Here is a 136418-nt window from a genome sequence, read left to right as displayed (position 1 = left end):
ATTATTTTCATCTCTAGGATTTCCAGAGTGTCCAAGGATGTAAAGAACAAGCCCAAAACAAGCCTACTGAGCCCAAACTGTACTTTCAAGGCCTGCTGCATGCTGGAGCTGTGATCATTTTAGTCTTGTACAGGTTTTGTACAAGGTGTATTCACCCTCATCAACTGCAAATCCTTTCTGAGATTCCTACCCTGTTTCATCCCAGTCCACATCCAGCTTACTGATGAAAAACCTAATTTCCAAATTAGAACAAGTTCTACCAGTTGGTGACAGCCCCCTTACCTGCATGAACAGTTTTAACAATATTTGTGTGTATTTCTGGCTTAGCTATGCCCCCTCCTGAAACTCCATCTTTGCAAATGAAGGAGTAAAATATTGCTTAACATGCTCTGTGTATCACAGTAAGAAGCACTTTAAGCTTGTTCTTAGATCCTCTCATGAAAGGGAAGTAGGCTCTATAGATCTAAAATTCCTTTTAATGTACATTACCAGCTTGAGGACTTACACAGCCTCAGGCACCAAGAATTTGCTGTCTGCATGATCATAACTTTCAGAACAGTTTCCAATATCACAAGTCCAGCACAAAACCTTTCACAAATTAATGAAAATACAGGATATTTCTGATGGAAGTTAGAGCACCCACTCAGTGAAGTGCATTCTTTAAGATGAAAGATTTTTTTTTTTAATTGAAAGAAGAATATTAATTCAGAGAGTGATAAAGAGATAGATAGATAGATAGATAGATAGATAGATAGATAGATAGATAGATAGATAGATAGATAGATAGATAATACATACACGTTCCAGCACTAAAAAACCCCCCAAAACTATGTGTGCAGGTTGTTTATTTACTCTTGGCTCCACCTCACCGTGTGACGAGCAAGAGTCGCGATTGGGCCTGATGCAGCAGCGCCTCTTAGTGATGGAAGTCAAGTCTGCATTTAGCTACTACGGGAGCAGGAATATTTTTGCTTACCTTTCCGTTTCCTTGATTCCCAAGCCACTGACAGAGCAGACAAACATTTTAGCTTCCAACAACTTATATCTGAGAGGTTTTTTTTTATTATTCAAGCTACAGTTTTTGTCGTGTTTATGGATAGGCATGGATTTGCACTACAGTCTCCCCTACAGGTCATGGGTTGACATTTCTCTTTTTACTTTTTTTTTAGCTTAGCTATACTTTTAAAATCTGAAACAAATATTTAACTGTCACTGAAACAAATTCCCACCTTAAATCTATCAAGGATGCTTTTTTATTACAAGATATTTGATTTGCTAACCAGTAGAATTTCAAAAGAGATTGCAGTCTGAGTTGTTCTTTAGCCAGGAATTTTTTACCAGCTTAGCTGGCTGAAATTCAATGGAAACCTTTATTTATACAGAGGTATTGATACTAAAATACAACTTTTCAAACAACCTTTGCCTCTTGCTCGATTTCAGTCTGATAGCATTCTTTACAAGTGTGGTGGAGAGTAGCTTATTACTGGGAGACTTGATCAACATGAGTTCAAAAACTCATGAAAGTGGGGAAGAAAAAAGTATAAGAAGAGTGGAAAGTATCAAATGAAACTCATTTAATTCAACATGGTTTCTGCAATAAAATCTTATTCTAAGTTCTTGATACAAATTACTCCAGTTAACAGAAAAAAGGCACATTTGTTATTTTTAGAATCACAATTGTAAATCTTTTATAAAATCCAGAATATTTCACTTGGAAAAACTGGTAGCCTGCATATCTTCCTTCGTATGCCCGGAAATACTTAATTTTATGCCAAGTATGTTTTGGAAAAAGTGATTCAGCTGTTCAAATGGGGGACTGTGGCAGTGAAGTAAATGTGTAACACTAACAACACATGTGGCACTAACCCCTGAACATGCCTAAAGCCCTCCGTAGTTCGTGCTGGCCTTCTTGTACGCTTTTTAAACCTTAGCATTAGAAACTTCCTTACGGGTTGGTTTAGTGTTTTTCTCTGGTTCCTTATCATCTTCGTGGGACTCATTTCTATCAGACTTCTTTAGTAGCCCCTCACGTCGGTGCTCCTGTCAGATAAACCGGGTCGGGTCGTTCCGAGCAGCGCCGAGGGAGCCCCGGCTCTGCGGGCACTGCTCGCCCGGGCAGCGCATGGAAGCGCCTCAGCCCTTCTCCCTGCTTTTCCGTCTGTGGGGAGAGGTGCCAGTCCAAGAGCTTTTGAAGCTGCTGGCAAATTGCAGCCACATTTGGCAGAAGGATTGGTGGTGTAAGGTAAATCAGAAAGCAAGGGCATCCTGTCCGGGGTGAGATCTGATTTGCAGCAGCATTTTGGTCTTGCTAAAGCGCTTTTCCCCCAGGTCTCTGAAACCAACGGAGAGAAGCAGTTGCTGTTGGAGGCCTCCAGAGGGAGATCCTGCCCATCTGAACCCGACTGCCTATCTGCTGCCTTAATTCCACACGGAATTCCTGAATGTTTCGTGAAATAAGATGATCAGGGCATGGAGGGGGAAGCTAGAAACACCATGGCTGAAGAACCAGCTGCAGCACGAGTTCATTTTAAATCGAGAGTTCATTTTAAATCGAGAGAGACTCTTACCTGGAAAAAACATCTCAATCCCTCCAGTCACGGGTAAAGCTGTAACCAGATTTCACAGAACTTGTGACCTGTTATCTGGAGAACCCTTCATTGGGTCTGTAATCATTCATCACAACAGAAAGCAACATTGAATTATCAGTCTGGATATGTAGACCATACCAAGTGTTAGCAATTCTTTACATAGCTCAAAAAAGCATAAAGAGACATGGAGGAACAGCTGTGGTCACTAAAAGATGATTCAAACCAGAAGCAAATCCCTGGCAAAGCCAGAAATGGATGTTTTGAGTTCAGGGAGTTAAATTCACTGGTGTGTGGTTATATCTATTTAAATGAAAATATGTTATAACAGTATTTTTGAGATGCCATTCTCCTGGGATGAGCACTGGTAAACAACCACATCTTTTCCAGAATGTTACTTGTACTGAACTGGCCTAGCAAGCGCATAAATTGCAGCAGTTTGAAGATTACAAGTGGGAGGGGATGCCAAGGAGTGTTGGCTGCCCATGGCAGATATGATGAAGCCCCTGGCTGGGCAGAAACACAGTTCTGCCTAACACCTTATCCATGACGGCAGTCAGAAAACATCAGAAATGATGATCCTTATCAAACATCCTCAAGGGTGACAATAAACATGACCAAAACTACTGTTCTACACCAAACAGAAGTACCAGAACCAGAGAGCCTCAGACTCCCTTAGAGATGGGTAAGAGCTGATCAAATCTCACTTAATATTATCTGTAGTAGACAAAGAGTTAATTTAATCTACCTGGTAGTTGTTCACTATTGTGCCACCAGTAGGGTGTCTGTATCACTCCATTTGTCCTTTGGATCTGGAATAACTATTGGTGCTGACCAAGGGTGCCTGTTCCACCCTTGCCACCAGGATCAGCTGATGAGTGAGTGGTGAAAAGCATTGCCTGGATCACCTGCCCTGACTGCAGTGTGGCAGCAGTGCTCACCTGGTGCAGTGTTCATACCAGCTCATTAAAGGTGCACTCATGGAAGTTTATCAGCTAAAAACATTGAAAAAAAATATCATGATGGAGGAAGTGCTAAGCCCTGCTACGTGTGCCCCAAAGGGCTCTGCCCTGATGCTCTGCTCCTGTCCAGGGTGAGGGTGATCTTACCCTGCTGCATTTTTGCTAGAGATTTCTAAAGACTCTTTACTCCTAAGTGAAAATGTCCAGGTCTGTCAGGTTTACATTGCATGGCTCCATACTCTCTGTCCCACTGCCTTGTCCTCTCTCTACTCAGTGTTGGTGAGGCTCCATCTGAAATCCAGCTTTCTGGAGGGTTTTTTGGTCCAGTTAGGATGGATGCAGAGAAAATGGAGGGGAGAATGCCAGGATTGTTAAGGGCCTACACCTACAAGGAAAGGCTAAAGGAGTTGTACTTGTTTCACCTGGTGAGAGGAGGATGAAAGGATAGGATGAGCAGATGATGGAAGGTAAGGATGAGGAGAGTGATGAAAGGGTAAATTCAGTAGGAAAGAGACAATATCATATGAAATCCCAGGCATATCCATAGAGCATAGGCACAAGGCCTCATGGATAACATATTGCTTAGTCATAAGGAACTTGTGACATCATATGGCTACACTGATTGAATTTAAAATATTTTCTAGTTGTCTAGTACAATAACATACAAGGCAGACTATGACACTTCAGAGAGAAAAAAAATTTAAGTTATCAAGTAAAGATAATGTAGAAAGCCTGCTACATTCACAAAAAAAGATAAAGAATGCAAAGTTTGGAAAATAATTCTAAAGATGGGATTGAAAGTAGAAAATTAAAAGTATTGATTAAAAACTTTTAAATGTTTTAAGAAAGTCCTGCTTTGTGAAAATATGTATTTGTCAATAGATTTTACCATGAAAAATATTTTATACTGATAATACCCCACACATCACAGCTATGCTCTTGTGGTAGAAACACCAAACCTCAAAATGAGGCTGGTGAAAGCCAAAGACAGGTTATGTAAACTCCTTAACTAGTCCTCCATCTAACATTCCTTATTATCTCAATTTTTCCTTTTAATTGGCAATCACCATGTTTAGGTCAGCCAGGTGGCAGCTGGGTATTGCCCTGAAGTACCTAAGAATAGTTATGCTGCTTTGGCTTCTCGTTTTGATACTTCTTTTTCCTGAGGATTTGATCCCTTACTTGTGCTGACAGTCAAGGCCGGTTTGAGTCACACTCTTGTGAGAATATTTCTTGAAGATTTGAGTTTTACTACAAGATCTGTCACAGTGTGAAATGTTCCTGTTTAGAAATTACTTCCCTGAAAGCTGTGACCCTGAGCCTGCACACACACACACATACGAGGATGTTGATACTGAAGCAACCCCAAAACCACTGGAAATATCTCAGGCATAAAGCTATCTGTATAAGCATATGTTTGTGAGTTGCTGACTACTGCAGACACAGGTACTAAGATGATTATAATGAAACTGAATACATAATACAATCTGGCTTTGGTTTCATAAGGGGAAAACAAATAGATGAACAAGGTTCTTCTACTCTTGAAATCTGTCCTCAGCATGTTTAAACTAGTTTAGAGCAGAGTACCCGGCCCAAATATTTTATAACTTGGAAAGGAAAATGAATTACAGAAAAACAGGAGTGAAATGCATCAGAGCACTGAAACTGATAGGAACAGAGCACTGAACTGATAGAGGCAATATTTTCCTCCCTTCCACAAATAAGGAAACCATGCCAAACTGAACGAAAAAACACAGATGTTTGTCTCCATCTTAGCCCAGGTTAGGCAATCACAGAATACATGAAATGATCAAGAAAACAGTAATTGGCCTACGAATCCTGCTTTCTTTGTGTTGATAGACAGCTAGATAAATACAATAATAATTATAATTAGTTAAAGATAAAAATTAAATAATGAAACCAATAAACTCCAATAATTTAATAATTATTTGGGCTGTGATTACTAGACCTGTTTATGGACAAATATAGTCAGAGACTACAGCTGACTGGCAAGGACTGTAGTTTGCAATGCCTTGCTTGTGGCAGAGGTTTGTTTTTCTGGATAGTAATGAATCAAGCTGAAGGTTGACTGGTTTGGACAATTCTTCTCCCAGTAGCAAGGGTTATATGTTGAGTGTTTGGGCTTAGTATTTCTAAATAAATCACTGCTTGCTTAAACTTACAGGAACAGTCAAGTGTTACTTACTTTTGAAACTTCAGTAGTCTGATTTCTTTAATTACTGAAAAAATTAAAAATATTAATTCCAATATTACATTTCATTTCCTTAAAATAAATGAATGTAGTTTTCTTTGAAGTGATAAGAAAACAGATCTGAAACCCATTCTGGTTTGTGTCCATGAGCCTTTGTCTCGGTTTGAGACAAATTATGAGGAAATGTCTGAAATGAATGGGTCCTCTAATAGAAGGCGGATCTCAGCAGCCCCTCCCCCACCAGGTTCAGAAAGAAATTCCTTGGAGGAAAGTGAAAAAACCCTGTTTATTTAACAAGCAGTGTGCATAGCTGGCATGAGAGGGAAGAAAAAAAAAAGAATAATGTTAAATAATAAAACCTCTCGCTGTGGAGAAAACCTGGTTAGATTCAGAATCCTTTCTGTAGGTGTGGCTCAGCTCTCTCCGGAGCTGGGGTGCGGCGTGGACCCCTCTGGGCCGTGTGTAGGGCCTCCTAGTGATGTTCTGGTGTTGCTGAACAGTTCTAGAAGAAAAAAGAAGCCACAGTACCGGGAAGACTCCTTGCTTCAGCTAATGAGCAAGAAGGTACCTAAAAAGCAAAAGAATGCACCTCTCTGCCCTGCTGCAGAGCCGAGAGCTGGGGAGCAAGAGAGAGAGTTATCTGTGGTTTTGAACACAGGCCGCTGAAATAATTCTGCCACCTTCCCCCACTCTCCCGGACCTAGCTTTAAAGGCACAGAACTCATATCTGGCATAGGGTAGACGATAGGAGATACAGCATCATAAAGTCACCTCAAGATATTCCACCCCAGCATCTGTAGTCGGGGTGCCAGGAGAGTTGTGCTTCAGTGCCTATTACCTCTGAGGAGGCTTGGACTCCTTCATAGGCAGTCTCCATCAACTGTTTCACCTTCTTCTGACCCAAGTACCATCCCTAAGCTCAGGGCACTTGCCCTCAATTACCTTGTGCTGCACATGTTAGAAGCCAACTATCTCTGTTGAGTGAGCCAGCAAGTGAAGTGAGGGAAGATGAATATGTGCATAAGAAAGTACAATCCTAAGGTTGTAATGGCCTGAAAGCGCAAGTTTCAGTTAGTGGAACCTCAGCCAAGGTCCTGGAGCTCCTCCTGACGGACTTCACACAGGGAAAACATGACTCCTCTGCATCTTAAAGCACTGTTGCACTTGCAGAGTCCTGATGTTTTGCTCGTAAGGAGCACTGCCCTGGGCTTCGGTAAGCAGGGCACCCTGCCAGCACAGACACTGACAGAGCTGAGCTGCACTTCTGCTCCCAGCTCCGTGGCAGCCCCACCTCACAGCTCCGCACGCACTCCCTCGTTGCCGCTGGAGCTCGCTTGGGCCCCCATCAGCGCAGTGCTCCTCAATCTCCTCATTCAGCAGCTTCTCACTGAGGCTGCCCAGGGAGGGATCTGCCATGGGAAGTGAATGAGGAGAAAAACCTGAGTGGCACTCGTGCTGTTGTGCACTTACCCACTCTACCTCTCCCCCACATGAGCACACATCAAGAGCATCTCTCTCTGAAACCCTTTTCCAGGCTGTCAGGCTGTACCTTTATCAGCCCAGAAGTGCTGCTCTGCACTGTTGACCTCTGTCACAGCAACATTATGATGAATATAGCAATTTGTTTTCTTGGCAGAGTTTCTGTGTGATACAGTAGATAAATTACATCAATCAAACAATCCACCCATCCCAAATGGATAATAAAAAACTGTAAGGACTGATGTATTGAACCAGGACAGAGGTCCACCTAGTTCATTAGTCTTTCCCTGAAAGTGGCTGACACAAGGTGCTTGGGAAGCATGGGGTGATTCTTCCCCAGTTCACCACCCATTCCTTAGAGCTCTGCAACTAACTGACTTGCTGAGAGGTGACATCTTTCTTTTCACAGCCCTTGAAGTGTTTTTCTCCCATGAATGTAATTGCTTTATGAACATGCACACAATTTTGAAGTCTATAACACCCTCTGGAAGTGTTCTGAAGCTTTCTGCTTTGGAGGCTTGCCTTATTTCCATTTTTATCTTAACCTTACTAACCTTATTTTATTAAATGAAAGCCTGATGTTTTTATTACTTTCTGACTAGTGAGTTGTGGTGGCTAATTTAAGGAAGGTAAAGAAGGTACTGGGGGTTTTAACAGGCAAATAAGTATTAAAAAAGGTGTAAACACCCTTGATGCACAAAAATCTTGTGTAGTAATAAGAAAAAAAATGAAGAGAAGAAAATGAGGAGAATTCTGTTTAGCTTGTGAAGAAAAATGCTGTCCAACAGTGCAATGTATTCCTATCTGAAATATCTAGTAAGAGATTGGTTGTGTTTAAAACGGGCTGAACCAGAACCCTTAGGAAAGACTGGGTGAGGATACTTCTGCATTGGCATTAAATAGCTACTAGATGCTTTCTCTCTCTGCAGTGAGCTCCTTTATGTTCTTCCATACATGGGAACCAAACTGCACATCTCATGTTTGTGTCCCTGCTCTTTGTGCTTTGGCATCTGATCTAGTTTGGGTTTTGTTCCATCAGTTTCATATTAGGGTTATAAATGGATCACACAATGTTTTTTATCTAATCATCATTATTTATTAGAGGAGGAAATTTTAAATCCATTTATTGTTTGTCCATTTAATTTCCTTTTATCTAATAAAGATACAGCTAGTTTAGGAAATAGTAGCAGAACAATTCTCTGGTCAATACCTGCAGAGCATTAGCTCAATTGGCTCCAGGTGCCTCTCATCACAGTCAGGCAATTGTCCTTCCTTGTGTCCCTGGTCCTTCTAGCAACTGGACACACACATGGCAGTGGTATGGAAGCAATTTTTTCAGGGCTCTCTGTGCTGTAGGATTTTGCATCTCCTCCATGCTGTCTAAGGACACACAAAAAAAATGCAAGAGTAAATAGTCAGGCTTTGCATCTGTGTGGATTTACTGCTTATTAAACACCAGCATTTCTGGACATCAGATGCCCAGACTGGAAACCTAAATAAGTTGGTAAAAATAAACAGGGCAGACAGAACTCAGTGCATTAGGTCTAATCCCAACGATAGCGTGGCGTGGCCTCATTTCACACTGGGAACTGGCAGAGGTAGTAGATAAGGAGACAGTGGTGACAGATGCCAGTTGGCACCAGATGAGGAAGCCTGGGTTTATAGCCCACACTGCAAGTTAATAATGGCCACAAAAGAGGACACACAGACCAAATTGTATGCTCTGGTGAAAAAGCCAGTCCTGACAAATGAAAGCTGGGGTTTTGTGGGCTCCAGTGTAATGATTGTGCTGAACAGAATACATGTGCTGCTGCGGAGGCAATTGCCAAAAAACTGTTTCAAGATTCCTTTAAATTTTCTCTTCCTTAAAAAAATCACATAAAATAGAGCTGAAAAAAAATATTAACTTTCTGACTGACTGTGGCTTATGAGTGCAACTTTTCAGTCCATTATAGCAAAGAATGGTAACTGAACAGAAAACTGTTGGGATTCATCAGCTACAGACTGTCTTTTTAAAATTACTGAACCTCTACTCACATAACATTATACTTGCTTTAAGAAGTGGCGTGCTTACAAATAACTGACTAGGAGAGATTAAATGTCAATATATATCTGGTTTTTTTTTTTTTTCAGAGTAAACAGGGAAATTTTCAAAGTTTTAATTCCTTATCTGAACGAGTGAGGTGCCCTATGGGACAGATTCCTTCACTGCTGCTGCTGTGTGAGGCTGTGTGTCTCAGTCACATCACAATGTAATGTGGGCTGAAGTCTAGTATGGAGTTTACTTGGAAATAAATGCTTGGAAGTGAGATGTGGGACACAGGCTGTGGAACTAACTGTGACAAGCTATTACTAAAAGCAACACAATGGGGATCTTTCATAGATAGAAAAGCATATATCTAAATGATTTGGGGTGAGATGTTGAGCAAATTGTTTCATCTTCTTACGATGGTTCAAAATGAAGATAATTATGCTTACCCTGTTGAATAAACTAATTAGAGACCTAAACACAGAAGCACAGTATATTCCTAATGTGATTATCCTCAGCTCAAGGAAGAAAGCATATCAGAGAGATAACTGGAAAGGGAAACAAAAGGAATGTCAGCCCTCGGTCTGGTGCCAAAGTGGCAGAAATGCCTCTATGGCATTTTGATAAGGACTGGCACAAGGAGTTGGTCAGGCACCTGCACAGCTCTCTTCCTCCTTCATCAGCATTGACTCGTATACCAGTGGTTGTTAAGGTGCCAGTAAACTAAACAGAAATGGCATCCTCTTCATTCAACCACGTGCTAACTCTAGGATCAGTCAAACAACTTCATTGTTTTGTCTTCTGATCTTCAATGGGCAGCACGTGCTCCTGTGAAGACAGTCTGTCACTGACGTCAGACATAAGATGGGAGGGGGATATTCAATATATTTGGTAAGTCCAAGGAGGAGGTGGGAAGAAAGCAGAAGGTGAAGTCAATGGTTTGTTTTTTTAATAGCCTTCAAAATACAATACACTGTTGGTACAGTGAGGAGTCTGTGCTGAGTGAATATGTTGGTACCTAACTATTGTCTACATTTGACACTGATTAGGCATCTGATCCACATCTAACAGGGACAACCAGTGCCCTTCAGGTACTGAAAACTGAACATAGCCCAGGAAGACCTCATAGTAGAGCTCAGATAGAAAAGCAGGGGTCAAAAGAAAGCCAAACCTTTTTGCAACACAATACCCTCCATGTTACTCTTGCTTTCATTGCTCCAGATTGAAAGAGGTTTAAACAAAGCCTTTATTATTTCTCCATATAGAACACAGCATGCTAACCTCAAAAGCCTAGAAAAGGAGAGTAACTCCTAATTTGGCTTTGACTGGCCTAATCTCATTCCTTTTCTGACACATTACATTTAGATATACTGGAAGGTAAAGTTTTGGAAAGCATTACAGTACAGCTGTGCTGGTAGCCCCTGTCAGTAAAATGGTTCTGATAAGTACCTAGATTTTTGTTAGCATGGCAGAATTTCAGCTCTCCTCACTGTTTTAGTGAAATAAATTATTTGGGCATTTCTGTATTATATAACTGGCTCTAGAACCAAGTCTTTAGTCAATAAAAATTCATCTGCTGCAAACCATATTATCAGCTGACAAAGTTCTGACAGCTATACAGGGCTTGGCTCAAGTAAACTGGGCTCTGTCCCACCAACTCTTGGCTGCTAATACTATCTTTGCACTGTCATTTCAGCTGTCTCCAGAAAAGCAGACAAACCTAATAACCAGATTGTCTCAATCTCTGCTCACCCCTCAAAAGAATACCTTGAGGTCAGTTCCTTAATGATTCTTGCTTTTCGTCAGAATACTGGGAAAAGTATCTAAACATTAAACCATTGATTGAATCTTTTCTTTTGGTTCCAGGGTAAAAGTTATCCTGCAATGGGTTATGAGAAATAAATACAGTATTCTGGGCAGATTTTTCTGAGCGGTGATAAATACCCTTAGACTGCTAAATGCAAGACTGGAAAGCAGAAAAGAAAATAGGCCAAAAATTCCATTGGTTTATTTTTTTTTACAACAAGGTAGACAGAAGACTTATTTTCAGAGGTTTCTTGGTAGCTAAAATTCCTTTCTTTTTATTTTATGTTTTATTAAAGTCATGCAATAATTCCTCTACAATGCACTGCCTGTCAGGTTCAATTGCTTAACTAAGGTATTATGGTGAAGTCATTAGAGCTATTACAGTTTATATCAACTATCCATAGCCAGCTCACCATTAGTAATAAAATATTAGTATCTTATTTTGAAGACTGGATGCTAGCTTTCTGCTAGGGGGAAGAAATAATAACCTGAGCATATAATTGAAAATGTTGGCTCCCTTTTACAGCCCAGAGTCAGTCTCATCTCCGTGTCCATGTATGTATTGTCCTTTCTTAACTACAACAGTAAACTGATCAAAAATAAACTAAGAAATAGGAAACTGTTCAGCAGTAAACTTCATAATGTGATGTATAACTGAATGTTGGTGAATTACAAATAGTGCACCCATATGATTGCCAAACTAGGTGTGATTTGAAAGGGATGTAGATATCCACGCAAATCGCAACATTTGGTAAATATTGTCCCAAGCTTGCTAATGGCTATATGGCTTTTTTGCTAGGATTGAAGCTAAGTTTGAAATGAGCAAAGGAAGAATGAAAAAAGTTCACATAAAAATTCTTGGTAGGCACATCATTAGTTAGATATTATAACAGGAATGATGCAGGTCATGTGCTCTTAAGAGCTCAAGGAAAAAGAACCTGAGCATTGAAACTAATAGTTCCATTCACCTGTGGGAGAGGTGTCCAAATCCAGAAAAAACCCCAGGAGTTAATGTCTTCCATAATGGTCACATCTGATTCTCTGCCCACTGCAGTCATAGCACAAGGTATTCTCTCAAGTTGGAGCTGTTGTTTGGTAGCGAGTGGGGCTTTGAGATCAGAAAGAGAATATTCAGCATTTGGGTGGATTTTACATATATTTATGATCCTTATTAAAATTAAAATTAAAATGAATAACAGTCTGTATAAGTAGCCATTGTCAATAATAAATCAGCTCTAACAAATTTGTTAGCTGACATAAAATGTTTCGGACAGCTTTTTGTGTCTCTTGTTTTACTCCAACTTCTTGTGCTTGCTATAAGGACTTTTACTGCTATAGTATTTAGTTGATATAAATTACAGGCTCTTTGAATTAAAAATTCAAATTTATATATATTTATTTGATATTTATATATAAATATAAAATTATACCAAGTATAACAAAATATTTCCTAAGTGTTCTGTGAAAGCATAAACCAGTTGTCCATATTGTGCAATCAGCTGCTGGTTTTGTCTCTGTGCTGGTCTATATTCTACTTCTCTTGCTTCAGTTCATGAGTATAATTATTCAAAGAAAAAACCAAGTTGGTGGAAATGACAAGTCCATGTAGTTTTTCAACCATGAAGTCAGTGTTTTATGCCACAGACCACTTCCAAGTCAAGAGCTGTCCACTCCTGTGGAGCGCTGTAGAAGAAAAGGGGCGCTGAAAATGTCTTTTTAAAAAACTACATTTTTAAAAACTACAAAGAAAAATTACTTGAGGTTTAAGATCCAGACATGATTGCAGAATTGTTTTATAAGGTAGATTACATTCAGCAGATGCTAACTCCATGTGTTTCAGTGGAGCTGCACAAGGGATGACTGACTGGTAGCTTCTAGGCAGGACTGGGTCTGTCTTAATAAATGGCCAGGAGAAATAACCCTTTGCATTACATGCAAATGACACTGGTGCTAGGTACAGTCTCACTGTAAACAAGAAACAGTTGTAACACTGAGACCTTTTTGCAGGTTCCTTGTTCATTTCTGTCAATTTTAACATCAAGACAGCATATTTGTGCTCTAATTTAGACAACAGCTGATGCTGGGCAATCCTGTGGTGCTTTATGCAGGAGGTGATGCTGCAATGACAGCATGACTCCAGCCTTCTTGTGAGCAAAGGCTGTATATATCTATAAACGATGGATTCTGGAGGTGAATAGGAAGAATAGAGCCAGCTCTCCCTACATATTCAGAACTGAGGGAAATGCTTTTTTGTCTTCTCCCTGCAAAATGGAAGCCCAATCTGAAAGATCTTCAGGTTCAACGCATTATAGTCAGGTGCTGTCAATCACTGACCTTATCACTTAATCAATACTCACTCAGGGGAGGTCTAGGCTGGGTATTAGGTAAAGATTCTTCCCCCAATGGGTGGTTGAGCACTAGATCAGGCTTCCCAGGGAAGCAGTCACAGCACCAAGCCTGACAGAGCTCAAGAAGTATTTGGACAATGCTCTCAGGCACATGGTGTGATCTGGGCTTGTCCTGAGCAGGGCCAGGATTTGGACTCGGACTCATAATCCTTGCAAGTCCCTTCCAACTCAGGATATTCTAGTGATTCTATGAACACATTTTTAACAAGGAACATATATTCAATGTTTCTCTTCAAATGCCACTGTAAATCTTCTTCAGGCATAAAATACTGAGTTGGCTGACTTGAATAGAAGAAGGGTAGAGAAAATACCCATCCTTATTACTCAGTTTGATGATTTAACACACTTCAGCATTTAAATTATTTAAGAAACTATACATTAATTTTTTAATCAGTCACCCTGAAGACTGCATAAAATAGTTGCTCTTAAGCATTAGAGAGAAAAGAAAGTTTTTGTCCACATAGTGCAATGAAATTTTGTAAGAAGCTTCTGACTAACTCAGAGAGCAGCATTAACACTCCACTTCTCTATTCAATCTGCTCCTCATCTGTCATTGAACTGGCTGAGAAATGGTTTGAGGTTTGGAGCTGGTAAATGGCTGAAGGGAACTGGTAAAGCCTGAAGACAGCTGGGTCTGTTCAGCAACACAAGCCTGTAGTGAGCTCCTCTTGAGCTGGCTTTAATATCCCTGTGCAGCACAAAGACTGATGGAGTGGAAATTGAGGATGCTGTACTAGTTTGAAAACAAACCAGTGGGAGGCACCAAGTCAGAATAACAATTTAATGGAAATTAAAGAAAAGGAAAAACTAAAAGAAAAACACTGGTTCAAATTGACAGAGTCAAGATACAACCTGACATCCTGTTAGTCAGGGTGGTGGTAGCAGTCTGGTAGAATGCTGGCTGCAGTCCTCTGAAGTGGTGATCCTGTAGAAAAAAAGGGTCTGCTCTTCCTCAGGTCCAGTGGTGGCTGTGTAGCTCCTGTCCTCTGGAAATCCAGTGGAAAGGTTGTCTCTAGTGTTCAGAGTCCCAGATTATATCCACGATGGGATGCTTGGTTCCTCCCTCTGGGTGGAGCATCTCACAATGGGGTAATGAGTCATGAGGCCAAGTGTTGATTAGGCTCATTAACAGAAGATAGTCCGGAGGGAGTTATCTCTGAGTCATGCAGCAGGACAATGATGGGCCATTAACAGAAAGATAGTCTGGGGGGAGGAGGCAAGGAAACACTGCCCCACCTGATTTCAACAGTTCATGAGGATGGTAATAGAATACACTGCAACCCAGGACAGATGCAAACCTAACTTTTATAGGCAGCACTTGCTGAACAGAGTGGAAAGAGGTATTCCACATTTTAATATTGACAAATACAGTCAGAGAATGAAAAGTCATATTTGTACAGAAGGGAACAGCAACTTTGTAAACACTAACCTTGAAAGTGGCTGCAAAGCAGCAGTTAGAGTGAACAGCAATTATAGTGAATAACATCCTCTTCTGTAGAAAGGCTGTGACTCAAAGGATTCAAATACCAAATATATCAATGGTGCATGAACTGGCATTATGATTGCCAGGCCATGACTGGAATAATGGGCTAAATACTTCTTTTCATCACACTCTTAAGTATCTCACATTATGTGTCTAAGAAATGAAAAGCACAGATCTGTTGCACTGCTTGCAAATATTTGTCTGAATTAGCCATGTACCCTAGGTTCTCCATCACTTAAAGACTACTAAATCAGATGTCTATATCAATAATTGCATTCTTTATGTGCTGGACATGAAAGAAATGTGGGAATACAAATGCTGACTATTGGATTTGATAAAGTGTGTTACACTTTCCCCTTCAAATACTCAGTAGATTTCCTCTCTAGTCACTATATTTTATTTTTGTAGTTGAGTTATGTTCACTTTTACAATAATGTTTTATTCTTTAAGTATATTATCCCTGGATGATCTGCAGATTTCTTTGGTAATGACCTCAAACAAGTAAACTAGAATCTGAAATGATAGATACACAGCCATGTTAATTATTTACATGCCATTGTTTTTATTAAGAATAACCAAACTGATTAATACTTGCAGCACATGACAACGAAGTGCTCACAATACACAAAAGGAACCACTATAAAATATTAATTATAGGCTCTCAGTAACAAAAATGCATAAGGAATGCTGATAGAGAATTTCAGGGGTGTGATAGAAAAGGGGAAGTTTACATCATATTAGAAAACCCATCAAAATATTTGTCAGATTTTATCTTGTGGATTGAATTTTTAGGGAGAAAATCAATGGTTCATGGAACATAATTAAATCAATCAGTTAGTACATATTTTAGTTCTCATAATGGATGATGACTCTGCTCATACAACATAAAGTCTGTGTCATGAATGTGAGTTGTCTACACAAGATAGGGATTTGTGCTTGTTACTGCCTTCCAGCCATGGGATTTCACTGCTAAGCCCATTGCCATTACTGGTGCAAGGAGCTGAGACTCACCTGAAATCTGCCTCTTTCTACCAGCCCTCTGCCATGGATCCTTCCCAGGGGAGCATATCCACCTTTCCCTGCCAGCACTGGCTGCCATTCCATGTCAGCAGGTGATGTCTAGCAGCAGATGATGATTGCATTCATTGGACTCTATTTCCAAGCCTCTAACTTCTTTTTCAAATCTCTGGCTGTAGTGGCCTCAAGATGACAGAGTCAAGCAATACTACCCAAAGTTAACTTGAAGGTTACTGTATGGAACCACTAAGAAATGCCCATAGAATTTGAAATATTGATGTGAATTCTGTAAAATGATAAGCAAATAACTTTGTTCTCATGGAATGTGAAAGGAACAAATGGCACCAAAGTACTTATGTAACTTTAAAAACTCATCAGTGTTAGTGGACTTCTCTGTGTCACTGGAAGATAAAGCTAATTTTGACAAATAAATAGCAAAGGTAAACATAAAAGATTGAATTGTCAGTATTAAATAGCATTTACCTTCTGTATCTATTGTTACCTTGCTATCCCCAGGGCATCTGTGATGATTCAAACAGGCAACACCTAAACAAGCAGCTATGTTTTATAATTGTATCAGAAAAAAGAGCTAGTGTTAATATATACTTCTAAAGGGTTTCCACACAACAAGACTTCCTTATTTAGAGAAAGGTAAAAGCTTTATTTATGTACATGAATAGTTGCACTGAATTTGGGAAGATTATTTATCTGCATTTAACTAACCCCTAATCCTCAGTCACATGGTGCTGAGTGTGAATGGAGATCCTGCTGACCAAGGTGCAGCAGAGCCTTGCAGTATTGACAGCCAAGTTACAATATTAATTGCATTTATGTAATATCTCTTGTCTAAGTACCTCCAAGCACTTTACAAATGTTAACTAACAAGAAGCCTGCCCATGCTCTTTTTGAAGTCAGTGGCAGCTTTCCAGTTGTCCTCAAAGGGAGCAGCACAGGCTCTGAGCCTCATAATAACGTTAAAGTAGGTTAAGGATCTCTGTGTTCACTGGAGAAGAGAGGGATAGTGGAGCTGAGGAACAGAACCCAAAGGGCTTTTCTCTAACTGTAAGGCTGCCTTTCTCTGGAAGAAACTGTAAAATAATTTATTGGTGAGACCACAAAATGAACCATAAAGAAGGAGCTACTCATAAAGGCTTACCCTATTGTTGCCTTAGAATGTGACCTTTTTCTTATTCCAATAAGGACAACCGGAGACAAAGCTGGGCTTCCAGGGATATCCCTCTACAATTGCTGCAATGGCCTTGCAAAGAGCTGCTCCTTGGAAAGGCTTTCTTTTTCCTCCCTGAGGCATTCTCTACAGAGGTATACAGCATTTCTAGAAGTCTAGTTGCTTTGCTACATTTTCTGTGCCCATGACTGACCTGTTTGAACACCAATGCTCTTGATTTCTTGAGCCACAGTAATTTTAGAAGGAATGAAGTCAGTAAGTATCTGCACTTGCATTCTTAAGCACTTTCCTGGTAGTTGTCCTAAGCACTGATTCCCATTTCAGCCAAGTGCTCTGGTATCTCATCTTCATTCAGATTCTCACAGGCAGCCAGTGGTGCCTCTTTTGTATCATATGCAAAGGTCCTTATGGAGGCATGAGGGTCATGGCTCTGCCAGAAGCTGCAGGCTTAACCATCCCTTTTGCAAAGATAAATAGCATTTAGTGAAATGGCACCATTTCAGCAGTAACTGGAATACAGTCATAAAGAGGATGGTATCAGAGACAATAAATGAAAGGGGAGGATTTCACAGCCTAATTCAATGCTGTTTCAAAACAAAAAGGCTCCAACAATGGATCCAAATGGAAGGAACCAGAAAATAGCCTGTAGTAATATTCTTCTAGTCTGCCTATATTTTAGAAGATTTAATTTTTTTTTTTTTTTTTTTTTTTTTTTTTTTTTTTTTTTTGGAAACAATGCTGCCAGGGAGCCTACAGCCTATTTCCAGGCAGCTCTCCATCAAACACCCATGTGACATCAAAAATGTATATGAAAGCACTGGAAGTTCCTGTGATGCCATGTGTGTAATGCTGTCCATGTGGCTCAGCAAGGAGAACTGCTGTAGCAGATTCCACCAATATAAATTGGATTATTTGGACCTTGCAGAAGACATCTTCACAGAAATTGTCCCTGCTCATCAGTGTGCAGAGGGAAGAAAGGCTCATAAGTGTTAAGAATCGTGTTATGATTCATCCACACAAGGAGATGTAAATGAGCACTTTTAGTGGGTACAGACAGGACCATCTTCCTGCCTTACCAGTCACATAATTCTTTTTCTTTTAATATATTCTAAATGGCATCAGCTCTAGAGATAAAAGTTACTTATCTCTGCAACATAATCCCCCCTACCCCAATTTCTGGCCAAATTTGCTGCCTGCCTCCCAGTTTGCAGTCTGCTCACTATCCATCTTCATTGACTTTTCCCCCACACCACTGCAAGATTAGAACACCATGGGAAATTAAAGGCAGTGCATATAAATCATGTTTATTGTTGCCTCAGATACAGAAAGATAACAAGAATCAATAAAAAAGGAATGATGACTCACAGTTTTATTAGTATATTCAGTTTTTCATGAGCTGAGTCTTCATAAAGAAAATGGTTTAACTGGGCCACTGAGATCCTGATGAATTAATATATTCCTGGCTATTTATCTTCTGAAACCTCAGTTTCTACTTTTCCATAGCACTTAAAATCATGAGGGAAAGAACTTTACTACTCTCTGAGAACCTGACGAAGTTCTGAAAGATAGAGAGGTTTGTGAAGGAAGAATTCATAGTGGAAAATCTTAAAGCCAATCTGAATTGCATGAGGCATGCATTGGACTTTATGCTTAGGACTCACCTGTCTCATGGGATGGAGCCAGTCACTTGGCTGGTCACAGGTTGTGATTTATGTCAGGTAGCATTAGAAAATAATGGCCTGGTTTTCAATTACATTTTACATCTGATTTTTAGCTGTACTTAGAAAGCAAAATTAGTAAGTTATTCTAAATGCAAAAGCAGCATTTTCTTCTTAAGTGTAGGAGAGCTCAGTAGATTCCTCTGGCTGTCTGACAGTGGTTTGAAAATGACTTAAAGTGGATTGAACAGCTGAAATGTCTCCAAATGTACAGCATTTATTTAATGCCAGCAAAGGAAGCGTACAGCTTTGTTAACTTGATCTCCATTCTTTCTGCTAAGGATCCATGAACATTGCCAATGGAAAAGAAAAAAATCTTGTAATGCCAGGCAGCACAAGTGAACACTGAATTCTGGGCTGTCAATCCAATCCAGCATGCTGAGTGGCTAATTCAGAATAATGCAGAAATGTATGAACGGAATAGTTAAAGAAAACCTTTAAAACACACAGAGCAAAATAATGGCAAATGCACTTCCCTGTAGTTAAATTGTTGTACTTACAGCAAATGACTTGTACTGATTACTTTAGGACTGGCAAGAACTGAAAAAAACAACATACAGATGACTTAAAATACTGGAAACAGCAACAATGCCAGGTGCCCTGTAAGGGTAGTTCCCAGCGCAGGGCTAGCAGTGGGAATGGGACTTTAAAGTAAATTTTGAGTTAAAGAAGCAGATGAAAGGAAGTGTGCTCTTCAAATGAAAGCACACACTAGGTGTCGAGATACCCAAGTTGATTTTTACTGACAGTAGAATAAACTACTGAGTTCCTGAAAAAACTTTCCAATGGGAGTTACAAGGACAAATAATATGACAGAGCTTATAAACTGATTTGCTTAATTTATAGAAGGAAATATATTACGTGGTTGTCAAATAAAGCCAGAGACTGGCTATGCAGAGGTGACACTACTCCGGTGTTACACTTTCTTCTTCAAATTTCCCATCTCAAAGCAGATGTAGTTCTTACATGAAGAGGTGTTGTGCCCAGCCTTCTCAATGACACAGTGTAACTTGTCCCTTTCTGGAATCTGACAACCATAAAAAAGAAATAAAATGAGGAAATAAAAACTTTCTGCCTTGTGTTTACAGTGTCCCACCCTATCAAACCCTTCCTGCCTGTACAGTCCTCACCCCTTGTCCTACACAGCCACTCCCCAGTTCCTTTAACTGGATTTTGGTTACATAGTGAGTCAACAGGCTTAGTAAATCAGCATAAAGCATGACACACTTTTATTACACACATGCATTACCAGCTTTGTTTCATGCTGAGTGCCTAAATTATGCTTACTTACATTATCTTGGCACTATTATTCTAACTCTATCAATACTTGTAAAGGGCTATGGACTTGCTGTATAATAAGAACTGTACACGTACAATTAGTAGTAATTATTACTGTTTATCTTTAAACAAAAATGAGCATTTAAATCTGAATTCCTGAGTAATCTTGTGCTCAATCTAAAGTTCTGCTTCAGAGCACTGGAAAGAAGAGAAAAAAATAATACTAAGGACATTAATTTTATGGTAGTATAAAAAGTTCATAATTAGATCATATGTTAAATTTAAAAATCTCAAGCTTATCATTAGTGGGAAAAAAGGATATAGTCACATAATGAAAACGTGCTGGATGAATCAGGATAATGTGGCTACCTGATTCCCCCCTGCTAGTTGCCCTCTCAGCCATTCCTTGAGAAGGACTCGGACAACTCCACAAACTCAGGAGAGTGCCTGCCTTCCTGGGATGATGCAAGAGCAACAACAGTAAAGAAAGAAACAACAAACAAAGGAACAATAAATATAGAAAATGTGTGTCCAATTTTTTGCTGTGTTTACAATCTTGTTTATGGGCAAAGAAAAGCATTCCTTACGAGGAAAGGCAAGAATTTATTGTTGGTATAATCCGGCCCTTGAGCACACACCAGGAAACGATGCCCAGCTGAGCTGGGTGTGAGTGCCTGCTCACACCCCTGCCCAAAGCACCCGGCAAGCCCCTCCATGCTCCTATATTCGCTCTGTGGCGTAAGGGCAGCCTGACTCGGGGGGCTCAGATTTCACTCCTACAGCTGCTTCAGCTGCTGGCCCCACCTCATCCTGCTCATTTGCACCGTGGCTGCAGCAGAACCATGAGCTGCTGGGAGTTCAGCCAGTACATCCTTCACTCACCATCCCCAAATCTCCTGCTCTTTGGACAAACTTTCCCATTCTGCTGCTTTACTGAGGCAGTGTTGTACAACTCTGTGTTTGACCTACAGCCTCTCGTTACCGGCGGCTGCTCCAGGCTGTCAGCCCGAGTCATGCACGCTCCTGACATGCAGTCATCAGTAGGAAGAGTACAGTCAAATCCTGGTCAGATCCCGGCAGGGACACATGGGCCCCATGACTTCAGCTGATATATTAAGCACATTGCAGCAGTGCCATTTTGAGCGAGGGTGCACATAGCAATTTGAGGGGAGCATCAAACATATGTCTCTAAACTACTGAAAGGCAGTGGATCTGAATTGTGCCCGGACACACCCTGACCTCCAGTCTTTGCTGAGTAGAGCCCAACAAAGTGTTTATATTGTCTTCAGTACTGAACTTTCTGAAATCCTTTTTTTTTCAGGAGTCACTTTTTCAAAAGGACAGAAAAATGAGAGGAGAGTAGAAAGGCATTCCATGAAGTGTTACTACAACACAAACATGGCCATTTATCCTAGCACCTGATCTGGAACAACTTCCTTAACAAACAGTTCCCCCACATGCTGGAAGAATTATTGGGGGACCTGATGCACTGGGAGAAGTCCTTCCATGCTCTGAGTGACATTGTCAAAATATCAAGCACTGTCTTTGCTACTGTTTGAGGAATGTCTCTGTAAACAGGGAGGAGATTTCTGGACAGAGAGTTACAATCTACAGTTAGAAATGGAAGAAACCAAGTAAGAGGTTTATGGCTGCTGCTTGCATGGATGACCGCCAATAGGAGGAGGTTTTATATACATAAACTGAACAATTGTATCATTTTGAATTTGCATAGTGTTGGGTTTTGTAAATTATGTAATAAAGCACATCTCAACAATTGCCACAAAAGGTCAATATATTTTAAAATACGCAATTATGTGTATAAATATTAAAATCACAAGAAGTCTGTTTTTGTCATGGTTGCAGCACCTGCAAACAAGTACAGTCAGGTCACATGGGAACTAGATTTCAGAAGAAGCTGACGGGTTGTGCTGCATTACTTGGTTTGAATGGTGTTTCCAGCCAGGTAAGGGATAGTGATCTACAAAGGAAATAATCTCATCCAATTTTTTCCCCTAAAAGAAATTGCCTTGTATACTTGGCCAATTTCTTCACAGTGAGACACCCTTGATGGACGTGCTGTTTCAAACCCCATGATAATGGCACAGCGCCTTCCCCAACACTGTCTCAGTAGGGGCTGCAGAACTGTTAAGTCAACTGTTTCCTTAAATCTCTTTCTCCAAGGTTAATTTATATGGTGATATCTGTTTTTATAGAGGCTTGTCCCCTAAGTGAAGATGCTTTGTGGTGTGTGGTAAATTCTGCAACCTGTACTTCATTAATAATAATTGTCATCATCATCTGTGTAAGGATAGTGCTTGTGAATTAGTCTAAGGAAAAGTTTTAGCAAACTTAAGTTTTGATTAAGTTTTAAATTGTGAGGCTGCTTTAGTGGGTGACATCTGTTAACATGAAAAGTCACCAGAGGTCTGTTCTGCTGGTCTGTTTTAGGTGGAAGCAGTCCCAGGCAGTGCAGCAGCCAATGCTTTTTGGCAAGGGGTCCTTTGAACAGCCACAGTGGCAGACCTGTATCATGGGAGGTCCTGGTGATAAACGACATACAACTCCCTTCTGCCCCCTCTGCTGCAGCAGATAAGCCATTGTGGGAATGCTGGTTGGCAGATATAATTCAAAAAGCAGTTATTTCAGAGCAGCACTCTTCCAGGTCCATATATAAAGTAATATGACAAATTTAAGGAAAAAGCATTTCAGGCAATGGATTTCGTCAAATAATAGTGCAATTTGTGTTCAAGCTTCTGTAGTTCAGAAAATTTCTCATTTTATTTACATATTATGTGTTCAGAGGGCTGTTCTAAAACTTTGTAGAGCCTGAAGAGAATGTTCAGGCCATGCTGTCCTTCGAGACTCCCTCTCTTCTCCACTCAGGCATTTCTGAGATGTAAATATCACCAGGGGGTTTCCCAAGCTCTAAGAAAGTCAAACAGGCCCAAGGCTAAGCTGCTAGTTATCTGTTTAGGCACATTAATACCAAAAGGCAAGCCACTTCCATAGGAATCTAGGAAGCTTATAAAAGGTGATTTAAACAAAGCAACAAATTACAAAAGCCACTTTCTCACAATATGATCTGTTGTCACTTTGATAAAATTTACCAGAAACCTCGGAGGTCTGCTGAGCTCAAAGGGGAAAAGATACAAAATAAAATTAAATCCTGTAATGTAAAAGTCATTAATTCTCACATTGAAAATACAGGTCTTGACATGTGAAAAAGAATATTGAAGAGACTGGTTTTTCCCACTGCAAATACTGTAAAAACAGAGGAGCATGAGCACATGGTCATGACAGTGTGAGGCCAGGAGAAAATGCACCCCTTACTGACATTAAGAGGCAAAAAATCACAAAAATTATTGCAGGCATAGGGGGATTGGAAACCCTGTCACGGTTCTTGAAAGATAAATCCTTTTGTGGATGGAGACCAGAAACACTTTGAGTATTGGCTCAGTGATGAAGGTCCATAAACACACAGAAACAAGAGCGTGTGCGAGCCCCAGTGCTGGCACTTTTGCCAGGCTCTGAGAAAAAAGGCTCCTACAGACACAGGGACACGTGAACCCCATCTCACAAGCTCCCCTCCAGTTTCAGAGGCAGGCATCCCAAACTCTTATGAAACTTTGGTCTGTTGCTTTTCAGAGAATGAAAAAGGCAAAGATGAGCATTTTATGACATGCTTGTGTGACCTCACATAGTGGCCATAGTCCATGCCAAATAAGGAAATGATCTGTGGGAAAAGAAAACCCTTAAATGCAGAAGAAGTTACAACTCCTGCCCCAGTCCAAGCATTTCACAAGTTGAATTTTGGCTTGTTTGCATACATTACCACAGTTTTAAAGTACATTTACTTTTTCTTAGCAATCTGATGGGACTCCTTAAATATTTTCTCATGCATTTTAGGAATTAATCTGTGACAGAATACCCTGGGCAGAAGAACAGTCACAGACAGTAGAAACTTAAGCAAATATAGACCACACAGCATGGAAGAAATGAGGAGGACGTGTTGCAAGGTATTTTGCAACTTAACACTGTACATGGTTGTAGGCAACTACTTATTAAGATACCTGTAAAGGGCAGGGAATTAAAAAACTTCAGCATTAATTTCACTAGTCCCTCTTGTGTCAACATTGTTTAGGTGACAGTTTTATGACTGTGGAACTCTGTTACCTATGAACAACTAAGATTAAAATATTCTGCACCTCCCATATTGTGTCAGGTTGCTTTCAGGCCACATCAGAAGCTGACAGACTGAGCTCTCCCTAAACTGTGACAGAACCGTACATGCGGCTGTAGGTTTTGGCTGTCTGAGGAGGTGTGGGCTCACTTGTTTCAGAACATGTTGAAGCAGAGGCTTCCAAATGGGTGCTTGTGAATGCTCCCCAACAGTCTCCTAATCCTGCGGGACAGAGGAATACCACTATTTGAGGATAACTTGGCTCTTTCAAATAGTGCAATTAATGGAATATTTGTATCCTATAAATACAACACTCTAAAAACTAAATAATATTTCAGGTGTGTTCCTGATGACATGGCTTAGCATTTGAGTCTAACAGTTTACTTCCAATGTTAGTCCAGGGTAGCCAGTGTCTACCATTTCTTGGCTAAGACACTAGAGATTTCAGGCAGATTTTCCTGCTCTGAAAAGCCTACAAAGTATTCAACATCTGTACTGCTTCCTTCCTTCCTGTTTTATCTCCTCCTCAGTCCTGTAATGCCTCTGTGCACTGTCTGTGTGTTGTCATGAAAACATGACTTGCAGACATAAAGAAGATCCACGCTTTTGTTGCAGGTGGTTTTTTTATTTTTTTATTTTTTTCCAAATTCACATTACTAAGCAGGAAAGTCAGAATCTAGTTCAGTAAAGTGCAGGCTTTGGAGGATTAAAATAGCCTCTAGCTTTGGACTAATAAAAAAGCACAAATCACTTTCCCAAGGGGAGAAGGTTGTTTTATTGGGCCCTGTAGGAAACCAGAAATGCTCCTCCCAGGAAAATACAGACCAAAGTTCCAAGCAGCACAGCATGCACATGGCTATTACAACTTTACAAAAGTTTCTGAAAGCAGATGGGGATAACAAAAAAACCCCACAACCCAGCTTTGGACTTTCCAGTTTGCAGGACAAATCCAAGTATCTACATGAGCAAGGGGGAGAATAATGCAATTAAACAGCGCAGACTTTTCAGTGCCTTCTACACAAGCACATCTGTTAACAGGCTTTTTCATGTCAGTTATAAAACACATACATAGTCTTCTGTAGTGCTCCAAAATTTAAAAACAAAATTCTGGCATTTTTTTAGGATCTATGGTGGAATTGTATACATGAGATATTTACTTCAAATATTGGATTGATTAATATTTTTTATGATACGTGATACATATCTGTGTGAAGCCTCAACAATTATTTTCTTGGCATTTCTCTCCTTCTACTGTAAATTTTTTGAGCAGGAACCACACCTTTTTATTTATTTATGTAGAACCATCATGCTGGAGACCCTGCTACTCTTCCATAACATGGTTTAAAGAAAGAGGCTGACAAGGAAGCAGATGGCTGAGAAATAGATGTCCAGTCTTTGTCTTCTTTCCCAAACACACAAGCAGTAACACTCATCTGTTACTGAAAAACAAGGAGGGAAAGCCTTTGCAGTTGTTCTGGACACACTAACTGCATGTTGGCCAAAAAGAAACTATTGGAACCTATGATGAAAGGAAAGTGAAGTTGTTGAATCTTTGCTGAAGTCCACACAGCTGACAATGTGGATCCAAGAGAAATGTCTCAAGTTTGAAGAATGGCTGTAGAATCTCTTATCCAAGGGAGAACCTGAAGCTTAAGTGTGGTGTGTCTCCAGGTATGTGACATGCCATTCCCCACAAGGAGATGGGTGGTGAAATAAAGAACACAGGAAAAGAAAGAAGGGGAAAAAAAAAAGAAAAAAAGGGGAAAGAACTTAATCCAGAGTAGGTATAACTGCAGCTAAGAATAAACTGCAGGAAAAGGAGTGATTTACCTGAGTGCCATACCTGGCACTATCCAAAACCTGCCACCAGCCGAAACAACTCCAAGATCCAGAAAGTATATGGGATCTACTAAACAAAGATTCAAACAATAAAATGGTGGAAAGAAGCATTTTATGCTGCTTCCCCTTTATTTAGTGACATTGTTGCACATATACATAAAAGCTACAACTTGCAATTTCTTGGAGTTGAAGTTGAATTGAGTCCTTCAAAAACATATTAAAAATAGAAATCTCTGCATGGTTGAATAATAGGGTTTCCCAGCAGGCTTCTTTAATTAAAAGATTTCAACAGACATTGAGAAGGACTTTAAATTACTTTTTCATTCAAAGGTCTCTCTACAATTAAAAATCCCAATCTGCATGGCATCTGTTAGCAAATTAGTACAGAATGTCAAAAGGAACAGTTTAAGTCTGCTCTGCAAGCACTTGTCTGTTTATACATATTGCACTCCTGATGTACACAAATCCTGTATTCTTGAATAGAAACTCCTAGCCAACAATTTATCGAGGCTTTACCTTGCTCCTTATGCTCTTATGCTCCATTTGTAAATGACAGAATTTACCTCAAACCTTTCTGACTAGCCTGATTTGACAGACTCACAGAAGAGCAATAGTTGAATCATAAAGGGACATCGTCAGAATGTTGAGTTCAGGCCCTACCCTGCTCAAAGTTTAGTCAACTACAGCAGATTGTGCAGGACCATATCCAGTTGGACTTCCAAGGCTGACGACTCCACAACTGCTCTGGGATACCTGTTTCAGCATCTGACCACCCTCACCGTAAAGAAGTTATTTCTTATATTTAAGTGGAATTTGCTGTCTTTCAATTTGTGCCTATTGCCAATTGTCCTTTCAGGGCAGCAGTGAAAAGATGCTGGTTCTGTGGTCTTCTGCTACCTTAACCCCTTCTGGTATTTACACACATTGATAAGACCTACTGAGCCTTCTTTCCTCCAGGTTAACAATTCCAGCTCTCTCAGCCTCTCCTTGTATGACACATCCTCCATTCTCCTCATTATCTTTATGACCTTTCACTGAACTTTCTCCACTATGGGCATGTATTTCTCATGCTGGGGATCCCAGAACTGGACACAGGTCTCAAGGTGTGGTCTCACCAGTGCCTCACTAGAGAGAATGACTTCCCTTGACCATACCGGCAATGCCTGGATGTTGTTGGCTGCCTTTTCTGCAACTGCACATTGCTGATTCACAGTCAACATTTTGCCCAGCAGGAGCCCTGGATTCTTTTCTGCAAAGCTGTTTTCCAGGCTCCAATGTGTACTAGTACATAGGGTTAAACCTTACCTGCTAGAGGACTTGGCATTTCCCTTTGATGAATTTTATGAGGTTCAAGAGCAAGAGTTGGCCCATTTCTTGAGCCTGTCAATGTCCCTCTGAATGTCAGCACATGCATCTGGTTTCAACCACTCCTCTCAACCTTGTATTGTGTGGAAACTTGCTGTGGGTTCACTCTGACAGCACCACCCAGTACAGGCCCTGGTATCAATCCCCGTGGTACTTTATTAGTGACTGACCTCCAGCTGGACTTTGTCCCCAGCAGTTCATTCAGTTTTCAGTCCATCTCAGGGTTCACTTATTTAGTCTGCACTTTGTCAGTTTGTCTGTATGGACACAGCATTGAAAACCTTGCTAAAGCCAAGATAAACAACATGCACCACTTTCCTCTCATCCACAAAGCCAGCTCTTCCATCACAAAAGGCCACCAGATTGCTCAGGCAAAGTTTCCTCCATTTATATCCATATTGACAACTCCTAATCATCCTGTCCATGATTTATTTGAAAATAATTTTCTTGAGAATTTGCTGTATTACCCTCTCCCAGGGGTTTAGGTGACGCTGACAGGCTTGTAGTTCCCTGCATTCTCCTTCTTGCCCTTCTGGAATACAGGATGGGTATTTGCCCAGGAACCTCCTCTGATTTCCACAACCTTTCAGATACAATTGAGAGCAGCCCTCCATTAATGGTTGAATCCCACCAAATCCTACTGACTTGTGTACACTCTATTTGTTTAAACATTTCCTAACTCAATCCTCCTCTACTGAGGTTAAGTCTGCAGAGCTCCAGACTTTTCCACTGATCTCCATAGCCTAGGATACCTGAAAGCAAATCTTACCAGTAAAAACCAAGGCAAGTAATTTAGTTCTGTGGTATGAATAATTCAGTTTTATTTAGCTGTAATATTTTTGTATCTGTATTAGAAGTAGCAAAGGAATGCAGGCAATGACTGAGGCATGCCTCTTGAGCATCCTGTACCTGAACAATATCTGTTTAAAACTGCTGTTCTTAGTGGTGAACACGGACCCTGAAAGATGAAAAACTGCTATAAGTAGCTGAGGGCATTTTCCTGCAGAATCATACTGTGATATTGGCAACATAAATCTAGTCTAGGGAAAGAAATAAGAATGATAAATCTCTCGCAATACTGGAACAATATTTTAATTATCATAAAAAAGCCAAATCCCTCCTTGTGAAAAGAATATGAGGAAAGCATTCTTTTTTCAAAATCCATAACTTTTATACCTAAATACTGCAGATAATGCAAGAATAAAAGTAATCATCATCATGCCTTCAAGAACTGAATTTTGAAGTTTCTGATCAAATTCCTGTTATTGTATTGTTAAGGAAGTGGCCTTGTTCACCAAGCTGAAGCAACACTGGAAGAGCTTCCTGTTTAAAGCAGCAGGGGATGCAGCCCTGAGAACATCAATCACACAGTTCATTATATTAACTTGACTGAAGCATTGCAGGAACAGGGCTCCAGTCAGCTTCAAGGGTCCCCTGCAGTGTTATACATGGCAAGATCCTGCAGTTAGCATTTCTTCACTGTGACACAATAACTCTCCAACTGAAATGGGAAGAGATGGAACAACTTTATAGCACTAGGGAATTGATCAGTAGTTTAGCTTTAGCATCCTGTCTCTCCCTAGTATTTTTCAAAAAGGTGCAAAAATTTCAGAAGTCAATTACATAATAACCTACACATAAGTTTCTTCGGCAGAGCAGTAATTGCTTAGCTTAGTAACTAAAAGTCCAAGGCTTAAAGATTTATATCCTTTGTGATTTTAAATTCTCTGTACTGTAGCTCTTATTTTTTAAAATACATTTAAGAAGGCTTTTCTGTTCTGGTAGTGATTTCCAAAGAATAACTGCATACTTTTAAATTTGTTGTCTGTTCTACATTCTTTCACAAAATTTCTAGACAAGGAGATACAGCAGTTCTGTAAAATCTTTAATAGTCAATTCTTTATTAAAAGTAAATGTAATCATAATTGGTCAATAAAAATGCCAAAACTAGGAACAGGATCATCAAAAAAGCTGCGATGTCAGACAGATTTGCTGTCTACAACAAAGATCTGTGGACAAAACATCATGAAATGGACTATTCTGACCTGCACAGCAGTTGATGTTATGAACAGATTTTGTTACATGCAGACAAAAATCCTGATTTTCAGAGAAGTGATGAAGGCGCTACCAACTTGAAGAAAGAGGTGGAATACTGCCTTTTCATTCAGGCCGTTTAATCATTCATGGCCCTAAATACTAACCCCTTGATTAAAGTACAGTTTAGAAACATTAAATTTACTTTCATCATAAACACCTATCTCAAAAACCATGGAGGAGATAATAAGCAAATCCTGCTTTTACACACAATGTAAAGGGTGAAAAGAATGAAGCACAGCAGGATAAATATATCTAATGATTTGATGATGATTTAACTGAATTATCAAGAAAAAAGAAGAGAATTTATATATACCAATGAGTATATTCAATTTAATAAAATGCTTCTTCAGTTTCCTAGATAGGTTTTCTGGAAAATAAATTTATATCCTAAAGTGTTTCAGGTAAACATAGTGCAATTTTAGGAAGAGTGCTCCTTGACTGAATGGTTGAACTCTATGCAAATGGCTTCACTTATGCAAGTAACACCACTTATATAAATGGAACACATATCTGAACTTGTATATGACTTGAAATAACTGTCATAAACCTGAACACTAGTATGTATCTTTGACTACTTGTCTTGGTTTGAAAGACAGGTATCTGCCAAGGAAGGCAGGAGTCTCCCTTGAAATGAAAAAAAATGCAACCCCCTTCCCTCCAAATTATCATAATTTTGAAATTGAGGGGCTTTTAAGCAAAGATATGAGGAATAAGAATAACAGTTCTTTACTGTTATGTATCTATATGTGTATAACCAGTCAAACAAACAGCAATAACTCTGGCAGTAACAGCAAACAATCCCAAACCCAGTCCCAGCCTTCTCGGCTGCCGGGCCCTTTCCCCTCGGGTGCAGTTCCGCTCGCAGCCGGCAGGGGCGCTGGCGGCTCCCGGTGAGCAGGGCAGGTGCGATGGTTCCCCCGCGGCTGCAGGGGGCGCTCCGGAGCGAGCTCGGGGAGCACGCGGCACCGGCGCCCTGGGATCCCGGGAAGGGATGGGACAAAGGCTTCACAAACCCCTGGGCAGCCGATCCCGGTGTCCGGCCAGACCCTCGGGAACAGCAGGCTGGAACGGCAGGGACGAGCACAAATCCTGGATGGCAGAGGAGATGGATCGAACTGCGGAGCTGCAGCGGAACCCCAGAGGTCTGGGCAGGCAGGGTGTGCGGGGCTACAGAAGTAGCGAGGGCTCGAAGCAATGGCGGGGGCAGGGCAAGGCGGGCTTGGGAATCCTGGGGTTTCTCTTGTAGAAGGAAGGCAGCCGAAAAAGCAGAAGCCTGCCATGCTGACGAATTCCTTCCAGCCTCTCTCTCCCTCCAAACGCAGGAGCTAACAGCCCACAAGCCCAGGTGAAAGAGAGTAGTACAGTTGGACCCCTCCCCCGTGGCCAGGTCTTTTGTTTTTCTTAAGCACCCAGTAATTTGTCCCCCTAGCAACGTGTATGGAGAAAATGCTTTAAGAGACAAAGAAAACAGAAGAACTCCTAAAACTCCAATACTACTCTTCCCAGAACTTACTTTACTTACTAAAGTCTTGGGCATGTTGTTCGGAGGACTAAGCTATTTTGACTTACCTCACAAATTTGTATTTGGAGAATGGCTCGTGCTCCATATCCCCTTATGCTTGCAGATGGTCACTCAGCAGACATCAAGCTAAGATACAATGAACAAAATTAAACTTTAGTGGAGTATTTCTATGTTCAGTGGCTGACAGTGTGAGGCTCTTGGTCCACTTCCTCTCAGCTCTGTAGATCTCTGAGCTGACCAGCCTCTCCTGCTGCTCTGAACAGTGAAGGCTCAACCACTAGGACAGACAGCAACAGCTTCTCGCTTGTTGTACAAAGCAAGAGAAAGGCACTGGTGAAGCAGGTGAGTCCCAGAACAATTGCAAAAACATCCAGTGACCCAGTGACGAGTTCAATTGCACTGGGCTGTTTCTGGCTGCAGCAGACAGGTCGAACATCCCAAGTGCCTACTTTCCATTCATCATGCCACTCAACCTGGTTCTGCCACACACCACCAGTTCTGATGACTAAGAAGTCTGTCATGACCTAGTGGCTGTCAAAGAGGAGGCACCTCAAGCTGTGCTGACTGATGTTGTTGGAGTCAGAAGCAGCAAGGGAGGAATTTTAAGAGCAGGAGTCCCAATAGTATGTGGAGAAAAAGATAATAGGAATGATGCAAGAAGTGGGAACAAAGTGTTGTACATCCAACCTTATCCTTACTAGTGCTGATCTGTGCAATTGTAATAAAGCATTTAAAATGAATGGCAGACAATGAAACTAATAAGGTGCATGGACACTGAAGATGTCTTATGACAAAAACTTACAAAATGTTTCAAAAATGGGAGGATAATTTAAACTCAAATGAACACACAAGACTAATACCAGAAACTCCTGAAGGAAAATGTCCTCCTTCTTCCTGAACAGAAATATGATAAGATTGAACTTGACAATGCATAAGAACAGGGAGAACCATCCCAAACTAAGTATCAATGACCATACAGACTGAGAAAGTTATTTAGTGCGAGCCAGTCCTGGGATACAGAAAAAGAAAAAGCCATAGTTCTCCCTTTCTCACCTTTAAGTTAACTGTGAACTTGAAGTATCCAAAAGGAAAACTTACTTGGTAAGCCTAATTTTAAATTGCATTTTTGTTATTTACTTTGCATCCCCTCCTACAGTTCAACCTTTGCTCTTAAAGTAAACTCATTTTATTCTGGAAGCTTATCTTGGCATTAAAAGCAACTCTAAAGCAACTTTGGCATAAATAAGGCCCATTATTATTTGAAAAACAATTAATCCAAATAAACAAGAATCTTAGTCCTATCTTGTTACACTCACCTAGGGCAAGTGGGGGGAACTGAGCTCTCTAAGTAGCAAGGATCAGTTTGAGAACTTGTAATATCTGATATCAAGGAAAGCCAGGTCTCCCCTTTCAGCCAAGGAGACACGATACACAGACAGCCCAGAAACCTGAGAAACTTGTAAAAGCTGTTATTTCCATGCCCTACTGTTACAGTACGACAGGAAATAAAACGAAATTATATATTCACTGCACACTTATTCATATACATTTCATCTGAATATGGGTTTTTTTAACAGTTAAATCAATGAAAAAGGTAGACTTGCCAGTTCTTTACTACTATTTTATAGTAGTAGGTTCCTTGCAAGGTTATCACCAGCCTCTCCCATCCACTGTATCTCCCACAGTCTATAATAAATATTTAATTAAGCTCAAAACAACTGTTCTTAAACTCATAACCAAGCTTTGAAGTTCATTGCTTTTATTTCAGTTCTGAAAAAAGGGCTTCTGTTCCCTAAACTTTCCAATTATCAGTGACAACAAAACCCCAACTGCCTGTGGCACTGGTTATTACATTTTGAAACACTGTCAGTTTGGACTGTTTCTCCATAAAGAATTTTTTGAGTAGAATTTGCTTTAAAAAGGTAACCCATTTATCAGAGTAACTTCTTGTTGCAGTCAGTTGGCTTGACCTTGTCATGAAAGCAGGAAGTTCCTTTAGTAAGGAAATTACAACTTCCAAGATCTGTACATAAGAGTTGGTATTTACAGCTGAACAATAAGCTTTAGTCAGCTTTCACTCATCCTTCTTTAGAAGCTCTGCCCGATTTTGTTAACAGACTTTGTGCTATAATTAAAAACCAAAATGGTCTGAGCTGAACATGACTTTTTTTCAAGAGACACTGATGCATTTCTCCATAAGAGAATTTCCAGGATGTATGCACTTAGAAGAAAAAAAGTTGATCTAAATCAATTTTATGATTGAAACTGATTGCTGCCTTAATAACAGAGAAGGTTGTTCACTCTCAGAACAGCTCTAAGACTAAAATAAGTCAAACATCTGAAACCAAAGCATTCTGCTAAAAGAGCCAAAGGGAGACTTTATCTATCTTGTATCTAAACTGTGGAAAGGTATTTTTATTTTCCCTCATAAGTAGAGAGAGAGAGAGACAAACAAATATTACTTGAACTAGCAATCAACAGTATCATCATGAAGAATTCCTACAAATGTTAAGGAATTGCACTGAGCACTAAATTACTAAAATAGCAGAAATGGCTTATTAAAGGTTATATTAATTCAGAAAACAGCTGATGCATGTGAGGCTTACTGTGCTGTGCAGAATATTTGAAGATATAGCAAAATACTGCTTTGCAGGAAGGGTGAGACAAAAATACAAATAACTAAATTTCAACAGTAGATTTTTAAATTAAAAGTATTTCTATTTGACTGGCATCAACCTTTGCAGAAACATTCTTCTTTGGAATGAAGTCTCAAATATTTCAGGCTAAGCAAGCCATATAGGAAAATCTTAAAATAAGACTTTACTGTGGAAAAGTGGTCAACTCTCTAACACTGAAACTCATTTTCCTTTTCATTTATTTTGCTAAAAGGAATTTCAGTAATTGTTCCTATTTTCTGACTGTGAATGTATTCCTAGAATGGCCTTATTAAACAAACAGAGGAACAAGAACTGTACACAATGGTGCATCTAGTAACTTTATCCCTTCCTGTCCTCTGCCACAGTGCTTCTCATTTTGTTATTTTATTATAGAGTGTCATATGGGAAGACTGGTATTGTTAGCACCTGAGTATCTTAAATTATAATTCAAATAAACAAAGTTGACAGGAAGCCTGTAGTGTTTGTTACTTCATTCTGACAGACTGAGGAATCTCTGTAGGGCTGAGATGCCTTTGTGATTATTTTTGTACCCAAGAACTATAAGTATTTATGGGACCATAAAAACGTAATCAGAAGTAGAACATCAGAAGTTGTTTGTGGTATGCCAAGCCACTCTCCTGGAATTACTTAAATCACCACACCCTCCTGCATTTTGCCTGACAGCCTTTGGCGGAAAGAATTTCCTTGTGGAAGTACCACTTCTTGTTCTCTCACATGAAAGTATTTAGAACAGTGAGAATATAAGTCATGTTTATTGAAAACTGTCCGATTCCCATGAAATTTTACAGATTCACAACTCTCAGTACATCAGCTTCTGTGTATCACTCACCAGCCTTCTTTTTCACAGCATCATTTACCTTTCAGGACCAACTGCATTGTCACTGTGTCAGTGTGATGCAGAACACTACCTGTCACCAGAAATTGTTTCACCTTCCCACACTCAGTATTCTCACACAGGCAGGAAGTTCTCTGAAAACATCTGTAATAAAACCTTCTTTCAAAGAAAAAAAATAGGAAAAGCAGAAGACCTAGTTTTACTGCAGTGCCAGTGACAGCTCCTACCATACATTTATATAGCAAACATCAAAGACAAGCTACATTTTCTCTGTCAGGAATTGCGTATTTTCCTGTTACTTTCTTCTTGAGCAACATTTGTACACCTCACTTTTAATTGAAAACTTAGATTTTCAGCTCTGTGGGGCAGGACACCTTTTGTTCTTCCATGTAACCAATCTCCCCCACAAAGGCTGGGTTTCTACAAAGAGACTATTATTCTGTAACTGTTATCAAGATGTATTTCTGTAATGTTGTGTTCCCCAACACATGCCTTCCTAAACAAGAGCACAAGTAAATCTCAAAACACCACATTTCTCCACTGAAAACTCGAGAAAGACATAATTATGTAACTTAATGACAAAGGTGCAAACTATTTATAATACTACTGTGATACATAGTATAGATGTATCTTTCACAGATGAACTCCTAGGAGCCTAGGAATCATCCAGGAAAGAATATTTTTGCTATTTTCTGAGCATTGCAAGAACACATATGCTGACAAAAGAATAAAACTTACCAGAAAAATAAAAGTTTGTGGTTTAAATCCAAGCAACATTTATGCTGGGCTATCATGAGTTTGTTCTCAGGCATTTTGTTAATCGGAAGTAAGGAGTTCATTCAGCAGGTCAATTATTTGCTGCAAGTATTTCATCAAAGTGTCAGTAATGGCACCTCCATGGATTTATACAAATACACCAGAATAATTTCTTGTGATTAGACAGATTCAGAATTAGCTATCAGCCTGTTCTAAAGCAGCTCTTTTGTGGCTTCATTCGAGAATGTTTAGGTTAAGATTTCCAAAGATCTCTGTGTGTAGGTATGTATCTTCTTAACAAAAGAAAAGCAGATAAAGTGAGCCGAGTCTTCATATACATATATACATATGTATAGTGTAATGCAGACTGCAGGCAGCCTAGTGATACTGCACTCCTATGAAGTTATTCACACATACATATATAATTTGCAGGTTTAGATTTAAGAAACTGGTTCAGATTTAATTGGGAAAAGTTCGGAGTTTTTTTTCCCCTTTCTGAAAGCAGCTCTTTTTGCTTTACTACAAGAACATTATGCTATTGCTTCAGCAGCTGCAGATGCTACCACAATTGTAATTGCCTGTCATGCAGTGAAGAAATCTAATTAAAATCACTTATTTGCACCTATTAACCAGTCTCTTTAAATTCAGACAAAAGACCTTACCACAAGCTAAAACATAAGTACAGAGTGCGGTCTGCAATTCAGTAAGAGAAACAACGTGTGTTTTCAGATAATTACACTTACCTCCATTTTCCTGCTATTAGCAATTAGCATTAACCATGAACTTAAATGGCTATGTAAATCACTACACCTGGCCACTACTCCAGACACACTGAGACTACTAGCATGATATTGGACAATGCAGTTCATCTTTTACATGCTTAAAATGGTGACATTTTTTGTGTTGAGGGCAAATCGGTGATTGCAGCATGGTTTAGAGGTGCAACACACAATAATTGTAAAAAATATTTGATAAAGGGCAAGGAAAAACTTGCAGTTTTATCACAAAAGACACAGGGTTCTTGAGCAGTTTTATAGATACGACCAGAATATTCCTTTGGAACCTCCTTCACCATGTCTTTTAGAACAATTAATGTTTCAGTTATTTCACAGGAAAAAAAAAAACAACCTACAGAAAGCTCTAATGTAAATAGGCAGGCAGAGCACTAAACCAGAATGGCTTGGTAAGTAGCCTACTGCACAAGCTCATCAGGTAGAGTTTTCTGCACTTCTCTAACGTGATGCATTCACTCAAGTCCTTACTCTGTTTCACACTGGATAGAGTTGACTGGACATGTGGAAGCCTGGTGCTGTGCACCAATTCAGTACTACTGCCCTCACCACATCACTTTTTGCTTTCTTTTAGGAAACAGCACTGCTAGACTGAACCCACTGAAGAAGTACTGATGCTTTTACCATTTCATGCTTCTGTATTCAAGAAATAGGCCAATAATAAACTATAAACTGTCTTACAGCCATGATAGACAGACTTCCTTAAGTCCATGGGCGGCTGTAAGAATAGGGTTTCCTCACGCATTTTTTTTGCCACTTCTTCAGAGTTCCAGGCCAACCTCATGCCCTGTGTGTACCCATCACTCATACCGCTCTGTGTACGCCCCTGCTGAGCGCCCATGTGCCCCTTCTGGGCGACGGAGGGAAGGTTCCAGAGCTGGACGTGGGCTGAGCTCTTCACTGCCTCAACAGGTATCTGGACCCACAGGGTCTGGTACTACCCTCAGCGACAGACACCTTCTCAGGGGCTGCCTGAACGGCTGGGCACCGACCCCGCCAGCACTGTGCTCCCTGTCCGCCTGTGCCTGCCCACCCCCGCAGGAAGGTGCCACTTCCCATTAGGTGCCCGCATCCTTCACCCACCCGCGCCCTCAGTGCTCACCCCGCACATCGGGGAGCAGGTCAGCGCTCAGAATCACAGAACCCAACAAGTAGGAGAAGACTCCGAAGTCATCGAGTCCAGCCTGTGTCAACTAGACCATGGCACTGAGTGGTCGTTCCTTAAACACCTCCAGGGACGGAGACTCCACCACCGCAGACACTGGTGGGCAGCCCATTCTAATGCCTAATCGCTCTTTCTGCGAAGAAATTCCTTACACTGTCCAGCCTGAATGCCCCCTGGCGCGGGTTGAGGCGGCGTGGGGCCCTGCGCGGTACCTGCGCGATGCGCGCAGCTCCCGCCCGCCCTCAGCGCGGAGCGGCCGCCGCGAGGCCGCCTGGTCCCGCCCAGCCCGCCGGGGGGCGGGGATTGGGTGAACGCACCCGTCACTCCGCGGCGCCGCCGTGCACCGATTGGCCAGCGGCGCTGTCAGTCATCGGCCGGACCGCGCCCGCCCCTTGTTGTCACGGCGCCGCGCGGGGCTGGGGCCGCTCGCGCCGCCGTTGTTGCCGCCGCCGCGGGAGCCCGGGTGGGGAGCGGCTCCCCGGCCTCGCCATGGCCACCAGCACCACGGGCTCCACGCTGCTGCAGCCCCTCAGCAACGCCGTACGCCTGCCCGTCGACCAGGTGAGGATGGGGAGGCGCCCGCCCCGCCGCTGCTCCCGCGGGCTCGCCGGGGAGGGACCGCACCGCGCCCCCGCTCCGCGCCGTCCTGCCCCGCCCCGTCCCCCCGCGGCCCCTCCATCCATCCGTGGGGCCGGGGCAGGGCAGGCGGCTCCCGGAGCGGGCGGCGGCCGCGGCTCCTCTCCGCACCCGCGGGCGGGGGCGCCGGGGCGGCGGCCGCTCTCCGCGGGCAGGTGCGCCCGCCCCGGCTGGTCCAGCATCCCGCCCGCATCCCACCCTGTCCTGCCCGGCCCCGCCTCGCCCCAACTTGTTGGCATCGTGCGTCGGCCAGATGTGGCTCGGCAGCTGGGAACGGGGCCGGTATCAGCTCAAGGGATGCAAAGGTTGGGTAATAATTGCGAATGCAAAGCAGCGCGCTGCGCCTGGATGCGCCTGCCAGGGGGGTTTACACGCGGTGTTAAATAATAATGTGCGCCGCACACAATGCTGCTGGGAATTCGTATGTACTTTGTAGGCAGAGCGTTTCTGTGGTATCTATTGTCCAAGTGATATAAAAATTCCTGAAGGCTGTTAATCCTGGTGTCTTCACGAAACATCAGAAGATAACAAAATAAGATTGGGAAACTGAGGTTTGCTGAGTTTTATCACTGAAGTTGGACCATAATGTTTGTTTATGGGGGAAGTGGTCTAGACCTCCTAAATCTACAGAATATTTATGTATTTATGGATACATAAGAAAAGTAATCTGAAGTAACTCCTCATATAAATTTTGCAGCACCAAGAAATTTCATAGTAGGAAGTTGTTTGTTTTTTTTTTTTTTTAATGGCTCCATTAATGTATGTAATGAGTGAAACACATTAAAGAAAACAGTCTGTGCTTCAGTGGAGGGAGACTTTGATGGCTTGGTTTTACAAAATACACCTAATAGGTGAGGGAAGTAACTGGAAATGAAATATAGAGGAATGAGCATGCCTAGTGAAAGTGTTTTGGATGATTGAGCTACACACTCATTCTTCTTTTTTCTTTCCCTGTTCCCCAGCCATTTGTTTGAATGGAACCATGGTTAAGGATATACATGAAAAAGTACCTTCTAGAAAACTCATAAAACGGGCAAGTTGAAATTGAGCTTGCTATGATGGAATGGATACTGGGCACCCCTTGCAATGATACCTGTGGCTGGGATCGATGGCACCTCGTGGCTTGGTGCCTCATACCTGCAGGCTGTAAGCTGCTCTTTCCAGCTGCCCTGTGTTTACTTCCATAAAATGTTCGCCTTGTACAGGGTACTGTAAAACATGTCAGAGTTGACCATCTTTTTATGGCATGATGCTGGTGGTGTATAATTATCTACTCATATTAGTATTCATAAATTTAATTGTTTTACAACATAGTGTGGCTACTACCAAAATTGTTTTACTATTGTAGGTATGGCATTTTGATGATAATGAAGTTACTTTTTATTAAAGCCTGGAAAACTTCCCTGTATTAAGTGTTTTGCAACAGATGTTCCTGTAGAGCCAAGAAGTTTCTATAAAGTACACTTTGAGATCTGTTGGAGCTTTTGGGAGTAATCACATTGGAGGGTGGCTAAATATGTAGTTTAGAAAATTTGTTATAAGCAGTTGGAAGTCAGGCAAACATTTTTTGGACATCACTGGATTGTACATAATATAGGTCCAGTTGTGTATGAAGAGCACTGGTTGTAACTGGGGTATGAATCGAAGAGCTTCAAAATTGTGCTGCACTGAGGAGAACACATCTATTAAAAAAATCTGATTAAAAAAAAGCAAAGTTAGTTTTTTGTAACCTCAGCTCAAGAGTTTATCTTGATAGTAAGTTTGTAATACAGAAAGAATGTGAATTGTGTTCAGTGTAATCGAATCAAAGGGAGTGAAGGAGATAATGAGGGCAGAGAAGAAAAAGAAAGTGCTGTTACTCTTTGGTGTGTTTGCTCAAAGATTATACATGACATTTGGTGATACTATAGGCATATTCAGAATAAAAATGTGGCACTACTTTGAAAAAATAATAGAAGAATGAATTTTTGATTCATACATTGTTTCTACTACTTGCTCCAAATCTGTACTATGACTACAATCATACCAATATAGAAGCTGCTTGAAATAGGTGCTCTGGTGTAATACCAGCACTCAGAACTGCTGGAGATCAGTAGGGTGGGTTTTTTTTTCTCCACTCAAGTTTCAGTTTTGACCACAAGTAGAGACTAATCTTTACCCAAAATGTTGCTTAAATTGTGGTTTAGGTTTAACACATTGCTATCTAATTATCCTGCTAAGGCATGTAACTCTTGGAAGACAAATTGAGGTAGCATGTGTCTGTGTTGCCTTACTCTGGTGTTCAGACCAATGAATTGAGAACCTTGTCTATTTGACAGTGGATGGAAGTAGAAATTTAAATTCAAGGTGAAGTTGCTATCTCTAAGATTAATCAATCAGATCCACATCTCTGTGTGGATCAAGTGTGAGAAATTGGTTACTTTTTTACTTAATGCTTGGCAGAACTAGAGACAGAGATCTGAGAATAGTGTTGGTTATATTGTGGTTGGAGATCAGTGCAAAAGATGGAGGATGAGCTGCATCAGAGCCATTTGCCACCGCGGTCTCCTCCATGTGCCCAACTGTGTTGCAAAAAGAAAAGCTTTGTTACTTTAACAATTTGCTGTTCCTAGACATTTTTTCTTGGAACTAGAGTACTAGGTAGCTAAAGGAATGGAGAAGAACTTGTTTTCTGCTTGTGTGTGTATCCCCCAACAAGGTATTGTGCAGTAACTTGTTGCTGTGTTAACATTTCCTTTGGGTCTCATTTTGTCTTGCACCAAGTTTACTGAAACAGCTACTTGGAAAATTTAATGTGTTCTTTATAGGCTTCTTGGGCCAGTTTTTCTGTTGTTATTTTCAGTCATTTGGTGATAGGGAAGAAGATGCTTGGTATGAGCAAGAGCCTACAGCAAACTTGCCTTTCTCTGTATTTTGTAGTAGGAAAAAAAAATTAGTTCTTGGGAGTGAAAAGCCTCGTAAAAACTGTTTCCTTTCAAGTCTTGGAAAACGTAAGTTGGCTGCTCAGCAAAGGAAGCATTCTGTTGACAGCTGTGGCACATTAGGTCCTTAAAGTTAATGAATGAGTGAATAAATATTAATGTACTGCATTCCTTGTGTCTTCTCAGGGGAGAGAAGGAATCCAAGTAGCCATGTCCTTCCCACCTGGACAACTTCCCAAGACAAGTATGGGAAGGTTTATCATAAAAACTTGGCTGCTAGAGTGTCACATGTTACATAATGCATTGAGGCTGTAACTTGAATTATTTTATTGTAGTTACATCTCTTACCTAGCCTTTTATTTTCCCTGTTTGCATGTCATATTTGTGCCTCTGCTTCTTCCTTCTTTCTCTAAGGTGAAGCCTGACAAATAATGTGTTGGACCTTGGTCTGTGTCTAATTCTATCACTACCTTGCTGATTTTCTGTTGACAGATGACTTACCTTGTTGATGTGTCAGCTTACTTGTCATTAAATTGGAAAGATTTAAATTTGCTGTGACAATGATTCTAGGAGAGCAAAGCTTTCTTTTTGGCCTCTGTGGGGCTAGGGGAGTTCAGAGAATTATCATTGCTTTCACTGCTTCCACCAGAGGGAGCAAAATTTTTTTACTGAAAATGGACAGAAATCGTAGAGGAAGTTATTACTGCCCTTCATTTGTTTTAGAAATAGATCATTTGTAGTAGAGGAATAGTTGAACAGGGGAGATAGGAGACTGGCTATGACAATACGTGAACATCAGCTTTTTACATGAGTTGTCTAAGAGATTGATCTTGAGATCCTGAAATACAGTCTGAACTGATTATCAGTCTGAGCTTCAGTGATTATCTTCTAGATAAGAAAAGGAAGAATGTGGCTCCAACTACTAACAGTGTAGTTCTATGAAGATATGTTGACAGAATAAAATGTCATGCTTATGATTATGCACTTGACTTAAACTCCAGGATGTAAAAATAAGCAGTGCTTTTTCAAGAGAAGAAAAAAAAATTCTGTGCATTTCCACACTTTTCTTGGTTTTTGGTTTGGGGTTTTCCCAATCTAGTTTTAGCTTTTGTTTTGTTAAGTCTGCTCATTTGTGTAGAATAAATACAATTTTCTACACGAATGCCATCAATCTTCAAAGAATCTAAAATGACCTTTTTTATTAAGAATAGACATAAAAATCCAAATCCTCCTAAACACGAATTGTATAAACCACACAAACTTCCTTCATTTAGTGATTATAAGCCAGTTTGCTGGCTTTACATAATTTTCTGCATGTCCTTCCTTGTGCAGAGAGTTAACCAAGTTGCTTTCATCATGCCCTTAACACACTTGGTTCCACATAAAAGCACTGACGTATGTTGAGCCTGTGTTTCACTTTTAAGCCCTCAAGGAGAGTGGGCAGGAACTTTTTCCTTGTATACATCTATGAAATATTTATTTCTTACATGCATATGATGTAAGAAAGCAATTTAGCAATTTTTTCTCCTTTATTTTGATGCCTTAGAGATGAGCGCAGCTATAGTTTGGGGAAAAGGCAAGGCTTGGAGGTGGTGTAGGGAATTTTGCTGGGAAGCATTATGTGCCTGATTTGCCTACAGGGTACATCTGAGTATGTATCCTAGTCGATCTGTTATTTCACAAAATTTTGAGCACTAGCGATGCCTTATCATCCCTTGCTTTCTGCCAAGGCAACATAACATAGCCTCCTGCAGGCTGAAATGTTTTAGTCTGATAAAAACCTTTTTGTCTAAACATGGAATGGATATCAAAATGTTTGTCCTGTATAACTGTCCAGAATATAGATGGCCTAACACTTGACTGAAGCATTATCAAACTAGAAAAAAGAATAAAATGAAGAGTGTCCCAAGTTTCCTTCTTTCATCGTTGATTCTTAGGCCCTTGTGTATGGTTGTGGAACACAGAGCAGCTCTTACTGGTTTTTCAGATGTGACCCAGGAAACTTACAAGAAATAGCTGTGAGTAAAATTAGCATTTATGGGTGTGTAAAATGCAAACACCTGAAGGTAAGGGAGTGGTAGGATAAGCAAGCTGTGCCCCTACTTTGCCCTGTACTTTCCTTATGTGCTGCTAGCAGCAGTCAGGAGAATGAAGGGTGGATGGCAAAGCATGATCTTCTATGATGATAGATGGAGACTGTAGTGGGTGAAAAGAAGCTGGAAATAAAGTTCTGTTCTTCATTCTGTATGTGCTCTTCTCAGTGACTGGATGTTTTGAATTGTTTGGATTTGCTAGCCAAGGTTTTAGTGGTTTCTTAACTTCCCTTTGAACTATGGGAGGGGAGGGAATGTATTGTCAGAAGGGTCCTCTGCAGTGACACCTTTCCTAGGTTTTAGTATTAGTGGTTAGGTGTTGACTTACTCAACAAACAATAGGTAAAGACTTAACTCTGCAATGAAAAATATGTAGAGAAGGATGAAACTGTTGGGTAAGAGGAAAAATTGACAAGAGAAAGTGACTGTCTTGAAGGAAGGGGTGAAATCTGTCATGAACAGAGTTGGAAAAGAAAGCAAACACTGGTTACAGTGTTAGAAAAGATGGGCCATTTGTTAAGCGATAGATTTAGTGCAAGAAAGAAATACATCTCTTTAATTCAGGTTCATGAATATTGTTGTGAGGATGTAAATTACATAGCTGCTTTAATTCTTTAGTTTTTACAGAAGCAGCGGTGAATTTTGTTCTCTCACACACTTTCATACTGGATATGTTTTCTCCAGTTTTTTGCAAAGCAGTGGAAAAACTCAAATATAGTTACACCTAAGGTTTCTACAGTAATCATCTAAACTAAACACTCTTTACCTGAACAGCTTATAGTCAACTGTTTTATTTTGTCACATTGTTTTTCACATCCTTAGGCAAGTCATTGAGGTGATGTAAATGTGAACACTTACCTGTGCTCATGGCAGTACAACTCATATCTGAATCCAAAATGGGGTTCAGAAGTTGCTATGAAAATACTGCAGTTCAGGAATGTTGAAAAGAAATAGTGGAGTGCTTAAAGAAAAGTCTAATAAAGAAAAAATAGTAAGGCATTAGGAAGGTAACAAGAGTCACTTTTTACTGAGTACATGGTTATCACTGTGTTGCTTTCTGCTTCTGAAGGGTTTCTGCTGTAAATCTGTTATACCACATCTATGTTGATCTTTTGTCTCTGTGGGCTTTTTCTTGAGTACTGTGCTGACTTTATGCAAGAGTTCTGAAAACCGATAAAACTGAAATAGATGAGTCATCTTTATCATTCAGTCGCCCTGACATTTGTTGACTTTTAACTCCTGTTTGCCTGTTCCCATGTTGACCTAATGAAGCATTGTGGTACATCCTTTGCAGCCTTGATTACGGAATACTTTCTTCACATTTATTATTTTGACTAATGTGCACTTTTCCTGAGTAACAGTTGCCCTTTTTTTTAACTTGTTTTTCTTGAATGAGGGAGTCCAGACTGGAGTTTTATTTTCTCCTGAAAAATGAGAACAACTACATGTACCCAAGTGAAAACCTGTTTGCTTGATGTGTGTATCTTCACAGTATGTGTTACAAGGAAAGTTGATGTAACTCTTTGGTATGGATATTTCATTTTCCTTCTTTACTTTGGGAAGTACTTTAAATTCAACATCAGTTGAATCAACGTTGCTAGTCTTTTAGCACTTGTTCAAGTGAACAGATCTGTTTGAGAATTTCAATTTGTCGGCAAATTTAGGTGAGTGCTAGTTATGCCTACTTGTTTTAAGTGATCATTCTCATAGCTAAGCCATCTTTTGCAAAGGAAAGCTTCCATAGCTCTGCCTTTTATTCTAGAATAATATATCCAAAGGTGAAGAAGCTATTTTGCTTTGGCTGTAATGGTGTGATTTTCTGTAGCTGGGATTTTGGTCTTTTCTTCTATTTCCAGTTAAAGTGACCTAAGCTGCAGAAGGTGTTCTTATTCTGAAATGTGGCTTGTGAGCATACTGGTTGTATAGCTACAGTGGTATATTCTATACTGTAATGCCACCTGTATAGATCATTCTTAACCTTTCTGACCTGCCTTTTGGCTGAGTAATGCTCTTGATTCTACTGCTTCCTCTCAATCTTACATATATATGTAAATGCACACATACATAAAACCCAAATTATTCAATTGACTAAGCATGTCATTGAAAAAGTGGACTGAAGGCCCAGACTATAATGAATTGGGTTTTAGTCTTCATGGTGGAAAGGCTAGAAAGAATTTGAGGTCATCACAGGTCTGCAGGAATTTTAGAAGTTCAGTGATGGCTATGATTATAGAAGGTCTACCCATAGAATACATTAGCAAATCATTTTCTGTAATGGAATTGAACGTAAGCAGTCAGATAAAATATTTTAATATTGAAGTATAATTCTAAATGTTACTAAAAAAATATTTAAGATGGAGTTAATTTGAAAAGATGTTACATATCTCAAAGTAGTGTCCATTACTTGTACAGATTGCTGCACACTGCAGATGTTTAAAGGGCTGCTGTTGTGATGCTTGGAGGTGAGGCTTGGCTGATCTCATGGGGATGATTCCTGAATTGGGAAGAGCAGGAAGATAATAGACATGGAGGAATACAGACTGAGTTAGACAGTAGTTCGTTCAAGGGAGAGTGTAGTGAAGCCCCCTCCTATTTTTTTTCTTCCCCAAGGAGAGCACTGAGAAGCTGACCATTTTAAAGATGGGGAATATTTGTTCTACTTGCTGATTGAAATGGCTGTTGTCATTACCAGATTTCTGCATGTTATGTGGACAAGAGACTTACTTTCAATGTCTGTTGCTTATTTTAAGATGTGTTTCAGTTTCTCACATACCAGGAAAATATAATTGTAGTGAAGTAGATCTTAATTGAGAAAATGTCAGTTTCTGGTTGCATTTGAGAAGGATACCTCCATAGATGTTGGTTATTTTGCTTTATTTTTAAATGCCTAGGAAAGTGAGTAGCTTGTAAAGCTTTTGCAAAATTTCAGACACTGTAGTGGTTCTCTGGGTGTTAAAATAAAAACTTGTCATTCAAATACACATTTGAATACCCTGTATTTATAGATAACACAAAGAATAGAAATTTTCAGTTCCCCTGGAGTTGCTAGATGGAGCTTAAAGGTTAACTAGGAAAAAAAAAGGATAAAAGAATGTAAGAGTAGGCACACAGGATGATAAACATAGCTGGAACTAGTGGATAAACACATAATGAGGAATACAGAACTAGTGGATAAACACATAATGAGCAATGTAGTGGGGGTTTTGGCAAAGTTCTGTAACAAGAAGTATCAGCACATGCCCAAAGAAAAGTTCAAGGGAAGGTCACCTGTAATATTGAGGCACTCATTGAGTGTGACCACCAGAGACACCTTTAGATGACCCTCTAGGACCATAAAAGGGCTTCCAGTAGGAGGCGGATGCATGCAGATTAGTTCTAGGAAAATGATGTTTATGTATTAGCTAGGAAGTACTCTGTAATGAATATGTATGATCATAATGGAATAAATACCCCGTTGTAGTTTCATGACACACATTTGATTAAAGGAAATATCCTCTGAAAGTGTCCAGCACTGTAATATAGAATGCCTGCTTTCTAATACATCAAATTGTGTTTATTTTCCAGCTGATTTTGTTATCATTGTACTGCTGGTACATGTAACAGAGATTTTGAGTTCATCCCCCTGTGTGCATGTGCACTGCGAGTGTGTGATAAAAACCCATGGTTTTAAAAGCACAGTAACTGAGGTGGTCTTTGTTTGGAACTGTGTTTTGCCAACATAATGCCAGTCTGTGGTATTTTGATGTTGTAAACTCTTTAGTAGTCTGAGATCTGCAATCCTTAACTGACCAAACCAGTTTTCGCTTGACAGAAGCAAGTGGTTTATGTCCTTATTGTTTCTGAAGAGAGGAGAAAACAAAACACACAAGCAAAAACACAGAAGCCAGGATTCCTATTTCAACTCCGAACCAAACTTGCATCCTAGATTGGGTATTTCCATGAAAAAATAGCTTTTATTTGACAACTCAGTATCTATAATGCTGAATCCTTAGGAGCCTATCAGAGAGAACACCCTTCAGCCACTATCTTCCTATCCTTAATAAATTAGTTTTGGTTGTTTTCACTATAAAATATGTACATTGATGTTTCATTTTACATCTTTAGTCATACAGTTTTTCTTAGAGTAATTCTGAGTAATGATATAGTAAGTCGTCTTTGAAAAAGCTTATTGGATTTGATGCTCATTTATTGCACAAACCAGATTACTATTGCCTACATCATGTTGTTCATGATGTGCTTTGCTCTCTGTAACATACTTAATTGCAAACTGGAAACAGGGAGTTAATACTGGAAATAGAAATAATATTACTAACCTATGTCATAACTGGATTTGATGTTTTGGACTGAAACCAGCTTGAAAAAAACCATTTAGGATCTTATGAGTAAGTCCTTTCAGCTGCCAATAAATTAATGGGAAGATGAGGTATATGTGTGAAGTATTAAAAAGCATTTGGCAGTGATGTTGATGTTGACTAACACAAATGGTTAGAGCATGCACTTGAAGGAAGTGGCTGGTATTAGAAGTCTGTGCTTGGAATTTTCATCTGAAAAATGTGTCCCTTCACATTGGATACTGTTTAAAGACTCAGTAATACAATCTTTGCTACAAAGAACATAGTGCTGTAATACAAACATCTCCCATATTGATATGATTTCAGAATAACCACTGCTGCTTATCCTCCATTTCTTCATGTTTCACCCAGGAAGCAAGGTTGAGACTTCAGGGCAGGAGTGTTAATTAGTTGTATTTTCGTCATGTAAGGCACTGAGTATTAATTGAATAAAAAGTGATTTTGGAAGCATTTTTGCTAGATTTATGATCCTTTCAGTTGAAAGAGGAATCTTGTTTCTTCCTATCATTCAGAGAAGAAAGGTTCTCTGAACTAGTCTTAAGTATCTGTCAACTTTATCAAATACCTTTGCCAGTATCTCTGAACTCCTCTTCCTGACATTTCCCAATAAATTGAAGTAAATTACCAAGGAGTTTGATTTTGATCCTTGTAATGGAATTGCTTTTTTCAGCTTTACTGTGGAAAATGTTATTTTCTTTTTTCTTTTTTTTTTTATTTTTCTCCCTTTAATATTAGTGCAGCAACTTTCAGGCAGTAGTTGGAAAATTGACATTGGTATCAAATAATGGTCATTCTCACTTTTCAGTTCTTAGCTGTCTGGCATTAGGCAATTATTGGATAATTGTACAAGTTGTTTTTATGCTTGATGAAGGTTAGAAATTCAACGGGAGAATATCCATCAGTGCTGCTCTCTGGTTGCTGTGGAGAAACATTAACTCCCCTGTATGTTATAACCAACTTTTCGTGAACTCTTGTAGATGTTTTTCATTCCTCAGCTGATTGTTTTGGTGGGAAAGGGAAATAGTTTTGACTTAACTTGGAGCAGGAACAAGAAAATAATGACGTTTGAGGAACAAGGCACAACTGATGCTTCATTAATTGTGATAAGGTTTGGCAATTTTTGGCAAGTATGTGTCAACAAACATGGTGCTTGAAGAGATTTGTGTTTAAAATGTTACTGCTAGAGTAGCCCTACAGATTTAGAAAAAACATCAAAGCCTCAGCTTTAAGGTCTTCTTAAGGTGTATGTACATCATTCTGTCTTGATCCTCTAGCTCTTGCAAGAACTCATTTCAAAGTGGTTTTGTAGTTTAAATTCTATTTTTTCCCTAAAAAGTATTTTTTTCTCTAATAGCCATAGATGTTGAAAAGAAGAGCTAAAGGTGGGAGAAGAGGTGCTTAGTGCACCTTGCTCACAGGCCCTTTCAGATGAAGGAGGAAGCATATGTGATAACTTTGTTTCTGTGGTAGAATGGAGGACCAAAAATTACTATAGGCAGGGAGACAAGTAGTGCTGGCATCTTGCACCTCAGAGAGATTGAATTCCAGGGAGGAAATGTACCACAGTGTGGTTAAGAGGGGGAATGGGAGTACTCCTAAATCTCTATCTGCAGAATTGTCATAGCCACAGGTTCTTGACTGTTGTCTGTGAAACATCTTAAACTTGTTATTTTAGGCTGTGCACATGATCAGGTAGGCTTCAGTGCTTCTGCTTCTGTCTGGGTAATCTTTTTTCAAAGCCTAATTCATCAGCAATAAGAACAGAAGCACCTTATTTTTTTTTTTCCAAGAATAACTTAAAAAAACCCCACAAAAGAACAAACATACAAAAAAATCCACAGAAAAACACAAACCCCAACAAAATAACCGAACAAAACCCCCACATCATCTTTAATTCATCCAAAGTGTTTTATTGAGGCTACAGGCATTCATTGCATTTTAAAGGTTTGAATACTTATTTTTCTTCCTATTGGAGAAAATTTGTTAAACATGAGAAAATAGAGAAGCAGCAAGACAAGGTAACTTCCAAAGAGTTTGTGTGGGTCGTTGGCAGATAAAGTGAGACATTCCTGAGTTATCTTTGGTGCTTCACCTGTTAAACTGCTGTTTCTCTTGTGAGGTCCTTTGTTGTAAGCTTGTTCTTTGGGTGTCTCTCAGTACCTTGCTACAGCCGGTAAGCAAAACTTCATGCCATCGTGTTGCTGCTTTTCAGTGGATTGTCAGTAGGCTGTGTGGGCCTGTATGATTAACTTGTGCCATCCAGTTAGGAATTATCTGTATCAGTAAAATTCCCTCTCTGCTTTGGCTGCTTTTCTGAATGAGGCAAATGCCTTCTGTGCTGTGAAGTAGCAGGATTCTGGAGGCCTTAACTGCAGCAAGTGGCTTTTAATATTAAAATATAGCTGATATGAAGAGGAAGCTTAGCCTAAAATCTGAATTAGTGGATAAAATTTGCATATATTGAAATTAGTTTTGTATAAGAAAAAACGTTTCTTCTGTATTTCTTTTTAATGTGGACTTATATTTCTTTTTCATGATTTATTAAAGATGCTGTCTGTGTTGTAAAGTTGGAGACTTCCAGCTGTTCAAATGCAATGTTATGCTAGAATTTCCTCTTGATGATGAAAATCCTTGTGACAGTGACCTTTTTCTTTTTTTTCTTTATGTTAAGAACTGATTCCTTAAATACTTTTTCCTAAGCAATAACTTTGTTTTTACAAAAGCATGGCATAATTTACATTTAATTTTTAAAAATACTAAAATAAGTGTCTTAAAAAGTTATATACTTTCTATTGAGTTTTGCAGAGGCCATGCAAATGGAAAAATTGTTATATAGATAGCTGAATGGAGTTAATGATATAATGGATTTGCATTTTATGTAGCTACTCCAAATATTAAAACTGTGAATTTGTGCTCATGCTTTACTGTTACATTTGGCATGAGTTGTGCCTATAAAATGCAGTGCTTGTATTTTATTGCAGACTAGTTTTGAACCAAAATAGTGGATTTAATTTTGAAATTGCTAGGCTACACACAGTAGGATCTGTAATAGCTTAGTATGTCTGACACACACTTGCATTATTCATTGCTGAATAACTAGTGCTGATAATTTACATTATAGTTGTATGTTTTTTATTCTTATGTGCACATAACTTTCCATTACACATTGCTCTAAGATTTTGAGGTGTTATTGATTGAGCTGTTGATATCCAGTACCTGAGGAGGAATAAAAAATTGTTTGTTTTCTTATACATGTGCTGAATTATAGCTGCTCAGGGTAGAGCTTGCCATTCTGTGGCAGGATTTTTTTCCCCCCTACGAAGTCTCAGCTTTAAATTGATCCTAGGTTGTTTTTTTGTTTGTTTGTTTGTTTTAATTTCTTCTGTAAAATTGAAGCTGCTTATTGGAACAGGTTTTATGACCTCATGGAGGTACATTACAATTTGGTTTGAAGAATGCATCATACAGCTTTAGGGAACATGTTGTCTTTGTTCTTTGTGGGTGTTCTGCTCACATCTGTCAAAGTCATGTGGTATTTAGAAAGTTGTATTTTGCCCAAACTTACAATGTTATAAGAGCTTGACATAAGTTTTGAAAAGGTACACAAGTATACCATTCCCAGGCATTGAAGTTTGTGTGTATAACATTTGCCAACCAAATCAATGCTTGGTTAAGTGCCTGGTTTTCATGGAAGCTTTCAAGATGGTGATGTCCAGCTCTGTCCTTGTTCCTGCTCATTTGCTGTCTGTTCCTTTTGTCTCCTAGGCAGCCAGATAATTTTTGTCACTGTTTCAAGGCAAGCTGTGTATCTTCAGTTCTTCATCTGTCTCAGTGTGTAGATACAATGAAGCTGTCTGTCAATTCCACACTGGTCAGTGTGGCTTAAGATGGGAGATGGAGTGTCACGGGTTCGACCTGGAGTTAGGAAAAGGCTAAACGTTAAATTTTGGCATTGTTTACTAAACCAAGTAGTGCAGTACAGGAAAAGTGTTCCTGTGGGATGAAGTGGTTGGGGCATTGAGGATCCAACATGGATGCTATAATAATTTTGAGAAATGCTACTTTTGCCTAGGTTAGTTCATGGGTAAATGCTCACTTGCCTTTGGAGCAGATACTCTAATTCAGTTTAGTTTAAAAGAAATTGGATTTGTGTATTCAGACACCATTGCACAGCACTTGCCAAAGCATGGGAAGTGCAAATAACTGGAAAGCTTCAGAAGCCCTGTCTGATCTGAACTAAAACACTGTGTAGATGCATGTATTATCTTGCTGCTGGAGTTGGAAGTGCATGGCATGGAATTTGGGAGCCCAGAGTCCGTTTCTCATTCTGCTTCCTGTAGTATTGGCAAGGGATAAACTTCTTTCCATGTAGGAATGAGTACAAGGGGTAGAAATGAGTGCTTTGGACTGAAAGCCACAGGTAATGGCAATCAGGTAAGTTTTGATTTTTATTGTAGAAATGCTGTGTATTCTTTTAAAATATAAGAAGTCAAGTATTCGAGATGTTTACCAAGTGAATATATAGCTTGTGATAGCAGATGCTCAAAAGTCAGAATAAGTGTCAGATGAAGATTTACCTCTGTGACTGTAACACTGTCCAACAGTGCTCACAAACTCTTTCCATATGAGCTCCTCTATTTGGAATGCAAACCACTAGTAAACCAGAGTTTTTTGTGAGCTGGAGAAACAATAGAAAAAAATAGATTGTAGTGATGATTTTAAATTTTTCTTGCACTTTGAGATACTTTGGGTGTGATTTATAAGCATGCTGGATAATCAAAATAGCAGCTGAATTTATATTTTCAAAACACAGTTCCAATTAAAGTTCTCTTAAAAGTACTGCCTGAAAAACTAGGCACTGAGTGTTTGAAATTGGGCAACCAAAGTTCGTGGGTATTTATTTTACCCTTTGGGCTTTCATAGGTTTTGTGTTAGTCATTCACCTTTAGAATAGGAATATTGATCTTATAAAATTATTGCAAAATTTACATTTATTGTGTGTAGTCTTCCCATGTTATGGACAGAGCTGCATAAACATGTCTATGGGGAAATGTAAGGGTTTTATATTCAGTGTAGAAGGAAGATGGTAAGTATTTAGTGGGTCATAGGGATGAGGGCAAAAACTGGGCAATTGTCCATTTGCTGAATGAATCAGAAATACTGCTGGGGAAAATAGAATAAAGCAGCAGAAAGAATATAGTCAGAAGTAGGTATGTATAAAGGCTAAACTCAAGTTGCATGGCTTTCAAATCTTAACTGCTGCATAGCTTGGTTTTACAGGTATATATTTAAAGCTTTGGGAGCTTTACAAGTTCTGCAGAGCTGTTGGTGCTTTGTAAACTGCATTTTGGTGCACTGTGAGACAAGGATAAGGGTGGGATTGGTAAGAGTACAGAAGGAATACAAGGTGGTGTGTGACCATCTTGGTGATGCCTTAGATTTCCAAGTATGACTGTTTGTGCACTTTTTGGGAAGAGCACTTTAAAAATACCCACTGGCAGTTTTGGGTTCATTTGTGAGGAAGGCTTTTGGAACAGGTTTGTGCTGCTTGGGTCACTTAGTTTTGTGTTTGAAAAACTGACATAATGAATTCACATTCCTGGAAGTTGGCTTGTGGGGTTGATCTAAAGGTATGTTATCCTGCATTTTATTGCTGTTCTTAAAATATTCTCCTTGGGGAAGGTATTTTGGTTTAGGGTTTTTTTGGTGGGGTTTTGTTTGTTCATTTTTTAGTTAATGGGTTACTGTTTTTCAGATAGACATTTGATCATTTGAGTAAATAGCTAAACTAAGAGCAAGTGACCAAGAAAGGTACCCCTTTTCACTCCCTACCTGCTGAATCCTTTCTCAGGTTTTCTTTTTGTGTTTTGTGTGAGGGTTTTACACATTCCTAAACCTTCAGGCCCATCCTGAATTTTGAGATTCAAGGTTTGTTGTTTTGTTAGTGTCTGCTCCTATAGAGTCGATGATACAGGTCAGAAATGCCAAGCACTTCTACCCTTTGTCATGGTAATAGTAGGAGCCAGATGATGACTTTCCTTTTTCCCTGGCCTTGCTAGCTTGCTTTTAGTGGTAATCTGGAAAAGGACACCATGTGATACCAGTTGGTATTATCTTATTATCTAAATAGCAGTCAAAGCGCTCATGTCAGTAAAACCAGCAATGCAAGTGTGTCCATTTCAGGACAGGTATTCATGCTCATTTCCCTTCTTTACCTCAACTTCACTATGTATCTGTGAATGTGCAACCTTCTCTGTCTCCCTTCCCTTTCTAGTCTGTGTAGGGTGTGAGTTCTCTGGGTCAGAAACATGCTTTGTGGGATATATAGCATAATTTCTGTAATAAATATTCATACAAATGTTGATACTGAATTAATAATAATTTTTTGCTTTAATTTTTCTTCCTTGCCCTCTTTTCTAAAACATTATCAGTTTGTTTCCCTTTCAGTGGTTTGCTTAACTTGACTGTTTTGTATGAAACTTTTCCACTAAATCCATAGAATCATCTTGAGTAATAAACCTCGCTCTGTTTCATTTGCATCATTGCTTATACAGGAGAGAAAACAGGTCAAGTTATGCCCTGAAAGAATATCTCCTCATTTATTTAGGATTTTTCAAATACTGTTAAAAGCATAATAGAAATGTGGAAGTAAGAGAATGGATGGAAAAGCGTACATGATGGTTTAGGGAATGGTTTAATTTAGGGAACTGCTCCTATTAAAAAGCGCAGCCCTGCCTTATGAGTTTCTTTCCTTGCTAGCACTTAATGTTTTAACTTGGAATTACAGGTTTTGAGTGGTTCAGTTGTTACAAGAATGAGAATTCTGTAGTTGTTGTTTTAATTGCTACTTCAAAAATGACCATGCTTGCGTACTCTGACCCTTACCTGTTATAGCCTGAAACTTGGTTGAAAAATGATAAAGGAATGGACAAGCTGAATTAATGCTTGCAAGTGTGCACTGTGTTGATGCAAACATTAATATTAGGCCTGCTGTCAGGAACACAAAAATAGTATTGTCATTGTACTCTGTGGTGTTAAGATTAAGTATGTATTTCAGCTAAGTGCCATCAAACGGTCTAAAACACTGTTGTGCAGAGGACCGGTCAAGCATGCAGGATGTGCAAGTTTCTTGTATTGAAATGCTTATGACCTGAAGCAGTGGTTCCCAAGCTGTTGCTTGTGATGACTTGGGATGTCACTATTAGACATGGAAAATTGTTAGGCAGTTTTCTGTGCAAGCAAAAAATAAAATCTATGAAGCGAGAAATGTTATTTTCTAAATAAAGTAATTTATCCAGCTTTTTGTAGCTTAAGCCACTTTTAGTAGTGGTTGCTGGATTTGAGGAATTTCTTTCTTTATCATGCCCTTACTGTTAAATTTTTTTCAGGCCACAATCAGAACAATTCTTTTTACTCACTGGTTTAGTTTTATTTAATTCCACTTTTGCTTCCAGTGCCCTAGTGTCTTTAAATATTTAATATGCAAGAATTTTTCTGTCTTCTAGAATAAATGGCCTGAAGGGAGGAAGACTTTCTGAAACTATCCTACTTGAATGTACAAGAATAAAATGCAGTGTGCAACCAAGCTGTTTATCTGATTACAGAGCACTGAAATGCACTTCATTGAGCCCTGCTTCTGCACAGGCTATGCAAGGGATCTGTCAGTGGTTTTTTGGAGCTGATACTTAGCTTCAAGTCCTGCTCACTTGAAAAACCAAATAAAACCACAGCTCAGATCTTCGCATTACTGGGAGAATAGAAGTGATTTAATGGTTGATAGAGTGGTTTGGTATTTAGAAAATCTACAAGAAAATACGTCATTTTCTTTTCTTGATTTGTGTGTGTATTGCTTGATACATCTTTTCTTCTGAGCTCTTCAGGGGACTACTGGCTAGTGCTCTAGCTGGGGAGGGACTCATGGGAGAAGCTCTTTGACATGCTGTGGTAAAAGCCATGGCAAAGCCAAAGGTTCTGCAAATTGCTGAAAATGTGTGGATATTTGTGTTCATTTTTAATACACACTTGTGTGAGATCTTCTTTCTTTTCTTTTTTTTTTATGCAGGTCAACTTTGTAGTGTGCCAACTGTTTGCCTTGCTTGCGGCTGTTTGGTTTCGAACATACCTTCATTCAAGCAAAACCAGCCCATTTATAAGACATGTTGTTGCAACACTCTTGGGCCTTTATCTTGCACTTTTTTGTTTTGGATGGTAAGTTGCACTTAAATTCATTTTTCAGGAACTTGCAGATTTTTGTTTCTTTGTTATGAAAAACCTCATTACCTAATTCTGCAGGGTTTTTAGCTGCTACAAATGTACAGAAATTAGCTTAGATATTCTGATGAGGTGCACAAATTTTGAAAGATAATCTATTTGCAAACTGGTAACTAGCATACTGGCTGCCTATGGTTTGAGGAAGATGAAGCAGGTGCAGTTTGTTTAACTTGTACTGCTTTTTCTCTGTTAACTTGCTGGAGAAGTATTCTCTTGAGGCATAGCACAGATGTGGTGGCTAAGTTAATTCCCCATAAATACTCATGGCATGAGATAACTCAATGTCTTTTTCTGAATATTGAATATAATCTGACTTTTTTTAGGAAGAGTGGCTGGAACTGTAAAATATATCCTACTAGTGTAAAACACTTGGAAAGAAGCTGGCTTTGACTTCAGACTGTTTCATGATTTCTTTTTTCCTTTAATGATGTGAAAGTAAGATGTGGTTGTTTTTCAAACACATATTTTGTGTAACTGCTGTTTGCATATCTTGATCTTTTCACAGTGCTGCAAGACAGAATGTTAGTAAAGTTAGAAAAGGTTATGCATTTAGTTTGGTGAATTTTTTTTTCCTCAAAAACTAGCATACTAAATGGCTCACATCTTCCCAAGATGGTTTAAGTGCCAGTTTCATTTTATTGCATTGTAAGCAAGGTGCTTACTTAGGTTCAAGTGTATAAAAGACTTATTTATGCTGACTATTACAGAGTATTACTGAGCTAGGGGGAATTAATCAAGCTGTTGTGCAGGTGGGAAGATGCACACAGTGTGTGCACGCATCTGTCTCTGCACATGCAGAGTGTGTTGGCCTCTACATTGGCATGTTGCAGAGACCTCTCAACATTAATTGATATATATTGTTTGTAAATTTTAGGAAAAGAAATCAGTAACCTTTATTCTTTAGATTTACATACACAATTTACTCATATAAAACTCTACAACTCCCATCCATTTCTTAAATGTTTGGCCATGGTATTCTGCTTTGAGAGAATGATCTGATCTCAAAGACTTCCAGTCTTAGCACCACAAATAAAGAAGATGATATGAGAGATAGGAGGGCTATGTGAGGGCTTTTTTGAGGGCTGTGTAAGCTTAGAAGCACATTCTGTAACCATTGCATTAGAAGCAGATATCATTAATTGTAATTTTTAATTAGAAAGAGTTACTGATATATTCATATATGAATTTTGGGTATGGGAGATTTTGGAAAAAAACAATCTTTACTCCCAACAGACATAAATAAAAATTTGTGAAAACCTCTCACAGGCAATATGCCCTGGAAAAAAAATCAGAGATATTTTCTGCCATAGTAGAAATCCACATTATTCTACTTCATTTTGGATCACACTTAAATCTATTATATTAGCAATTAATTTCTATTTTGCAGTTATGGAGCTAAAAATTATGTTAAAATGACGAAAACATCATTTGAGATGTTGAAAGTACACATTCTTTAAGAAATTGGTATTTCTGTTATGCTTCTGCCAATGCTTTTTCCTTTTGCTTAAGTACATATTATACAAGCAGGTTTTTTGAGGGTTTTGGTTTTTTTGGTTCCGCTCCCCAGGGAATCAAGTATGCATACAGGTTACAAGCCTGTGATACATCTTCAGTGACTCTTGGATTGTGCTAGAACATGTCTCATAAACCTATATAAGAAGAAGGAAACTGTTACTCTTTTGTTATATAGTGTTGCTAGTAAGTGTAGATTTGTGGATAAGATCATGCAAATTTAAATGTGGGAAGTAGTTTGGAATCTGCACCCTTTTAAGGGCGTTTAATAGTAGTTATGTTGTCATCTTCAATTTTGAGTGTGTTAGTTTTCAGTCAGTTTTGTAATACTTGTGAATGGTGGTAGAGGGAAGGAAGAGAAGCAGTAATTCCCTTGGAATTAGCATGAAAGGCCCAGAGTATGTGCCTTGTGTATATGGTTAAAAGTTACTATGCCATGTGGTATTTCAATATATCCCTTGGAGTGTTTGAATCAAAAATCAATCATATTGCTATTGTTAACAGCTCTGAAAGAGAAATGTTTTCAGTGACTGTAATCCTAATAAGGTTAGGATGCCAACACATGAAGTCCATGCCAACACACACACTCTTTCAGGTTTTGATATCTTAGTATCCTTTCTCTGTATAAGAAGCAAACCTCTTAAGTTTCTGTCATTTCACTAATGCCTGTCTTTGCTACACAATATTGCTAATACTTGGCTGATAAGAAAGTAAATACTTTCTTAATTGACAATTACTATATTAAAATGCATGTTTGAATGTTTGAATTTTAGTAGTCCTATCTTAGATGAGGCTAACTAGGAGTGAAGCATGGGAGCATGTACAGATTAGATCTTCCATAAAAAGTCAAGATTTTCAAAGTCAGTTCATGTCCAAGTGACTTGTTTTGCCTTAGTTCATCACGTGTAGGCTTTGAAGGATTTTAGTGGGATAGAACTGGGTTTCTTGTTGAAAGTCTTTGAAGGCATTTCCTTGTAAGTAGAGGAGGAGTGAAATTAGGAAATTGTTGGTGATAATCCAAAAGAAAACAGCATCACTGTAGCAAAATAATGGCTGCTTTTTATGGGAAAAAAGAAATCCCGAATTAGGTGAGTGTGTCACTTGAGCATATGTAAGTGTGGTACTGAGGCACTTAAGGTACCAGGATGAAAAAAAAGCAAGCTACTGAAGATCAGCTCTTTTCCCCGTTCACTGGCACTGCTTTGATACCAGTGCTTTACAGTTTACTGGAGTATAACTCCTTCAAAGACCAGAGCAAACCCCCAAAGTCACGGTGTTTGGATAGCTGTGGTGGTAAGCTGTGAAAACAAACAAAAGAGCTTAGAGCAGCTTTGTGAAATAAATCTGTGGCTTGTTGATGTGTAGGGATTTTTTGTTTGTGTTTTTTGTGACTATCATCACCACCATCCCTTTATTAGTTATTGACAACCTGGGGCAAAGACTGGCTGGACACAGTCACCATTTCTGTTGAGTGGGAAATCTTGCCATATTATGGATACTAAGAAATCGTTGGCCTAAACTGAGATATCTATTGTTGCAAATGGGTAGAAAGATGAGTACAGAAATTAAACCACAAAATTTTCATGTTGTTTATGGTTATTTACATAGGCAATAATGCCAAATTGAAGTATTATGAGGCAAATTCTTTGCATTGTAAGAAATAGCAATATCCTTGATTGAGCTGGAACATTCTAGCTCAGGGTCTAGTTTTCATTACTGCTGTCTGTGCTATGCTAAAGGGAGAAGTTCTCAACAGAAGGAAGGGTAGCAGAAAACCTAAACAGAATAAAAGGGGTGTTTTCTTTGGGAGAAGTGATGGCTTTAAACTTTGAACCTGTTTAATTTCACAATAAATGCATGCAGTTTATTGTCATTAAAGGAAATGCTATGAGGGTTTACTTTTTTTCCCCCCCCAGGTATGCCTTACATTTTGTTATACAAAGTGGAATTTCCTACTATATCATGATCATAATAGGAGTGGAAAATAGGCACAAGTAAGTTTCCATTCTAAAATTTATTTTATTTTGCTTTTATAAGAAGGCTACTGTTGAGACCTTTTTTTTTTTGTAAAGGTGCATATATACCATAATCCTAGTTGTATCGTAACATTTCAGTATTTGAATTCTCTAACCATGGTTTTATTTTCAGGAGAGAGGATGGCTTATTTGGGAATTTTTGCCAGCTTTTTGAAATATCTAAAGCTTGTTAAAATTAATACCCCACTGAGACATCTTTTGTGTTCTACATATTATTTTTTCATTGTTACTTAATCCTAAGTATTTCTGTGTGTTTACAAATGACAAATGTAATTTGAAAACAGCCAATGCTAGTAGAAGGAAGATGTCTGAAGGGAAGAGAATTTGTGTGAGAAATTTCTCTAGGTACTAAGTGTTTATAACTCCCCTTTTTTGATAACAGTGTGAATGCTGTCTTAGGTTAAGAATACATTTATAAAACGTATACAACATTATTTTGAGTGCTTGATTTTATTTGCAATATCTGAATCTATATAGAATAACACTTATTTCTCTTTTTCTGTTGTTCTTAAAAGCAGGGCAGATGCTTGTTTTATTACTGTATGTATATGTTTTACTATTCCACTAGCCTAGAGATCAGAATCAAATTAGGTTCCCACTGTGTTAATTCCTGCATAAATGTTTAGTAAAACAGCAAATCCTTGCTTGAATAGGTTCCTGAAGTATATGAGGCTGTTAGAAAAGATGCTGGTAGAAGAAACAAAGAGGAAAGAAAGGAAGCCAGGGTGGCCTTAGTTAATGATCCTACCTGTTAGAATACTCTGCTGCATTGTACTGATAGTGAATGTAATTTTATTGTCTTTTGAAATGTCCCATATTGAGGTCTTATCTTCAACATTTTCATCAGAGCCTCAGGTATTCAATCTACTGTGGATGTGAAAGAACCTTTGGTTGGGTGGCTGGTTTATAGACAGTTTCTTTGATTATAAGTTGTTGTAAAGCAACTTGTTAATGTCAATTTCTCTTTAGACATTCAACAATGTAATCAATAACTTGTGTTACTTAATATTTTTAAAGACATTTTTAATGTGGTTAAATGCAGCAAATGGAGGTACCAGTCAGGAACACTGTGGTCTTTATCATAACAAGTAATGTAGGTTTCTCATAAATGGAAATCCAGCAGTGGTTTACATTCCTAAGAGCGTGAGACAGGTAGGCAGATTTCCTGCATGGGGGCAAGGGAACACTAATTCCTGATCCTCCTAAATCATACCAGCTGGTTTAACTGCATGGCCTGATCTGCTGAGATTTTGCTGTGTTATACACAGCTGTTACTGCACAGCTGTGAGGGGAAACCTAGATTTGATTACAGAGCTTATGTTGCTTTGTCACCATATGAATTAGTCTGCCACTGGATAAAACTAAAAAACCTCTTCTTTCAGTGGAAGAAAAAAATGTAACAGAATCATTTGTTACTTTAAATTGTGGACAGTGTCTGGATGCTGTATGGGAAACTCAAGGAGCCACTTGTAATAGGTGATACAGGCAAGACTGTACAAGGTTTGCTTCCTACATTACTGGAGTATCCCAGAAATGATGATGCTTATACCTTTAACTAAGAAATGCACCAGGTACTCTTAATTTTGTCAGAAAAATGCCACTTACAGCTTTCTGTTTGACAGTCTGAATAGGAACTAATGCGAATTACTCCTCTCCCACCTAAGTGTTTTTCTTCAGGCTATGAAATGTGTCTCATGGAGCCCAGGGAAGACTGAAGGTTAAGTGCTGTACAGTAGAGTGTAGCTGGTACCAGCTGGCCTCAGGACTAGAGAATGTCAATGTTTTAGTGGGGGTATGTGTATATGTACAACTAATCATAGTACTTGTATTTGCCTGCATAGCCCCAGGTTTGGGATTTAGTTTCTGCATTGCAGAGGGACCCATTGGCTGACAGTCCTAGTTAGAGGTTACCTGCATTGTTCCACAAGCATCTTAACATTGGAGTCAAACTTCAAATACCTATATGTGATGTAAGTATGGATTCAAGTGGATTTTGTATTGGAAAAGCACTTAGGTATTGTACAAAATATTTTTGTCCATTATCTAAATTCATTCACTGACCTAGGTTTCCTTCTTCTGCCTGTCCTGCTTGCTGTCCTGCAGATTTCGTGAGTGTATGGATAGGCAAAACATTATTCCTCTCCTTCCTGCATTCCCTACCCTCTAATATAGCTCCTCAGTCTCTCAAGCCTCTCTAAAAATTGCTTAAACAAGTAAGAGACAACTAAATTTTTTAGACTGCTATCAGTTCAGTTGCTGTGCACTGGGTATACAGGCTTCCTTACCCTTTGAAGCAAGGAGTGTTTTTTGGTAATCTTTTGCATTCTCCAAAGCACTTTTACCTTTCATGGTAGCTGTTACATGGGCTATTCTGTGGTATTTTGTTTTGATGGACATACAGTTCTTTGTACTGTTCCTATGCCCATGTACATAAGCTGTTTGAACATGGTAATGTAAAGAGAGATTTGAATTTGATTAAACAAACTTTGGCTTGTTTTTATTTAAACAAAATTTGATTAAAGAAAGTTTGGTTGTAACTGGTCTAGTATCTGTGGAGGTGCTTCCTGGTCATATCTTTTCGTGGGATTTTGGAATGTTAGTCCTCGATAAGTTCCCTTATGCTCCTAGCCAGAGCCAGGACTGACTAATGCCTTGCTCCCCTTTGCCTTCACTCCTAACTGTGGGGTTGACAAACAATGGGAGATGTGGCAAAGGCAGTGTGGTGGAGATTTGATGGTTTTATCTTAGAAATCTCAGAGCCAAAAAGTCTTGATCATCTGAGTAAACTATTTCTCTTGGCATGTTAATTGTGGCACTTAGTTTGTCAGTCAGGTGTTTAATAATGCTGAATGACATGATTTTTCTGATGCTTACCTAGAAATCAGACTTGTATTCTGAGAACTGTGAGTTGAAACACTGACTAGCACCAGGCAGTGATTCTCTGTACGCTGGAGATTTGATGATTACAAAAATAACCCTGTAAATGGATGTCTGTCTTCGATCACTTGAGAAGTAAGCACTTGTTGAAGTTAACAGCTGTGAAGGAATTTCCTAGTAATCCTTATGAACTTCTTCTAAAAGTATTTGCTCTAAGTAGCTATTACAAGCTCACCCACTTTGATAACTTCCTGTAACACTCCTGGCTGCGCCTGAATAGAACTCAATGCATGACTTAAAACAATAAAAGTATAAGTTGAAAAATAACTTTATATATTTTCCTTCCTAAAATTGGAATGTTTGTATAGAAAGGCCTTTAATGAGCATGTATTTTGTAATTACAGGAATGGAGTGAAAAGAGAACTACAATTTTCTTACCTGTAGTGCCAATCACTTTTTGCTGTACTTTTAATAAAGGTTAAATAAATTTATTTAATCTCGGGGGAGTGTGTGTGTCCCTACAGATGTATAGGGAGAAAGAAAGATAGGAATCATCCAGTGTCTGCAGATTTGCAAAGGTTGATGCTTAAGTAGAGAGGCTGAAAAATATAATAAATAGCAATGCATGGGCATTTTTGAAGTGTTGTAGTCTTCACAACTGGCTTGGTACAAAAAAGACATATGCTGCCTTAATACAACTAGAAAAAATTCTGATTATATACTTCGTATTTCCAGAGAGAAGAGTCTAAATCAGTCTGTTTGTTAAATCCCCACCCCATTTTGAAATTTTATTTTATTTTTCACTTGATTGCTGATGTTACTTAACAGAGTTCTCAGGAGAACAGGGATTTTAAATGATGCCATTGGCATATAAAACCTCTTTTATCACACTTGAAAATTCAGGTGAAAAAAAAATTTGGACTTCTGTTGTATGAAGTAGCTATACTTTTTGTTGGTGTTTACCTGAAGGAGGGTTCTCCTACTTCCTACACTGTGTGCTTGGTTTCTGTAAGCATATAGAGGACAGCCCCTTCTTGGAAGGAAGCAGTAGTGTAAAATTGCCTGGGTGTGTTAGAAATCTGTTGTGATGGAGTAGCTTTTTGGCTTGCATAGATTTTTTTTTTTTAATTTTTTTTTTTTAATCTTTGTGCTCAAAGTGAAGCTGAGCACAATCAATCAATCAAAACAAAATTGATAGAGTAAAGTCATGTTTTTGGGCTCTATTTGTTTGGTAATCTCTGAAAGCTGTAGCATCTATACAGATACTTCTTCAAGGCACATTACTCTGCCTGTCATGCTGCCAAGCAACTTAACTGTTAGCAAATGAGCTCTGAGTCATAGTATCATTGCTGCATGGTTTATTACCTCAACAAACTATTGATGTCAAATAAATCAGGGTCCCTACAAAACGAAGTGGCAGAATAAATTGTACCTAGAAGATTTCAGTGAAAGCTATGTTCTTCTTCAGCTCCTGGCAAAGATAGCTGCTAATAAGAGTTGATTAAAAATTCTGGTTGCATGGCACTGAATGAATTGAGCCAGTAGTGTTTGGGATAGAGAGATTACATGCAAGGGTACCATGTACTATAGTAAATTTTCTTCTCTAAGAGCATACTTATGCATCTTTTTTTATTCTTTGGTGAAATATCTTGCATTTGAGACAAATTTCACTTTAGTTATGACTAGCTCAGAAAACAATAATTTCATTGTTCTTAATGAAACTGCTGGCTGTAAGTTAGGCAAGTCAGTTTTGCCTGCAGAACTACAAGTGATGGTGTATAAAGTGTCTGGGTTGGAGCTAAAAGATCATGGCCCTTGATACCAATGCACAGCAAACCACAAAAATTCTATTTGTAGGGGTTTTTTTTCTGTAAGGGAAGGTGGATGTGAATAAAGAGCATTGATATTTAAAAAATACAAACATCTTAATTTTAAAATCCAGTGTCTCAATTAAAGATGTTAAGTATCATATAGCTTTTAAAGCTGATCAGTTTTGCAGATCAAATGTCTTTACTGGAAGTTGGACAAGATCACAGAATCATAGAATAGCTGAGGAGGGGAAGTGTTTCTAACTTCCAGCCTGCCTGTTCAAAGCAGGATCAGCTAGAGCATGTTGCTCTGTGAAACCCAAGTCTTTCTTAGTACTGTCATGATCCTGAATAATTCCAGTTGTCATAAGCATGCTAGCCATTTCCTTTTGGTGTCTTACTTCAATGTCTATTATAGCTTAAAATTTATTTGAGGTGACTTCATGCAGCTTAGTTTTCTCATCTGATCTGAACTTGCATGAAAACTTTTTATGCTTTAATTTTCCCTCACCCAACAATTGTCCAGGTTTGGTATTATTAACTTAAATTTATCAGGCTCATTTCAATTTAAAGTGAAATAAACTAGCTGTACTTGAGACAGTTAATTTGGTAGGAGGAGATCATGTTAGGCAACAAGTAGTAGCATGTCTTTCTATCCTTTTCTCTAAGACGTAGCATCAGTAATAAAAAGAGGGATGAGGGCAAATGAAACAAAGACTATGCCAAGAAAAAGTACAGAAGTCTTGTGTCTTTGAGTCAGTAGAAACAGGTGAAAGCCAGGCTGAGTAATCAAGAAATGTCAAAGGGAGTATTTGACACTGCAAGTTGGTTTTATTTTGAATTAAATTTTCAGTTATGTTTGAAGACAAGTGTTCTTCCAGTATTCAAGCAAGAAATCCCTTATTTTCTTCTTGACAAAGATGATGAAGGATCTTGAGGAGAAGCCATATGAGGAGTGGTTGAGTGGTTGGTTACTTGGTCTGTTCAAGCCTGGAGAAGAGGAGACTGAGGGGAAACCTCACTGCAGTTATAATTTCCTTGTGAGAGGAAGAGGAGGGGCAGACACTGATCTGTTCTCTGTGGTGACCAAGGACAGAACCTGAGAGAATGGCCTGAGAGTTGTCAGGGAAGGTTTAGGTTGAATATTAGAAAAAGGTTCTTCACCCAGCGGGTGGTTGGGCACTGGAACAGGCTTCCCAGGGAAGTGGTCACAGCACCAAGCCTGACAGAGTTCAAGAAGCATTTGGACAATATTCTCAGGCCCATGGTGTGACTCTTGGGGATGGTCCTGTGCAGGGCCAGGAGCTGGACTTGGTGATCCTTGTAGGTGCTTTTCAACTCACTGTATTCTGTGATGCTATGAGAAGGTATGCAGTTGATTTACTTGTACTCTCTTCAGTATCGACAAATTGCTTTCAGGAGGGCTATGTGCAAGAAATCCAATTCCCTTATGTATCGGTTGACATTGTTTTTAGCTGAGAAGCTTACTGTTTTAAGACAGTAAATATCAAACTTTCTGTTTAAAAGTTGCATTGGATTATGTTGGAAGAGAAGTGTGTAAATATAGATAGGTACTGTAAATTGCTCTGTGATTTCTATCTTAAATCTGAACTTTTGGTGTTCTTTTTTCTATTATAGGAAATTTTAGCTGTGTGGTCCTTTAACAGGTTTGCTGTGTGCTTACATCTGGTAAGAAGATGCAAGTACCTTAGACAATGTAGCATGGTGTTAATCTTCAAAACTGGATAATACTGAAATAAATACTGTAATAAAAAATGCTTAGTATAGCCAAGTGCTAAGCAGTTCTTGCAGTCATTACTCATCACAGGCACAACAGGAACTGTGAAGTCAGTAGGCTTGCAAAAGGAAGTTCTGGGTAATTTGGTGTGTGATTACTTAAAGAGTGAATAATCTGTTTTATTAATAGATCATACCACATGGAAATGCACAATGCATACAAGTAATGCACCATTTTAAATAAGAGTCGCATGGGTAGCTTTCTTTTTCTTTATATTTGGCTCTTTCTAGGAGTGTCTCTTTAAATCCTGTATCCTGGAAACTCTTTTAAGTGTCAGGCTTTTCAGCTCATCAGGGCTTTCCTCTTTGCTTCCCTCTACCATAGTATCCATTTGTGATACCATGTTTAATATATGCTGTGTCATCAACCATGTGCCTAATCACTGTCTTCTGACTTTGATACGGAGTGCTATTTTTGGTGGTAGGTATTACTGTTTCTGTAGAGAGCTTTTTGTCTTCAAGTAATATTAATCTCTTGAATGCTTTAAGGACATCTTGTGAGGTGTAAATGAGGTGGTATGCATACAGTGAGATTGAATAGTAAGATTTTACCATTTCCCTACTTAAGATGCATAGCTATCAACTAAAACTTGGTAAATGTATTATAACAAAAGAAAAACCTATAGAAATATCTTTTTATTTTTTTTTCTACAAGATGGAAGGAGGTCTCATTGATCGGCAGTATCCATTTGTCTCCAGCTGTAATGAAACAAGAGTCCAGGCTCCTCTGGATCTCTTTTTCTGCATGACCATGGTGCTCTGAAAAGCTGACCACTACATGCTGTAGGCACATTCTTCTGCAGAGAGACAACATTTATGTAAAACTATAGTTTTGAGGGTGTTGGTTTTCAGTTGTCCTGACTGCAGTAGGTTCACTGAAAGATTTGCTTTAGAAATTTATGTAAGCAGTGTGATTGTGATTACTTAAGAGCCATCCCCACAGTAAGTTTTACCATTTTATGTGATAACAAAATTAAAATTCAGTCTACGTGAGCATGATGTGGTACATTCTATTACTGTACCCGAGGGATCTTTCCAGAAGGGTGTGAGGGCCTCACTACCAAGCTGCTATCAGAGCTGCAGTCAGAAGCCAATGGCTTCACCACTCCTAGCTGCTGGAGAGCAGAATAACGGCTTTTGCTGTGTTTTACATGAATGTCTGAAGTATCAACATCCGTATCCAGATAGCGTGGGATATGCCCAGCCCTTGCCCTGGAGGGATCTCTGCTGAGACAAGAGATTTCGCAATCGCCCAGCAGGACTCCTCGGAAAGGCAACCACCTCTTGGGTCATGGTGAGGAAAGGTGGACCCACAATCCTTTGAGAGACACTATGCAGATCTTTCTGTAACCCATTGGTCTGTCCCAGACCCTCTGTAACCCATTGGTCCCCCACTGATCCCCTGTACCCCTATAAAAGGAGGTCCCCTGGCTCTGTGGGAGAGAGAGCTCGTCCCTGGCTTTCCCCTTCACTGGAGGGGACCAACAGTAAAGCTACCTCTGTGCGGAACCAGCCACACGGGCCTTCTCGTCTCTCTCTGGTCTGGCTTGGCCTGGAGGTGCCCTGCAGAGCTGAGCTGAAAGAGCTGATAGCTTCTGCAAGGGTCCCTCTGCCAGCAGCTGAGAGGAGGACACTGGGCTTGGGAAGGCGATTCCTTTCGGGACCATCTCTCCGGACCGGTCACCTCTTCCTGGGTCAGAGCTACTGACCCCACCACCAGCTGTAATAAGATAGGATATCTCCATACTGAAAAAGCTAAGGCTTTCAAGTGTGAGAACAAAACTTGGTTCATGGGTGGCTTCTGAAAAGTGTGTTAAAATAAAGCTTTATTCTGATGTTGGTTTGATGTGAAGTATAGGGCTTTTGGAGTCTGGTTAGTTTCTCTGGTATTTTTTCCATACTTCCTGTTTGGGCAATTAGTATATGTGACACAATCTGTATAAATAGAAGAAGGGTCTAAATAAAGCAGCCTACGACATCTAGAAACAGAATGTTTAGTTTGTTGCACCAGCTATGTTTTGCTACTCATATAACTATTCAGTGCATTTTTCAAAGATCCTGCAAAAGTATTCCCTCTGCAGTGCAGAAGTGCAGTTACCTCAGGAATATGAAATGACTTCTGGTCTTAAACATCATCGTCTTATGAACAAGAATTGAAATACGAGGTACAACATAAACTCAAACACACAAATATCAGATGCGGTCCCTGACCAGTTCTTATGGTAGAAGAAATCTTTTCTCTGGAAGTAGTAAACCCCTTTAGTTTTAGCAGTTAATAATAATGAAAAGAGGTAAGTGATGCTTTCTGAAACTGGTAAAATGGGCAATGGTAGAAGGAATGCCAGTGTTTGCTAATACATCAGTTCCTTACAGGCATCACCACTTTGTGTTTATGAGCAGAATCAATGAAGAAATAAAATAATTCTTAATCTTTTAAGTCATCTGCTGTAGGTGTTAACTGATGTAAGAACATCCATTATTCAGTATAATTCTTGTAAACTTATTCTTCAGATCAGTAGTGATAGGCATTTGTTTAAAGTATATTATCAGAATGGTAATGACCTGCTGTGTGCTCGTGTTCGTTGTGAAATGAAGCTATTATCTATCCATGCTGTATTTCTCCAGTGTTTCATAATCACACATTGGATTTTCTTTCCTCACTCTGTCATAGTCAGAGTGAAAATATGTGATCAATCGGAAAATAGCTTCTGTTTCTTAATTGTGCTTTTTCTCCATCTTCTGCAAACACATGGGAACATTGTGACACTGTCCAGTTTGTTCTGGATACACTGCCTCAGTTGTCATGCCACAGGACATGAAAAGTGATGACATATGTTTGAAATGGCATTTGGTCAAGTCACTGAGCAGATACCTGAGCAACCTGTATTATTTCCTTTCCCCTCCCTGACTGAAAATTCTTGCTCTGTTCTTGATTACCTCTGTGTGTTAAGAACTGTAGTAGGTAGTGATTAACAGGTAACTCATGCAAATTGTGGCTCATTATGCAGTTGAGAGAAGATGGAGTGGGAAAGAGGAGACCAAACAACCCAAACAGAATAACTGGTACTTGAATTACGGACTTTGTGTATTTATGGTTGTCCTGACCCGTTCCCTTATACTTGAGTAATCAGACATTGTCATTGTGTAACTTCAGCAGACAATCCTTGAACTATCAGTGTGCTCAGTTAAGGATTTTCTGTTAAAGGGAATCTTTTGCAAATGGAAATATTGATTCATTTTGCCAGAGAAGTTCAGAATACTCTATCTCTGAGAGCCTGAGGGATTCCAGAATAGGATTCCTGCCAGATGCATGCTGGTTGGTGGATTCTTTAGATGCCAAGAAATCTCAGGAGGCAGAGGGAGAAAATGGATGGTAGCCTCAGTTCAGCCAGACAGTTCTCATTAAAGGCTCAGCAGTGAGCCTTCCCCTGCAGCAACTGATTGCTTAGTCTGCTCTGTCAGCATATTATTTTCTAATGGTGAAGTTCTGAGCTTGGGGTTCTGGGTTGACTCGTACAGGAGCAAGTCCTGGTTTTGTGATGCACATTTTCTGAAATAATCTCTTGTGTTAGTTGTAACAGCCTGAAAAGTGTTTGCAGAATTTGAGATTGGGAGGTTCTTTCCAACCTCAACCAGAGATCACCCTCCAAGCAGGGTTCAAGCAGGGGAACCTAGACCCAGTTGTCCAAAACTATGTCCAGATGGCTTTTGAATATCTCCAAGGTGGGAGAGTTGTCCTAGGGAACTGTGTTTCCTGCTGTGTGGAGAGCACCTTCTGTGTTTGAGTTTGTGCCTGTTGCCTCTGGGCACATTCCTGTCACTGGGCGCCATGGAAAAAAGCCTGGCTCCATCCTCTATGTAGCCTCCCTTCAGGTATTTACACACATTGGTGAGATCTCCCTGAGCCTTCTCTTCTCCAGGCTGAACACTCCCAGCTCTCTCAGTCTTTATAAGAAGAATGCTTCGGTCCCTTATCTTAGTGGCTCTTTATTGGATTCTCTCCAGTATGTCCATGCCTCCCTTGTACTGGAAAACACAGCACTGGACCCAACATTCCACATGTGGCCTCCCCAGTGCCCGACAAAGAAGATGGGACGCCACCCTCTACCTGCTGGCAACACTTTGCCTAATGCAGCCTGGAATGCCATTAGTCTGTGGTAAGAGTGTGTAGCTGGCTTCTGTATGAAATAGGCTGTTTTGTAAGTACGAGGAACATTCCTTCTGGAAAGTAAACACCAGAGTGTTTTTCTTTAAGAAAAGCCATTAAGCTGCTTAAGTCTAGCAGCTTCAAAACAATCCCAATTTACTTTCGTAGAAGTGTTTCTAGCTGTGTTATTTATTTGCCTGGTTTCTGCATCTGAAGCTATACTGGTTTTAGTATGTTTGATTTTGCTTTTATTATTTTAATTCTAAAGCAGTACCTGAAAACACTTGCAGATTTCCAAAGATCAGGTCGCCTTTTTAGTATTAATGGGGTTAAAGAGTTGTGGTCAGTGGCTCGATGTCCTAATGGAGAGCCGTGATGGGTGGTGTCCCTCGGAGGTCTGTACTGGGACCAGTACTAAGGGATTGAGTGCACTCTCAGCAAGTTTGCCGATGACATCAAACTGTGGTGTAGCCAACACTGCTGGAGGGAAGGGTTGCCATCCAGAGGGACCTGGACAGGCTTGAGAGGTGCGCCTGTGCAGACCTCATGAGGTTCAACAAGGAAAAATGCAAGGACCTGCACCTGGGTCGGGGCAATGCCATGCAAGTACCGGCTGGGTGGAGAGTGGATCGAGAGTAGCCTTGAGAAGGACTCAGGGATGCTGTGTGATGAGATGCTCAGCATGAGCTGACAATGTGTGCTTTCAGCCCAGAAAGCCAATCATATCCTGGGCTGCATCACAAGAAGCGAGGCCAGCAGGTCACGGAGCTGATTCTGCTCCTATGGGACCCTACCTGGAATGCTGCATTCAGGTCTGGGGTCCCCAGCATAAGGACATCAGACTGTTGAAGCAAGTCCAGAGGACCATGAAGGTGATCAGAAGGCTGGAGAACTCTATGAAGCCAGGCTGAGAGAGATGAAGCTGTTCAGCCTGGAGAAGAGAAGGCTTCAATGAGACCTTAGGGCACCTTCCAGTACTTAAAGCAGGGGCCAGCAGGATAGCAAGGGACTGTTTGCAGGGGCACAAAATGATAGGACAAGAAGAAATGGCTTTAAGCTGAAAGAGCAGAGGTTTAGATTAGATACAAGAAAGAAAGACTTCCCTGTAAGGATGATGAGGTCCTGGAACAGTTCCAGAGAAGTTGTGGATGCCCCATCCCCAAAAGTGTTCAAGGCCAGGCTGGATGGAGCGCTGAGCAATCTGGTCTAGTGAAAGGTGTGTCTGCCCATGGCAGGAGGATTGGAACTAGGTGATCCTTATGGTCCCTTCTGATCCAAGGCATTCTGTGATCCTATGAATTGTTCTTCCACAGTTCAGTCCCTTTCTGGTTCCTTTTGATTCTTAAAAATGGAAGAACATTATGGGCCGTATGTGGTTGGTTTCATTTGATTTGTTTTCAGTTCCTTCATGAATGGAAGCTAACGCTATGCTTGTGCATTTGAAATTGGCAGATTGAACCAATCATCTTGGGCATAAATTTGACTTCTTTAAAGATAATTTTCTTAGCATGTCATGAAAATTGGAAGCTAAGTGAAGAGAGTTCCGATCACTCTAAATCCATGATGCTTTCAAAGCCTTTCACCCGTGTCTTGTGGACTTGATGTGTCCTGCAGGCCAAACTTTGCCATTCTTTTGTACGCTCAGGATTCCCTTTCAGTAGCCGGACCTAATGGTTGCAGTTCTTGTGAACTGGTGCAACTCCTTGCTGTTTTCCTTCTGCTTGCCTCTTCTGCCTCTATGTAGAACATTGTGTGGTGCCTTGGCCTTTTGTGTATGAACTACCCTACCTTTCCCTGCTTTTCAGTGTGAAGGGTGTGTGTTACAGTACAGATACTGCAACGTGATGGATCAGGCAACGAGGCCCGTGGAAAGAAATATAATGGACCAATTCTTGATAGATGTTTCAGAGATGTTTATTTCTCCAGCCGCATGGCCGGGGCTCTGCCGAGGAACTGCTCAATCACGGGACCCGAGGGTCCTTGCCCGCGCAGGGGAACACAAAACAACCAACAGGGAACGAGGCTGACCAGGGGCAGGGAAACCCCGTGCCTCCCCCCAGGGCCCCTCTCCCAGGACCACATGGCAGGGGGAAGGGACCCCAACACTTCACCCGTTTATTTTTAACAAAAAGAAATTTAGAACTTAACATTGAAAACAACTGGATAAACATGAGATAACAAGGACAGTTTCAAAACAAAACAAGCCACCCTTCTGAGTCTTTAAATATCCACACAGATTCTCCGGAACATCTTAAGGCTGACAGAAGGGAGACAGGACTCTCTGAGCATGCTTTGTGGGGAAACTGAGGCAGGAGAGGGTTTAATTCTTCCCTTCCCCTTTTCATCCCCCCCTCGGCATCGGAGAGGAGTTATAGGGAAAGGGAATTGTATAGGGAAGCCATGGGGTAAAAAACGGATTAGGAATAAACTGGGGATGGGGTAAACTTAGGAAAGGGTTCATATTGGGTACAGGGTAAAAGGGGAAAGTAGGTTGTGGGTAGGGAAGCTGCTGCGATGGATATTGTTTATAATTTTGTCCATAACGACTGCCTTTGACTGGAATACCCCCCGGCCCAGTAATATTTGCTGCTTGTAACCCTTTTTTACCTTGCACAATTTTGAACTCCACCACCTCTCTATCTCCCAAGCTTGGGACGCATTTTTCAGGGTTATTCTTTTTAATAGCAGTTCTAGGAACGAATATGTCTTGCTGGTTGTCACATCTTGTTATAAAACCATAATTTTGTTTAACATTATACCATTTTTCTATTCCTAAAACCTTAGCTACAGTGATTTTTTCCTTTTTCCAAGTGGCTGCTGTTTTCTATCTCGCTGTGTTCCTGGTTTCGGTTTCGCTTGCTCCCGTGTTGTGGAGCTGTTGGGGCTGCTTGTGCCTGTGTGCTCTTCCCGGGGTCGCATTCGGGGCCGCACGGGCAGCCACTCAGCTCCCCGTGTGCAGCCACTTCTGCTCTCAGCTGTGCTGCCTCTGCCTGGCACCGCACCCACGTCTCGGCCAGGCCCCCGAGCGGCAGCCCCACTGCGCCCTGCTCCAGCAAGCGTCTCGGCTAGGTGCAGCTCTGCTCCTGTCCACTGCTTGCATGCCGCCCCTCTCGGTCGCGCGTTCCCGGGGCTCGCTCCACCACGCGCTGTGCGGGGCCAGGCGGGCACCGCTGGGTCCCGCCGCTCCTGCCGTGCCTCGCCCTGCTGCCGACACTGCAGCTCGCACTGCTCCGCCTGTGTTCAGGAACTGCCTCGCTGCTGCTCACAGAGCGCTTGGTCCATGTGGCCGAGGCCTCAGTCCTCGAGGCAGGCTTCCCTTCACCAGGACACAGCTGACATTGCTCAACAGTCTCGGTAATTAAATAATATTCATGAAAATATTCTTCCATTGGCATATATTTTCACTCAAAAACTGCGTCCAAACGGTCTTCCAAAAGTCTTTGGTAAGAGTTAAATCCCAAGAAACATAGAAAAAGTTCTTAAACAACCATGCCAGGAAGTGTTTCAGTTCCTTTTGAGCTTGAATTAAGCTAAAATTTACAAATCGTTGTTCAAGAATCTTTTCAAGTTTAAGATAAATGTTCATATGTGGCTCTGAGAGCCAAGAGTCTTTCCATGGTTTCTCCATAGTTTAGATACGGAATAGCAAAACAAAAACAAGAAGAGAAATCCAGTTTACTCTCGAATCAGTCGCTGTCCTTAGGGATTGGGGATCGTTCTGCTTGCATTATCCACCATTTGTTACAGTATGGATACTGCAATACCATGTAGACAACGAGGCCCGTGGAAAGAAATATAATGGACAGATTCTTGACAGATGTTTCAGAGATGTTTATTTCTCCAGCCGCATGGCCGGGGCTCTGCCGAGGAACTGCTCAATCCCGGGACCCGAGGGTCCTTGCCCACGCAGGGGAACACAAAACAACCAGTGGGGAACGAGGCTGACCAGGGGCAGGGAAACCCCGTGTCTTCCCCCCAGGGCCCCTCTCCCAGAACCACATGGCAGGGGGAGGGCCCCAATAGGTGTGTTCATTTTTTTTTTTTTTTTAATTTGATCTGGTGATATTTATCTGGCTGTTTTGCACTTTATGCTCTTGTGTCTGCTCAAGTCTGGGCAGAGGAAGGCCTTTTAAGCTTCAGATAGGATAGAATTTTCTGTATGTCTCTTTCAGGCTTTTGTGTTGGATGATATAAATTAGAGAGCCTGCTACTTCCACATTATTTTAATGCTCCTGTTCTTTTCCAGGGGATTAACTGCTCTCTCAAATACAGGATGCTGTCACAGCATCTATCAGAATATAATTTCCTTTAGGGATCTTTTAAAAGATCATTTTGAGATAATCTTCCTTGCTAGGGTATCTTGATTGTGAAAAAAACCAGACAAACAAACAAATAACCAAAACCAAATGAAAACCAAAAAACCCCAACCAAAAAGCCTCATCCCAGAACTAAGCCCCAAACTTCCCAAAACAAACAACAACAAAATGCAAATCCTTGGGCATTTATTGCTGTTTTATAGTCTGACAGTTCAGTATTCCAAATTCTAATAAGAGGGAAGGACAGCATGAAAAGCAAGTTGGGAACAGGATCTCTTGACTTAATTAGTGTATATGGGGACTTCAGTACGTGCTGCTATTTTCTACCAATATAGTTGTGAGGTTTTTTTTAAATCCTTGTGTCATGCTTTCTGACTAAATCTTAGGGGCAGAGGTGATTTAATTTCTCAAAGGGAACTAGTAGCTTCACCCTTTAAACATCATAGGCTATTTTGAGGATTACCTGGCTGCAGTAATGAAAGATGCTCTATTATTTATGAAATGTCAATCTTCTTGCTGTTTGAACTAGATAAATACAATTAAATATGATTTCCAGAGATTGCATAAAGAGAGTGTTAAATCCATAGGAAACATTTCTAGATAGTAAGAGAGCATTTGTGTTCCACTGGAGCACAAAGCTGTCCAAAACATAGGGTGCAGAAATTCTACTGATCAACTACTAATGTGGAATTAAATGAAACAAGTGTACAGCTTCCTTTTAGATGAGCTTAGATTTAGAAAGAGATTGATTCTTCAGGATCTGTTGGTATGAAAATGTTAATTGAAAATCGAAGGCTTTTTTCTGAACTGGAGAATATCAAAAGTATTTTCAACTAAATGTGGGGGGTTTTTTGTTGGTGTTTTTGGGTTTTTTTTTCCTTTTCTCCTTAGAAGCAAAGAAAGTTTCTGTATTTAAGTGTATTACTTTTGTTTTTATTTTTATACCCTTTAGTAGATTAGGTAGACTGTGAAGAAACCAGCAGAAGTAAGGAGTAGACTAGAAACATTATTCCATTTCTTCCTACACTGTCTTCTCTGAGTTGCTGAAAAGCAGAAAACAATACGAATTTTGTCAACAGATTAACATTTCTGGAAGAGCCTTTGTGAAGGAAGAAGCCTTCTTCTATTTTCATGCTTGTCTGTCTTCCTTTTTCTTACTTGTGCTCATCGGGGCACGTCTTATGAGAATCAATGTGTGGGTGCAGTTCTGCTGCAGAGTCCAAGATCTCTGCTTGAGGAGGCGGGACAAAGCTTCTGATGGAATGTAACTCAGGTTCTGAATCCACAACTTCTCTACACCTGTCCTCCAGATATATATGAATAATTGGGGCTTTTTAAATGAAAATTTTAGAAATAACTTGCCTTACAGTGCATTACTGTCGATGTAGCTTTTGGCCACAAGCTTTGTATCCCCATTTGGGATGGTGCTGAATCAAATTATAGTTCTATTACTAGATTTGCATCTTGCTCAGTATTTTTCCCTATTTATGGAAGTTAACAAATCCATTATTCTAAGCATAGTCTTTGGATTTCTGCATTTCTTCAGAAATTCTGTCTGCTTTCTTGCAGTCCCTGCTTTCCCAAAGGAATTAATAAGAAATGCTACATCTGGCTTTTCAAGGAGACAAGCATGTAGAGTAAAGGCAATACATATAGAAGGAAAAAAGTGTGGTTGAGAACTTCAGCTCAGTTCAATTTTTTACACTGCTTTCTCTTTTTTTTTTACATTTAATGATGTGTTCTGTGACTGATTGTAAACAACTTGAATACACAAAATATTTGAACAATCTGTAAATTAGAAGACAGGAAAAGATATTGTAGGTTACGTCTCTCTTACCAAACAAAGGTTTCTGAATTTAGTGGTGCTAAAGGCACATCCTCACTTGAAAATATTTGTTTGCATGGATCAGGAGATAAGGGAGCTGTAGAATGCCCACCCTCACAGCATAGCTGAACTCCTAATCAAACAAAGTTTAACATATGGAATGTGTTCAAAACTGAGTACATGACTATAATGTGAAATCTTTTCAGCAAATGTAACCTTGGTTTGACAAGATTGGAAGCATTTAAAAGAAATTTGAGTAGTACTAGAATGTTATGACACAAAAACAGCTCCTGTGGGTGTGTCTCATTCCTGTGCTTGAGTTTGTCTTGCCAGATCATCAGTATCTTGACTGGCTCCCACAGCTGTTTTTCTTGCCTATTGCATCTGACCTCTTAACAGACTTTAAATTACAAGTACTTTAAATACAGATGTCTCTTCATCTATGTACTGGACAATTTTTTAGGCAGAGTCCTTTTCTCTCATTTTGAAAAATGTGTCTTTGGTAAACAAGATCCAATATAGAATTCTGGAAATGGAGGCTGAAAGGGATTTGGTGGTTTATCTGGACCTCTGATCAAAGTCAGTTTAAACCTTTAAAAATAATTTAAAAATTCTACACTGTTTCTGGTCTTGTTAGGCAACCTGTACAGGTACTTAACTATGCTTGCAGTTAGGTTGCCCTAGAAATTAGCCCAAGTTTAGCCTGAATAACCTGTGGTTTGAGCCCCTTTCATCTATGTAGAGAAGTGTATTCCCTTGTGTTTGCAGGAACCTTCTATTTATATTGTCTTCTTTCAGTCCAGTAAACCCTGAACAAGTCTATTTAAATCTCTTCTTAGGTTGTGTTTTCAAGGCTTCTTTCTTTTTTTTTGTGTAGCGGCTTTTGGAATTCTTCCAGCTGTTCTATGTCATTTGGAGATGTGCTTCTCAAAACAGGTTGAGGTATTTGTAATGCTAAGCAGAGTAGAAGGCTTATTCTGTCTGTTTAGCAATGCTGTTCCTTTCCATGGATCCTTTCCTGCTCTAATGCTGCCTAATAGTTGGTTTCCATTACAGATTTTTATGGTTGATTATTTACAGCCAAAATTGTGCTTTGGATGTAATTTAATTCGTCTCCTTTTGAGGTTTTTAAACTTTTCCTAATTTTTTTTCCAAGGTTTTCTGATCAATGGTGTGTTTGCAATTTTTATAATGTAATGTCTGCTTGAAGCTTTGTGTATTTACTGTTACCAAAATATTTAAATGTTTCCTGTTGTTTTCATAGGTTTGAATTAGTGGAATGATATCTGATACATCCTTATAATTTGATAGTATTTCATTAGTACTTTTTTTGGTACAAATTGGATTTTGGTTGGTGTTCTCCAGCAGCCAAAATGTTAGGATTAAGACAGACTAACTGGCTGTATGCATACCTGTATGTTGTGGTTTAACTGTAGCCAGCAACTAAGAACCATGCGGTACTAATAAAAAAGGGAGACAAAGAGGGAAATAAAATTGGAGAGAAACAAGTGATGCATGGTACAATTGCACATTGACCGATGCCCAGCCTGTCCCTGAGCAGTGATTGGTCCCTGGAGCCAGTTGCCCCCAGTTTCTATCCTGAGCATGATGCTCTATGCTATGGAATATCCCTTTGACTAGTTTGTCACCTGCCCTGGCCATGTTCTCTCCCGGCTTCTTGTGCACCTCCTCACTGGCAGAGCATGAGACACTGGAAAGCCCTTGACTTGGAGTAAACACTGCTCAGCAACAACTAAAACTTCAGTGTATTATCAACATTATTCCCATTAAATCCAAAGCACAGCACTGTGCCAGCTACTACCTAGGAAGAAAATTAACTTTGTCCCAGCTGTTCCTCACACTGACTGTGCTAAGGATAGGTTTGATCATGGATGGCAGTCATGCTCATGTGGCAGGCCACATCTGTTAGTTGCAGTCATATAATCAAGTTGTACTTGTTCTGGACAAGCTTTTGATTCAGTTGCACTGTTTACCTTCTAGGTGTTTTTATAAATACATACTGTGTAAAAAGCCTACAAAACCCTTCATAGTATTTGGTTTCAAGTTCAAGGGTCCATGATTTTCTGAGTTCCCCTTTCTACTTTTAGACAAGGTCGTAAAGAAATGTAGCCCTTTCTTTCCAGTTTGAAGAAAATCTTACCCCCATGCTAAATTTTTCTCAGTGGATAATTATTAAATAGGACTAAGCATAATTTAACTTAATATCTTGTAGATTTTACTTGTATTTTGATTTGTCAACTCTTACTTCTCCAGATTGTTTCTGGACCTTATCTTCTATTTGTTTTCTGAAATTGTCCATACTGCGTTTATGATTTACAGGCTACTTGATTTGCATGTTTTTGAATGCATTGTGAATATTAAAAAGAAAGATACCTCAAAAGCAGCTTCTTGTGATTTGCTCTTAAGCTTTGAGCATTTGTTAGAGGGAAAAGGCTGCTGTCAATTGTGTCATCTACTGTTAGGAAGCTAGTAGAAATAGGCTCTTTCTGGGTGAAGGTGTAGTAACTGCACAACTCAATTATGGTTATTAATGATCTGAAAAAGACACTAATAACCACAGAATCACAGAATGGTTGAGGTTAAAAGGAGCCTGTGGAAGCCATCTGGTCCAATCCCACTGATGAAGCCAGGCCACCTGGAGCATATTGCCCTGGTCCATGACCAGACAGCTTTTGAGTATCTCAGAGAAGGGAGGACTCCACAATCTCTCTGGACAACCTGTGCCAGTGCTCAGCCACTCTTAACAAAATGTTTCCTGCTGTTGACGCAGCACCTTCTGTGTTTCAGTTTGTGTCCATTGCCTCTGGTTCTGTCACTTAGAAATACTGTAAAAAGCCTGGTTCCATCCTCTTTATACTTTGCTTCAGGAATTTACATAAATTGATGAGGTCTCCCTGAGCCTTCTTGTCTCCAGGCTGAACAGTCCCAGCTCTCTGAGCCTTTCCCCACAGGAGAGAAAGTCCAGTCCCTTCATTATCCATGTGGCCTTTCAGAGTGTCTCCACTATGTCTGTGTTTCCCTCTTGCTGAGGAGGCCAGAACTGCACCTGCTGCTCCAGGTGTGGCCTCATTGTGCAGTGCTGTATAGGGAGTATGTGTTGTCTCCCTTGAATCAAAACTTTGACAGGTTTGGCTGAATGAGGCAGGTAATAGTGTTTTGAAGAATTTCAGAACTAGCAGGAAAGAGTAAATGGACAAGAAAAGACAGGCTTGGTTCAACACTGAAAAAGCCAACAATACATACTTAAATGGAGGCTGTTTGACTGTGTGTGCAACATGATGGCTTGAAATTAGGAATGGGATCTGTATGTCATGGACGACCTCCAAGAGAAGCTTCATAAAGCAAACTATGTGAAATGGAGAATAACAGGGAAGACGTAGTGTTGTTACATAGATAGGGGATGTGGTGTCAGTCTAAGCCCAGTGTCAAGGGCTTCACTTCACAAGGGGTACTGCACATTTGTTGTGGTTTTGGAGAAGATTAATTAACAAAAAACAATAGTTGTGAAAAACCCAGATGAGATATTGTGGACATCTGAGTTGGGTGTCTTGAAGGGGAAGTTAATTAGAAGAGATGTAATACTGTAACCTGCCTAAGGCTGCTTGTCTGCATAGAGAATTTCATTTCTCTTGTACAACAGTGGGGAGGAGACTGAGAAGGGATCTGGGTTAGAAACCTGGATTTCATGTTCCTGTTGCTGAGAAAAGCAGGAGTTATGATTATCCTGTTCAACAGGACTACTCATTTCTAAAAATAAGTATTTTTGTTTGTGGCAATTTCTTGCCCGAAGCATGTACCTACTTTTAAGGATATACCTAGTTCTAGCTATGAATGGAGATGCATATGAACATCATAGAAAAGTCAGCTTATTAGTTTTTTCCTCAGGAGGAATGTAGATCCAAATTGCTTTTAAAATTCCACTTTCAAAAGGGGCAGGCGTTTACGTCTATCTCAGTTCATAGTAGATATATAGCTTTTAATTTTCTAAGATGTTGCTGGGGCCAATACTAGAAAAATGCCAAGAAGGGTTTCAGTATCCTTACTAAAGAGAAAGTATTCTGGAAGAATTGTAAATGCTAGATGTCAGAATCTAAAATGGTTTCCTGCTATAAGGAACAAAGATAAAGAAAGCCTTCTGGAGATAAACTTTTAAAGGGAGATTTTTTTAGTTCATTTTGGCTTCTGATGTAGCATAGACATAATATTTCTATGGTTAAACCAATAAGTTGTTTAATTAAATGTATTTCAAAATTAAGATTGGATGCTTTTGTGGAAGATTCCAAGAGTCAGAAAATTTTTTTTTTTTTATTAAACTGGATTCTGGTAATCACTTTTTATTGATTGTAATCTGAGTGGTTTTGAGCTGTATTCCTGGCATTAGTTCTTGTTATGTCTGCCTGGTTTTTGCCTTTTTAATAAATATCCTAATGGAACTCTCGTTCTTTTGCTAAGAAAGTAACATTTGTCTTCTAACCAGGTATTTTCTAGTCTGAGCTACTGTGCCATGTAGTTCTCACAACTGCTTTCTATGTATCCGTTCCTGAGAAGGGTACTGTATTAAGCAAGCCATGGGTTTGATCCTTTATGTAAAACCTAAAAATTGCCTAAGAAGTATCAAAATCAGTAGCAGTGAACAAAAGGTATCATGACTAGTTTCTTCTTTTAAAGACAGGGCTAGGTGGAGGTAGAAATTGTTTCTTCCCATGAGAGCTTGCTTAGGGGTTAAGGGACTGAGAAACCGCTGAAGTGTGGCAAAAGGAGAATTGCAGAGGGAGCTGCAGATGCCCAGGGCTCATTAAGGGGCTGCAAGGCTGTGATGAGGAGCTGGGAACAGGCAGCCAGTTCTCAGAGGAAACAGGGAGAGCTTCTGAGGGACTGGGGTAGTTGAGCAGAGTCTGCTGCTGTTCAGAAAATACTAGACTTGGCTGGAAGTATGGATCTGTCTGCCAAGGACACAATGAACAAAGGGAGGGATGTGCTTTTTGTTCTGCCCGCCCTACTTGCTCTCAGATTTTTCTGGTAGGAATTTAAGCTTCTAGTTCTTGTTCTAGTGAAGTGTGTGTTGTTTTGTTTTATTGTGTGCCATGTTCCCACTCTTTGTGTCTGTTCTTCCACCCCCCCCCCCAAAAAAAATCCCCTCCCCCCCCCCCCCAAAAGCCTTTAAAACAATTCCCAAAAACTGCATAAAGAGGAGATGGATGTGAGAATCCAGACACATAATTTTACAACTGTGGCTAACTCTGGGTGCTTTGCATAAGTCCTGTCCTTCTTTGACTAAGCAGTTTGGGTCATTCACATGTGGAGGCTTTTTTGCTGAAGTTTTCCCACAGCAAATCATAGTGACTGTTGGAGCATAAGGTTATTAAAGTGAATGATTTTTTTTTTTTTTGATACCTTTCTTCTCAGATACTGCCCTGTCATTTTCCAGTTATTTATTTCAAATTATCTTTACAAATGTTTGAATATTTAATAAAAATGATCATTTTTTCTACAATCTCTGCCACCTGTACTAAAAGTTGAGATGACACATTTGCTCTTATAGTTACAAGCCTCTGCAACTTAAAAACATGTATTTGGGAGTAAATAGTTTTGTAGCTAGAGTGGTAAGAGAAATCTGAGTTAACTGTGATGTTTACAGTGCAACAGAATCTGCTATTTAAATTAACATTTTAGGAATTAAAAGTTTGTGTGGGAGGTACATGTTCCTACTATTAAGTTAAAATATTGGGATTTTAAAGTGAGAGGCTTTTAGTACAATTCCATAAATGCAGCAATGTTTTATAACTTGCTGTATGGAGATATATAGATACTGTACAGATGAAACTATATGCAAAAGTGTAACTATTGCATTTATCCCATGTAGCAACATCTCAGTTGTGCTCCAGCATTCATTGCTGCAGTGTAATTTCTTTCAGTAGGGTCTGCTTCACCCTGCATTGGTGGTATTCTTTTGTGCAACTCGCCCCTCTCAAAAGTCCTAGGAAGGATATGGATTATTTGAGGAAAATTAACTTGTTTTGGGACAAAGAACTGCTAAACACTATTGTTTTATACTTGGAATACACATATATTATGATGTGATGGCAAGCTTTAATAAAAGAAATTGCTTTTTTCTAATTTTATCTTAAAAATTAACAATTAATAAACTGTTATGTTAACAAATAAACTCAATAAATTCATAGAATGAGGGACATCAAAATCTGACTCAGCCTCCTGCTCAAAGCAGGGTCAGTGTTGGGGACAGATGAGGTTACTTAGGAGGACTTTTTCCTGTTTGGTATGGATAACCATTGCCATTCTATGCCTTCTCTTTCAAGCTGATCATCAGCTAGGAGTAGATCTATATAAGGTCAAAGTGGACCTTGAGAACAACAACCTACCCTATGCTCATCATTCACATTGAATTAAAATTACCTGCATTACCACTTCATAAAACATCTCTGAGGCTAACAAGACAAACTGCAAAGCTGTGGGCTGCTTAACAGCAGTTCTGATAGTCTGAGGCTTCCCTCTCTGCCTTGTAAACCTGGTGTCATGGCTTTGCAGTGTGATTTAGGCCATGATGAATAACTATTCTTTTGGATTAAAATATTTGTTTCTTTATTCTTACAGTCGTAGATTTTATAGGAGACATATATTTTCACTTTTTTATACATAGCTGCATTCACAGGCTTTATTGCTTTGCTGTTGAAATAATTTGAGAAACTAATTCAGTCATTGCAGAAGTGCAGTATGTCTGTATCTTGTGAAAATAATCAGTTTAGGCTGGAGGTGTGCTAATATGTTCATGATCTCCTAAAATACCTTCTCTGGCAAAGGCACAAATAACTTAGGGGTACACTGATGATTTTTGGGCTGTGTTACTGATCTTAATTTACTAACAGCTGAAGGCTAACCTATGTACTGCTTTCAATTGTAATAGAAATATCTGATCCTTATGATAGAACCTTCATATAGACTGAAAATACTTCAATTAACTATCAACTGAAAGGTTTAAGACTACTGTCTTTGGTTATTAAGTATATAATTCTCTATGAATTGCGACAGGACTGCATCTCCCTCTTGTAGTCCTTTACACTTTGATGCTGCTTCAAGTAGAATGTTTTTTCTCATGATGACTTCTGTTGTTTCTTTTTTCCCCATCCTTTTTCAGTCTACACTTGTTATCTTTGCATCTCCAGAGATCAAGTATGACAAGGTTCTGGCATTCAGCTGAAATCGCTTGAACAAAATATGAATCTTACAGTCTGTTTGCTTGTTTTTTATTCTGTTGTCTTCTCACAAGACTGCCACCAACCTTTTTCTTCCTGTTGCCTCTTTCTAATTAGAATGTGTGTGCTGGGATAAGACTATATATGAAATGGTGTTACAGCAAACAGTACTTGTCCCTAACACCCAGCAGAAGTTTGAAAAGCATTCCATCTTGAAATTTTTTTCCAACTTACGCCATTGTCTAGCAGAGAGCTACTAAGTTGGTCAAGGGTCTGGTCTTATGAGGAAAGGCTGAGGGATCTGGGCCTGTTTGGCCTTGAGAAGAGGCAATTGAGAGGGGACCTCATCAATGCGTATGAATATCTGAAGGGTGGTTGTAAAGAGAATGGAGCCAGGCTCTTGGTGGTGCTAACCAATAGCACAAGAGACAATAGGCAGAAACTGATGCACAGGAAGTTTCACCTGAACATGAGGAAGAACTTCTTTCCCGTGTGGGTGACCATGCACAGGAACAGGTTTCCCAGAGAGGTTGTTGGGTCTCCCTCACTGGAGATACTCAAGAAACATCACGACACAGTCCTGAGCCATTTGCTCCAGGATGGCTTGGGCAGGGAGGTTGGACCAAATGACCCACTGTGGTCTCTCCCAGCCTGACCAATTCTGTGATTGAAATTTTCTGAGCAACGGAAAGGCCTAAACAGAATATGCTTTCAGACTAGTAATGTCTTCACAGAATCTTTTCTCAGCTCTTCCAACAGCTAAAAGTTGGAGGAGAGTGATTACCAGCAGCACGAGAGCGTTATAAATGATTGAAGAGCAAGTACTCCAAGTATTCAACAACAATTGAAATTTGTTACAATGAGGAGTAGACAATCCCCAAACATATTAAAACTGTATTTTTTTAAGGCATGTAAACCAGGACATGCACCTTTAACTGGAATGTTTCTTCAAATTTGGTTTATAATGAAAGTACAGAAGGAAGCTGAACTACAGTGACGCTGCCAGGCATTACAGTAGTGAATAATCAAGTGTGTTCTGTGTGCTCGTGTTACAGATTAGTTTGTCTTGACTGTTATAATATATGTGATTTTTCAAAGTCTTGACATTCCTGGCAAGTGCAGCGTAGGAACTTCTGGATGCATTCTAAATCTGTGGCTGACTGGCAATCACACTATTTTTAGGCTTGAAGACTTACAGTGTAGAATTTCACATGCTTAGAATAAAATTAAAAGTTCTCTTCTATCTGAAAATTAGTGATTTTTATTAACTTGAACACAATTTATGTTATACCCGTTCTAACAAAAACTTGTTTTGGGGAGTAGACAAGTTTAGTGTTTAGGTGTTCTTATAATAGTAACCATAAAGCAGTTCAGCATAAACTAAAATCAGAGAAAACTACAGAACCCTGGGAGTCTAAATGAAAAGTATTGGTGTCTTTTTCTTCCATTTTGACAGTTCGTTGAAAGGGTGCAGCCAGAAATAGATATATGATGTGAGTTAACTTCTGTCTTTGTGGCTGATGCCATCATGAGGGTTTGGGCTTTTATGATAACGGGACATTCTTTGATTACTGCAGTCTGTTATGGAGGGTTGGATCCACCTGTCTGGAAGAGGTGAGGGAATCTTTGACAGCAGGCTGACCAACTCAATGAGACTGGTTTTAAAGTGAAGGACTTGAGGGATTGGGTCCAAAGTGGCAATGCTCACATCATCACATGCAGCTGGGGAACATGAGGAACTGGAGCTCCTTGTGCAGCCAGAAAGTTACTATATCATAGGAATAGCTGGAATGTGGTGGGCTAGCTCATGTGACTTGAGAGTTGTGATGGATGGCCATAGGCTGTTTTGTAAAGATAGGGAAGAAGGTGAGGAGGAGTTGTGCTCTATGTTAACGAGCACCTTGAATGTGTAATAGCCATCTCTGGTGATCATGGAGGCCCTTTCGAATGCCTCTGGGTCAAGCTCAGAGGTCTTGTTTCCAAGGGGAGTCTTACAGCAGGCATCTGCCATTGACCTCCACACCAAGATGATAAGGTCAATGAAGCAATATTTGGGTCACTTAAGCAAATTTCAGGTCAACAGAACCTGGTTCTTATGGGTGAGCTTGGGCATATGTTGAAAGAACCATACAGCAGTTGACATGTCATCCATCAGGTTTCTGGAATGCATAGGGAAGTGCTTCCTCATACAAATGTTAGGTGTGCCAATGAGGAGTGAGGCACTGGTGCACTTACTGCTCACAAATGGACAAAACCTGTTTTGTGTTAGTTAGTGATAGCCTTGGTGGCAGTGATCACAATGTTGTGGTTTGGGATTTGGCTGAGCATGCTGAAGGCTAGTACTGAGAAAAAAACTTTGGAGTTGAGAAGAGCAGACTTCAGCTTACTCAGAGCTTAGTTGAGGGAGATCCATGGAGGATAAAGGAGCTAGCGGGTGCTGGGAGTTTTTCAATAATGTTTTCCTGGAAGCGCAAAAGCAGTTCCTCCCCTTCAAAGGCAAGGGGAGTAAGCAGAGCAAAAGATCCCCTTGCCTTAACTGTGAGCTTCTGAGTGTGTTCAAAACCTAAAGAGAGGTGTAACAGAGATGGAAAAGTGGATGTACACCTGTTGAAAACTACAAAGACAGTGCCAGGGTGTGCAGAGATGCAATTAGGAAAGCAAAATATCTCTCTCTATATAATCCTTCTGCAGATTATCACAAGTCAGATGAAGCACGTGCTTGGGAAAAACCAGCATGGTGCTTGACAAATCTAATTGCCTTCTATGACAAAATAGCCTGCTTGGTTGATGGGGAGTGAGGGGTGGACATTGTCTACGTGGATTTCTCCAAGGCTTTCGATACCATTTCCTGTGGGCTTTTCCTAGAGAAACTGATGTGTGATGGCCTAGACAAGTGATTTGTGCGGTGGGTGGGGAAGTGACCAAGAAACTGCTCTCTCAACCTGGTGGTGGTAGATGCCTCTTCTTCAGACTGGCAACCTGTTCCCAAATTGGGTCCCCAAGGGCTCAATATTGGGCCCAATGCACTTAAATGTCTTCGTAAGTGATCTGGAAGATGGAATGAAACTGAGTGGAGAAGTGCACACTTTGGAAGAGAGCACCACCCTGCAGAAAGACCTGGACAGGCTGGAGGAGTGGACTGACAAGAACCTTGTAAAGTTCAGCAAGGGCAAGCCTAAGGTCCTGGGAAAGCAAACTCCGGGAGTGCAGCACAGACTGGGATCTACCGGTCTGGGGAGCAGCTCCAGGAAAGGGACCTGGGGGCCCTCAGGGACAACAGCTCAAGAGTGAACATTGTGCTGCTGCAGCAGAGAAAACCAACATGATGCTGCTCAACAGGGGCAGCACCAGCAGAGAGAAAGAAGTCATTGTCCCACTCTATTCACTGATTGTCAGGTCACATCTGGAACACTGCATTCAGTTTTGGTCCCTGCTCTGCAAAAAAGGATGTGGGCAGGCTGGAGAGGATCCAGAGAAGGGCACAAAGATGATAAAAGGACCGGGTAGCCTGCCATATGAGGAAAGGCTAAGAGAACAGGGTTTGCTCAGTCTTGAGAAAAGAAAGTTCGGGGAGAACTTATCACCATATTCCAATATTTAAAAGGTGGCTACAGAGAAAATGGAGATTCCACAGGATTCCTTGAAAAAAAAGAAAAAATGAGGTGTAATGGGTACAAGTTACTCCTGGGAGATCCCAGTTAGACATAAGAAGAAAATTTTTCACAGTGAGAACAATCAAGCATTAAAATAATCTCCTCAGTGTAGTGGTGGATTCCCCAATATTAGACACTTTCAAGACTGTGCTTTTGCCAGGAAAGGTTGGATCAGGTTGATTCTAGTGGTCCCTTCCAATTTGGTATTCTATGATCCTATAATTCAGTTCAGTGAATCATAGTCTATAATGGGTAATCTATACTTCATCTGTAACATGTAATCTGTATCTATAACTTGCTCATGGAATGCTCTTGTGCACTAGATGTTTCTGTGTGTGTTGTGTAGATGGGGCAGTCAGAGGGATGGAAATAGTTCTGTAAATTTAGCAACTTAATATCAAAGTTCTGTGGATTTATACAATGGGAATTTGAATGCCTAGAGAACAGCTGTATAAATAGGAACACTGCATTTGTGGATCTTGGTTTAAACCACCTGTTTGTAATCATATGATGAGTCTGTGATAGGTTTCCCAGGCTGTTGGAGTCCACTTCTCTTCCTTGATTCTGCCTGTCTGTGCTGGCTGTTCAGTGGTGTTATGGTGAATTGTCTAATGTGCAGTAGGACCTTTCCCGCTGTAATCAATAATCTTCTATACATAGTAACATGTATTTCTTGCTATGAACAAAAAGTTATAAACTATATCTTGTAAATTACTTCTTTAACTGTTGCTCTAAGTTTAACAAACTCTGAAGTGATAATATTTGGCTTTTAATAAATACAGAGTTTTTCACTGTAAAATGGCTAGAATTAGGATGAAAAAGAAAATTGAGCATATTTCCTAATTCAGAATTGTACCAGTCATGAAAAGCACAAATCAAGATGAACTCTCTTCTTAGTCTCTTTTTTGTACTTCAGGTTTAAAATTCATAGACGTCTCTTTAGAATTCTCTTGTGATTTTTGTGTTACCTGTAGATAAAAGAACTTACGTAATAAAAATTTTCACAAAGGAAGCTTTGAGCTGGCAAAATGATTGCAGATGTCTTCTTTGTGTGTAACTTGCAGTCTCTAGACACTTCTGCTAGCAGCAGAAGATTTTGTTCATTGATAAATCAGTGTTGCAAAAGATGTGGGAGTGTGAAGTTCATTTGTTTGGACACCCTGTTTGTGATGAAAAAAAAGTGGTCTTAGCCTGCATAAAGAATGACTCATTATGTTTGGTCATATCCCTACTTGTACGAAACAGAAGAAACCAGCAGTATGAGGAAATTTCCAGATAGTGAGTATGAAAAGCGTTTGAATGCTGGGAGAAATTGTTGAAGTAAGGTTGATTATTATTTATTTTCTTCAGAGAATCTTAAGTGGCTTTTCTCTATTATGTAAATTCAATGAATTGAAGGTTGAGGTCTACAGTGAGTTCTAGGAAATGTAAGAGAGAGAATCACTCAGGAAGGTAATGGAACAACTTGATGAGGAATGATAGACAAATGGCAGTAATATGGGTATACATATAGGTGAATAATTCATGATTTTAATCTCATTTCTCAAAGGATAATTGATGAACAACCTGAAATGCCTTATTCCTCTTAGCATTGACATGAAGACTGCCTTTTAACAGAAATATAGCATCTTCCACTAGCATATATTGTGATTAAATCTACACAAAAGTATCTATTAGTGGACTTCATACAACATATTGTGAGGGACAGATCATATGATTAATTTGTCTGGAATAAAGTGAGCCGTTCTGATTTTTAAAATTTATTTTTAATAAATTGTGAGGTAATTTGATTGCACTGGGCATTTAAAGGGAAATTTTTGAAGGGTATTAGAAAATGACAAACATGAAGAGCAGGGAGGTGACAAAACAGAGTGCCAGCAGTTCAGTGGCTATGATACACCAAAAGTGCAGCTAAGGTCAAATATGCATGAAATAGGATCAAAACAGTATCCCAATAAATCAAAAATTTAAAAAGGTATGGGTTATATAAATACAAACGTGTTATATGTACAAACATTCTTGGGGAACATAGTTACTTCCTAATTTAAAGATTATAAATGTAGCTTTGCGTAATATAGTTTGCCTGTGGTTGAGTGTTCCATATGTGATTGTGCCATGACTTGAATTGTCATTAAGTAGTTTAATTTTTTTTTTTTAGGTTTTCCATTGCTAATTGGAAGCATGAAGAATGTTCCAAAAATAAATGCAAGGCTTTTTCATAATGGGTTCCTTGTGTATTGCATATCATTCTTTTTTGTGGAGTATCTCAAATTCATCCCCGGAAATAGTCAATAGTGATCTCACATGCAGGAGAAAAATCTACACAAAAATAGAAGTTACCATGCTCTATTCCTGTGTCAGGCTTTATCACTGAGCAAAGAAAATGGATCTACCCACAGGTTTTCTCCTGACTGAGAGCAGGAAACAGCTGACTTAAATCTCTGCGTGTGTTTCTGCAGGACCGTATGACAAATACTGTGACAGTGGTGACGTTGATGCATCATGTGGATGTTATATACATCGGCATGCACTGATTAAAGGATGCAGAAGATAGGAAATTGTAGCGGTGCTTTAACTTAGCTGGGGGATGGGGATTGGACAGAAATGAAACAAGTCATCTGAAGGGATAGGTCTTTTCAGGTTAAAGGAATGTTAAGCATTGGAGAAAAGCAGGCATGTCATTTAGGCTATGCTTTAAGCGAATCAGATTTTTTCAGAAATGGTTTTATTTGTTTCAGAAATGTTTTATTGTGGCCATTGTGCCGTTTGAGATGTGTGTCTGATTGTAAGATGGTGTAAATAGCTCAGCAAGGTATAGGGCTGCAGTGTTGGTGCGGGTCTGACCAGCTGTGGGGCTTGCAGTTCATTCAGTACCCTGCTGAAAACAAAGAATTGTTTGATTCCTTCCTAGAGGCAAAGCAAGAAATAGGGTGGAAAATATAAATACCATCATCCCCTCTGATAAAATACCCCTCTGTAGGGCATTTTGTTTTGAAAATAGTTTAAAAGAAAATGCAGCTGCATTAGGTTGTTAGCACAAACTCCTAGCTTTCCTTTGGTCTTGGAATCATTAAAATACTTAGTTTCTGTAACTAAATTTGATTCCTGTGGCCTTTTGTTTTGCACTCTCCTTGCAGGGAGTTGGGTTGTTTATTAATCTGCTGGCTGCTCTGTGTACTGATTCTGGCTGCACAACCACCTTCTCAGCAAATCATATCCCGTATGTTTCCCAGCTGCTGCCATTCTTAACACATGCAGAAAATATCTCCTGGCTGGCTGAACACAAGTTCCAGCTGGTATTACCTCATGACTGAGCAAACCTCCCCTCTCTCTCCTGGCAGTGTTGCAGCCACACCGGTTCTCTGCCTCAGGTGGTGTCTCAGGGCAAAGATGTGGGGCTGCAGCAGAGCCTGGGGGGCTGAGGCAGCTGGGAATCTGCTCCATTCAGCCAGGAAGGAGCGAAAGCTCCTTCCCCACAGAACGTGGGGATGTGCATGGGGCACGAGGGGGTGTGTAGCTAGAGCAGGGTGATGAGTGGGTGAATGGAAATAACAGCTCCCTCTTATCTTCATCCAAGATGATACTTGCCAAGTACCGAGTTAACAGCAGTGATAGGTTTAATGATTGACCTTGCTATTATTGTTTTGCTGTCAGAGAAACTTGTTCTGTTAAACTACCTGTGAGTTCTCGTATAAAACTTACTGGTCCACTGAAATAGAATTATTTAGTCCTACAAAATATTTTGTATCTAGCAGTTCTAGTTTACCATTTCTAAACCATTATGACTATTAGGCCTGTCCTTTAAAATAGCACTTGCAGTAGTCCCATTATTGTCAATGTTGTGTGATATTTTTATTTCCTTAAAAATACTCTCAGAAACTACTAGGAGACCATTTTCTGACTCAGTGGTCTATGGGTTTCTGCTGGTTTGCAAAATTAATGATACTGGGCACAGTTCTGGTGCTTGAAGAAAAGTTACTTATGTATCACATAGAAGAAAGAGGAAGCATAAAATTGCTTGCGTGCTGTGATGCTGAAACATCCTATACCTAGGTAAATATTATGTAGAAAAATGAGTGAACAGATGAAAACTCACAGCACCAGCATGTCAGCTATTTGTTTTCTGAGTTATGAGTACTCATTTTTGTTAGAAGATCTCAAGATTCTGCTTCCTTCATCAAGGCTTTGTAAGGTAGATTCCAGCATCTGCTTGTACAGATTTTGTGTTGTGAAGCTGTTAGGCTTTCTTCTTTGTGTTTTTAAGTGCTCTATACTACTGTCAACTTTCTAAAATGCAAAGGTCAGACTTTGTGCTCTTATCTGCATTGTTTACTGTTATGCTTCCAAGTGATTGCAGAAACAGGGGTTGATATGACACAGTGTGGTTTTTCAAGTGAGAGAGCACTTAGGTGACCCCTCATGTCTCATCTTAGTTTAACATTACAGTTTTGGACATAGTCAACTTCAGCTCTCAGCTTTGAGATTTCTAGGGGATCAAATCAAGTTTTTTATTCCCACCCTTCCTAGTTCTGTGTTCCTTTTGGAGTCTTACACGAGGAGTATATCGCACAATACGTTTCTTCCGTTCCAGGGAAGACGTGAAAGCACCCTCCCTCCTGCCTGTCTTCTGTTGTAGATGTTTCTCCAATTTATGAGAGTCTGAAGCTGGTCTTCTTGTCCTTGAGATGTTCCAGAACTGAAGAGAGCAGGGTGAGAGGTTGGAAAGCAAGAGAATGTGAAGTTAGGGAGCACGTAGAAGGTCTGAAGTGGTTTTGCATGCATTTTTGGTGAGAATATCTGTGTTGCATTTGTCATGTATTAATGTTGCATTTGGAATATAGCCTGTAGCTATAACTGGAATGATCATTTAATTTAGCTTGGTAAAGATTTACTTTACCAAGCCATTATGTTGCCATTAGATGGCAAAACATCAAAATACATTAGTAAAGTGATAATGTCAGCAGCTGATCTGCAGTAAACAAACAGTCAAACGGTCACAAATGGTTCTGGGACAATTGAGCTAATGAATCCTCATGTCCCCAGCCTTGTGTGTTTGTATGCAGGAAACCCATGGGCCTGGATGGCGTTTTCTCTACTGGCTGAACAAACCCAGTGTGGGGCTTCTGATGCCAGGGTGTGGGCCTGGTGTGGACCAGCTCAGCAGGGCTCAGCACTGCAGTGACGGCAGGCCGAGCAAGTGCTGCTGGAGGCATGTGCAGCCCTCCTGCCCTGTGTGGTGTCAGGCTGTTGTTGGATCTAAATGCTGGAAAACTCTACCCACTTGTTAAATGTGCCTTAAAATGGCTGTCAGACCCAAAAATCTTCAGCTGAGGGTGGAAAATGAATGGAATAGGATAGCCAGATTGCTTATTACCAAAGCATGATGGTATGAATGTTTCCTTCTCTGGAAATGGGCTCACAGACAGTCTGGTTTTGTCTTTTTAATTGTTGTTTATTCCAATGCATTTTGGATCTCCACTTGAAGTAATCAGAAGAGACAGACTAGTGTGTGAATCAGAGGCTTCTGAGTGGCTCAGAAGGATTAATATTGCTTGTATTTTAGAGGCACACACACTCTTGAGTCTGTTATTGTTTATGTTATAAAACTAATCCATTTTCTAAGAAATACCAATTACGTATATCAACAATGCATCCATAATACAGGAATTGTGTAAATAGACATCTCTTTTTGGTGTAAAAACATTAGATTGGGGCAGAGTAGCTTACCTTGTGGCTCTCAGACATTCAAAACTAAGCTAGTTCTAATTGGTATTTTTGTTGGCTTGTGCTGGATGCTTGCAGAATTTGATGTTTAGCTGTGACACTTTGGACTTCTTTTTTTTTTTGATGAACATTTTTCCCTTTGAAGTTTTGTAAGCAAGTATTGTATGTTCTAACTGTATAGAGTTGAATTTCTCTCTGTGAACAATGCAAACTGATTATGATCATTAGAATTTAAAAAATTAATATAGCTGGATTTTAATAAGAATTCAGTTCTGGCCCTAGATGCAAGAATTTAATTTTTTTTAGAGTTGTTTTTTTTTAATTTGGCATAATCTGTAGAAAAGCAAACCCAGGCAGCAGCTTTCAGCACAGGGCTTGGGAAAACTCAGAGACTATTCTGTCACCTTTTCTAAAAATCAATGCAGTATAATGTTACATGGTGTCTAGATCTGCCTTTTGAAACTGAATAATTACGCATTTAAAGAAAAAAGAAGTATTTTTTCCTAACATAATGGAAGAAGTAGATCTTGACTCGACATGAAGCCTTTATTTCAAGGCTAAATCTGTAGTATGTGCCAACTAACTGGTAAGAAAGCACCCTCTGTTGATTGGTTTATTTAGCTTTCTTCCAGCAAAATAGCATATTGTGCTGTTGTCCTTCCACTGCATGAGAAGAGCCTAAAATAACAGAAGCTGTTATGACATCTCTCAAAGCCTGCCTTTGTCAAGGTCACAGTTCTATTTTTGCTGTATTTTGTGCAAACAAAGATAGGTATGGTAGGAAAAAATATTTTATAACTGAGATGCTGAGTCCTCCAAAAGTGTAAAATAAAATAGAAGTGCAACTCCCACCCCTTGTTCTGCAAAAACATAACATACATTGCCTGATTGTTAGCCTGGGTCTGTGTGCCACTCAGCTTGCCCATCAGCAGATACAAAGCTCTAGAATTAACCTGTGGATATTCTTTCTAAATGAGCAACCCAGAATTTCTGAGGAATGCAGGTAAAGGGTGGGAGTTCTGCTTTTAAACCACATACATAATCTTTATCAAATTTGCATATAGTTATGGTGAAAATGTAGAAATTAACAGCTTTTTCTCAAGTGTAGTTGGAGCAACAGAGGGTGGTAAAGATGAGAGTGTGCATTGGAGCCAGAAGTTGATAGAGGTGTAGTATGCTGAGGATTATTAAACATGTGGATGCTGGGCTTGCATCTGGGTCTATAAGGTGCTGATTGTTTGAGTGTGGAAGAAGATTGGGAAGCATCTTCTGTGCTTGTTCTGCTCATCTGCATTCCTGGGCATCTGTGTTTGAGCTCCTGCTGTGGGGAGGACAGTTCTGGATCCTGGGCTGGATGGAGACTTTGCGTGAGCTAGTACTGCCACTGGTGTGGAGCCTTTATGTCCTTCTCTGATGTAGTGGGCAGGATGGTTGCTCTGTGTCCTGCTTTTGACTGGGACAGGGTTCATTTTCTTCCTAGTAGCTGGTGCAGTGCTGTTCTTGGAGTTTAGTATGACAATAGTGTTGATAACACACTGACATTTTGGTTGTAGCTAAGTAGTGCTTACTATAAGTCAGAGGCTTTTTCATCTCCCATGCTCTGCCAGTGAGGAGGTGCACAAGAAACTGTGAGGAAGCATGGCCAGGACAGCTGACCTGAGCTGGCCAGAGGGATATTCCATACCACAGAGTGTCATGGTCAGTGTATAAACTGGGGGGAGTTTCCTGGAAGGGGACCTATCTGCTCCTCATAAGCAGGTGGTGAGCAATTGTACTGTGCATCACTTTTCTCTTAGGTTCTATTACTCTTTCTTCCTCTCCTTGTAATTTCAATTATTATTATCAGTATTAGCATATTTTTTTATTATTGTATCTAGTTGCACTTATTAAATTGTGCTTAACTCATGAGGTTCACCTCTTCTTTCTGGTTCTCCTTTACCATGTGGGTGGTGGGTGGATGGTGGAGGCAGTGAGGGGTGGCTGCCAGCTGGGGTTAAACCATGATGCTGTCTCATGTGGAGTGAATTTGTAAGGTGACACTGGATAAAAATGCTTTGCCTGTAAGAAAAAAAAAAAATCAAACAAAGTCTGACCACTTTTCACTGAAGTATATGAGCAATGCTGGTGTGAATGTTCTGTTGGCTGTGCTAAACTTGTGAGGGCAATAAAAAAGAGGAGTACAGGGATGAGATTGAAGTTTTCTGCATTAGCAGAAATGGTGCTTCAGGAGTCTACTCAATGTTAGCAGTAGAAAGTGTAATAGGAAATGTGTATCAAATTCCATCAGGATGTTTGGAGACTAAAGGAAAGTTCATGTAATGGGAAGGAACCGAACCCTGTATATCGGTACACGTGTGTTTGTGTGTGTATATATATAAACATATAGATAGAATGAAGCTTTTTGGTTTTATATATGTACATGCAGGTAAAAATTCCTGATATGTATGTTGCTTAATATTATTTGTCAAAAAGTGACTAGACAAAAAATAATGAATAGTACAATGTATTTTGTTTGCTAATAAGAGATTAATTTGCCTTTTTAAAAAAAATAGAATTAGACATGTTCTCTTGATGAACACCTTCTGTAAAGAAGTACATGGAGAGACTGATTACTTAGTATTTTCTATATATTGTAATATTTATATGTATAGTTTAAGGTGCTTCATTTATGTTAGAATATACTTTTAAAAAAACATCGAGTAGTTTACTTGATGTATTTCTTTTTAAAGGAAAGATAGAATTTTATGGGTAGAACATATTAAATACTGTTTTTAGTGTTCTGAGAAGTTCAGAATTGTAAGGAATCGAAATGTAATATGGAATACCTGTACAAGAAAAGCCCTTCTATATAATAGGCTATCCAGTGTTGTTTGCTTTAATTTTTTTAAAACTTCAAATCAGGAGTTAAACATATCACTGTGTTCTGCTTTCTGGTGCTTCATTGCCACAGTGTTTCTCAGATATGTCTGAATTTGTTGCATCTGTTGATAGATAACAGTAAGGTCATATTGACAAAGATCCTGGGAATTAGACATACTCTAAATGAATGTGTCTGTGCCTTTCTGTTACATAGTACAGTGTTCCTTGCAGGTCAGTTTGTCTAACAGTTACTTGTAATAGTAACAATGTTGTGACTTGCTTGTAGCTGTTCATGTTCAGTGTGAAATACTTTTGTCTTTCTGGTCACAAAAACATTATTCAGTGAAAAGCAAGTATAGAGTAACATTGACTTTCAAGACCAATTGCTTTTCTACTGGAGGAGAAACTTTAGCCTTGGGTAAAACTTGCATTTATGTGCAGCCTGTAATTAGTGTGTAGTTGGGTAAAACTTGATGTGTTTGATCTCTGCAAAACTTCACTCAATTTTCTGATCTAAGGGGAGTTTTTGGTGAATGAATCATTGAAGAGAGTAAGAAACATGTAGTAAGAGTACTTAAGAAAGTTCTCAAAGCATTTTAGGTCAGTTTTGAATTTTTTAAAGTAGAGGTGGATTTATATGAGAGTTAGGATGATCAGCAAGTTGCACTACAAACCTGCAGAAGAAGCAACAGGAATGATGTAAGCTGTCATAAACCTTTTAAGTTTATTTTAGGGAGAACGTATTGCTGCACTTTGCCTGATTAAATGACATTTCTCATCAATGAGGGATGTGATGTGGCATGACTACCGTGCAGAGCTGCAATTGGAAGTTGAAAAGCATTGTATGGGTTGCAAGTTCCTGTGTTTTACTCAACAAGTGAAAATTTGCAGTCTTCCAATCGGTGTGTAATTTGGAGCTGTGGCTCATGTAGCTGGAAGGTAGTTAAGATTCATAGCTGTGTTGGTGACTGCAACACAGCAGCAAATTTCACTGCTCTGTTGGAAGACAGCTTTTGTTTTAGACTGAAAAATGAAATTTGGAATCTAATCAAGAAGTTTAAGGTGTTTTGGGTTTTTTTTCTCCCATTTCTGCACTACGACTTCAGTGTGGATTTAACCGAATGTTGTGAGAAACCCCTACCATGTTGGTCATGATGACTAATATTTATTTCATAGAATTGTGGATTATTTTGAATTGAATTTTAAAGGACATCTAGTCCACCCTGCAATTAGCAGGAACATCTTCAATTAGATCAGGATGTTCAGAGCCTTATTCAACCTGACCTTGAATGTTTCCAGGGATGGGGCATCTGCCACCTCTCTGGGCAACCTGTGCCAGCGTATTCTTACTACGAACACTTTTGTACCACTTAGTCACTGTTTCTGAATACTGTTTCTGAATTGTTAATGGTAATGAAAACAGAAAATAAACTATTGCTGAAACAGACCCTCTAAAATTATTTTTTTCATCGAAACAGATGTAATTTAATGGTATATAAGGTAATCTGTAATTTCACAGTTGGATGTTTTAATACATTAAATAGTATATATCTAGCACATTTTTCAGTTAAAGGTTAACCTGCAAGTGTTCTGTGTAGCAACTGTCAGATTGAAGAATACTTTCTAAGACCTTAGATTTTCTTATGTTAAGAAGGTTTTGCGAAATATTTACGTGGAAAAGAAAGGAAAGTCATGTTCCAAGGTCTTCCTGCAGTGTCCCTCACTAGTTCACCTAAATCCAGTCCTGGCTGTGATTTTCAGTTTGTTGTACGAATATTTTCATTCTAACTGGATTTTAGATGCATTATATGGTCTGCTGTAGGGATTGCACATCAGTCTTGTGAACATGAAATACAGACTGTACAGTTCATACATTAAAGTCCTAAAGGATTAGTTAAGTTCCTGGTGGCATTCACTGTCTTTTTGGACTTCAAAGAATATCTGGCAGATTTTGTGAGGTATCAAATCAGTTCTCACTAGTGTGTTGTTGAGAAAATGGTATGTAAAACTAATTTTATCATACATATAACACTTTTATAAGGTGGTTCATATATGTGTTTTTTCTTATATTTGCTCAGGACCAGCTTAACAGAAGACAAAAGGCATCCTGTTCCTTTTTCACTGAGCTATGTTTTAATATGTGTATTTTAAAATTAATTGCCTTTTCCAGTTCCTTCAAAAACAGCAGCAATAGGATTTGTGGTACTGAATTTTGAATGCGTAGCAGTACATGCAATGGAAATTATTTGATATATCATTTTCCAAACTTCTATAGTCATACAGACAAAAATAAACTCTGAACTACCAAAACAACAGATAATTTTTTCTGTATAGGACTTAGAGTTTTTACAGTGGTGCTTAAAATTATAAATTCTAGGCTTTATTTATGTGAGTAAATATTTTGGGTAATGACAACAGAATTTATATGGTTGTACTATACACTTTTAAAATAAAAAAGTACATGCTTGCATAAAATAAACATTACCAAAAAAACCCTCAGGCAGAATAAAAGTGTAATTACTAATTTCTATTATGTAGAATTCACTAAAAATAATTGGAGATTAAACTCTATTTAAAAGGTACTTTATTCAGTGGAGAAATGTTTATGATTTTTAATTGAAATTTTTTTCCCCATTTTCTTTCTAGGTATTGCTTTGTTTTCGCTTTAGGATACCTCACTGTGTGCCAAATTACTAGAGTCTATATCTTTGATTATGGACAGTATTCTGCTGATTTTTCTGGGTAAGGAGAAAAATAATCTTTCCATCTTGTCCTTCTCAGTGATACTGTACCTGTTGTTGTGGGGGGTTTTTTATTGGTTGCTCCCCCCCCCCCCAGTTAATTGTGTCGACCTTGAAAACTTTGGGAGAAAGCTGAGCATGTATGTGCAATTGGCACACATGCAAATATGTAAGTAACTGTGCTTTAATCATACAAACTGAGAATTTTTGTTAACAGTTGTGTCTTGTTAGAACCACCAAGGTGTTATCTGTTGCCTCCTGTTCCTGTCTGAATGGCATAAAGGATTTGGTGGCTATGGGAATTTTTTCTCTTTGGGTCTTCCCTTAAAGTCTCTGCTACCATCTTTGACAGCATGATGAACCTTGAATTGTGTCTGGTGTACTTGCTTGCCTGGCACAGTCTCATACTACTTTTTGAGGAAAATCTGAATATTTTATGGAATTTAGCTTTTAGCTTCTTTCTTTTTTGGTTTTATGTTAAATGTTCCAGAAGGAGAAAGCTAAGGAGACAGGTACCTGGATGGTGAGGTAGTCACAGACTTCTTGGAAGAAGAAAGTTTTGTCTCTATGTGCCTTCATTATATATAGTGAACTGTATAGGAGCAAAACAGAATTAAATAGGCAAAATAAAAATAAACCATATTGGTAATTCTTCTTTCTGCTGCAGACCCAGAGATGTGAAGCGCAACATTTCTTATAAACAAGTTTGCTACTGTGATAGTGCTTTTGTTGATTTAAAGGACAGTGTGTATTCTAGGGGAGAAAAAAGAAATGGGGGAGTATTTGCTAGTCTGCTTAAAATAATGCATTAAATACTTTCCAGGGATACTTTGAGTGGCAATGGTCTTTGTAGTTTAACATTACCTGTGGTAGAGTTGTACTTGTTAGCTTTGTTACTTCTCAGTCTTTATTGGGAACAGGCATATAGTCCAGGAAATTAACTTGTAGGCTGAAGCCAAAAGCTCTTATGGTTGAGTTCATCTTTTCTGTCATCTTTATCTTCTTACCTTCTGAAACATCTTTCTACATTTGTCTTACATCCAAGTATCTGCCTTCAAGCCAGATATCCAAGTTCCAGTTGTAGTCAGCAGAGATGTGATCGATGTGGACAGTAAAGCCTGGAGGGCATTTCAGCTGACCCAGCACTAAGTATCTACCTGAGTGTGAACTAGGTCATTTGTCAGATGCCCCTGACTCTATTGACTACATCTGCACTGGCTATAATGAGAGCTTGCAACAGAGTCATATGCATAAAGACACTAGATTTACTGATGTTGAATTTAATTTCACCTTTACTAGTGAAACTGTAATCCAGATGCTGTCCCTTCCACTTCACTGTAGGGCCAAAGTGTACAACCTTGGCAGTGATCTAAGCTCTGAGCTGACTCTGGAAGCAGTGTAATTGCACTTTGTTGTTCTTGTTCTCAACATAATTAGTAGAGTTTGAGCACGCCATCGCTCAAATGTGACTGTACTGCTTTCAGATAGCAGCTGGCTTTGTGGCTCTGAGGGTTTAGTGGTAGCTCAGAGATTTCTGCTAGGTCTAAACATGTCCAAAGATTCCCACATCCCATCCCTGGAGATGTTCAAGGCCAGGTTGCATGGGGCTCTGAACAACCTGATCTAATTGAAGGTGTCCCTGCCCAGGGCAGGGATGATGGGGTTAGATGATCTTCAAGGTCCCTTCCAACATGAACTATTCCATGATTTATGAGCTCTGTGCTCTGGACAGAACTGTTCTGAAGCCTAGATCCAATTCTGATTGTATGTTTGAGATGGCAGATTTAAACCACCCTTTCATGCACCAACTTGTGAGCTTGATGTATGCATATCACATTAAATCTCTGGCATACACTGCATATGCTCCTTTGACACGAGACAGAGATTACTTCCAAAACAGGCAGAGAAGGAAAACTTTCTCTGGTTCTGGGAAAGGAAAAAGTAAGATCAGGAAAGTAACTAAAGTTGCCTAACCAGCTATTGAACTCCAGCATGAGCAAGTTCTTCTAAAGATGTTGGCATGGATTCATATAGTGGTTAGCCCCAAAAGAGCTTTGAATGTGTGTTTACCTAGATATTTCTCCTAGCATGCAGTGCCTATCTGGGGTGCCCAAGCTGAGAAAATCTGCTCAAAATTTGAAGGAAGGTCTCAGTGCACTGACAGTGGAGAAAGCTGAGGGCACCTCATGCTGGCGATGCAATTGCTTGTGGAGAGCTGTGTGGTCCTGGCTGCAGTACTAACAGATCCCAGCTGCCTCCTTTGCCTTTCTGCCAGCACCTAAAAGGGATTGTTAAAATCCTACTTCACAGCCTCACTGTGCCAGGAAGGACTCTTCCTCTTTTAGTCTCTAGATTGTTGCTCCTCAGCCAAATATTTGATGATACTGGAATAGCCACTTCAGGAGAAAAAAAAAAAACAAACAACAAAATGAGAATACCAGGGTCTGCTATGATAACAATGACAGATTTATCATCTGGAATGAATGTAAGGGCTGACTGAGATCCTCCTGGATTCCATCCTTCTACCAGGCAGGACCCACGCTGTCACATGTCTGCCTACAGAAAGAAAACCCATTATATTTAGAGTCAGTTGGGGATTTCTGCCAGCACCAGGCAGGCCTACAGCTTAAATGCTAGAAAGAGGTATGAGGGATTTACCAGACTATCTGTTCCTGTTTACTCTTCTTCCTTTATGACCCTTGCATGTCACTCTAGTCTTGATATCAGGATTTTGGGGCACTGGTAGTACAGTAGAAATTTTTTCCCCTGATTACATTTTGAGGACTGGAAATAATTGTGTGCTTTGAAACCAATTTTAACCATTACATTAAAAAAAAAAAAATCATCAATTTGATGGACTGGCAAAAATACTGGTGTAGCCCTGTTAATGAAGGAGGACTTGGTGGCTTTTGGATTTGTAGTTCTGTGCCAACTTAATGTGTTATAAAAATGCCAAGTGCACTCAAGACATGAACAAAACTAATTGCCCATTGTACAGTATGATTATTTTATTGTGGGCTTTTGTTTGTTTTTGGGGTTTTTTTGTTGTTGTTTTTTGTTTGGTTGTTGTTTTTTTGGCTTGGGTTTTTTTTTGTCTCCAGCTTAGATACTTCTAGGTAAATACAGTTCCTGATATGTTTTTTGAGATCTGATTTCAAAGTTAAATTTCTAAATTCTAGTAGTTTCCTTTTTGCATTCCCTATCCCTTCCCTACCCCAGGGAAGGGGTTTGTGATGCTGAGATTCACATCAGGCAAAAGCTGTGAAGATGGTATAATTTCTCAGTACAAAACTGACTTGGCTAGCCAGGGCAGAATATTTCTTGGACAGTTTAAGATTCACTCAAGTGTACCAAATTCAGAACAAAGTGATCTCCGTTGGAGCCAGCATACTTACGCTGGGTTTTTGTTTTGCCAGATATGTTTACTTGAAGCAAAAAATAATTCTCAATGGAAAAAGCAAACATAGGATCAGGTGTTAGTAGAAACTATGGAAGTGGTCTGCATAGCTAAATAACTTACTTTAATATTCAACTTTGCTATAGTTTTCTTGTCCTTTGTTTACTGCTACTGAAACTTACAATGAATATAAATTGATCTTACTGTCCTTTTTTATTTACTCTTCTCACTGTAAAAAAAACCACAACAACAACTATGTTAGTAGAAAATACATGTGAAACACTTTGGCTGTCTTTGTACAACCTAATGCAGCAATAAAAGACAGGTGTTGTCAAATACTGCATTTAAGGCTTAAATTCTTCAAATTGCATTGAAAACTGTAGTGGTTTCAGCTAAAAAATCTAGTCACCTTGTTCTTGCATTGAAGATCTTCCAGCTTGGAGTAGTTAACCGGGACTCCCAATATAAACTTCCCCTGGTATTTATATGTGAAAGAAAATGCTGAATTTGTATCTAAATTATTCTTTCTTCCATTTTTTTTTTTGTAACAGTCCGATGATGATAATTACACAGAAGATCACTAGTTTGGCATTTGAGATTCATGATGGTAAGATTTTTCACTGTGTTTAATTTTCCATACAAAATAAATTTAAGGAAAGTTCATGATGAGTCAGTGAATTACTTTAGACCAGTTTTGTTATTTCAAGGCAAAATAAATTTTTGTGTCTCAATTGTTTCTTTTGATGCTTACTAATGAAAGTACTGATAAATGTTGCTCGGACTCTACAGAAGCTCTAAAAATGCTGACATTGTACAGAAGATATGACTTATCAGAAGACCAGTGACACTGCTGGAGTCAGTGTCTAAAGACCACTGATACTGTTTTGGGCTAGGGTATTGACTGTGAGAGTTAACTAAAGAACTTCCTGATTCAGATATCTCTGTTGCTGATGGGTGGATAGAAAAAGCACATGTAATTTCAGTTGTTGAACTCCTTTGGTTTTAAAATGTTAATTCTTGAGTACTGTCCTAGTTTGTGCCATATATGCTGATTTTTATAAAACCTTTGTGTGTTTCACTTTGTTTAGTATCGTAGTTACACTCACTGCTAACATATTGCTGTGAACAGGGAGATTGTCTAATTATGTTTGTTTTCTCTCCTGTCAGATGTATCCATCAGATAAGGGGGCCCTAGTTGTGACAAAGAATCCTAAGGTTGGCTTTTGTGGGTAGGATAGCTAGGTTTTTAGTTACCTTTAAATTCAAAGGAGTAATTTTCATTTTAAAGTTCAAAAATGTCATCTAATAAACCTGTCCAGTTGAAGATTTGTGAGTGTAGCTCCAGACACCTGAATCAGGACACCTGCTGTTCTGAAATTGTTTATTAACCTTGTGCATGAAGTTCAATGTGCTTTTGTCTCATATGCATCCTAGCTTTGGTGCTGTTGATGTTTCATATTTTTTCCCATTCTTGTTAAGTGGTATTGTCAAGAGAAGCCTGTAGGCAACAACATTCAGAATATGAAAAGTTGGGAAAAGACCTTTTTAAAGTATTTTTGCATGAATGAAAATAAATAATGCTAGGCATATCTAGTTGGTTAAAGATGTTGGTGTTTAACTTCCAGAGAAAATACATTCAGAAGTAGTAATCTTGCAAGCTATAATCAACTGAAGTATGGAGTACACAACAGTGTAGTTGTGTACACAGTAGTGTAGTGGAAACAGGTTATTATAAGGAAGTAATAGTTCTAGTATCAAACAGGAAGGCTTCCTCTTACTATTATTTTGCTAGGGGAAAGAGCTATTCTGAATTTGCTGACATCATGCACAAGTAGTGGAGTGGTGGTATGGAACAAGCATGTGAGTGTTCCTGGCAATCTTGAAACAAATGTTTCATTTAGTCAGCTCTATTCTTAACTTTCATCATGAACTAGACTAGATTTTTCAGATAATTTGTATTTTCTTTTGTATTTCTGTATAGATTCCACTGAATTTTCACTATCAGTCTTGAAATTTTGTTCCTTGTTGACCTCAGAAGTCTTTGTCAGCCAGTGAGGAGTAGCTAACAGCATATTGGAAAGATTTCTCTCTGGTTGTGTCTGCAGTTCAGCAGAATCCTTGAGCTGGATGTTGCAGTTGCAGTGTGAACATGACACTCAACAGTTGATGTCACCAGTGTGAATTCAGGAGCAACTGGTAGTCTGGTGTCAGGAGATGCTTAGAAAAGAAATACAGGGAATACTAAGATTCCATTAAAGCAAAGTTTTTTAACCTTAGCCTAAAAGGGATCCTTCATGAAAAATTAATGAAAACAAGCCCTGCTCTCAGTGAGCTTTTGTTCACTGTACAAAGGTCCATGCTTCCACTGGAAGTTACTCAGAGATATACTGACAGGAGAGGGGATAATGTTGAAAATCATTCTACTAAGTGATTAATGGCACACTGAGCCTCTAGTCACATCAGCTTGGCTATATTAATCACCAATTACTTTATTTTCCTCCCACATTTTTTACCAGTACATCCAAGGAGAGTAATGAAAATAAACAGCTGAAAAAAAAGTGTTGGTGTGTTGGAAGTTCCTGGTAAACGTCAAGATTCCAGTTGTAGCTAGGTTGGTTTTGTGGTAAAGGCCAGTCTTCTGGACTTGATCGTTCTGTGGCAGCCGGTTTGTTGTGTTCAGCTGGTTTCATTTGAAGGTCCTGGAGTGAACTGAATGTAACCACAGAGGGCACTCACTCATGCTGCATATTCAAGTATCTGTCTAGCTAAGTGGATATGCTTGATTCCAAGTTGAAAGTGATATGGAATCCCAAAAACAATAACAGCTACCCCTGTAACAGTTAACACCCCTGTGCTCTTACTGTAAGGGATTTTTTTTTAAGCAGGGAAATTAAATGCAAGTTTGCATAGGATTTGGACTTGATGATCCTTGTTGGTCCCTTCCAACTCAGCCTATTCTATGATTCTGTACTTGAAGCTTGCTGTATAATACAGACTTTTCAGAAGTTTGCATGGATCACAAACTTACACCTGAAGAGATTTGAAGTACGCCTTTCATGTATTCTGATTTACATTCTGAACTTTGGTTTTTGATAGTTCTTACCTTCCAGTTTCTTGTTACTCAAATGAGCAATGCCAAAAATGAGTAGTCAGTGTGTTAACATTTGCTTTGTATTTTTTGCTGACTATCCCTGGCATCTCACGTGTGTATTCTAAAGGCAGAAATATTTTTACGTATTTGGAAACTGCTAGTGTCCATATTAATTCCTTATGGCAAGATTTAGATTTATTTATGCAATACTTCAGGCTAATGACAGAGTTAAGGGAGAAACAGAATTGTATTTTTTATTAGAACAAAGAATTTGCAGCTGTTTAACGAAAAACATTGCTTTCTAATATTTCTGTTAATTATATCAGTGAAACTGCTGTGTGGTGCCGTTTTGGGGGTTTTTGGTTAACTTGCTGGTTTCTTATTATGCTTAGGAGTTCCTTTTAATGCTCTTTCTCCAATTACCTCTTAATTTTATTTTTTTAATTTTTAGTGTGCTCTCTCTTATGATAGTGATAGCATGGTGATTATTGTTTCAGTATCAGTTACCAAATTATTTTTTTATAGTACATGTCCTTAGTGGTTAAAGGAATTCTATTGTATTTTTCCCCTTCTAAATCTTCAAGTATAGTTTTCTGCCTGCATTTTGCTTGTTTGGCTCTCTGGATATTAAGACTTATACATTTCTTGCTTTTTTGTAGGTTTTTTCCAATTTTACTCAGTGGGTATTTGTAGCTATTTGCCTTTGTTGCTGCCAGTGTAACAACTAAAGTAGTAGCAGTAACAATTAAAACTGTTATTGTCTGTCTGTCTTTGGATCTTAAAATGTTTTAATAACAACATGCATTTGGGCTCAGCTGGTGATTCATTTCAGAACCACAAAATTTACTGTAATTGCAACAGAGCCTGCAATAGGATCTTTATTTATTATTAATATATAATCCTATGTCTAAGCATTATTAGTTACTGATTAGCTGGATTTCCATACAAATAGAAAAGTGAATAGGTTTAACCACAAAGCTGAGGTGATGCCATGATACGTTTGTAAACACTGTTGTAGTGAGACCACAGAAGCAGTCATTATATCCTATAATAAAGCCTATGTGGCAGGACAGTGCTGTGTGCCTAAGGGTGTTGGGTTTGTTACCATTAGGATATGGGCTCCAGAGAAGGAGTGTAAAGATAGAACTTCCTCATGATCTAGACCACTTGGGAAAAATTTTGTTACTGATGGTTTACAAAATTCTTTTACCAAGGAAGGAACATAGGAGGTATTCCCTGCTTTACAGATGAGAAAATGGAGTTATAGTTGCTGAATGACTAAATTGTGTCACCTCTGTAATAGATGTTTGATAAAACCCATTTTCTCTAATCTCTGCTGTGTGATTTGGTAACTAAGAGCTGCAGTTGTTGTGGTAGTCTTCTGCTTTAGGACAGGAGAAAGCAATTCTAATCATCACCGAAGGAATGTTACAGAACCTCTTGAGTTCCCTAGCAGCAGTGTGCTGCTCAAGTGGGAGTTCTTCATCTCCAGTGTGTAGTAGGTAGGGAACAGCTGTGGTTTATGAGGCCTCTGTTCCCCTGGGCCTGGGAAATATTGAATGTGTAAATATTAATTCATCTCATATTGAATAAGCATCAATGGAAGAAAACCTCTTCCATGTATATTTTCTATGATTTAAAAAATCTTAATGATAGCTTCCTGAAAGCTTTCAAGATTATGACAGAGATCCAGTGGTTTCCTTGTTCTTGCATGCTGTGCAAAGATGATAAATGGGCCTTCAAGGCACTGAAAAGGCATTAAAAAAACCCCAAACAACCAACCAAACAAAAACCAAAACAGGGAAAGCCACTAACCTGACCTCAAAGAATCTGCTGACTGGAGAGAAACCTTAGTGAGAAAGGAAAATGAAAAATTAATGGAGGCTTACTTGAATGCAATATGTTTGAGACAGCAAGTGTGTTGCTCACAAAGTTATTTGGGCCTTAAATGACTTAATATGTATGTGTGTATATAACTAAAACCTGTTTTAAATAGACCAGTTCTTTCCTCCTACCCCTCCAAAACCACAGATCATATTTCAATGGTTAGATTCTTCTATTTCAGGTTTGAGGTTTTTTTCTCTCCTTTTTCGTACCACACACAATGATGTTCAGTATTTCATTTGACTAATTACCTTTATTTAGTGGCTAATCTGGCTTTATGCAAGTTCATTTGGACACACTGGGTGATCGCTTCCTCTTTCTGACTTAAGGGTAAAATACTTGTATGGAATATAATGGCAAAGGCAGCTCCTGCTCCAGTCAGTTTGCATTGTGTAGGCTATGAGAGACTGAAGGCTCTGTATGGGACACTTCCCTGCACTAGCCATGTGGTGGGATCTACATCCATCTATTAGAGTCTTTGTGTTAAATTTCTGTTTGTGTTAAATTCAGAGATTCACTACGTGACAACTGTAATATTATGACCTTAAAGGTTACAGAATCTTTCAAAATGCTCCTTCCACATTTTTTATTCAGTACTTTTATCAGATTAAAAGTCTTTGCTACAGAACCAAGGAGATGTGAAAATGTAATGATGAGAAAGAGAAGGTGCTGCATGAAGTTAGAGGGTGATAATTTGTTCTTCAGTTTCTTGCCTTGAATGGGTATGAATGGGGATGATTTTCCACTGTGAAGGATCAGGACCGAGTGAGACATTTTTCCAGGTCATTTTGAAAGAGAGGAGATGGGAAGTTGGTAACCCCTCTGTATTCTCAGCTTTGTTAAAGACTAAAGTGTGGTTTTGAAGTTGTGTGTGTAGATCATGGTCACACTAAGACAACAGTGTTATCTACTTGGTAGATAACAAGTGTTTCCATGAGTCATAGAATTAAATTAGCTTTTACTTCCCCTCAGCCCCTCAATCTTTTTTTGTCATAAGGCTGACTGATTTTGATGTCTAAAGAAAATTGGCTTTAGTTGAAACCTTATGCTTGGATCAAGTATAAGGGCTCCCTCCCCTCTATGGATTTGCTGGTATCAAGGAGTGGGGTTGAAGGCAACTGTTCTATGAGAGGAGGAGGATTTTCTATAGAAACATGTATTTTCATAAAGCACGTTGGGATTTCATATTTATATTACCCTACTCTATTATCAAACTTGGTTAGAAATTGGCTGTTGGGTTTAAGCACTGCTGTGGAGGAAGATAATTGACGTGTGATCCCATAAATTTGATTTCCTTTAGGAAGCTATGTGCATAAAAATAAAGTTTTTAGTACTTGCAATGGCAAAGAAAAAATGCAAATATGAACAGCAGGAAATGGCTGCATGTGGGAATGTCTGAGCCAGTAGAGAAGGCTGCAGGAGGAGCTGAAGTGGTCATTCTGGCAGGCAGTGCTGGCTGGTGTTAGCTAGGGCTGTCTGAAGGAGGGATCTCTACTTTTTTTGTTCCCCTGAATTAGTGTATTTCATAATAAATGAAAGTGTTGAAAGTCTTATTTTTTACTTTTCTCCCTTGTGGGAGTACAGATTTTGAAGACTGTTTTTCAGGGATAGGTCACCAGCATATCAGAAATAGCCACATACAGCAAGAAGGTAAACTCAGTCTTGCTGCTGAGCTTAGACTTGGACTGCCCCCTTCTGCTAGCAGGGTTTAAAGCTTCTTGTTAGCGCTCAGGGAAAAGACTGCAGCACCTTTACTGCCGTGCCTGCTTCACTGGACCTTAGTCACAACCTTTGCTTGCAGTGCAAAGCTGTTCTTGAGGTCTGCCATAAGTTTTGAATTGCTGAAATCTCTCTTGGAATATGTTCATTTTATGCATCAAAACTGTAATGACTGATGCAATGTTTGGGGCTTGTCCAGTTTCTGAAATTGGAAATAAAGGGTTTTAAAACCTGCAGACTGTAAAGTCTTGACCAATGTAGGAGACTTGGTTTTTTAACACTTTCTACAGGTTGTCTTAATGCTTTCCTGAAATCCATGTGATTTCAGGTTTAGGCACTGCTGGATAAAACTGAAGATATGAGAGTTTGTAATTTTGTCAGTAAGAATTGTTTGATCCAGCTCCAGCAAAAATGTTATGTGACATAATAGCTCTGAAATTGCTTGAGGCGTTGAGAAATTACATTGCAGCATGAGGCTTTCTCTGCTGAGTAAAGAAGCTAATTAATGTAGGGGGGGTTAGCTGTTCTTTATTTTTTCTTTTTCCTGTCCTCTTCCCTAGGAATGTTTCGGAAAAATGAAGACTTGACTCCATCACAGAGGTGTTTGGCTGTAAGGTAGGCTTTCAGACATTCTGCTTTGGGGATGTTTTGTGTGCTTTATTAATGTTCTGGGCAAATTCTACAGCTCACATTCAAGACAGAGTATACAAGAAACAGATCCATGCTTTTGTATATTTGTAGTTAGATTTGTATATCTGTTCTTCTGAAAAATATCACTAGGAGTAGATTTTATAGTTATTTAGAAAAAACATTCTATGTGGTTTATGCAAATGAATGCCGTATCAGATAGGAGACTAGTAAACAGTACACATGTGAAGTAGCTGGGGAAGGAACATTGTTAAATTCTGTTTTTCAGTATTTAACTTACCTTTTCTCCTTTCTTTATTCAGGACACTTGAAAATAGTGTGTTGCCTTGGGCAAGAGAGTGTTGAGACATTTGCTTTAATTGAAATTATTGCCAGTTAACACAAATCTTTGTTTATTGATTCAATTTTTGAGGGAAAAATAGAGAACTTAATACAGTTGAACAAACACTTAGGAAAACAGCCTTCCCTTTCCTTCCTTAGGCTCAGCTTCAAACACCTCTACTGAACAAGGAGAGAGTCATTAGAGTTCAGGAGGTGTGTCTGAAAATGCTCAGTATGGATTGGGAAGAAGTGCTATGTGTAGAATGTTTCAAGCTGTGATTACAAAGACAGACAAACTGCTCTTGTCCGTGTGTTTTTTACTGCAGTTAGAGTAAGCAATAACATGGAGTATGACTTTTCCTACTGTGGAAATCCTGAAGAGCTACACAACCCATCTCACGAGTTGCTTGTCTTTGAATTACAGACGCATGCCAAGTCTACTGGAGTATTTAAGTTACAACTGTAATTTCATGGGTATCCTGGCAGGCCCGTTATGCTCTTACAAAGACTATATTACTTTCATTGAAGGCAGATCATACCAGCTGCAACAGTCTGAAGCAAATGGGAAGGAAGATACAAAATATGAACAAACGGATCCTTCCCCAAATGTAAGATGTGTGACTCTTGCAGTGCTGATGCTTATGTAATCATTGCATGGAAAGCTTGGTTTGCACTCTTCATTTACAGGCATAACTGCTGAGCTGTATCTGGAGTTCATTCATCAACAGAATGGTTACCTGTTCAAAACGTTATATGCTTATTTTTTAAAGGCAGGTTTTCTTCATCGTTTCCAGTCTGGCTCTTGTGGATAAAAGCAGATTAATTTGGAGCTTCCTAACAAGTTTATATGGTAAAAAGCCTTCTTTAAATTAAAATAGTTCATGCATGTTCACTTCAAAGCATATACTGTGCATAAAAACCCAGTCATATGTAACAAATTGAAGAAGTCATACAAGTAGTTTCATTTTTCATGCTTGCAGTCATGTAGAGAGGTATTAAAGATGGATTTTGATCTGAAGGTGTAGTAAGATGAACTAGCCATAACACTATGAATAGTACTCCAAGCCACATAATACTTTTTTTCCTTTGGTCTGTTATTGGAGAAGAAACCAAATATGTAGAGAAGATAGTCCAGTTCATCATGCCTTACAGGAGAGATTGTATGACCGGAATTTAAATCAAAAGCTCACAAAGCTTGTTACTTTTAAAATTTAGTCCAATTAGTTTAATGCTCAGAGTACTGAATATTATTTTTTCACTCTTTTCATATTGTCTTAAATAGTAATGTATTGGGCATTTAAATTTGCATGTGCCTAAGATAATTCTTACCTCACATAAGAGGCAGAATTATCATGGGGTCAACTGGAACACTTCACATGGATGGCTTTTGCTAATTCCAGCACCTGTTGCCCATGTTTTGCTCATGTTGTGACACCAGCTGTTGGTGGAGCAGATGAAGGCGTTCCCACATTAGCTGCTTGTTGTGTCCTACCATGTAGAGGTTACAGTCCCACAGCTGGGCCAACAGGGAGTGCTTCCTAATCAGTTGGGGCATCTCCAACCACTTCCATGCTTGCAAAGCAGGTGAGGACTCTTTGCATGTTCCATTCTACCCATCTTGTGTGGTTGTAGTAACTTGCACAACAGGAATGCAAACTAGTGTCTGGAAGATGAACACTTCAAGCTGCTTCACAAGTTGACAGAGCATGTAAGCTCACACAAGTGAGCTGTGGAGCAAGTTAGGAAGGATGAAAGACACAGGGAGAATTCCTTGTGTAGATTGGCATCACATGGCCCGTGCTCTGCTTTGATGTGTTGTACTGACAAAGTTGCAGACACTTTTGTTTCTAAACATTGTTTTGGCCCAGGAAAGTCTTGTGTACTAAAATCCTATTTCTGCAGAAAAGTGTTAGGTAGTAAAATTATTGCAAATGAGTGGAGATAAACCAAATCTGCCCATATCAGTACTGCAGGACACACATCTCCTGATTGCCCTGATAGGACTTCCTGGCTTTTTACCACATAATCTTGCTAGTAATCTGGACAAGGTCAATAGAAATATATGTAAACCTATGATGGCTGCTTTTTTCAGGTAAGTGGTTTTCCTCAAAATTAATTGCTCTTAAGATGCTTGAAACTTTTGTGATTTATGCTGCATTAGCTTTTGACATAAAAACAATGAGAAGCTGTTTATGCTCCTGATACTTCATCTCCCAACTGGTGTTAGAGAAATCTGGCTGCATTTTATAACACCAGCGAGTATTGTGTTTTGGATACAGATGAATGATACAATTTCACTGCATTTGCTGCATCAATTAAAATATTCATTCTCTTGTTCTAGAAGAATGTTTAAATACCATTAACTTTATATTAATACTTTAAATTTTTTATTATTTCAAGAAGAATAAATTTTTAGGTAACTCAAAAAAAATTGAATTGTAGTGGGGATCAGCAAATGTTAATGTCATAAATAAAATAATCCTTGAGCTGAGTTACAGTAAGTTTCATTTCTTGTAAAATATAATTACATAGCCAAAGTAGTTCATGCCAGCCTCCTCCTCTCTACTGTGTGTTGACTGCATGATGTTAACTTGGTTTAGTACTTTTGCTGTGTTCATTGCATGTTAAATGAATCGAGTCACCATATTAAAACTTACTTCTTATATCCCTCCTATTGTGCCTTTTTGCAAGCTATCATTTGTTGGTGCTCAAAGTGGTGTCAACTCTCAGAAATTAATATCTGTCTTTGTAAGTTTCTTTTTATTATGGCTACCCTTAAAATACAAGATTCCTGTCAGCAGATACCTGCTTTCTTGCTTATTATGCAGAATCTCCCTACAGGTTATAATGTTCTTGCTTAATTCTCTATAATTTTTATCTGAGGTACCACCCTCCCCAGAATAATGTGCTTTAATACAGTTCAATATTATGTATTATATACTGATTCTTTATCAACCTAAGAGCAAGTTCATTCAAATAAAATTTTTGAAGATTCCTGCCTAATTTTTTAATCTGTTTTTATGTATGATATGTGTTTATGCAGTAATGTATTTCTAAAATTTCTGAGCTGAGTGTTTTACCCTTATTTCTTCAATTAGAAAGCTGCTCCTGAACCTCTTTCTCCAATTAGATATCTAGATTTCAACCTAATTATATTCCCACCTAATTTATGCACATTAAGTTTTGTCCTGGCATTGTCTTCTAGCTTAAGTACCTTTTTCCCTTCCTAGTGTTGATCATATTTGATATTTTTATACAGGTATGCCTAGTTGTTCATAAAAACTAAATGAGCCAGGTCTTTTTACCTTTTTGTTATAAAATAATTTGTATATCCTGCTTCTTCTGAGGTCAAACTTATCCTGCATCTTATGGTCTTTTAATTCCTTAACAGAACAGTTATTTTGCTATGTTGAAAACTTTAGAGAATAAATGAAATTAAACTTCAAGTTACTTCATCCTTGTAAAAACTGACCAACCCTCCTGTGTGACTGTACAATTTGGTGATTGCCCATTTATGCCTTGGCAAAGAGGGTTTTATTAATAACCTGGTTAATTAAGTAATAGGAAGTGAATGAATGTTTTACCAGATGCATTTCAATAGGTAATTGAACAATGATTTTGTTGCTGTCAGTGTACAGTGTTGTAGTCTGATTCAGATAATTTGATCTAGTTTGAACCTACTTTATTGTGAAAAACAAACAAAAAAACACTGCCCAAACCCCCCAAATGACACACCGCCACACTTTCCCACCAAAAAAATTTCAAACAAACACACCCCAAACAAAATGCCAAAAATCTAGGTTTTCATCTGATTTGTTTCTCTAGTCTGACTCAGCCTAAGGGAGCACAAGCCAAACCTGCAGTGAAGGAGTGGAGGCAGGGCAGGACTCTGCTTTGCATTGCAGCCTGTGTTTGGCTTGGCCTTCAGAAACTCTGCTTAAACCAGTCTGGAAACAACAGCTCCCTGACTTTGTAGAGGTGGGAGATTTATCTCCATCACAGTTTTCTAGGGATACTAATATCCCTGATTCTGATCCCTGTAAATGGTATCAGCATGCTGGGATTTATAATTCTTGATTCAAGTAGTGCAATTAAAATAAAAAAGTTTACTTTATGGCAGAGTCTTGTATGAGTTCATTATTTTTTCTTAAAATAAATTTTGTTGAAACCCCGATGCTTTTCCTTAAAAGAGGTGTTTTCACCTCCTCAATTTAGTTAAGAAGAGAAATACAAAACATATTTGGCATTGAATAGGCAGATGAATGACTTCTGTTTACTAACAGAAAAATTGGTAAATAGAGACAGTGGCACAAAGCAAGCCTTTAAACAGAGATAACATTATTTATTTATTATATTATAACTGGCCAAAACATTTTTCTGAGACTTTGTGGTCATCTTCAGATGGAAAGCACCTATTTTATGTATTCATGCTTATATTTTTCATGCAAAATTGAGCATGACTTCTAATTATGGCTTAGGCCTTAAAATTAAATCCTTGCAAATGTCTTCAGAACTTCGGGGTGATGCCTTCTGATATTTACAAATATCAAATTTTTGCATTTGTCAGATAGTGCATACCAGAATTAAAGATTCATTAGTTTTAGTAGTAACTGATTTTGTGAACGTTCATTTCTATATAAGATCCTGGAGGTGTTAAGCCAACTGAGCTTTCCCTCTGCTGCAGCAAAGAGAGAGATCATTTCACATTGAATTCTTGTAATAGAGTAAAGTATTAACGTGAAGTTTATTAGAAAGCAAGTAGAAACAAATAATTAAACACCAGCTTTAACCATTAATAGGTAGTTGCCTCCTGAATTATCTGGCTGATGTTTTTTTAAATAGCTGGGATTCCTGATCCTCTCTGCAATACCTTCTGAGATGAGCCAAGTGAAATATATGCAATATCCAAAAATACCCTCACCGTTTTACAGCTTTTCCAAGTCTATTTTTTTATCAGGTTGTACCACTTCTTAGGTCTCTGCAACTGGGTGAATCTTTGATACCATGTATCTTGCCAAAGTGTGTGCTTTCAATTGGCCATTTAGTGCTCCATTCTGTATCGTGGAACAGAATTGCCCTTTATTTTGGAACTAGACATGTGGAGCTGAACTCTCAATAAAACAGGATGTTATCCTTAAAACTTTGGCCGAGTGTACTGGAAGCAGCATAGACAGAAAGATTCTGGTTATATTTTTGTTCTGATGCTTCAAAGAAAAGTAGATTGATTGTTTTCTTGTCAAGTTTAGTATCTGTAGAATTGTAATGTAAATTGAAACCGTAATGTTTAAATATTGAGATTACATAAAATAAAAACCTGAAAATTGCATTTAAATGAATTAGCTCTCCAACTTCTCTTTTGTAGGTGCTTGGTTTAGTATGTTACTGGGGACTTCCACAAAACATGGTGTCTGCCCTTGGGATGTGGATCAGACTAGTGACTTAGAACAGTCAGTGTCAGGCATTTATTGCTCTGTTTGTCTTATAATAGAACCTTAAAAATGTTTTACTAAAAATGCATACTCTTTGGTGTGGTGGTTATAGCGAAGCTGAGTTTTAAGTAAATCTGAGTAGGTCCTACCTGAACAACACACTTTTACATATCTGTGAGCATATTATTTGCCCCATTATAGCTTGATCGCTCTGTTTGGGAAAACAGGTCTCTCTAGAACTGATTGACTGAAATTTGGGCTGAAATTCATAAATCATTTCAGTATTTTAATTGGTTTAGAATTTAGATGCTGTAATAATCCAACAGAGATGATTGATGTATTGAGTTGGGCAACAATTGAACACCTGCACTATGGCAAAGATTCCTGAAAAGAAACGGAAGCTTTGCCATTGTTTTGGAATCTCTGCAGTAGTAATAGTACTTTGTCCTAGATTATATGTTTTGTGTTATGATGTCTTAACAGTTTAATTGCTTCAGTAATTTGACAAGAAAAAAAATTTGAGTTGCAAAAGGTGTTCTGGCTCATTGTAGTCAGACTGGATTTGTTGTGTTGGCCAGGAGAAGTGATGCTTACACCTTGATTAATATAATAATATTCCTTGAGGATCTATACAATAGAGATTTTTCTTATAAACTATTTTAAAGTTGCTAGTATATATATTACTGAAAAATTAACACATATATATATCTCTATAGGGAAGGAAGATTATAGCTTTCCTTTGTTTCTAGAAGATAAACAAAAAAATGAAGCTTACAAAATCTCCATCTTAAATTTTCAGATAGCTGTGGCACAGAAACTCTTGATCTGTGGACTGTCCTTACTCTTCCACATGACTATTACAAAAACTTTGCCTGTGGAATACAATATTGATGATAACTTCAGAGCTACAGCATCATGGCCTGTAAGGTTTTTCTACCTATATGTGTCTCTTATGGCTGCCAGACCCAAGTATTATTTTGCGTGGACTTTAGGTAAGTATACATTTTAAAATATAATAATAACAGAAAGAGCATGTACTGAGAATCATCTGAGATGTGCACACTTAAATGTGTATTAAAAAGTGGCAGTGCCCTCTTGAGGCCTTAGGAAAACCTGGTTGCATTTAAGTATTTCGAGGTATTAAGTACATTGAATAGTGTCTCTCTTTTTGAGAAACAAAAGCTACCAGAAATTTAAGCACAGTGTTGGGAGAGTGTTGCAAATGAGATCATAGTTTCCTTTACAAGTCTGAGTGAAACCTAAGGAGTTTTGGAGAGTGACAGTGTTTCAGTGAACAATGAGCTTAAAAAAAAATTAGTAGTAAATCTGGTCTGATGTTAAATCCTTCTTTTTGTTTGTTTGTGGTTTTTTTAAAATTTATTTTGATACCTTTCTTTTTGGCATATTTTCAAAGTTAATTTTAATCTCTTTCTGTGGTTAGTTATCAGTAATTTGCTTGATGTTATTCAATCATGAAGGAAAATTAATACTTTGGAATTCAAATGCATGATACTGCTGTTTATAGTAGGTGGCATTTTCAGAATTTGATGGGTTGATGCTTCAGTTTTAGTCTTTGTTTACTAAAAGTTTGAATGACTGGTGGGACAACATGCTTAGTAACTTATTTAAGACACTTGAATAGATTATATAGTTTAAAGAATATTTTGCATTTCCCCTCATGTTACTTGTAAAAAAATGACACATACAGCAAGAAGATGCTTTATTTAAGTAAGCTGACATCTTGGAAGTGGCTCACACAACAGATTTCATCAGCTTCCTCCTCCTCCAGTTTTACATATTTGCCTCCTAATTCTTTTGAGAGAGAATCTGTGGGAACAATGCAATAAAGAAAGCTTTAGTGTAGCAGAGCAGCGTGACTCATTTACAGCTGTTGGTTTCATTCCTGGTAAATGAATGAAATGCTTTCAGCTTGTCTGGATATAGTAATTCTGGGGCTTGTTGTGGAAAGAAATACTTTTGTATATTGTGGTCTTACATACCCATATCATCATCTGTAAATAGTAGTAGTCATCTGAAAAGTGAATAATTTTATTTGGGTTATTTTTTGCCTTTAATACTTCAGTTGGATTCCTCCTTCTGCACTTGCTAGCAGTGTAGAGCCAGCATTCCTTTGGAAAATACCAAAGAAAATAAACGATACCAGCTCTGTACTTCTAGTTTGTTAGGTAGCTTTTTTTTGCCTTCTTTCCACTTTGTCTCATCTAAACTTACATTGGTAGGAGCAGAATGCGAGGGGCTTTAAAAGTTTTACTGAATGTTACACCTTTGAGTTGTACATTACTGTTCTTTGCACTTTAAAAAAATGTGTTAATGAAATGAGTTACTTAAAATGGATACTAAAATGCTAGTTAATAAAATGATACTAACTGTAGTTGTAGTCTAACTCTAGTTATCATCTTTGTATTCTAGCTTGCAAAACATTATGGAGTTTGTGTCTCCAGCTGTTTCTAATTGAGCATAAAATTATTACCCAGTGTTTGAAGTTGACATAATGACATCAGATGTAAGGCAGCAAATTTTGTTGCTTTCAAAGATGTTTTTAAAAAAAATTCACAAGGAAATAAAAATATTATAAATTCAAAAACACCTCACTGCCTTGTACGTGGCCATCCTAATTTGAAAAATACAGCTGAGGAAATTGTAGAAAATTACTGTTTTCTTCTGTTAGGTTTGTGCTGCTCTGTGTGAGGTGCTGTGAATGTGCACCTGCTTGGAGGGAATCACACAATTTAATCTTTATGCTTTAAGTATCACTGTTGCTTCATAATGAAGACCAAAGTAATGCATCTGAGCATTGAGCTGCTGTCTCAAATCATTACAACCAGCCACTGTTTTGTGGTCTTGATGCATCTCATTGAGTTTGTTTTTCTGTCTGCTTGCTCAAGCAAGTCCAAGTAGGTGGTATGGGAGACAGGGAACATCTGTACTGTGAAGTAGCTACTGCTACCTCTCATTCTTATGCTTTTGTACAAGTTTATGAATTGGAAGCTGGTGTTGCTTGGATTGTTTTCTGTTTGTTCAAGTCATCCTCAGTATTTAAAGGAAAAAATAAATGTAGTCTTTAAAATGTGATAAATGTTTTGAACAAACTACATGATGCACCATTTGTAACACAGACAATTAATAATTAATTTGTTTCTTTTTGTCTCATTGCAGCAGATGCAATTAATAATGCAGCAGGGTTTGGTTTTAGAGGCTATGATAAAAATGGAGTTACACGTTGGGATCTAATATCAAATCTGAGAATTCAGCAAATAGAGGTTTGTTTCTGGCTCTTTTGAAAAAACCCCACATGCCCGTGTAGGTAGTTGCTCTTAATTTCAGTAAATTTTCCTACGCGTTCATTCGTTAAGACAGTGAATATGTTCTAAGTCAGAAAGGATGTGTTCACACCTTTAGAGTAGGGTGGACAATAGCCTGTTTTGAACATGTTCTACTTGTCAGTTGACTTCCAAAATATTTTGCGGTTATAAGTAGAGTAAATAACTTATTCAACTCATCACAAAGTTGGGTGGGAGGATTTATAATTTATACACAAGAATTTTGAAGCACATTGTGACACACTGCAATCATGGAAATAATTAGTTTGTTTTGCTTTACAGTTTTCCACGAGTTTCAAGATGTTTCTTGATAACTGGAATATCCAAACAGCTCTTTGGCTCAAAAGGTATTTATTTCTTAAAGGAAAGCTTTTCTCCACTGAAGTTTCTTAGATAAATATTTCTTTGAAGATGGTATAGCATTTAAAGCTAACCCCCACAGAACATCACTTGCTTAGCAACTGCACGGGACATTGTTCTTGTAATACTTGAATTAAAGCCTCTGAGTTTAGGACTCCTCTCTCAGTGTAAACTATCAGGTTATGATAGAAACTCTTTTTCTTCACTGGCCGTAGGGAATGTAAAACTGTTAATCTGCAGAGGTGTCTTTTTTCCCTCTCTTAGCATTCAACCAGGGCATGTTGCTGAGAGCAGCAGGCAAAATCAGCCTCTGAAAGCTCTGCATTATTTTTAGCCACAGAGTGATACAGGCGCTTCCATACGTTCTGTGAGAGAACTTTCTGCACTCCTTCCATTATGAGTGCATGACAGACATCAAACCCTACAATGTGCTGTCAGCAAAAATTCCAAATTAATCCCTCTCAGCTGCACTCCATTTCCTTGCCTGGGGAACAGGTACAGTGCCCTGTGAACTACATCATTCTGCTTCTTTGTGGTAAGGAGAAAGTAGAAGTGTTCCTGAGTAGTGCATGGGTGTTGTTTCCCTTCTTCCAGTCTGACTGTTGAGTTTATCTCCTATCCATAGGTGCAAGTTTAACTGAGACCCTATCTTGGGATCACTTAGAGGACTTTACCCCTTATTCTAGGATAGCTGGCAACAGGGTGTCTCTTCCATCAAATGTCTTCATAGGGTGTTATAATTTCATCCCTAAATATTTTGCTCACCCAGTTTAAAAAAGAAATTGAATTTTAATGTGATTATTCTGGTTGGCTCAATAGTCAATGGAATCTATTGCTAGGACAGTCAACAAAAAATTGTATATTTGCAGGTAATAAAATGTAGCATTTCAAAAAGCAAATATGTTATTTAGCTATTTTAATTTAGTTAGAGAACAGAGGTTTAACAGTATTAAAACATAATAGGAAAAGGTTGTATTTCAACAAACTTTCAACTCTCCTAAATTGAATGATTCTAAACAAAAATTATTAGTGAAGGAGCACAGTATTTCTGTTGATAATTGAAAGAAAAAAATGTAAATCAATTGCTCAGGGTGACAACGAAAGAAGATGTGAAGAAAAAGCGTCTCCTTTCAAAAGTATTTTTTAAAACAATAGTAGAAGAATCCTTGAGGTTAGTCTAAATTGATTCTGTCAAAGTGAAAGGGTGTGGAAAGGTGGATGTTTGGTGAAAGTTTTGTTGCAAGTAAAAGATTGTTTTAATTGATTATATATGAGCTCCATAAATAGTGGTAGAGAATATATATTTTTTTAGTAATCATTTGGTTAGTCACAATGCTCCAACAATTTGCATAGAGGATTTGCTCATGGATTACTTTAAACATCCACTTTTAATACCTCACTTTTTTACCATTTATAGAAGTACCTAAAACTTTAGCCATTTATCTCACATGAAATGCCAGACATCAGCATTTGTTCTGTTCTTTTTGGATACTCTCTAAAGAGAAACTGAACCATCAGTTAACTCCTGATTGTGTGTAAAAACAAACTTGTAAAAAACACAGTTAATGGACTTACAGATCACAAAGAGGTTTAGTAAATATTTAGTGTAGATAATAATATACAGCAATTCAAAGGCATTATTGTTACAAGCATGTAAGTGAAAATAGATATTTACATAGTACCATATATCAACAAAATGTATCATTATAACGTTTCCTGACTGGGAAAGCTGTATGTTCCCCCTCAGCCTACTCTTTCTCTTTTCCAAAGAAACCATCTAATCTCATTTGTCTTTGGTCACGTTCGCAAAACCTCTGTGGTTCTTGTTGCTCAATTCTGAAATCTTTGCAAACTTCTGTCTTCTTAGAGTGGATGTAGTACTTTTGCTAAGACCTTCAAAATCTTTCCCTGGCATTTTAGAGGCAGAGTTGATTAATAGGAGTGGATTAGTTATCATTATTTTCTTTGGGTAATACTGTGATGTATTAGAAAGGATGTTACATCTGTCATTTTTTTGCAGCAGCAATCTACTGTTGATTCATGCTTAGCTGATACTCAGTGTTTCATACTGTTGATCTGTAGTCATACTCAGCTACACTTTATCAGTAATGTTACAGGAATGGTACTGGTTTGTGTCTTCCACTTTTCTTATTAGATGTTCTATGCTTGGGACTTCATCTTGTTGGTTTCAGAACATCCTTCAAGTCTGCCAAGATAATTTTGGATTCTAGTGCTCTCTACTAAGAAAACAATGCCAATCTCATCCATCCCCACCAAAAAAGGAAGGGAAGACAAGGTGGAAAAATATAGTTCTCAGTCTACCACCTAACTTACTAAAGAAATTATAGAACCAGACCAAAGACAGTACCTTATTGAACAGTTGATGCATCTTCCCACTTTCAGAGCATTATGGATAAGATAACCTAAACCACCTGTATTTGAATAGATTTTCTCAACCTATTGTGATGACCATATTTCCTTGGTTTGTTTTTAGGAACGTCAAATGAAGCATTTGAACATGATTTATTATTGCTAAATCTATGGAAGTGTTTAAGTTTTCTTTTTATCCTTTGCAATTGAAGTCTGATGATTTGGTTTTTTGTACTGTATCTTTCCTCACTTGCATTGACACAGCTGAAATTTGGTTAGTTAATTTAGTGAGGTTTTTGCTGCTGAATGCTTTTCAGGGGACAATTTCAGTACTTTAAATCAAATAAAGATTGAAGACATATCACTTTATTAATGAGACGTAATTAACCACCAGTCATATACATTTAGAAATAATAGCAGTACTAGAACACATAACATTTTGTATGTGATTAGTGCTCTGGTGTAATAAACATTTCTAAACGCTCTTCTGTAACTAATCCCAAGCAGTTTGAAAAGCACACATGTACGTACACAATTACATGCAAACTGCACCTCCTCTCCCAAGGATGTGTGGGATACAAAACCCTGCTTGCATGCAGTGCCTGTGGGAGATGTGGGTGCTCCAGCTTGGTGTGAACCCGCTGATTTCACATGCCCACTAGAAAAGCCTGGCACAAATCCATGTGCCAACAGCCAACTGGGATGAGACACTGCTCCCTGGCATGATGCACTGCGCTGACAGTCCCCTATCTGGATGCAGCTACTCTGTGTCTACCAGGGATGCTCTATTTCGGCAAAGGCAGAGGTCGTGGTGTTGGTGGGCGGACTTCTGGCAGTGTCAAACCAGGTTTTGATGAAAAGTATTTTGCTCCAAGATGTCTCCCCAACTCATTGCAAATTTTCCTAATGCTTTGCTACACCCGAGGCTGACAGATTCTTTGTCAAAAATGTCTCTGTTTACTATTCATCCTGGCCAGTGTTGCTTTCCTCTTTAAGGTGATCTGTTTTGGGCAAATGTCCTCAGATAGTTTTGAGTGTTACACCAGCCCCATGTTCTCATATTAATGGTCACCAGGAGTGAAGCCCTTTAGCAAGAGGAGGGGGTTGTGCACATATCCCACTGTAGACCTCATAAGATAAAACTTACCACATCTATTTGACTGGAATAAATTAGCAAATTACTCTTTCAATCTGCCCCTGTTCACATCCTGTCTTTTTACCTTCTGTTCTTCAACATCCACTGCATCAGTAGCTTTCAGTAAGCTTTCCTTTATGTGGAAGTTGCTGTAAAGTAGTTAGATTAGTAGTGGATGTTGTGGCTCTCTGTATCATTAGGTTGCCATCTTTGAATAACAGATGTGCCTTCTCTTCTCTTTCTCTGTTACTTGCTATGTGGTTATAAAACCTTTTTACATATTGGTGTCTATAGCCTTTTTAGTTAAAACTCATTTTTGTATGCGAGCCATAGATTTGTGCTCATGCATGCTTGTGCTGTTTATTTTTGCTTTGTTAGTTTGTATCTGTTTCCATATTTCCCATTGCTTTTTGGTTTTCAGATCATTAAAGAACTCTTGATGAAGCCGTATCAGGACCTTACCATGTTTCCTATCATTCTTCCACATCATGATGGTTTGTCACTGTGTCATATAATGTTGTCTTCTAGAAACCACCTTTCTTGGATTCCTTTTTCCCTTCTTCCTTCTAGAATTCCTTACTATATATAGGTCCTTGCCTAGTAATTCAGCATCTCAGTTTTAAAATAACACAAGAGTTCAGCATTCTCCTTATTTGATACTCTCTCGGCACTAGAGTATTTATTACAATTTCATCATCATGCTCACCTAATTGTGTCACACAGACACATTTTCAACTGTTGTTTCTTTATTATTCAAAATTGAAGGTGGTTGTTAGTTTTCCCCTGCTCCTATAAGCTGCTCTTATTTTATGGAAAACATACCTGTCTCATCCCAAGAGTCTGGGGGTGGTTTGTGCCTTCCAGTGCAGCTTTTCAACATTCTTGGATGTTTTCCAAGATCAGTGGATCTTTTCCACATTCTTGGATGGCTCAAGATCCCTTATTAATGGCAACACCCATCTTTGGATGCTTGTGTATCACTTTATTAGGAATAAGGACCATGTGTGATGGCACTGAGCACAGTTTAGCACTCAGGGCTGGAATCAGGAGCTGTGAATAGATTTAAGCATTTTCTGTAAGCCATAATATAGTGACAACATTATTAAAGAATAGAAAACTGCAATTGCATTGAAACTTTTGTATTGGAGATGAAACTGGTAAAAGTATAAATAATAGCTGAGAAGATTGTGGGTGATTTGCTTTATGTTACTTATCTTGAGTTGTTTTTGACTTGCTAGAGTGTGCTATGAGCGAGCCACCTTCAGCCCAACGATCCAAACCTTCATCCTTTCTGCCATCTGGCATGGGGTTTATCCAGGATATTATTTAACATTTTTAACAGGAGTACTAATGACACTAGCAGCACGAGCTGTAAGTACCAACCAAGTATCTTCTTAAATAGTAAGTTTTGTAACAGCAAATTGATCATGTTCTGTAGTCCAGAGATGCCTTTTACTGTTGATACACAGTACTGTTGATAAACAGTCTGTCTGATAGTGGTGTTTCCTTTTTTAGTTATGAGAGCAATGGGAATGATTAATTAAAAGGAGGGCTTGATTGGTGGAAACAAACAAGACTGTACACAGCCTATAACATCTTTGTAGCATATCTTTTGTGGAAGCTCTTCCTGTGTATTAACTGATGGTGTGTTACTGTGGCATGCTGAACAGGTTGATGTAATCTAAAATAATTTGGAAAAAATCAGTGATGATGAGTAGCTTAAAATTTGGGTGTCAATACTATATATTTCTAGAGTCTGCCTCATCCCTAATTTCTGTCCAGTACTATTGTAAGGATGGTAACTAAAGTATGTCCCCTCTCAAGCGGCACATAAAAATCTCTAGTGCAATTACTATTTCAAGTTGGCCAGCCAGTAGTGCAGTCACGTTAACAAGCTTTTGCAGTTGCTATTCAGAACCATATGGAACCAGCAAATCTGCCAAGAAATCTCTCACAGTTCTGCCTTAGAAAGCTGTGTAAGAACAGAGACAGGTTTATTAGTCACTCAGTGGAAAAGAGGAACAAATTACACCTCAGATCAGAGCAGCATAACAGAGCACTTTTTTTGTTGAAAGAACCAGGAGAGTGAGAAATTAAATAGACTGCTCTATGGTTTCTATAATCGCTAGGGGAAGGTGGTACTTCAGATTTAGGTTGTTACTACATCAATAAAACAGATGCTTCTCTTTCTTCACAAGATGTGGATATAGTCCTTGTTTGACAGAACCAACTCCTTTCTTTACAATAGATACAGCTTTCTTCTCCTTCCAGACTCTATCCCAGGGAACTTTTGACATTTATCAGCCAGGAACCAAGGTTCGGGGATAGTTCACAGATAAAAGTTGGTTGCTTAGTGAGATGAGTCCAGTAAATTGGAGTTCTCACTGCCCTTCATCCTGGGCCTCTCTAGTAGATGACATTATATTCATGTTTCATATGTATCAATCAATAGGCTATAAAAAAATATTTTGAATTTCTGTATCAACGGGTACTTAATATTAACTAAGATATGTTAGAGGTACTTCAGCATATTTATTAAACTCTACTAGCCTTTAACTGCAAAGCTTGGCAGCTCTGATTCATGCTTTGTTGTATTATGCCTAAGCATGTATCCAATTTATTTTGCCGCCTTTCATCATTACATATTTCATAATCAGGTGTTCACTAGTGACAGTCATAGATTTATATTAAAAGTTGTTCTTCAAGTCCTAAAATACAGATTACAAGAACTTTTGTGAAGCTTCATCTGAGTTCTACTGAACTCAGGAACAAGTCCTTGCATGTGACCATAAGAATAAACTAGAGGGAGATGGCAGAATGAAGGATATGTAGCTAGAATTACTTGTTTGACTTAGCTTAACTAAGCAAAGACTGAGTGGGAATGTGGTATCTACAGGGCAATTAGAATAAGAAGAACAAGAAGGGTAAAAAAAGGTTTTTAATGTAAAGAATTAAATCAGCAGGAGCTAGCCTTAGATATGTTCTTTGGAACAAGGAGTTCTAAAGAAACTGAGGGTTGTAGAAGCTAAACAATCTACTCTGGTGTGCAACTTTTCAGAGAGGACTGCTTTAGTGCAGGTGACCAGGAGGTGGCAACTGTGATATCAGCTTGGGGTCAAAGGCTGAATTGAGCCCATCTTGGCTTGTCAGCACTTAAGAGTGTGAGCAATGATGGCAATTCTGTCAAAGCAAGGAGAGGCAAAGATTTGCTGATGTCTTTTAATTATAGACTTACATAAAACTGAACCCAAACCTGTGTGGGTTTTGTATCTGGGTTTCTTAAATACTTTTGGTATTCATTCTTTTGAGCAGAATTTTAGAACAAAAGAAGACTCAGCATAGAAAATTTAGTCATTTTGTAATAATTCCACTTGCTAGAAGTTAAGACTCCTGAAATGTGTAATCAGAACTGATATTTTGTATATTCTGATTTATACCCTGCTTGTCTTAAAATATATTTTACTAACAAGTATATGAAACTGGCTTACCATATAGAAGCTTTCATCCAGAAGCATTCTGGCCTTCACTTACTCCAAACCTCTATATTTATAGAACAGCTTGATAGAATAAAATGTCTGCCTCATTCAGACAAGCAGTGCAAATTAGCATTGGATTTAGGGTAGAATTAATTTACTTAAACTCTGTTTAAATTGATAAATGCTTAAATTCCCATGCTGAAAGAAGTGCAGGGAATTTGAGCCAATTCCTGTTGAAGGTGATGCACATTTGGAACAGTTCAAACATATTTGAGCGAACTGTAGCATTTAAATTCATCCTGTGACTTTTGTGTCAATGCAACAAACTCTGAGCTCTCAAGGTTTCTTCCTCAGCTAACGTAGTATTACCTGATTTTTCAGATCAGAAACAATATCAGACACTATTTTGTTGAATCTCCTGCTGTTAAACTATGTTATGATATTGTAACATGGATGGCAACTCAAGCAGCAATAAGTTACACAGTCGTGCCATTTGTACTGCTCTCTGTAAAACCCTCTTTCACCTTTTACAGGTAAGCACATTCTACCTACTTCCTTTTCTTTAGCTTACAATAGAAGTACTTGCAGTGGTAGATGATTTCTGAAGCTATTTTAGAGATATAATTATAGATTTGTAGCTGAGCAAACTGTATTTCTGCTCTAGTGCTTGAACATAGTGTGTCTTGTGTACAAAAAACCAGAGTGTTCACATTTTCCTGTCATAACAGACTTATTTTTCAGGAGGCAGGGGAAAAAACCTAACCAAAACCAAAAGCAGACAATACCTTTGACATTACTGTGTGCTGTTGAACTATTTTATAGCGAGACTAGATACTGACTTCCCAGAAATAACTTGTGAAAAAAGTTGAAAGCAATCTTCTGTTCACTTTACCCCTTGTTACAGTACTACATAGTGTGAGGGAAGACTTAATTTCTGATTTTCCCCTTATTTTGCTTTTTGTAAAGGAAATATTAATGTTTTCTTATCTTGCATGCAAAGTATTATGTAAGTGGTCAGAATTTTATTGATTTATTTTTTCTGTTTGTTTTTTTAGCTCCTGCTATTTCTGTCTTCATATTGCCAGCATCTTGGTGTTGTTGGTATTTCCATTGAAAAGAACTCAAAAAGGAAGTAAAAAGCATGAAAATGTCCAGCCCGTGTGGTCCAGAAAACTAGAAGAAGAAAGTCTTTTGCAAAAGAACAGTTATTCCACAACAAATAATAGTTTCAGTCAGAAACAAGAAATAACCTGCAGATATCAAGCATTAAAACAGTGATTGAGGAAATACTATGATGAATATATTTTGTATGTTTTCAGAAACCCATTTTTAGCACCTTTTAAAGGGGTTTGTATTTGTTTGCAAAGATATTTAGTAAGAAAAGGATGCATTACCTAGGAAAATCACATACAATAGCAAGACTGGAAACAAAATGAATTAACCCCTCCCATGCCATGTCCCTGTGGGTCACGCCTTATATGAAGATATTACCATTATTTCAATGGGCACTCAGGACTTGCAACGTATGTCCATAGGGTCATATGTGTGCCCTTTGCTGAATGTACGTTGTGTATCCCAAGGCACTGATGGGGTGGAACAAAATTGTGTCAATCTAGGATTAACAAATGGAAATTAATTTTTCCAACTGAATGACTTGCCTTAAACCCTCTATTTACTGAAATATTGTTTCTAAGTGGGTATTTCAAGTTTGATTTCATGTGGAAAGTGTTTCAAATATATAACACTATGTGCTATAAAGAAGGTAAAAAAACGAAATGCAAAGTCACTAGAAGACTTTGGAATCTTTCAAAGGGAATTGCAATAAGCATCTCAGTATTTGGAGGGTTTTCTTAAAGTATCTCAAACTATTAGAATACATCACAGAACTGTAAACATTGATGCCAAATTATAGTTAGGTTTCTTTGATAAAGAGTATAATTACTCTGAATGGATTAAAATGGCCCTCCTGAATGGATTAAAAACACCTCAAGATTTATCTTTTCCAGGGATTGCTAGCTCTAATGTAGGTTTCTTTTACTTTAAAGTACCTGAACCCAATAAAACACTGCCAAGTGGGCTTTGCAGCCAGAGGGGGAAAGGCAGCCACAAGGCACAGAAGACAACGTGCAAGCAGTGGGATTTCAATGAAAGTGCAGTTTTGCCCTTAAATACCAGAAATACTTGTTCTAGAATAGAACTGTTTTACAAAAAGTGATTTTTAATACTTAAAGTTATTTTGAATTTTCAGGCATCAGTTAGTTGATGATGCTTTCAGTATAAAATAGCAAAATTACCTTGAAGCTCCAGCATATAGGTAGTCAAACATGAAATGACTATCATAACCAATTTCTATATGCTTGATAATTGATGAACCTTTATCCAAAGAAGTGTGTGGATTTGAGGAAAAGCTTTTTCTTTGAATTAGAATTTTAGATGCAAATTTCATGTCATATTTCTGGGTAACATAATGAAAGAAAATCCTTCAGAATATCTAACTGTCTGAATTATGGAAGTGTGTCAAGGAAACAGTGCAGTGGTTGTATCTATTCCCGACCATTTATTGTGATGATGGTCAGTGCTAGAGTACTACTGTTAAAGGGCTATATTTTAATTGCATAAATTCTGTATTTTCGTATCATTTTTTTAAGTAAACACAAACTGTTCATCCATGTGGGGTTTATTTTTAATTTTAAACCAGATACAAAGTAATACCAGAGAAAAATAATGCAGCTGGTAGATTAACAACTAACAAATGATTGAGGAAATTTTGTCATAATATTTTGAAACTTTTAAGTTTTCATCAAATATTTAGCACCAGTTGAATGAGTATTCTTACTACCAGAAGTACAATGATGGTCCTCAGCTTTGGGGATATTGCCATGCAAAAATCATCACAGAACTCCCTAAAGAATCAGACCCTAAGTTAGGTCAGTTGTTTCCTTGCTGACATAACTCTGTGTCTGGCCCTTGGCTCCTTGCATAAAACTACAGGAGGAGGAGAACATAACTTCCCATATATGTAGGTTAGCACTAATTAATCTACTCAGAAAGGGGGAACTGAATATGAAATGAGAGTGGATGAGTCTGTTTAGATGAGTAGGGATGTTCATTGTTTCTGTGCCAGCTGTATTATCTTTAAGATAAAGTAATCTGACTTCTAAATCCTTCCTTTGATTGCCCAGGTAGACTTCCCCTTACATGAGGTTGTGGTTGTCATGTGCCTCTTTGACACCACATTATGGTTTTCTTGTTGCTAATAAGTAAGGGCATGCTAGTTTGTTTGATCATCCTTGTTAAATACAGAATCAGGAAAGACATTTTTTTGCTTTCTGTACTTGAAGGGACATTTACATAAAAGAAAAAATGAGATTTGCACATTTCTGGGTGGGTAAATAGAAATATGGTTGATTCTTTCAGCATTTGTTACTTGTTTTATATTTATGAATATAAATTCATCTTATTGGTGCAGTCTCCAAATCTATTCAAACAAACACTTTCGGATGCCAGTATCATGTGCTGTTTTCCTGTTTATGTTCTGGTACTCTTGTTTTATTGTTTTGGCATGCATGCCCATGTGTGTGCTATGGAGACTTCCTAAGTCTTCTTAATGAAATATGGAAACAGTTGTCAGGGCTCCCAGAAAATAAGGAGGTTTAGGGTAGTGCAGACTGGTACTTCAGTGTGAATGAATTCAGAGGTACAGTTTTGTTCAGAACTTTTGTATATAGGGAAGTTAAAACAACTAAGAAAATACATTCATGCTTTCATTGGGCACAGGTGGCAAAATACAGGTTTCAAAATTGGACATGACTTTTTTCATTATTTGAACTCATTAAGTAATTGCAGAAACAAGAAAATTATGACAATTAATTCTGCACAGAATTTAAGTATAATGTCCTAGAATTTACCCTTTAAATACTATTGTTAAATACAAAAGTACTTTGAACAAAAATCTGCTCTTCACGCAAATGAATTCTCTTGGGGACTATGGAAAGAAGTGTTTTGTTTTAATGGCAGCACTCTGATTTTAGTCAAACTGGGGTTTTGATGTTTCTTTCCCTCTGCTTTACTCGTTTTCTGCCTTGCTATCGCACCGGATCCTTTTTATCCATTCGATCGGAAAGTCAAGAGCAGCCAGCCCCAATGCTTTAGATAGTTTTTAGGTTTTACACACATCGTTTGATAATAGTGAATTTGAAAGGATGGTAGTGATTACTATTCCTCTTCCTGAGAAAAACTGTAGAAAGTATATTTCCTATAAATGTTTTGGACATGAAGGAAACATGGTTTTAAGTATTCTTTCACTTATTAACTAATGTATATCCAAAAGGTAAAAGTGTTTCCTGTATTGCAGATCAGCACACTATGAAAAGTAAATACAACATATCATTCATAATTTTATGGTGCTTTGCAGATATATGCCTATTGTGAACAGTTCATTCAGGCACTTAATGAGTTAATGTTAGTTAGTAAATGTAGTCACCCTGATAGTAACTATTTGCTTGCTTAACTTTTTTAAACTTTTATGATTCTGTATTAATGAGAGAGATTTATATTACATATTTAAATAATACATTCAGTGGTGCCACTACTGTTGTAATCAAAAAGGCTTTGTTAGCTTTTCAGTTACAGATATGTCCTTCTTATTCAGGAAACTTATTCTTCCCTGGCCATCCCTTAAGTTGACATGTAGACAAGATTTCAATAATTGGTGACATTTGAAAATGTATTACATCTAAAAATATTGGTATGCATTTCAATATGCTCTTGATTACAAATCACACTATAGTGAGAGGACCATGAAGAGACCTTAGTATATTCCCTACTCTACACTGACATATGGTGTAAGATTTACCAATATAGTATATTATTTATTAGAAGAATTTTACACTTAAAGGACTTTTTCTGTTTCCCCAAGGGGAATAAGTAATATTAATATAAATGCTAGGCTTGTATGACAGGATGCACACTAGGCAGTTTTGCCTCTTTTGATGGCAGTGATTTGGATGGTGGTAAAATGTCCTCTGATGCAGAGGAGATGTTTGAGATCATCACCTCCTGTCTAATTCATATCAAAAGTAATTTTAACAAAATCTAGATTTTTTTCTCTCAGAAGCTTTGCAAACAAATTGTTGACAATTTGTTTAAATTCATGGTCAAATGTGTCTTCACGTTTGCATTCAAATGTGTAACTGTTGCTTATATGTAAACTTTCACATGTTCAACTTTATAAGTTGGCCTTGAAAGATAAAGAAATTTAAAAGCACAAGTTACTGTAATTTAGGCTTTCATTTCCCTTATCTTTAAGTCTTTCACTTTGTAATTCGCATTGAGTTCTGAAATCAGGCTTGAGAATTTAATTTTCATTGAAAATTTTGAAATAACACCATGTTGAAAAGTGATCAGTGTTAGAAAAGCAGATGAAAATAAATTTAAGGATTTTAATATGATGCAGACTCTATGTATAAAAAAATACACATTAGTTCTGTGCTGATTCATCACAGCATTTCACCACAAGATTAACCTTTATCTATTTATTTAGATCCAATAATACTCTGAACTGCACTTGGTGTATTTTTTAAATTTTCCTGTTTAAAAATCAATTGACAATAAGTACTTTAATAAGTATTTAAATGCTATTCTGAATAAGTAAGCAGACACTAGTCAATTGAGCCTACTCTCATAAGATTACCAGATCTGTCTGCATCTCAGCTAGTTTGCACTGTCGGTCTTCATCTTCTTCACAGCCACGGTGGAAAAGGATGGCAGTGGAGAAGTCTCTTGTCAGAACGTGTCCCATCTGTGGCTGGAAGGGTTTGTCACACAGTTCCTGCAGGGAGCTAACCCTGTGTGCAGAGCTTGACAGAGGTTCTACTTGCTTGTGACCCAGGCTGCAGCTGCTCTCTACTACATCTGGCTGGATTTTTGACATATTTGGTGTCTTAACCTAGGCATTTTGCAAACACCATGAAATCCAGGCATCCACAAAGTCACCCTGCAAAGTTACAACTACAAATATTGCAACACTTGCTTATTATGCTCAAAACTAAATGAAAAAAAGATTTCTTATACACTTGTTTCAGAATGGGCTTTTTGTAGGTTTTTTACAAAATCTAACCATCAAATGTATCAATTTTTGTCACATCAAATATTTAAAACGTAATTTTGCTCAGTTTAAGTATACAAATTTGCAAAAGTAAATTTTGCTACTTTATCATCATTTGTGCATTAGCTGTGTGTCCAGTGACTTAGACCTGGTCTTGGTTTTAGATGATCTTAGGTTTTCTGAACCCATGTACATATCCATATAAACATTGTGTAAACTTTGAATTGACAAACTGTCATTACATATAATATGCATAAAAACACTTAAAACAGCTTATATCAATATTCAGATGAGGCTGGTGTTGAGCCCTCCAGTTGTACATTACAGCTGAAGGCTGTGGGGCTCTATTCTCAGAGTACTTGAGCTTCCCGCTTTCTAAAGTGAAAACAGAATCTGTTGGTTACACTTTAAGTGGCAAGTAAAGGCTTCTTTCACAGTGTTGCAAAACCAACTTTTATAGGTTATTCTGCTGCAGGCTATGATGGAAAACTTGACTTCAGACTGAGATCTGAGGTAGGGCCACTTCTGGAGGAAGGTTTTTGTATTACTAGTGACTCAGTCCAGCACCTTATTGAAACAAACCTCTTGGCAAAAGAGACCTCTGCACAATCTTCCTTCCTTTTGTTCTCTAAAGGAGGAGTACCCCAGGCTGGATTTTCATTTAGGTTTCACTACAATATGTCATATGAATAGATAGCTGTGGTCCATGCTCTAGCCAGATTAGACTTGAAAATTGGGACAATGTAACCTGAAACAAAAAGTAGAGAAACAGGGTGCCTAGAGACTGGTAATCAGAAAAGTGCAACACCGCGTATTAAAGGTGCAACAATTATCACAATAAGTTAAGGAGTATTTGCCTATGCATCTTTTGCCTTTCTCTGTTTTTCAGTTCTCTTTACCTCTTTTCTTTGTACCTTCTTTTGTCCAGTGGTGTTGACTATTTCTATAAGAATCTGCTGATGTGTCTTACTGTGACAAAGGTGTCAAAATGCTACAAATAGTAATTAGGTAGTTACTCTTAAATCCCAGACCTCAGATGTGTTCTAGATCAGTTAGAAGAGAACGTTCAAAATGTATTGGATGAAAAATACTTTAAGATGGGTAATATAGCATTATTCAAAGATGTTGTAATAAGTTATTCAATTTAAGAATTTAAAATATGGAACTTTATTCCTTCCTGCCTTGGTTACACATTCAAGGGAATAGTTTTACCTCAATGCAGAAGTAGTTATGCCTCCAACCACCCATATGTTAAGGTGAGAGAACACCCCTAAAAGTGGATAGCTACAGTATTCCTAAATTTGCCTTTCCTGGTTCAGATTATAATACATTGTCAGTGAATTTCATTTTTATTATTCCAAAATATATATTTTTTAAAAAGTGTTATTTTTCAACAGATCCATAAACTAAGTGTTGGTGTATGGTAAAATTAAAATACCACTGTTAGTTACACTGTGATTGTGATATTTTAATAATTACTTATTTCTAATTTGTCTCAGCAGTGCTGCAGAAACAGCATGCTGTTATGTTTTAAAGGTGTTTTTAACTTGCCTATAAATGTTCTTTTCTAATTTGTGTCTTTAAATCTGATTAAACTGTAGTTTAAAAAACTGAACTTGTTTTTCTAAATTCTTTGGTGTCTATCTTTAATGAGTGCTAAAGAACAAAATTATTTTAATGCAGTTTCTCCTTTTAGATTGCGAAATATACACATTGCATGCATTTACACTGTTATTTTGAATGTTCAACTTCAAAATTGCTTCTATTTAATTTGTTTTCTAGAGCTTATATACAAGTATATGTATATAATTATTTTTCAGTAGAGCTGGTAGACAGTATTTCAAGCCTAGCCTCTTGTTACTTGGGAAAGGTGCTTAAGCAGTTTAAACCCTCCATCTCAGAGCATATTGCTGCCTGATGAGTGCTACTTCCGAATATGGCAACTGGGGTATTTTTAGCTTGAGAAATGGAAACCTCATAACTGAGAAATCAAATTCAGTGCTTTGAAGAAACTGCTGCTTTAATTGGCAGTTCCAAAGAAGCAGGGCTAAGTGTGCATCATACGTGCACATTTTTTTTCTCTTTGAAACTCGACTACCAGGACTCTGCTAAGGCAGTTTCTGTTGGCTGGTGACAGTATGTCAGAGCCAGCTGAGAATCCTGGACCTGCAGGTTTTTAGCATGTGAGCTGAGCTTATTAGAGAAAAGAAGGGATGTGCCGCTGCTAAAGAGGGGCTGTTTCCATCATTTCCTGTCTCACACTGCATCATTTCCTCTCTTCTTTGATTGGTATTAATTCCACTTCAGTATAAACTTTGTAAAGATGGTATAACTTTTTGAAGATATCTTCATACAGATCTCTTTCTGCCAGGGATCCAACCCTAGAGGAATATTGAAATGTGTCGTGTTCTCTTGAAAGGCCTTGCTGTAGCAATAGCATTTTTGAGCCTTGTGTGTTTAGAATTCTCTTTCAGCAATCTGTGTCACAGGAGATAAAAATACTTGCCATTCCAACACAAAGGACTACAGATGCAATTTTAGAAGCTCTGGTAAATATTGTCATTTTAACCAGAAGTTGGGCTGCAATGGAAATTGCCTTCTCAAATATGCATTCACAACAGAGTCAGTCATGAGTATGAAGTGTCCTCATGAACTAAACATTGCCACATTTAGTGAAAAAGTCATTTGAAGAGATTAAAATGAAGCACAGCTTTCTGCTACTAAGTGTTGTAAATTGTTAAGGTACTGCACAGAAAAAGTCATGATTAAGAGCATCCTGGAGCCAGCAGATACTTTCCTGTGCCTATAATTAACTTAGTTCCATCTGAGTAACTTCCTGATAACATGCAGGATCTTTCAGCATAGAATACAGAAGTAGTTCTAGGGGGAGGTATCTTCAGCCTATTTACTAGGTGAGAGTTGGAGATCTGTCCAGTTTGGCAGCACATCTTATAGCTCTTCCTAAGATGGTCATATATAGTAGCAAAGGAGTTATTTCTCCATGGGGGCTGCACATGATCTTTCCAAACGGAATAAACCACAACTGCACTGTGTTTCAGTGCCTATGTGAATTAGTCACTGGTGGGAAAGTGTTATTCCTAATCTAAGCATAGGGTACAAGCTAGAAGAGCACAAGGATGTCAGGAGCTGGATCCATCTGTAACAAAAGTGAGTGATAGTGAAGGACCATACAGAAAACTGTCTTTTCTGCCTCCATGTTCATGGTGTTTGTACAGTTCCTTTTTATGCAGGAGGGAAGGAGCTACTGGTTTTGCCTGAAATTTATAGCTGCATGGTGAGAGCACAGCTAACACCTGATGGGTGGGAACACTATGATATGGGAATAAGGATTTGGACGATGGGAGATCATGAAGTGAGATACTAATATACATTTTTGTATAAAGTATGAAAAAAAGAGTAATATCCTGAAAGTGTTTCAAAATCTATAAACCTTAAGAGGTTAACACAGGCAGTCTTGTCAGACTGTGGTTTCTCTTAGGTACATAAGATTATATGGGTGCCTGAAGCATCGGGACCACTCTTCCTTGAGTAATGGCCCTTTATGCATATGTTCAGGTGGCACAGAGAGCATTTTTCAGCCCCACATTAGCTGCAGGGACTCATCCTCCATTTGTCCACATTTCGTTTCTGCAAATAGGTGTTAAAGAAGAATGTGCTTTATGTACTTAATTTTTCCCAGTTTTTCAGCTGAAACAGTGTTTTGGTGTAAGATTAAGTGGATTTAGCTTTTGAATTTCACAGCTTGTGCCTTTGCTTTGTAATAACAACTTCAGAGCATGTAAGGAAGCTGTATATTTTATCCGGGTGTGAAGACTTTCACATTGGAGAATTCATGCTTAAAAGAGTGAGCAAAGCACTAGCTGCATGGTTTCTGGTTTGTAAGTATTTGGGGTTTACAGGAAGCCCTGTCAGATGTTTCTTTAAGAAGCAAACAGTCATGGCTCTTTACCGAGATTGAAAATCTCAGTGTTGTAAAGAATTTTACCTATGCTTTGACCCTTGAAACTCAGTAACCTCAGAAATAAGCAGTAATGTGGGGGCTGTGTTCCTTTCCCATGCTGGTTTGTTGCCATCCTGGGTTTAAGCAAGGTTCCATGGTTTCCTGGGGAGATGTTATTGCTGTAGTCATCAGAGATCATCTCTCATGCAGTTGTCTAAATGAATTAAATGCATCCATGATCATGGATTCAGACTGAAGTGCTGAAGATGGAAATGACATTTTACAGTCACTGGGTGCCTTTTATCATCACTGAAAGCACTGATAGAAGAACTGAAGAAAATGTTGGGAATGGTATCAGGCAGCTGCAGCCATGCACACCTTGGCCTGGGCTGAGAGGGGAATTTTCAAAATACCCATAAAGCTGCTCAGACGTCTGGGCTGTGAGGGAGTCTGAGAGAAGCTGGTGGGTTTCAAGGTATGTGGTAGTACCGCAAAATGTGCAATATGTCAAAATTATTTTAAATTGGGATGTACTTTGATATTTGGTCTTTATATACTTTCAAGTCCAATCAGCAAGAAAGGAGACTTAATCAGTAGAACAGATAGCAGCTAGCATCCCTTAAGACATCCTGGAACTAACAAGCTCTAAGGATGCAGTAAATCAAGATGTTGATGTATGTCTATGTATATGTTGCCAACTTAGCAAAAGACTCAAGGTCCATGTATCCTATAGTTGGTCTATCTTCATTATTATACCAAAAATCACTCCTACAGGTCAAAAAGACCTTGCCCAGGTGAAGACCCTTCCCCTGAGCATGCACAGAAGTCAGCTGGGGTTATGTAACTTGTATGCAGATTATAACTAAGCCATAATGGAGGGGCTGCACTTGGAAGGTTATTGACACAGCTTCTGTATATAAACCATAGAAACATACAGTATTCTGAGTTGGAAGGGACTCATCGTAATCATCAAGTCCAACTCCTGGCCC

At 38.8% G+C, this 136418-nt stretch overlaps 1 protein-coding gene and 1 long non-coding RNA gene across 6 annotated transcripts; one reads left to right on the top strand and one right to left on the bottom strand.

Annotated features, from left to right (window-relative positions):
- Positions 1–29151: 29151 nt before the first annotated feature.
- LOC138108631 (uncharacterized) lies at positions 29152–37654 on the bottom strand. Of its 2 annotated transcripts, XR_011150034.1 has the most exons (4): positions 37329–37654; positions 35418–35537; positions 31214–31292; positions 29152–30733 (listed from the first exon to the last, which is right to left on the bottom strand). It is a non-coding gene; the product is annotated as an uncharacterized lncRNA (long non-coding RNA). The 2 variants fall into 2 exon arrangements; XR_011150033.1 differs by lacking the exon at positions 35418–35537.
- A 117-nt stretch (positions 37655–37771) lies between these two features.
- On the top strand, positions 37772–133083 carry MBOAT2 (membrane bound O-acyltransferase domain containing 2). 4 transcript variants are annotated; one of them, XM_069011554.1, is made up of 13 exons: positions 37772–37952; positions 55456–55601; positions 59093–59170; positions 98097–98192; positions 102140–102195; positions 108843–108897; positions 109676–109859; positions 115480–115672; positions 117858–117961; positions 118304–118368; positions 123125–123257; positions 125744–125895; positions 126418–133083. In XM_069011554.1, the coding sequence occupies exons 1-13, from the start codon at positions 37881–37883 to the stop codon at positions 126638–126640; spliced, it is 1557 nt and encodes a 518-aa protein (XP_068867655.1). In that variant the 5' UTR covers positions 37772–37880; the 3' UTR covers positions 126641–133083. The 4 variants fall into 4 exon arrangements, with proteins under 4 accessions (XP_068867655.1, XP_068867657.1, XP_068867658.1 ...); XM_069011556.1 differs by lacking the exon at positions 37772–37952 and adding an exon at positions 41174–41192; XM_069011557.1 differs by lacking the exons at positions 37772–37952; positions 55456–55601; positions 59093–59170 and adding an exon at positions 88063–88145.
- Positions 133084–136418: the final 3335 nt, after the last annotated feature.

The sequence above is a fragment of the Aphelocoma coerulescens genome, chromosome 3 (assembly GCF_041296385.1).
Source record: "Aphelocoma coerulescens isolate FSJ_1873_10779 chromosome 3, UR_Acoe_1.0, whole genome shotgun sequence".
NCBI classification, from domain to species: Eukaryota; Metazoa; Chordata; class Aves; order Passeriformes; family Corvidae; genus Aphelocoma; species Aphelocoma coerulescens.
This window is presented reverse-complemented; position numbering and strand designations above follow the sequence as displayed.

What these genes read in the sequence shown, in the direction of transcription:
- MBOAT2 (XM_069011554.1), top strand. Translation starts at nt 37,881, where the DNA reads ATGGCCACCAGCACCACGGGCTCCACGCTGCTGCAGCCCCTCAGCAAC. An exon ending in AAACGGATCCTTCCCCAAAT is followed by an intron (nt 109,860 to 115,479) that starts GTAAGATGTGTG and finishes TTAAATTTTCAG; the next exon opens with ATAGCTGTGGCACAGAAACT. An exon ending in TGAGAATTCAGCAAATAGAG is followed by an intron (nt 117,962 to 118,303) that starts GTTTGTTTCTGG and finishes TTTGCTTTACAG; the next exon opens with TTTTCCACGAGTTTCAAGAT.